The 121896-nt window shown below is 51.2% G+C and overlaps 6 protein-coding genes across 17 annotated transcripts; 5 read left to right on the plus strand and 1 right to left on the minus strand.

Moving 5' to 3' along the window:
- Nucleotides 1-40737: 40737 nt before the first annotated feature.
- Nucleotides 40738-70782, plus strand: Fam102a (family with sequence similarity 102 member A). Its single transcript, XM_041674605.1, has 11 exons — nt 40738-40886; nt 59854-59974; nt 60202-60231; nt 61871-61987; nt 64388-64434; nt 64568-64725; nt 66260-66364; nt 66458-66674; nt 67136-67257; nt 67352-67421; nt 68446-70782. Exons 1-11 carry the CDS (start codon nt 40741-40743, stop codon nt 68489-68491), a joined length of 1179 nt encoding a protein of 392 aa, XP_041530539.1. The 5' UTR covers nt 40738-40740; the 3' UTR covers nt 68492-70782.
- On the minus strand, nt 50446-50935 carry LOC121462738 (ubiquitin-like protein FUBI). The gene has a single exon (XM_041674606.1). It carries the CDS (start codon nt 50910-50912, stop codon nt 50514-50516), a length of 399 nt encoding a protein of 132 aa, XP_041530540.1. The 5' UTR covers nt 50913-50935; the 3' UTR covers nt 50446-50513.
- A 1131-nt stretch (nt 70783-71913) lies between the features above and the next one.
- Dpm2 (dolichyl-phosphate mannosyltransferase subunit 2, regulatory) lies at nt 71914-74859 on the plus strand. The gene is made up of 4 exons (XM_041674771.1): nt 71914-71973; nt 72261-72350; nt 73563-73665; nt 74256-74859. The coding sequence occupies exons 1-4, from the start codon at nt 71971-71973 to the stop codon at nt 74312-74314; spliced, it is 255 nt and encodes an 84-aa protein (XP_041530705.1). The 5' UTR covers nt 71914-71970; the 3' UTR covers nt 74315-74859.
- A 1632-nt stretch (nt 74860-76491) lies between these two features.
- Pip5kl1 (phosphatidylinositol-4-phosphate 5-kinase like 1) lies at nt 76492-85012 on the plus strand. Of its 2 annotated transcripts, XM_041675006.1 has the most exons (10): nt 76492-76701; nt 77542-77736; nt 78764-78817; nt 79002-79156; nt 79372-79496; nt 79766-79800; nt 79890-79945; nt 80838-80950; nt 81173-81320; nt 84167-85012. In XM_041675006.1, the coding sequence occupies exons 1-10, from the start codon at nt 76672-76674 to the stop codon at nt 84432-84434; spliced, it is 1179 nt and encodes a 392-aa protein (XP_041530940.1). In that variant the 5' UTR covers nt 76492-76671; the 3' UTR covers nt 84435-85012. The 2 variants fall into 2 exon arrangements, with proteins under 2 accessions (XP_041530940.1, XP_041530941.1); XM_041675007.1 differs by lacking the exon at nt 77542-77736.
- A 2879-nt stretch (nt 85013-87891) lies between these two features.
- On the plus strand, nt 87892-98502 carry St6galnac4 (ST6 N-acetylgalactosaminide alpha-2,6-sialyltransferase 4). Of its 3 annotated transcripts, XM_041674063.1 has the most exons (6): nt 87892-88052; nt 88408-88508; nt 90082-90267; nt 94341-94753; nt 96159-96266; nt 97807-98502. In XM_041674063.1, the coding sequence occupies exons 2-6, from the start codon at nt 88497-88499 to the stop codon at nt 97994-97996; spliced, it is 909 nt and encodes a 302-aa protein (XP_041529997.1). In that variant the 5' UTR covers nt 87892-88052; nt 88408-88496; the 3' UTR covers nt 97997-98502. The 3 variants fall into 3 exon arrangements, with proteins under 3 accessions (XP_041529997.1, XP_041529996.1, XP_041529998.1); XM_041674062.1 differs by lacking the exons at nt 87892-88052; nt 88408-88508 and adding an exon at nt 89190-89269; XM_041674064.1 differs by lacking the exons at nt 87892-88052; nt 88408-88508; nt 96159-96266 and adding an exon at nt 89190-89269.
- Nucleotides 98503-101669: 3167 nt separating this feature from the next.
- Nucleotides 101670-121469, plus strand: St6galnac6 (ST6 N-acetylgalactosaminide alpha-2,6-sialyltransferase 6). 9 transcript variants are annotated; one of them, XM_041674479.1, is made up of 7 exons: nt 108845-108965; nt 109864-109918; nt 111118-111208; nt 113723-113902; nt 116055-116461; nt 119275-119382; nt 120025-121469. In XM_041674479.1, the coding sequence occupies exons 2-7, from the start codon at nt 109893-109895 to the stop codon at nt 120299-120301; spliced, it is 1089 nt and encodes a 362-aa protein (XP_041530413.1). In that variant the 5' UTR covers nt 108845-108965; nt 109864-109892; the 3' UTR covers nt 120302-121469. The 9 variants fall into 9 exon arrangements, with proteins under 9 accessions (XP_041530416.1, XP_041530419.1, XP_041530420.1 ...); XM_041674483.1 differs by having other exon boundaries at nt 108852-108965; nt 120021-121469; XM_041674484.1 differs by having other exon boundaries at nt 108869-108965; nt 109864-110047.
- The last annotated feature ends 427 nt before the right edge of the window (nt 121470-121896 follow it).

Here is a 121896-nt window from a genome sequence, read left to right on the forward strand (position 1 = left end):
GCGTTCAGGAAGCACTGTTAATGGGTTAGTGAGAGCTGGCAGAAGCTGTCCATGTGTTGATTAGTTAGAGCTGACAGAAGCTGTCCATGTGTCGATCAATCTTCATCCTGTAGAAAGCAGTGGATAACTGCACTGAACCGCAGGCACTGGAGGTTCTGAGGGGTGTGAGGACGCTGAAGAGCCTGGAGGGAGAGCCACAGAGTGTACTGCCCAGGCCAGGAACCCACTCTTCCCTCCCCCTGGGGAGAGGATCTGGCCGGGTCTACAAACCCTATATCCCAGAGGCTGTTTTGGGTACAGAGAGAGTTTAGGAAAGACATCAGAGTGAGTTCCAGGACAACTAGCCAGGGCTACATGGTGAGACCCCATCCTAAGCGAGCGAGCAAATGAACATACATATCTGAGAAATGGCCAGCGAGTTAACCCCAAGCTGCAACATTTCTTGGTGGGTGAGGGAAGGAAGGAGAGACGGGCTGGGAATGGGGAGCAGGGAGTCCTCCTTTAGTGTGTTAGGCAGTGGCAGCCATGGTGGACAGTAAGGTGGGTACAGGGTAGGGCTGGAGGCAGATTGTCCTGGAGACAAATGTAGCAGGAGATGGTGGTGTGGGCTTGTGTCTTAGAAATGAGATAAAATCTGCTCTGTGCTGAGGTGAGGCTTCTGTGGGCAGATGGGAGCTGGAGGTGTACAGGAAACTCCCCGGTGGGTAACAGGTCGATTGTTCTCTTCCTGCACAGACCACAGCTCATGGATTCCGGAATCTGAGGGGCTCACTTCCTCAACATTAGCATCTTCTGAGTTAGCGGCTGGTGTCCCCTTCAACAGCTGGTGCTGTACTTGACATAAGAGGACAGCCTCGGGGGCAGCTCCTCAGGGTCTGTCACTCAGACCTGGCTTGGCATATTAATTAGGCTCTTTGGACTAATTAATTAATAGGTCAGAGGGCCTCAAGGACCCTTCTCTCAGCTTCCCCAGTGCTGGGGGCTCAAACCCCACCACGCCTGGCTTTTTATGTGGATTCTGAGATCAAACCCAAGTGCTTCTGTTTGTGTGACAAGCACTTTACAGACTGAGCCACCTCCCCAGTCTGCCCGGCCTGCTGGCGTTCTCTCTTGTTGGTGTATACAGAAAAGTGTTCCCATAGCTGGTGAAGTCTGAGGTTCAGTAAAATGTGGCATTCTTCTGATAAGACAGAAATCTGAAAGCCAGACATGGTGAACCATATCTGCAATCCAAGACCTGCTCACTACATACCTAGTTCCACGTCAACCTGGGCTGTGTGAGACCATGTCAAAAAATAAAAAGAGACCTCAGAGGAGCCGGTGCTGTGAACGGAGCTCTTCCCCGATTGCTCTCCAGTTTCCTTTCCACCACTGCCCTAATAATTTATGTTTTTACTTTTGTTTTTTGAGACAGGGTTTCTCTGTGGCTTTGGAGCCTGTCCTGGAACTAGCTCTGTAGACCAGGCTTGCCTTGAACTCACAGTAGTTTCCTTTCCTTTCTTCTTTTTCCTTTTCGTTTTTCGAGACAAGGTGTTTCTGTGCAGCCCTGGCAGTCCTGGAACTCGCTCTGTAGACCAGGCTGGCTTTGAACTCAGAGATGCTCTGCCTCCCGAATGCTGGGATTAAAGGCGTGCGCTATTACCACCTGGCTCCCATTTAGTTTTCTAAGCCATCCTTATTATTAGTTGAGCTTTCTATTTGAGGAAACGGCTCAGAGATGTTAAGTAACTTCCTGAATGTCACCCAGCCAGTGAGTGTTAGACCGTAGTCAAACGCCAGGCTGTCTGACTCTGGAGCAGTTTCTTCTGTTTTGACTGGTTTTTTCAAGGGGTAGCCCTTGTCCTACCCTTTGGGTATGAGACTCAGACCCTCTCCTAGGCTGCCCAATAACCTTCTGTGTATGTCATCCTGAGAGCTTGGGTTGTGGCTCCCCTGTGCAGGTGACACCCACAGGGCCAGGCAGATCCCTGGGAGGTGACTCTGGGGTGGGGACAGGGCAGAGCTGTTGCCTCTCCACCCGTGCAAAGCAGCTGACACCTGGCAGGGGCCCAGCCAACCTGTGTCACCGGCGTGGAGGGAAGTGCTGGGAAGATGAGGGCCTGGCTAGAAGCTATTTTACGTAGCAGAACTCTCTTTGTTCCTATAGTGTGTGCTGGGTTGAGAGATGTTAGCTGATACGAAATGGACAGGATGAAGCTGGCCGAGGTACCCTGTGCTCCTCCAGTGCAGCAAAGGTTCTCATCACCCTCAGGGCAGCTCCTTCTCACGAGTCCCAACAGCCTTCAAGGTAGGTTCTATTCAGAGTCCAGAGAGGTCAAGCCACACATCTCCCTCACAGAGCCTGGAGCCCAACTATACTAACCAGCTATCGTCACTGCCTCTCCCTTGATGCTCACGTGTGGAAAGGCATTTATCAATTCGGGGCACCAACTTCTCAAAGGAAACCCACATCCTGTTTGCACTGCTGCCTCAGAGATTTGAGTTTGTGATAACGGGGCACCAGGAACTGATCTTCTATGTGAAGCCCCACCCCCTCTTTCCTTCCTCTCTCCTCTGTCCTTGTCACAGAACCCCAGCAGTCCCAGACTGCTGATGGCCCCAGCACCCAATGGCCTGTGATGTCTGTGCACTGCACACCTCTTGCCTTGCTGCCTTGGTTTCTTCCACTGTGAAGCCAGTGGGGAAATGAAGTTTTCCTCGGGATTCTCGTGGGACCGGGAAACTGACAACGTTCCTCCCTGTCTGACGTTTAGTCCTGGTGGTAGAGTCTGCAAGGAGGGTAGCAGAGTCAGGGGACACGGCTGTGACTCCTGGGTCTGTCATGCTGGGTCTGTCAGCCGGAGGCAAGTGTCTGTTCTGCTCCCAGCCTCCATTACCTCATCTATGAGGCGAGGGTGGGGGCGGGGAATCCCACTTCGTGTATCTAAAGCAGATCACTTGTGAAGAAGCTCTCCATCCTCAGCATTATGGGGCTCTTCTCCCACTGAGAAAGCCGGGTTAGGGAATTCATCTATCTTTCTTTCTTTCTTTCTTTCTTTCTTTCTTTATTTATTTATTTATTTATTCCGAGACAGGGTTTCTCTGTAGCTTAGGAGCCTGTCCTGGAACTAGCTCTGTAGACCAGGCTGGCCTCAAACTCAGACATCTGCCTGCCTCTGCCTCCCAAGTGCTGGGATTAAAGGCGTGCGCCACCATCGCCCGGCTCATAATTCCTACTTTTTATATATCCTAACAGGCATGGTGGTGCAAACTTTAATCCTAGCATTCAGGAGGTAGAGGTAGGTAGGTAGATGTGATTTCCAGGCTAGCTAGAGCTACAGGAGAGACCTTGTTTCAAACAATAACAAAATAACCAACCAAACCACCCACAGAGATGCTCCGAATTCTGGAGTGGCTGGCTCCTGTGCCTGCCACACTAAGCCCTCCCTCTACCCATCACCCACCAGATGAGCGTGATGGCCCTGTGGGCTTTACAGAAGGGCTGAGAAAGCCGGGAATGAGACTTCTCTGCTTTGGGGTGCTGATCCCACAGAACACCTGCTTTCTGTAGGTGTGTAAGGAGGGCGTTTAGGGACGGTCACGTGATCGGCCTAGGGATGCTTTCCAGCTGTGTCAGCATTCACCTGAGGGAGCCGGCCTCCTGGTGTCTCAGCTGACCCAAGACTTCCAGCACAGGCTTAGCAAACCTGTGCCCTAGCCAAGCTGGGCAGGGCCCCTGGCGAAGGGGTTGATCACTTCTCAGAGTCAGTTCCTAGAACTCTCAGGACCCACTCTGGGGAGCAGCTGTCTTGTCGGGGACAGAGACAGCAAGAGAGTGAGGACCTGAGGTTCAGAACAACAGGAAAAAGAGCCTGCTAATAGGACCCCAGCCCCTTTGGAGGACTCAGCACAGCCACCGCCTCATGAAACACCCCCAGCCAGACCCCTCGCAAAGCTCTCCCCACATTTCTGTCTCCCAGAAACGGAAAAAACAAATACTTGAAGCTCTAAGCTGCTGTTTTCTTTTTCTTTCCTTTTCTTTTCCTTTCTTTCTTTCTTTCTTTCTTTCTTTCTTTTCGAGACAGGGTTTCTCTGTGGCTTTGGAGCCTGTCCTGGAACTAGCTCTTGTAGACTATGCTGGCCTCAAACTCACAGAGATCCACCTGCCTCTGCCTCCCGAGTGCTGGGATTAAAGGCGTGCGCCACCACCGCGGGCTTGTTTTCTTTTTTCCTTTCTGGGTGTATGGTGGTGTACATGTGTTAATATGCACACTGCATTCATGTAGGCACACTTGTATAGGGGGTCACGTATGCACAGATGTCCCCGTGCAGCTGGAGGCTTGAGGTTGATGCCAGCTCATCCACAGCCTTCATTGAGACAGGGTCTCCCCATGAAACTCAGAGCTGGCTGATCGGCAGCCTCATTAACAAGTTTACTCTGGAGATCCCCTGTCTCTGCCTGCTGGGGCTGGACTCTGACATGCTGCTAGGCTCCCCAGCATTTCCATGGGTTCTGGGGATTCAAACTCTGGTCCTCAGGCTTGCATGGCAAGCATTTCAGACAATAAGCCGTCTCCTCAGCCCCTCGGCTGCTAAGCTTCGAGGAGATGTGTTGTGCAGCCGGAAAGCAGTGTCAACCCTCTCTGAGGGCAAGGTAGGAAGATGGCTGCAGTCCTGGAGTTAGGGTCAACTTAGGCCATGTAGCAAGAGCTCATCTTTAAAAAAATTGTAGGGGCTGGAGAGATGGCTCAGTGGTTAAGAGCATTGCCTGCTCTTCCACAGGTCCTGAGTTCAATTCCCAGCAACCACATGGTGGCTCACAACCAACTGTAATGAGGTCTGGTGCCCTCTTCTGGCCTGCAGGCATATACAGACACAATATTGTATACATAATAAATAAATAAATATTTAAAAAAAATTGTACAGTTCAGCCAGTCTTAGGAAGAAGCAAGTGTAGCACACACACCTTTAGTCCTAGCCCTCGGGAAGCAGAGGCAGGTGGATGTAAAATCTAATGTAAGACTGCTTAAGTATAATTTCATGCACATGTACTGTGAAATAACACATTAAAGTTCAAAAGGACGCACAGATCCTGCTGTCCAAAGCTGGCAAAATTCCCCAGATATGCAGATAAATTAAAGAATCTTGCTGTACTTGGCAGCACACACTGGTGACCTTAGCACACAGGAGGAGGCAAAAATGAGTCTGAGGCCAGCCTGGCACGGTGGCAGAGGTCTCTAATCACAGTACACGGGAGGTGGGAACATCGAGAGCTGAAGCTCACGCTCAGCCATGGCTACAGAGTCGAGGCAAGACAAAACAAAATAATGTTATGTACAATAAAGACACAGACTGGGAGAAAATATTTGAAAAAGATGAACCAGATGAAGTATTGACAAGCAAGGTGTATTCAATGTAAACAACTCTTTAAATTCAATAAGAAGGGCAGGAGAGGTGACTCAGGTTAAAAGCACTGGCTGCCCTTCCAGAGGTCCTGCAGTCAATTCCCAGCACCTCCACAGTGGATCACAACCATCTGTAACGAGATCTGGCACCCTCTTGTGCACAGGCATACATGCAGGCAGAACACAATAAATAAATAAAGCTTTAAAAAATTCAATAAGAAAACCCAATAAAGTGGGCAACAGGTAGGCTAGACGCTTGTAAGAAGTTATTGCTCTGTACACAGAAAAGATGCTTCTTTAATGATCACAGAAACACACATCAAGGGCTGGAGAGATGGCTCAGTGGTTAAGAACACTGGCTGCTCTTCCAGAGGACCCAGGTTCAATCCCAGCCCCCACATGACAGCTCACAACTGTCTGTAACTCCAGTTCCAAGGAATCTCACACCTTCACACAGACATGCATGCAGGCAAAACACCAATACACATATAATGAGAATAAATAAATCATTAAAAATATTTTAAAAAGGAAAAACACATTAAAATCTTTTGCAAGAAGTGTGTGTGTGTGTGTGTGTGTGTGTGTGTGTGTGTGTAAAACAGCGTATACATATTTAAGTGTGTGTTGGTGTATGTCTACACTCTCAGAGACCAAATGTCCTTCTCCACCACTCTCCACCTCATTCCCTGAGTCAGGATCTCTCACTGAACCTGGAGTCACACTGGCAGCCAGCAAGCCCCACCTGTCCTCCTTTCTCTGCCCCCCTGCCCCCCCTGCCCTCCCCTCCTCCCTCCCGTGGTTGTGGAACTTGTACAGCCATATCCGGCTTTTTTTTTTTCTTTTTCGAGACAGTGTTTTTCTGTGTAGCTTTGGTGCCTGTCTTGGATCTAGCTCTGTAGACCAGGCTGGCTTCAAACTCATTGAGATCCACCTACGTCTGCCTCCTGAGTGCTGGGATTAAAGGCTTGTGCCACCATCACCCAGCCACATCCGACTTTTTATGCGGATGTTGGAATCTGAACTCGGGGTCCTTTGCTTGTATCCACTGAGTCATCAGCTGGAAACCCTGATGAGAAATTCAACACAACCGCCCAATGTGTTCAAAGTAGACAGGCTGACAGCCTCTGAAAAGGGTGAGGATGTGGAGGAGACAGAACCCACGAGTCAGCAATTCTCTTGTCACCTTACCTAAGCCCCACGTGAGTATCCACGGAAAGACTTAGACAGGAATATCCATAGCTGCTTTATAATACTCCCAAACTGGAAATGACCCAGACAGTCATCAACAGGAAATGGACAAGCAGACTGTACTGCAGTCACGGAGTACCGCTCGCTCGACAAGAGACAGGAGCCACGCACTGATGCAGGCAACACTGGAGATGCAGAGATGCTCCCACCATCTGCAGAGTGAAGGGTGCAGGCTGCTGGCTCTCTGGATGGGAAATCAGAGCAAAGGAAAGGCTAGATCTGGGAAGGGGGGCGGTCTTCTAGGTGGAAGGAATGTTCTAGACACGGCTGGAGGTTTGTGTTTACTACCAAACCATATACAACCAATACAATGCATACTTCAATTATAATACCAAGATGTGGGCATGGTGGCTCATAGCTATAATCTCAGCACTGAGGAGTCTCAGACCAGAGGCTTGCCGCAAGTTTGAGGCCAGCCTGGGCTACAGAGTAAGATTCTGTCTCATAAAAACAACACACACACACGCTTTCTGCACATAAATCTCATGCATACACACACACCACATGAACTACCAACACCATACACACCACACACACACTGTACACACTACATACACACCCCAGACAGAATGCTGAGTGTGTTTTGGAGCTGGAGAGATGACTCAACAGTTAAGAGTACCTGTTCAACTCTTACAAAGGACTTGGGTTTGATTTCCAGCACACACATGGTGACACACAACCATCCATAACTCAAGTTCCAGGGGTCTGATTCCTGGGTGCCAGGCATGCACTGATATAAATACATACACACAGGCAAACACTCATACAAATAAAATATAAATTTTTGAAACTTTTTAAAGAAACTCTGCCTCAAGTATAATGTACCAAAGTGAGGAATCCTAATTCTACAGAATGTGGTCTGTCGACTGGAGAGCCGGCTCAGCAGATAAGAGCACTGGCTACTCTTCCAGAGGACCCGGGTTCAGTTCCCAGCACCTACATGGTAGCTCACAACTGTCTGTAACTCCAGTTTCAGGGAATTCAACACCTTCATAGGAACATTCATACAGTCAAAACACAAATGCACATGAAATAAAAGTAAATAAGTTATTAAAAAGGAATGCAGCCTGTGAATACGTTGACTGTAGGATGTAGAGACCTTGCATAGAATGTTAAATGTGCCCACATATTAGGGTGTGGTGGGGCAGCTTGAGTTAGCAACATGCAGTTAATTCTTTTCTAATTTGTCAGTGGTGACCCCTGCATTCCAGCACTTAGAATTTATAGGAACATCAGTGGATTATGAAACAAGAGCTCCTCAAGTGGCTGTGGACTTAAGGGCTTTGTTTTTTTGTTTCGTTCGTTTTGCTTTATTTGGAACACCGTTCCATAGTATAGCACAGGCTAGCCGGGGCACTCACAGTGTAGCCCACCAGACAATCTGCCTGCCTCTGCCTCCCAAGTGCTGGATCACAGGTCTGAGCCACCTGCTGAGCTACGACGCCCTTTGTAGAAAGAGCCGAGTTTATACAGTAAAAAGCCAGGAAGAGCGTTTCCCAGCTGTTAGCTCTCATCCCAGAAGTCAGGAAGGATTGCAGGGACCTTCATTCATTTTTGTTATATTTGCATTTTTTTTCTGGTTTTTTGTTTCATTTTGTTTTGCTTTGTCTTTTGAGACAATGCCTATGTGACCTAGGTTGATTTCAATTCAAATCTTTTATCTTTTTTTGGTATAAGTTCTCACTATGTAGCTATGACTGTCCTAGAACTCACTATGTAGATCAGGCTGGCCCGAAACTCACAAACCCTTTTCGTTCTGTCTCCTAAGTTAGGATTATAAGTGTGCACCCCAGATCTGACTGATACTCACATCTCTAATAACACATGAGTCTTTGTGATAAAACACTGGGGTGTATGATCATTTGCTCTTAAATATTGTTGATTTATTTATTCTAGGGGATGCACACCACATGCCGTAGCCGATGAGAAGAGGTCAGAGACAACTTGGCGAGTTGGTTTCTCTTCCTCCACAGTGTGGGTCCTGGGGATTGAGTTCATGTCGTTAGATTTAGCAGCAAGCGCCTTTATCCACAGAGCCATCTCCACAGTCCTAGAATATGGTAATTTAAAAATGTTTGTCTAGCTGGGCGGTGGTGGCTCATACCTTTAGTCCCAGCACTAGGGAGGCAGAGGCAGGTGGATCTCTGTGATTTTGAGGCCAGCCTGGTCTACAAAAGCAAGTTCCAGAACAGCCAGGGCTACACAGAGAAACCCTGTCTTGAAGAAAAAAAAAAGATTTGTCCAAGAGATTTCATAAAAGAGCATACCAAGTTGACTTCAACATCCAAGACCCTGTGGTTGTCAGCATCTGTGGGCTTAGAACCCATTCCTGTGGAATCTGGGGATGGCAGGAAGAGGCCAGGGAAGAGCTCAGTCCACAAAGCCACCCCATCTGATGTACGTGTGGCATGTGACGTGGCCACAGATGTCCAGCCAGTTGATGTGGCGAGTGAGAGGGTAAGGGAGCTGGAAGTGATATCCGGGCCACTTCAGCCCATTGTCCAGCCAGTCACATTCCAGCGTGGCTCCTGTTCCACGACCCAGTAGTAGCTCAGCTGCCCTCATCCACACGTATCACTTTCATTGCTGCTCTCAGATGCTGGCCACAGCCATCTTAGGGCACAGGCCCTGCTGATGCCCAGAGTCACCCAGAAGTGCTGAGCCGAACTTTCTAGAAGCCTATTAACTATCCTCAGAGGGAGGTCTAGCCTGTTCGGTGCAGCTAGGAACACTGCCTTTGACCCCTCCTGCATCCCCCCCTTCCCCAACCCAGGGTCAGGCCCACGGCCTAGGGTGTGGCTGCTTAAAGAGGGTTGTGAAACCTCAGGCACCTGCCTCTAACTCCAAGCAGGAACCACGTGACCATGGCATAGAGCTGTGAGGGATGTTGTCTCCTGCAGACACACTAGGGGCTGTGCTGAGGACCTGCAAGGCTCAGGAAGAGGGAGACTGTGGGGTTTACCTGTGGTCACATGACCTGGATCAAAGCCAACGCTCTCAGTTCCGCTCCCCCCCCACCCGCTCCCCCGTCATTTTTTCTCTCGTCTATCCCTTTGTTTATCCACTGACAACTTGAGGCAGGCAGCCTCATCAGGAACAGCAAGCAAGATGGCAGCCAGTCCATTTTGTTGTGTGATGTGGTCCAGGCTGGGCTCAAACTCACCTCCTATCGGAGGATGACCAAGTTCCTGTTCTTCTGCCTCCACTTCCCAAGTGCTGGGACGGAAGGTACGAGCCAGTCCATCGATTCGCTCCCAGTTTATGACCTACACCCTCAGTCCTTCTCTGAAATCTGATCTCAGAAGCTACCCCATCCTTTGATTTTGTTATATTTTGCTTTGCTTAGGTCTTCCTCTGTAGTCTAGGTTGGCCTCAAACTTGCTACAGTAGCCAGGCTAATTTCCAACTCAAAGCAATCTTCTTGCCTCCCTCCCTCTTTCCCTCTCTGCAGCGCACAACGCCTGTCTGCGCTCTAGGCGCCTGTCTGGGCTCTATGTGCTACCATACAGTTGGCGAGCTTCGGGCAAGGGGCTGGAGATTGAAACACATAAACACACAGACAGAGAGACAGAGACACGAACCTCTAGTCACTGGTAAGAAGCCCTTTATTGACTAGCACCCCACAGAGGCTTATATACCCAACAGTCAAGTGGGCCAACAGGTGAAAACCTTATCCTCTGATCCTCAAGGCCAAGGCAACTAACTCGTGAAGCAGAGCTGGTAAACAACTTTGACACAGCTTTCAGTAACTCAAATCAGAAGATCTCTAGCAGAGAAGAGCAGCTGGAGGCCAGGACTCCAAATGGTCCCAACACGTCTCTCTCTTCCTTGATCTCTCTCTTTCTGAGTCAGGATCTCACTATATAGCCCTGGCTGGCCTGTAACTTAACATGTAGCCTAGGCTGGCCTTAAACTCACAGAGATCCACTTGCCTGCTTTTTCAGTGCTGGGATTTAGTGTCTGTGTCACCGCACCTGGCTGCTCTTTTTCTTACTAAGGTATCTTTGGGGGGTGCACTGGCCATGGAACCCCGAGCCTCACACATGTCAAGCATAGGCTCTTCCACTGGACCACTCCTTGCCCACAGCTCTTAACCAACTTCTTAGTTTGGGATGATGTTAGGCTTCCAGAAACCTTGGTCGATGGTTACAGAGTTCACAAGCCTCTCGTCCTTTCCTGCACGCCGTCACCTTATCAGCCGTAGACTGTTTGTCCAGAAACACTGGTTTGGGTCATGACTGCTAGCCAAACCCAGCCTGAACTCAGATTTCGCTCACTGGTACACACAGGTAGGTCCTGTCCCAGGATCCAAATGTGCGACTATATGACCATGTCTCCTTGACCCTTTCCAGTGACAGACTTTTAGTCTTGAGCTTTGAGACTTCCAGTCTGCTGTTGTGTAGACTGTTCCCCCATATCTGTCTGTCTGTTTATTTATGTTATAAGTATTCCTCTTGATTACCGTGGATGCTTGCTCATTCCATTTGCTCAAGCACACACACTCACCATGTGGCACAGGAAATTAGCCGTCCCCTGATTAGGGCGCGGTGTCGGTTTTTGACTATTCTGCCTGTATTTTCTCCCTCGCCCTCTTCTCTCCCCCCTTTCTGCTCATCTCCCCTTCCCCTCCCTCCTTCTCTCCTTCACTCTCTCCTTGTGTCTCTGTCTCTTTTTGTTTTATGGTGTGGGGTTTGGGGAGAGGGGGAAAGTTGTCACTATGCAGCTCAGGCTAGCCCTTCCTCCTGCCTCAGTCTCCCTAGTGCTGGATTCTTTGAACCACCAAACCCAGCTCAGATTGATTTTTCTGCAAACTCAGACTTCCCTCACGCTCCCCACCTCTGAACTTCAGCCCAGTCATTTCTTTATGCTTTAGCAGTGAGTCACTAAGTTGAAAGCTCATTTGAGGGGCAAGGCTTGAAATGCTTCCTGGGGAGAGAACCATGAGTTATTTGAATTCTCTTATGGAGACAGAAGGTTCTTTCTTCCCATCCATTTGTTTTCTCAGTCATCGATTTCTGCAGTGTGGACGCGGCACACGTGCGTGTTTCTTTAGACATTGTTGTTTCCCAGCGCTGGGGTCTGGAAACCAGGGCTGCTCTTGTTGGGCAAACTCTGTGCCTCTGAATTTTCCCAGCTCCTCATTTTATCTGCCAAACCATAATCCATAGCTATAATATTTACTGTCGTTGAAATTGCTTTGCCTTTGGAGTTGAGAACTCCTTTGGGTTGGCTTCTGATTCCTTGGTCAAGGGTCTTCCCTTTTTGTTTGTGTTTTAATTCTTTTAATGTGTGTGTGCAAGCGCCAGCACATACATGTCGTGATTTATGAGGCGGTCAGGGGACAATGACAGGTGATGGCCCTTGCCTTCCTCCCTGTGTGAGTTAGGGTCTCTCGTCATTCTCCGCTGTATACATAGCTTAGCTGTCCTGGAAGCTTCTAGTGATTCTCCGAGAGCTGCCAGCCTTATACACAGTTTCTTTCTTTTAAAAATATTTCTGTTTTAGTTTGTTTTTTTTTAATATTTATTTATTTATTATGCATACAATATTCTGTCTGTGTGCAGGCCTGAAGAGGGTACCAGACAGCATTACAGGTGGTTGTGAGCCACCATGTGGTTGCCGGGAATTGAACTCAGGACCTTTGGAAGAGCAGGCAATGCTCTTAACCACTGAGCCATCTCTCCAGCCCCCTGTTTTAGTTTGTTTTAGTTTGGTTTTTCAAGACAGGGTTTCTCTGAGTAACAGCTCTAGCTGTCTTGGAACTTGTTCTGTAGACCAGGCTGGCCTAGAACTCAGAAAGCCACCTGTCTCTGTCTCCCTAGGGCTGGGATTAAAGGCATACCCCATGGTGGAAGGGGGGAGCCCACAACCAGAGGTTGTCTTTGCATAGCCTGATTTATATACACTCCTCACACACATGCACACATACACTCTGCACATACACAAAAATACATATTTAAAATATCTACCTATATATACATATAAATGTATCTCCTTTTTAGAGACAGGGTTTCTCTGAAGCTTTGGAGCCTGCCTGTCTTGGAGTTTTCGCTGTAGACCAGGCTAGCCTCGAACTCACAGAGATCTGCCTGCCTCTGCCTCCCGAGTGCTGGGATTAAAAGCATGTACCACCACCCCCCAGCTTTGTATTTGTATATTTTTTAAAATACGTACTAGGGGCTGGGGAGATGACTCAGTCAGTAAAGTACCCACTGCATAAGTATGAGGACATGAGTTCGAATCCCTAGAGTCTATTAAAAAGTTGGGCATGGTGACTGGAGCCTTAGGAAGAGGAGGCAATAGGTGCATCTTAAAGCTTATTGGCCAGCAGCCAAGCAAACTCCATGAGCATCCGGTCCAGTCAGAGAACCTATCTCAAAAATTATGTAGAGAGTGATGCCATTAGTTAGCCTCTGGCTTCCACATGTCCACGTATGGTATGCGTAATGTACACACACATACAACTTACAGACACATAGGACTGTCGCCAACTCCCTCCTCTGTCGGTTCCTACAGATTCACTCAGTTTGTTGTTAATCTCTTTACTGTTCTGTTCACTGGGGATGCAACCCAGGCCACACACGCTAGGAAGTGCTTTACCCAAATAGCTCAGACTCCGATGACATCATCACTGAACCATTGTTCTACTGTTTCCTGCTGATGGACAGTAGGTGGGTCCTGGTGTACTGCCCTGGAGAGCATTCATTCTCTCTGCGAATGTGAGAGTTTCTTTAGGGGGAATCGCTAGCACATCCCTGGGTCATAGTGCCATGCTTTGGAAGTTCTGACACATATCTATAAGTTACCTTCCCAAACATTGCTAGCTGGTTTCCACTCCTGCCCACAGTGGGCAAGCACGTTTGGTCCTCAGAACCAGGGAGTTTTGTCTACTCCCAAGCTTGCCCAACTGGAAGGCCATTGATGTAGCGGCATCGGTCACAGTGAGCACAAGATGGCTGGGGGTAGGATAAGCGGAGGCCAGACCTGGGAACGTCTGCAGGGCCACAGGGCACAGGGTCCATATGCCCTCAACCCCAGTCATAGGGTCCTGCCTCTTCTGGGTTGCTGTGTTTGGCACAGTCTCTTGCAGGCACTTCCCCAGGAGACCTGTCTCTTAGATAGCCCCAAGAGCCTCTGGCCTTGACCCTCTCCTCACAGTGAACGTCTGCTCCAATCCTGAGCCTTTGCCTCCCAGCAGATGGAGGCCTCCAAGTCACCTTTTATCTTTGGATAAAAGTCTCATCAGATCTGAGCTCATTTCTGCTTCTGAAAACTGTGAAGGAAGGCATGGGGAAGAAGAGTAGCATAGTTAAAGGAGTACTCACACTGCATGCATGAAGCCCTGAGGTTCACCCCAGTACCACATAACATGGTGTGCACACTTGTAATCTGACCACTCAGGAGGTAGAGGTAATGGATCAGATGTTCAAGGTCATCCTTGGCTATATAGAAAATTTAGGGCCAGCCTAAGCTACATGACCCCAAAAGAAAGACACAGGGAAACTGTGAAGGAGAACACTACCCAGCTCAGAGATTCTGGGGGTGACTCCTTCAATAAACACTTATTCCTCCAGCAAATGTTTACCTCCCTAACATCTCAGCCCTAAGGGTGTGTTGGGAAAAGCAGATCCAATTAGGTAAGGGCAGGGATACCTATGACAGAATGGAATACTGTGCTGCGTTATCTAGAAGCTGGGGAAGCCAAGTGACCTTGGATCCGACAGAAGATGGGGGGGGGGCATGCGAGTGGAGAACCGGGTGGCTGCTGCATTCCTGGTAGGTACAATGGCTTGCGCAAAAGCCTCTGAGGAGAAGGGTGAGCCATACTTATTTCTGAGGCTGGATGCAGAGAGTGAAAGAGCCGAGAGACGCCGGCAGGGCTGCACTATGCAGGATTCAGCCCACAGTCATGGAGATGGTGAACTTTATTTTTATTTTTTTAAATATTTATTTATTATGTATATAATATTCTGTCTGTGTGTGTGTCTGCAGACCAGAAGAGGGTACCAAACCTCATTACAGATGGTTGTGAGCCACCATGTGGTTGCTGGGAATTGAACTTATGACCTCTGGAAGAGCAGGCAATGCTCCCAACCACTGAGCCATCTCTCCAGCCCAGATGGTGAACTTTAAAACAAGAGCACAGAAGAGATTAAATGAGACGTGTCGCACAGGCTTTTTGTGACGTCAAGGCCCCTGCACACACTAAACAAACACTCTAACCACTGAGCTACACTCTCAGCCCATATCATGTAACATTCTTATGCTCGACAAATGGTGTGGGTTTGGGTTATAGTTCAGCTGGTAGAGTGCTTGCTTAGAACACATGAAGCCTTAAAGGGTTTGAATTTCAGCACTGTGCAAAGGAGGAATGATGGTGCCCAGCACTAGTCCCAGAACTCTGGAGGTAGAGGCGGAGGGTCAGGAGTTCAAGGTCATCCTTGGCTACACACCGAGTTGGAGACCAGCCTGGAGTACGTGAGACCCCACCAATCAATAAGCAGTTGCTGCTATTTTTCTGCTCACTAATGCGTGTGTTGGTGGGGTGTGTGGAGGCCGAGGTCGCTCTCTTGTCATTCCTCAGCTCTCCGCTCTGTTCTTGGGGCAAAGTCCAGGTTTCTGGAGACTAAATGGAAGTTGCGATGTTTGCGAAGTGTTTGAGTTTGGAATGGGCGTTCCCACACTCTGGGGCTGGTGCTACCAGCTCTCCTCCACAGCTGGGAATACCCACAGTTAGGAAGGTCAAATGGCTGAGCCGAGGTCACAGAGCCACGGAACTCACCTCCAGGTCTGACCCTGCTCCTCCCTTCAGCCCAAGTCTCCTCCCCCAAGCCCCACTGAAGGACTTTACAAGGCTGCCCCGAATGAGTCCTGTAGCTAATTCACCCTCTTTTCTGGCTTCCTGACAGAAGTCAGAGGGTCACACTTGAAAGACTTCCTCCAAGCCTGCAAGTCATCACTCTGGAGGGTTCTGCCTGAATTAGAAGCAGGAACCGTTTCCTATGTGCTGCTGAAGGGCATGGATGAACCGGGGCAGGTTTCCAGAGCCGTAACAATCAATGTCCCTTCCACCCACCCGTGCCACGGAAGGAAACAGGCGAGTGTGCAGAAACGCATATACGAGGTTGTGCGTACACAGAACATACCAAATCAAATGATGCTGCCAGTGTTGCAGGTATATGTGGTCTCTGGCAGTTCTAGCAGAGAGGGCTCAGTGGGCAAAGGCACCTGCGACACCTCTGACTGTTGCCGTCTAGGGGTCTTAACTGAGTTAAAGAATTAAAATGAAGGGAGGAGGAGGGGAAGTGAGGGGATGGGGAAGGAAAATGGGAGGAGGGGAGGAGGTGGAAATTTTTTTTGAGGTGGAAATTTTTAATAATAATAAAAAAAGAAAAAAGAATTAAAAGGCAGAAAAATCAGGTAGCATCAGAGAAATCTTGAACACAGATGGTAGCAGACTCAATATCGAAAGGCTTTCTTTAGAGGTGAGGAGACAGACACACAGCAAGCACACAGAGGAACAGACCCTCTGCACAGCCAACAGCATGCTTCTGAGGGCAGGAGGTACAGCCGTGAAGGGTTTTCCTTCCCTAAGTTAGGTTGCTGAATCTGAAGAAAGATAGGAAGGCTGAGTGGTCCAGAGCTCTTGTGTAAACATGTCCCATCCAGTCTTGTAAACCCACAAAGAGTTTTTTTTCTTTTTGGTTTTTCAAGACAGGGTTTCTCTGTGTAGCCCTGACTGTCCTGGAACTCTCACTGCAGACCAGGCTGGCCTCGAACTCATGGAGAACCACCTGCTTCTGCCTCCTGTGTGCTGGGATTAAAGGTGTGCACCACCACCAGCTAGAAAAGGCCTTTGTTTTAAGCTGTCAGGCTTTTGTCTCAGGTCAGGGGTGAGGAAGAAGACAGCTATTTTGGGAGTTCGCAGTCGGTCTCTCTCCCTATCCCTCTGGCCATCAGAGAATCTGCCTCTGACTTCCTTGTGAGCGTCCGAGCTCATTCCGGGGACACACGTGTTGGGAGGAGAGGACAGACTCCTGGAGATAGTCCTCTGACCTCCACACATGGCTCTATTGTTCGGCTGGAACCTCCAGCTCACTCCTGCTCCATCTGGAAAACCCATTTCTCTCTGCAAACCCACCCTCAGAAAATCTCAAACAAAGAAAAGGTAACGAAAAGTTCAGTTCTGAATCCTTGGCGGCTGTGGCGGCTTCTCCCCTGAAGTTGCCAGGGGCCCAAGACCTCACCAAAAGCATACCATACTTGGGCACAAACTCAGCTTATGGAGGATAAGTCATCACCCCTTGCTTAGAGAGTATTTAAGTTCCCTGCTTATATATAACATAACACCTTACTGTTCAGGCACATGACTTCTCTTGCCTCGATATCTGGGGGCTGGAGGTTGTTTTGCTCAGAATAAAGCTTTTTCAATTCAGCTTGATCTGCTTACTGTGTTGGCGGAGAAACCTGGTATCAAGGTACAGATAGATTTTACCTATGCACACACAAAATGGATGAATTTTAAAATGGGAAACAATTAAAATACGGAACAGGGACTGGAGACGTGACTGGAGAGAACGTGCTTGTTGCACAAATGTCAGACTGGAGTTCAATCCTCAGAACTCATGTAAAGAGCCAGTGCTGTGCCATGTGATCCTGATGTGTTGGGGAGGCAGAGACAGGCAGATCCTGGAACTCCCTGACTGACTCACCTCGCCTGACTGAGGAACCCCAGATCACAGAGACCCTGTTTCAAAAGACAAAGAGAATGACTCCTAAGGAATAACACCTAAGTTGACTTCTGACCTTACACATAAACACTCATGGATTTATGTGCACACAATCAATGTGTGCACACACAGTGAACATACAAACACGTGCACATACACGCATACAAAACATGTTAACACAGGCAAGGGGTATAGCTGGGTAGAGTGCTTTTTTAGCATCCCTGACCACCAGCAATAAAAGATAATGGAAGCTTTACTTTGTAGTCTAAACTGCCCTCAAACCCTGGACCTGCCTGCTCAGCCTACTGCAGGCTGAGATTATGGGCACACTCCAGTGGTTCGCTTTACACCTTCATTGACTGATATAGTAAGATGTACCAGGCTAGCCTCAAATAAGCAGGAGAAAAGACGTTCCAGGGCTGGAGAGATGGCTCAGAGGATAAGAGCACTGGCTGCTCTTCCAGAGGTCCTGAGTTCAATTCCCAGCAACCACATGGTGGCTCACAACCATCTGTACTGAAATCTGGTGCCCTCCTCTGGCATGCGGTCATACATTGAGGCAGAATGTTGTATACATAATAAATAAATCTTAAAAAAAAAAAAGACGTTCCAGCCTGTGATAGTTAGTGTTGCCTCTAAACTTAATGGTATTTGTTTTTAGATTTATTTATTTTATTTTATGCGTATGAGTTTTCTGCCTGTGTGCATGCACCACAAACATGTCTGGTTTTCACAGAGGTCAGAAAGGTTTTCAGATCCCCTGGAACTGGAGTTGTGAGTGGATGTGGGCATCACAGAGTGCTGGGACTTGAACCCAGGTCCCTTGAAAGAGAAAGTGTTCTTAACCTCTGAGCCATCTCTCCAACTCCAACTTGACGGGCTTTAGAATCACCACGGAAACAAACCTCTGGCTTGTTTGTGAAGGAGAGCTGGATCAGTTTAATGGAGGAGAAGACTAGCCCTTCTGTAGGTAGCATCACTAGAGCTATGCGCTGAGTTAGAAGCTGAAGGCAAACTGAGCAGGAACAAGTATGCACGGCTCTGTGTTTTCTCACTGAGGCCTCCGTGCGGCCAGCTCTGCACCGTGTGCTCCCTCCATTATGAGCTGTGCACTCAAGCATAAGCCCAAATAAGCCCTTCCTTCCTTAAGTTGCTTTTAGCAGGCATTTCCTTGCAGAACTGAAACAGAGTTAAGACACTAGGGACAGGTGAATTGCAGCTGTAGTGAGATGCCATGCCTAGAGGAGTAACAAGTAGAAAAAGATGGGTAACATCAAGTACTAGGAAGGATGCAGCCCCTGGAACTTGCATTGCTTTTGGTGGGGGTCATAAAATGGCAAAGATCATGTTAGAGAATAACTGGGGGATGGCCAGATGGCTCAGAGATAAAGGTGTTTGCCCTGAAGCCTGCTGACCTGAGTTAGACCCCAAGGATCCACACAGTGAAAAGAGAGAAGTAACTCCCAAAAGTTGTTCCTCTGATCTCCACCCACCCACCTAAGTATGGCAAGTGTTCCTGGGAGCACGTACTTTCTCTCTCTCTCTCTCTCTCTCTCTCTCTCTCTCTCTCTCTCTCTCTCACACACACACACACACACACACACACGAGTAAATGTTAGAGTACATGCATGCACACCCACAAATAAATGTTAATTTTATTTATTTTTGGTTATTCAAGACAAGGTTTCTTGTATAGTCTTGGTTGTCTTGGTGAATTTGCTTTGTAGAGCAGGCTGGCCTTGAACTCAAGAGATTCACCTGACTCTGCCTCCCTAGTGGTGGGATTAAAGGTGCGCCACCACTGCCCAGCTGGTTCACATCTTTAATCCCAGCACTCGGGAGGCAGAGGCAGGAGGATCTCTGTGAGTTCGAGGCCAGCCTGATCTACAGAGCTAGTTCCAGGACAGCCAGGGATACACAGAGAGACCGTGTCTTGAAAATAATAGCAATAATAATGATAATAAATTAGATGCCAAGCTGGGAAGCGGAGACAGGAGAATTGTTGCAAATTTAAAGTCATTCTGTGCTACACAATGAGTTTGGGGCCAGTCTGGGCCACAACATGAGACTTATGTCTTCAAATAAACAAAAGCACCAGGATTCTCACAGTATGGACAGTTCAGTTTCATTTATGGGGTGGTGTTTATATATAAAAACACATCTGCATTTATCTGTATACAAATAAAGCCACACATCTGCATTTATATGTATAATAAATAAAGCTGTTTCCATTTTTGCAAGAGGAAAAAAAAAAAGAGCTCCGAGCAGAACCTGGCCTTACTGACCTCAGAGAGGCTCCTCTCTGGTGGCTGTTCCCTTCTAACCGGAGACGGGGAGACGACACACACTCAAGGGCTTCCTGTGCTGGCCCGCGTGTCCCAGGAGCTCCGTGGTAGTGACGGGAGTGGCCACAGATGCTTCCCGGAAGGCTCAGGGTCACTAAATCACTGGTGCTGGCCCTGCTGTGTTGGTGGCCACAGGGCCAGAGGTTTCCTCTGCGGAGACAGGCCAAGGCGGTGGGAAATGCATAGGTTTGCCTGAGAAGTGGCATTATGAGGCAGTGGGAGGCGGGGCGCACGGCCCTCTCCCCGCTTAGCTTCACCGCTTAGCTTCACCATCTGGGCCTGGTGAGACAATTCAGTCAGTAAAGCGCGTGCTTTGTAAGAGTGATGGCCTGTGTCAGATCCCCAGAACTCGGGTAAAAATGCAGGACACGGTGGCAGAGCTCTGCAAACCCCAGCTTGGGAGATGGGAAGCAGAGATGGGCAGAACCCTGGAAGCTCCCAGGACAGTTGGCCTGGCCTACGTGGCTAAGTTCCCACCAATGAGAGACCCAGTTTTACACAAAGATAAAGGTTGCCCGAGGATTTGATACTTCAGATTGTCCTCTGCCCTACACCCTGGAACAATCCTTCCCCACACGGAACAGGAAGGGGACATCAGGAAGGGGTAGCTGGAGGGAAATGGAGCCAGCCACACCCCCAGACGTGGAAAAAGAAAGACCCAGGAAACAAGTTGAAGTCTCCATTCCAAGGAAATGCTTTCTTCTCTGCTTCTCTGGGCATGTGTCTACCACTGGGCTGTGCGTGTGCTCACAGAGGCTTCCGTGGAAGTCAGATGGTGCATGCTTGTAATCCCAGCACTGGAAATGCTGGGGCAAAAAGATTGGCCTGAGTCTCCAGCCCCCTCCTATCCTAATAACTACGAAGTTTTCTTTTTCTGTCTGGGAGATTGGTCCCTATGGACCCTGAAGGAAAGCCGTAAACATTCATGGCCAAAAAACGACAGCTCATGTTTCCACTGTCTCCCCCATCCTGTAGTATCTTCTATGACAAAGTCCTTCCGTGTCTGCCCACCTACCCAGTGCTTGCTCCACCAGGCACAGGAGAAAATTAACTTTCAAACCCCTTTGGGGTCTGTCAGGATAAACTATGCCCCAACAAGTATTACAGATGTCGATGCCCATGTGTGCTGTGGAGCCTGGGCCCAGGGTGAGTCCCAGTTTCATCACCCACCTGGCCACCAGGTGCTCACACACGCCGGCTCCAAACAGTGCAGATACGGAAAGCACTCAATAGGGTCATTGGGTTTTAGCCACTGGGTTCCTGAAGAGGGGAGACCATGGGTGGAGCAGGTGGAGTCTCGAATGAGGTGGCCCCTGGGGGAGTTCAGCGGGCCGCACCACTCGGATCCCATGTCTGGAAGGAGCACAGCTGTCAGAGCTTTTGTTTTGAACTCTCAGGCAGTATTCTCAACCTCATTTTACTTATTCATTTTGAGACAGGGGCTCGCCGTGCAGCCCTGGCTGTCCTGGAGCTCATATGTGGACCAGGCTGGCCTCAAACTCACAGAGCTCCGCCTGCCTCTGCCACCTTAGGGCTGGGATTAATGGTGTGCGCCACCACAACAGGCTCTTAGCCCCATTTTACTGACAGGGAAACTAAGATAAGTTGCTTAGTGGATGGAGGCAGGGTCCAGACCTGGGTAGCAGGCTGCTCCATCCTGTTACTGTCCACTGGGCTACTTGTGCCTGTTGTAATTCCAGATGCTGGGATATAGACGGAGGTGTAGGTCTTCAGCTGGGGGGATGTGGCTCCGTTGGTACTCGTGGAGTCCTGGGCTTGAATCTCAGCACCAGAATGAACTGGGTACAGTGGTACGTATTTGTCATGCTGGCACTTGGGAGGCAGAGACAAGGAAATTGGAGGCTGAAGGTCACCCTGAACCTGGAGTTTGAAGCCAGCTCTGCTACAGGAGAGCCTGTGTCAACAGGCAGGTAGACATGGGTCCAACTGTCTGGACCTACTGACGACCTGAGGGAACAGAAAAATCAATAGCAATGATCCTTGGGTATTCCTGTTTTGGGTGCACAACCTCTCTAAGAGTCTCTGGGAAGGTACCAGTCACCCCTCTCTGAAGGGGCCAGGAAGGTACTGATGCTGAGTGTTGTTGGAGCGCAGTGGGCCGCTTCCTGCCTCCCAGCTACTGGCTCCCGGCTAGTTTTACCCAAAATAATTACACAGAAACTGTATTCTTTTAAACACTGCCTGGCCCATTAGTTTCAGCCTCTTATTGGCTAACTCTCACATCTTGATTAACCCATTTCTAATAATCTGTGTAGCACCACGAGGTAGTAGCTTACCAGGAAAGATCTTAACCTGCGTCTGTCTCAGAGAGGAGAATCATGGCGACTGCCCTGACTCGGCTTCTTTCTCCCAGCATTCTGTTCTGTCTACACTGCCTACCTAATTTTCTGTTCTATTAAAGGGCCAAGGCAGTTTCTTTATTAACCAATGAAATCAACACAAAACAGAAGACTCTCCCACATCAGCTGAGTCTAAGAATGGCAAAAAGGAACCAGGCAGAGTGTGGAGACACCAGGTAACAGAGAACAGCATATACATATACAATGCGCCCTGAATGACATAGCATTTTTCCAAAGGTCACCAGGGCACTGGTGACAGGGCAAGATAAGAGCCCAACCCTGGTCTCTGTGACCCTGTTCCACCTTCTCCCTTACCAATCACAGGCAGATGTCTATAGCCTTCACTCTGGGGATGGACTTGAGATTGGATCCCAGGTGTCCTGAAGGACATAACCTCCGTGGTGCTGTCTGCAGGAGTCATGATGAGTCAGGGAATGGGTGCCGGGCTGACGGAGAAAGGGAACAGCCTGCAGATGCTATCAGAGGCTGGCTTCCCTCCAAAGGCTAATGTGGGACATTCCCAGCTTCTCTAATGAGTTAGAGGCAATGCTGCGCTTTTGACAAGTGTTTTCAGCTTGGCCACTTGGTGAAACTTCTTGACAAGCACCATCCGTTTCCGGACTTGAATGGCAGTAGCCAGATCTGTCACCAGGAGGGACTGGACTGGACTCTCACCAAACAGGACTACAAAGAGGCCTCTCAGCTAACCTGTCCAGCAAGCCCCACTGCAAGTGGGGTAGGAGGTGGGGAACACGCATGTCCTCTGTCTTCATTCACACAGACATATATACACGCATACTAGTTTTTTTTTTGAGGGTGGGGGTACGGGACTGGAAAGATGGTTCAGTGTTTAAGAACATTGGCCCTCCCAGAGGACCCAGGTTCAATTCCTAGCATTCTCATGGTGGCCCCCAACCATCTGTAACTCCAGTTCCAGAGTAATTGACACCCATTTCTGGCCTCCAAGGGCACCAGACACACACATGGTGTACATACGTGCAGGCAAAACACTCATACACATAAAAAGAAAATGAAAATAGAAACAAGAACAATCTGACCACACAACTACAGCAACCAACAAAGTGAGCAGGTTTAAAGACAGACAGGACAATGCAAGGAACTCCGAGCTAGCAGCCAGTCTGCACGTATGTGGTCAAGTGATTTTTAGCGAGGTTTGCAAGATCACATGGGAGGAAAAAACAGACCTTCATCAAGTGGTCCTGTGAAATAACTTATGTTTAACACACCGGTTATAAATATTAACTCAAGGTGGATCAAAGACCTCAATGTGAGGCCTTAAAACTGCAAAACTCTCAGAAGACAGCAAAGGGCAACAGCCTCGTGACACTGGATTCGGCAATGGTCTTCTGGCTACGACATCAAAGGTAACAAAAGAAAATTGGACCTGATGAACGTTTTTGAAATCATGAATTAGCAAAACAGTATCAGGGGGCTGGAGAGATGGCTTTGTGATTAAGAGCACTTGTTGCTCTTGCAGAGGACCCAGCTTCAGTTCTCAGCACATAGTATATGGTCTCACAGCCAGCTGTAGCTCCAGTTAGGCTCTGAGAGCATGCGCGTGCGCACACACACACACACACACACACACACACACACACACCCAAGACAAATCTTAGGGCTTGGGCTGTAGCTCAGTGGCAGAGCACTTGACTTGTACACATGAGTTCCTGAGTTTGATCTCCAGCATTGCAAAAATAGTAAGAATATCTCAGAAGTTTAGAGAATGTATTCCTCTTGCAGAAGATTGGGATTTGATTCCCAGAGCCCAAAGGGTAGCTCACAACCATCTGTAATTCTAGTTCCAGGAGATCTGAGTACCCTTCTCACTTTCAAGGGACCTGGTATTTACACAGTTCACATAAATACATTCAGGAAAAACATCCATACACATAAAGTAAACACATGTAAAGTTTTTTGGTTTGGTTTGGTTTGGTTTTTCGAGACAGAGTTTCTCTGTGTCTTGGCTGTCCTAAAAACTCACTCCTAGACCAGGTTGATCTTGAACTCATTGAGATCCACCCGCCTCTGCTGCCCAAGTGTTGGGATTAAAGGCGTGGACCACCACTGCCTAGTTTACATGCAAAATTTTTAAGTAAATTTAGAAAGGGTGCACTCAAAATTTGGACATGGCCTGATGGTGCGGGTCTACAATCCCAGACACTCAGGAGGCTGACCGTTCAAGCCCTCTCTCAAGAGAGAAAACAGGACTGAAGATCCAACATGCCTTAGGTGGGAGTGGGCTTGCCCCATGAGCAGGAGCCCCGGATCTATGCCCAGCTCCACATCAGCCAAAGAGGTGGCATGGTGGATGCTCCTGTAACCCCAGCATTGAGGAGGTAGAGGAAGGTGGATCAGGAATTCAAGGTCATAATGATTTTGAGGCTAGCCTAGGTTACACAAGACCTAGTCTCAAGGCGGGGCATGGTGACTCACACCTTTGATTCCCAGCTCGAGGCGAGAGGAGGAGGTGGCAGAGGCAAGGTAAATCTCTCTGAGTTCAAGGCCAGACTGGTCTACAAAACGAGTTCCAGGGCAGCCAGACTGTCACACAAAAATATCCTATTTTGATAAACAAAACCAAACCAAAATAACTTGTCAAAACAAAACCCCTAGAAAATAGCAAATACGGAGGGTAAGAACACAGCTGCCGAGGAAAATACTTCAGTCGTGCCTCAAAAAGTGACAAATAGCCGGGCGATGGTGGCGCACGCCTTTAATCCCAGCACTCGGGAGGCAGAGGTGGGCGGATCTCTGTGAGTTCGAGACCAGCCTGGTCTACAGAGCTAGTTCCAGGACAGGCTCCAAAGCCACAGAGAAACCATCTTACACCTGAAAGAATGGCCAAGATCCACTTATGCTGGAGAGGTTGTGGGGAAAAGGGAACACTTCTGCATTGCTGGTGGGAGTGCAAGCTGGTACAACTCCTCTGGATGTCAGTGTGGCGATTTCTCAGAAAATTAGGAAACAACCTTCCTTAAGACCCAGTAATACCTCTTTTGGGTTTATATCCAAAGGATGCTCAACGTGCCACAAGGACATGTGCTCAATTATGTTCATAACAGCTTTGTTTGGGGCTGGAGAGATGGCTCAGAGGTTAAGAGCATTGCCTGCTCATCCAAAGGTCATGAGTTCAATTCCCAGCAACCACATGGTGGCTCACAACCATCTGTAATGAGGTCTGGTGCCCTCTTCTGGCCTTCAGGCATACACAGAGACAGAATATTGTATACATAATAAATGAATAAATATTTAAAAAAAATAACAGCTTTGTTTGTCATAGCGACAGCTTGAATTTTGCAGGAAAATGGATGGAGCTAGAAAACATTATTTTGAGTGAGGTAACCCAGACACAGAAAGACAATTATCACACGTACTCACTCATCGGTGGTTTTTAAGCATAAAGCAAAGAAAGCCAGCCTACAAACCACAATCCCAGAGAATTTAGACAACAATGCGGGCACTAAGAGAGTCTTATATAGATCTAATCTATATGGTAAGTAGAAAAAGACAAGATCTCCTGAGTAAATTGGGAGCATGGGGACCTTGGGGGAGGATTGAAGAAGGGAGGGGAGAGGCAGGGAGGGGAATAGAGAAAAATGTAGAGCTCTATAAATATCAATAAAAAAAGTGAGGAATAGCTGGGCAGTGATGGCGTGTGCCTTTAATCTCAGCACTCAGGAGGCGGGGAACGGGATCTCTGTGAGTTCAAGGTCAGCCTGGTCTATAGAGCCTATAGAGCGAAATCCAGGACATCCAGGACTACACAGAGAAACCCTGTCTCGGAAAGCCAAACAAAAGTGAAAAAGAGAATTAGCCACATGATCCAGCAATTCCTCTTCTGAGAGACACTTGCTCCCTGCCCCCCTTCACAGCAGCCTCACTCACACGAGGTCACACGTGGGGGCAACTCCAGTGTCTGTTACCAGATGAATGGGTAAGTAGGATGTGGTCTACACAACAGACCATTATCCAGCCCTGGGAAGGCAGGATGTCAGGATCTGTGCTAGAACATGGACAAGCCTGTTCTCTCTTCTAGGTGGGTCCTGAGTTCTGACTCTGGCCGTCAGGCTCGGTGGCACTTGCCGCCTTTCCCCGCTGAGTCACCTCACCGCCCACACATATTCCTTCATTCCTCCTGGCTTCGTTAGGAGTCAAACAGGGCATGTTGAGCAAATGCTCTCTCACCAAGTTACATCCCTCGCGGCTCTGGGCAAGAGTTCAGGCTCCGTCAATGACTCCCTGACTACACCCAGGCACAATGGTCATGCTCTCTTTCTGTGCCTCGGTCTCCTCATCTGTGAAAGGAGATCTACAGCTGGGCAGTAGTGGCGCATGACTTTAATCCCAGAACTCGGGGAACAGATACAGGCAGAGCTCTGTGAGTTCGAGGTCAGCCTGGTCTACAAAGTGAGCTCTGTGACAGCCAGAACTACACAGAAAAACCCTGTCTCAGGGGGAAAAGAAGAAGAAGAAGAAGAAGAAGAAGAAGAAGAAGAAGAAGAAGAAGAAGAAGAAGAAGAAGAAAGAAAGAAGGAAGGAAGGAAAAAAATAAAAAGAAAAAAGAGAAGTAGGAAGGCTTTCATGCAGGAATTTGAGGCTTAACCTCTGGGCAGGCTCCTAAGTGCCATGAAGGGCAAGGTCCAGCAGCTCTGAACAGGAGGAAGAAAAGGGGACACGCCCATCAAACAGCACATGAAAAGGGGACATGCCCATCACACGCCACAAACTGGATGTTTCTGCTCAGCCCGCTGCAGCAGCCACAGACTATTTCAATAAGGAAACTTATTCCTGCCCCCGGGAGCTGCAGGGCTCTCGACTCTTGGCTTTAAGTCCTCACTGTCCTCCGGCTCAGTTGCCCACTTACTCTCTGTCCAGTGGTCACTTTCTGGCCCTTGCTGTACAGGCCCTAGGTTGAAGGCAGTAAAACCTTCCTGGGCCTTATTCCCTCTGAGATGGAGAAGATGAGGGTAGCCTTGGAAGGCTGTAGTTGGCATTGCAGCATATCTTAGTTATCTCAGGGTACAGTGTTCAGGCTTAGGCCAAAACACGGTTGTTATTACCACTGTTTCCAGCAAACACAACGGGGAACATCGTGACCTTTAAATAAAGCAAGGTGCCCGACACCATGCTGCCTTGGGGTTGTATCAAGAGAGGGTGATTTGGGTCTCTCTTGCCGTAACAAACCTCAGGAGCTATGGTTCCCCTTTCTCTCCAGCGCCTATAGCACACACAGCGAGGACTCCATTTTTTACATTTTAATTTATTTCTTATTATGCCTATGGGTGTTTTGCCTGCAGGTATGTCTGTGCACCATGTGTGTGCTCTGTCCGTGAAAGCCTGAAGGATGTTTGATCCCCTGGAACTGGAGCTAGGACCAACTGTGATCTCCCATGTGGGTGCTGGGAATTGAACTTGGTTCCCTCTGGAAGAGTACTCCGTGTTCCCAACCTCTGAGATATCTCTCCAGCCCTCCATTTTTTAATTCACTTCTCACAAACACCTTCAAAATAGACTAGGATGATTCATATCTTAGAGCTCCAAAATGGAAGAGCTGAGAGGTTAAGCAACTCGCCCAAGCTCACTCAGGGGCAGAGGAAGAGCCTGAGGCTGAAGCGATCCTTGCTAACTGAGGAGAGGCTGGGTACAGAGTCTGGAGTCTCTGGGTCTAAAGGGAGAACCAGAGGACAAGGCCTGGAACAAGACCAACCCCGCCCTCCACGGTTCCCCAAGTGCGGGCTGAAATGTGGGAGGTGGCAGAACCCTAAGCTTAGGCAGAATGTTAAAATTTAGGGTACCCAGATCCCAGGCCGTCAGGAAGTTGGGATTGATGGGAAACCCCAACAGTGCAAGTTCCCTGCTGTCCCTGGGGAGGGTCGAATGAGTAGAAACAACACATCCGATGGCTGGGCTCTCTGTAGCGAGTTGGTAGAGTGCTTGCCTAGTGTGCATGAAGCCTGGGGCTGGATCCTCCACATCCTGCCAACGGGGTGCAGCGACACACATCTGGAACAGGAGCATGGTCATCCGTCCAAGGGCATCTCTGGCCATATATCAAGTTTCAGGCCAGCCTGGCAGCTGTAAAGTCCTGTCTCAAGTAACACAGTATTATTATGTTATATATTATGTGTATATTAGTAGCCAACATCTGATGAGTGCTTCCAGGTAATTCACAAGGCCCTTTATATGCATTATACAATGCAGAAAGGTATATTCTACACCATAGACTGTATAAGTTTCTTGAGTACTGTCAGATACACAGGTTAGCAGGACCCCAGAGTGAGAAAACTGAAGTGCAGGAATGCCACACCTGGCTCCAGGTTCCAGAGTCGAAGGCACAGAGGTTGCCAGTCTCCTGATTCATACCTGTGCCTCCCCTGTCCCTTCTATCTCCCGCTGTTCCCATCTTCCCTCATTTCACCACCACGCTGCCAACGTTTTTAAAAAGTTGCCGTCTGAGGACTATGACTAAGAACTAAGTAAATGCGCAGAGCTCAGCGAAGGTTGAAGCGGCCTGTATGTGCAAGGTCTAAGGACAGGGCAGTGACCCTGGAGTGAGCACAGCTCTGATCACTGGGTGAAAGGTCCTGCCGGGTTATGTAAGCTCCATGCCTGCCACCCGTATCTGGCCACTGGATCCAAAAGACCCAGTCTAAGATGAGCAGGTGTCTTGGGAGGAGGCCTAGCATTTGGCTAGGCTGACCAAGAGAGATCTCAGCCAACCTATTCCCCACCCCACCCCCACTCCACTTCCTGGGCATCTCTATGGAATGCCCATTTCCCTGGGCCTTACGTAACCGAGCAGAGAAGGTGTCCTTGTCTTCCTTTACAGGTGAGGACACCCAAGGTGAAACAGGTTATTGATTTCCTTGAAGTCACAGGACCAAGGAGTGGCAGGGCTGGCTTCTGAATCCCAGTCGTACCTTGGACGGAAAGAAGGCAGGTCCAGGCAACTGTGTATATGGGAGGTGTTTTGAGACCTGGCAGCAGCTAGAAAGGAAAGGTTGGTGAAGGGGCTAACTTCTGAGTCCTAAAGGCCATATGGATCTGGTTTGGGCTTACTATCCCCCGCCTGATACCTTCCATGGCTTCCCATTACTCAGATAAATGCAGCATTGTTAATGTGGCATTGTGCGATTGGGTCTGTATTCCTTGCTAGCTTTGTCCATCTCTCTGGAAGATTCTGGACTTTCTCATAGTATGAGCCAGCTGTCTCCTCTCCATCAGTGCTGCCTCCCCTACCTGACTTCTATGTCCTCAGAGAAGCCGGCCTTGACTACCCGCATTCCATCACATCAAGCCTCTCTTGTTCCCATGCTGCTGGTCCCATTGCCCAACCACTGTCACCAGACGTGGTCAGTCTCCATGAGAGCCACATCCACCTGAACTTTTCTGCAGCCAAAGCACATAGTGAAATACACCTGGGACAACGACGTGAAAGAACAAAAGGCCCTGCTGACTTGGAAGGGGGAGGCAGGAGGGGGGAGGAGGGTAGGGGACTGAGGGGGTGAGGCCTTTGTGAGTCGGGGGTGGGCCTGCTAGGCTCATCTGTGGGTTGTACAAAGAACAGCACCCTAAGAGTGGGACCAGCCCTCCCTGGCTAGGAACATGGGCAGCCAGGGCTACTTTGCCCTATGGTTGTTTGTAGGCCTTAGGGGATGGCCTTTCAGAGCTGAAGTGGGGTGTGGAAGGTGAAGCAGACCCCAAAGGCCGAAGGGAGAGATGGACAGCTCTGTGAAGACCCTCATGGGTCTCTGCGTAATCACACCCCAGGTTCACCCTAGGAATCAGGCCTCATTTTTGCTACATCAGGCTAATACTTTTATTTATACTCATAAATCAAAACTCCTGATCCTTTTGCTTCTCTCTTCTGAGTGCTGAAAATTGTTAGACCTAGGTATGACAACATATGTCTACAATTTCTAGCACTCAGAAGGTAGAGGCAGGAAAAAGGATCAGGAGTTCAAGGTTAGCTTTCTCCACTAAAGTCTGGGGCCAGCCTGACCTATGGGTAAGACAGTGTTTAAAAAAAAAACACAAACAAACAAAAATAAATAAAAAAGAGAACAGGAGTAAGGCATGGTGGCATACACCTTTAATCCCAGTGCTCATGAGGCAGAGGCAGGAGGATTTCTGTGAGTTTGAGACTAGCCTAGTCTACATAATGAGTTCCTGACCAGTTATGAATACACAATGAGACCTTACTAAGAACAAAAAACATAGAGGGGGCTGGAGAGATGGCTCAGTGGTTAAGAGCACTGACTGCTCTTTCAGAGGACCTGGGTTCAACTGTCTGTATGTAATTCCTGTTCCAGGAGATCCAACATCTCACACAGTCATACATGCAGACAAAAACACCAATGTATATAAAATATAAATAAATAAATTATTAAAAATCAACCAAAAAAAAATAACAAAACTAGAGTTGGCTCACCAGGGAAAGGCCTGACAACCTGAGTCCAGTCTCTCAGCCACATGGTGGAAGGAATGACTCCTGAGATTTGTCCTCTGTGGTGTGCTCTCAGTCACACACATACAAACACATAAGCAAAGAATAAATAGTGCAACAAACAACAAAACCATGGAAGTGAAAACCTATGCTCCTTGGCTGGGTACGACAGCTTTAATCCCAGCACTTATGAGGCAGAGGCAGGTAGATCCCTGTGAATTCAAGGGCAGCCTGGTCTACAGAGCTAGTTGCAGGACAGCCAGGGCTACTCTGAAGTCAATTGACTCCTGAGTATTAATTATCTCAGGCTTGGTCAGGGGTCCCTATGAGGAAAAACAACACTAAATCAAGTCTATAAACGAGAGCAATACTTAATGTATATATAAGAGCAGTTGGTATTTATGTTATAAAATAAATCACTACAAATAAATAAGAAAATATTACCTCAGTTGAGAAATAGACAATGGAAATAGACAATGAAAGTAGAAATTTCTGGCCGGGCGGTGGTGGCTCACGCCTTTAATCCCAGTACTAGGACTGTTACACAGGGAAACCCTGTCTCTAAAAAAAAAAAAAAAAAAAAAAAAAAATTATAGAAAAAATACAAATAGCTTAAAAATAGAAAAATTTGCTGAAGAAAGCTAGGCAAGCAGAATAATACTGTTTTTCTTGCTTGCTTATTCCAACAGATTAGGAAGGTGGGAGAGGCGGGAGTGTGCCTGGTCCACGCACATTGGTGGGACACGTCAATAGCATGAGTCCAGCCTTTTCAGGAGGCAGCTTGGGGGCATCACTCAACAGCAAATTTGCAAACACCCTTTGACTCAGTAAGCCTTGGGCCTGGCGCTGGACGGCTGACTCCGGATCTCGTGCTGTGAACCATGACTTCCCTGTGAGTGATGGACAGGCCTGGGCTGAAAAGGGCAGAGTTGGCAGATTATTCAAAGGACTGTGGACTTGGCCGTGGGAGGCATAAGCAGGGTGGATTGCCGTGGGTGAGTTCTTTGGAGTCTTTATCTTCTTGTGTGGCTGGCTCGGATGGCAGCAAGGAGCCCAGGACAAATCAATATGTCCTTGGTCAGCTGCTTTGGTGGCTCGGCTGCCATTCCAGTTCTGCAAATAATTGGAGCCCAGTCACCGGTGAATCAGCACTGACTGCCCTTGGCAAGCCGGGCCAGGAAGCTGCTTGGTGTGGCATGGCTGTAGGAAGAAAGCTCTGTGCTGGGGGTCAAGTGACAGAGAGCCTGGGCCAGCTGGGTGGCTGCCCTCAAGGGGATTCGGACAAGTGACATTTACCATGCCTACCTTAGTTATTCCTGTGTCTGGCTCTCTCTTTTGATCATTCCCTTCCCTCTTCTCACCCCCACCACACTTCTTTCTTTCAATTAATATGGCCAGGTGTTGTCTGAGTCCTGGGCAGGGGAGAGCAAACGGGACCCTAGGCTCTCGTTTTCTGTGCATGTGGGTGTTTGGTACCATGAGGCCACAGAGTCAGGAGCAGTCACTGATTAAAGGGAAGGACGATGTGATGTGTGGATGCGTGAGCTAGCGTGGACACTGAGTGATGTTATCAGATGGGCAGTAGGGGTCCGAGGGAAGCAGGCAGAGGGTCAGAGCAGTTGCTTCTAAAAGACTCTAAACACCAGGCTGAGAGAGAAATGTGGCATGACTTTTGTTTAATATATATATATATATAATATACATATATATACATAATATACATTGATATATATTATTATTATTATTATTAGAGACAAGGTTTCTGTAGCTTTGGAGCCTGTCCTGGAACTAGCTCTGTAGACCAGGTTGGCCTAGAACTCAGAGAGATCCACTTGTCTCGGCCTCCTGAGTGCAGGTATTAAAGACGTTCACCACCACTGCCTGACATGGTCTTATAACTGTATGTTATTAAATGACAAAAACTAATTCAGGTCTGGGATGTAGCTCAGTTGTAGAGTGCTGGCTGAGAATATGGAGTCATGGGTTCTGGGTTCTGACCCCAGCACCGAATAAACCGAATAAAAGCGCGTGGTGGGACGCGCCTGGGAGGTAGAAACAGGAAGATCAGAAGTTCAAGGTTGTCTTTGGCTACACAGCAAGTTTGAGGGCAGCTGACTCCGTACTGGATCCTGTCTCAAACAACAACAAATTCTACTATGAAAATCAAAGGCCATGAGTATTTTCTTTGAATGAACTCATTCAAAGTGTGTGTGTCTGTGTGAGTGCACATACGTGTCTGCATGCGTATATATGTGCGTGCGTGCATATCTGTGTGTGCATGTGTGCGTGCACATGTATGTGTGCATGCACATGCGTGGTGTTGGCACTCAGTCTCCCTGTGCTAGGTAAGTGCTTTACCACTGAGCCACACCCCCACCCAGAAGAGCCAGGAAGAATGAGTCAAGTAATCATGTCTTTCTTTCCAAAGCTTCTCCTCGGGTGAAAGCTTCTGGTAGCAACCCTTTGGGTGTATCCCTCCAAGATCCTTTTCTACATTCACATAAATAGCTCTTCCCCCCCACCCCACAAAACCAAGCTTGTCCTTTACACACTGTTCTGTGAGAAACGTGGCCACCTTCTACCTCAGCACACACCAACCTCCCGCTTGACAGTCTCTCAGGAGCCTGTCGATGTCACCTGCCTTCACAGGACACTTCTTTGCTTGTTTGTTTTTCGAGACAGGGTTTCACTGTGCAACATCCTCGGCTGTCCTGAAACTTGCTCTGTAGACCAGGCTGGCCTCGAACTCACAGAGATCCGGCTGCCTCTGCCTCCCGAGTACTGGGATTAAAGGTGGCTGCCACCACTGCCAGGCCTACAGGACACTTCTGGAACTGAATGCCCAGGATGGAGCGGGGAATAAAACACAGTCCTTGCCCTGGAGGCCTTCTCCTTCCTCCCAGTATCTCCTTGTGATACACGCATGCCGGGCTAATGTTTCTTTGTAGACAGCCTCACTATATAGTGCTGGCGGCCTGAAGCTCATTATGTGATCCATGCTGGTTTGTGTATGGATCTTCCCATGCACGTGAAAGTATTACAGTTGGGTCATTTGTTTTTTTGTTTTTTTTTTTTTTTTTTTTTTTGGTTTTTTGAGACAGGGTTTCTCTGTGGTTTTGAAACCTGTCCTGGAACTAGCTCTCGCAGACCAGGCTGGTCTCGAACTCACAGAGATCCGCCTGCCTCTGCCTCCCAAGTGCTGGGATTAAAGGCATGTGCCACCACCGCCCGGCCAGTTGGGTCATTTGTGAAAGGAAGTTTGAGAGCTGTGTGTTGAGACACATGCTTATAACCCCAACACTTTGGATGCTTGAGGCAGAAGGACTACATGAGTTTGAGGACACTCTGGGCTACGTAGAAGGTACAAGGCCAACCAGAGGAGCATAGCATAGCCCTTGTCTCAAACAAAAGGAATTCTGCACAAAAGTTGTTTTTTGTTTTTGTTTTTGTTTTATGTTGGGGTCCTTGTTTGTTAACTAGGCTGACCTGGAACTCTTAGCTGGAGCAGTTTCCTGCTTCACCCTCCACAATGACTGGAACTATACACATTAAATTTTTTTTTTTACATTTTTATGGTTTATTTAACTTTATTTTATGTGCATTGGTGTGAAGTGTCAGATCCCCTGGAACTGATCTTCAGACAGTTGTGAGCTGCCATGTGGGTGCTGGGAATTGAACCCAGGTCCTCTGGAAGAGCAGTCTGTGCTCTTAACCACTGAGCCATCTCTCCAGCCCCTTTTTTGTTTTTTTGAGACAGGGCTTCTCTGTAGCTTTGGAGCCTGTCCTGGAACTAGCTCTTGTAGACCAGGCTGGCCTCGAACTCACAGAGATCCTCCTGCCTCTGCCTCTGCTGGGATTAAAGGCGTGGGCTACCACCGCCCAGCGTTGTATTAAATTGTTAAATTAAAAAAATGATTGTGTGTGTGGTGTGAGTGTAGGAGCACGCATGCCATGGTGTACTCGTGGAGGTCAGAGGACAGCTTTCAGGAGTCTGTCTGTCCTTCTGGGGATCAAACTCACATGATCAGGCTCACCCAGAAAGCACTTTTACCCACTGAACAGTCTAGTCCAACAATCTTTATCACTCTGAACGACTATTTTAAGGAGTGGAAATATAATCACTCATCCAAGCAGCCAGGCATGTCCACCTGTCTATCCACCCATCCATCCATGCATGCACCCATTCCTGTATCTGTTCACTATGTACCCATCCACCTATACCTCTACATACACATATGAATGCATTTGGTTACGGTTTAGGAACGTGCACCGTGTGGAAGGTTTTGGAATGGATAAAAGGACCCTGGGGGTGAAGTGCTTGACTGTGTAGTTCCTGCTATAATGGGACAGAGAGCTGTCAACAGCAGCAGGAGGCTGGCGTGTATTGAGGTAGCAGGTGCCCATAGAGTACACCCGTGGCCAGAGATGGTGTCCTAGTTGGCTTTCCATTGCTGTGATAAAGACCGTAACCAAAGCAACTTGGGAAGGAAAGGGTTTACTTGGCTTGCGTTTCACCACTGAGGCAAGCCATGACAGGAACTTGGGGCAGAGACCAGCTTGTTTTCCATGGCTTCCTCAACCTGCTTCCTTCTACAACCCAGGACCACCTGCCAGAGCGGGCGTGGCCCTCTCCTGTCAAACCTTAACCAAGAAACTGCCCTTGTCCACAGGCCAGTTTGGTGGAGGCATTTTCTCAACTGAGGTGCCTTCTTCCCAGATGACTCTAGCCTGTGTCAAGTTGACAAAAAAAAAAAAAAAAAAAAAAAAAACCTCACAGGCCCAGAAGGTGAAGATCCTCTATGGAGTCCCTGTTTCTGCTGGTTGCTCTTCTGTTCTGACAGCTGTGGTCACACTAAATTTCTTCATTCCTGCTTACTCTGTTCCCATGCCTGAACCCTTGCTGACTTTCACTTAAATCTAATCAAGAGCCCTGCAGAAGGCATTCAATCAAATTAAAAAAACATTGAGAATATTCAGTGGGTGGGATGTCCTTCTTGGACTCTTTCGTCTTGACCAGGACTTTGAGTAATTTTAAAAAATGTATCTGGGGGACTGGAGAGATGGCTCAGTAGTCAAGAGCACTGGCTGTTCTTCCAGAGGACCCAGGTTCAATTCGGAGCATCTACAAGGTAGCTCATAACCATCTGTAGCTTCCATTTCAGGAGATCGGATGTGCTCTTCTGGTCTCCTCGGGCACCAGGCTCAAATGTGGTGCACAGATGTGCACGCAGGTAAAACACACATACACATAAAAAGTAAAGATACAGAAAACTTCATGTCACTTAGAGAGGCAGTCACGCAGCCATGTAAATCTGCCCAACTGACCCTTTTCTTCACTCTCTAAGTAAGCTCTATCTCTCTACGCAAGCTTTTCCTAACACTTCAGGGCTTTGCTCCCGGTCTAAAGTTCCCTTTTCTTCCCCGAGGCTGCTGGTAGGCCCTGTGGCTGACCTCCATTATCAGCCTAACTCAAGGCAAGGCCTTTTCTCTCTTTTCTGGCTTCCTCTTCCAGGCAGTTCTAAAGATCTGCAGTTTGACGCTCCCAGTTTTCCTCTTAAACTCTACTAAGGCAAGTTCCAGGAGTCAGTCTTGTTTCTTCACAGCAGGTCCCGGGGCTCAGACTCAGGCTCCTGTGCAGCAAGCGCTTCTGCTAAGCCACCTCTCCAGCCCTCGCAGGCACGACTCCTGGTCTGCATGAACTACCTACAGGACTGGCTTCAGCCTCCATCTCTGTCCCTGTGTCTTGCTACATGGCCCTGGCCAGCCTGGAACTTGCCGTGCAGACCAGGATGACCTCCAACTTGCAGCAATGCTCTATCCTCTAGGTTCTGGGATGACAAAAGTGTGTCACTGTATCTGGGTCCCCCTTGTGTTTACAGTAAAATCTAAACTTTAAGGCCCTCAAGGGTCTTTGTAATTAGTGCCCCTCCTGCTTCAACCCTCCTTCTACCCCTTCTTATTCCATTTCAGTCACATAGAGTCCCCTAAATATGCAAACTTGTGCTTCTGCCCCAGTGCATCACGTGCCTGGATCGCCGAATTACCGAAGTCTCAGCTGAGATGGCATCTCTAGCAGACCTTGGCCAGCACATCTGAGTCAGAACCTCCAGCTCCGACAGTCTCCCTAGATTTCCCCCCAGAACTGTTTGTCTGAAATTGTCCCGCGTGGCATCAGTTAGGTTCCTTATTCATCTGATCAAGGCCTCGACAATGTTGAGCAGTAAGGGTTGTAAGAGTTGCTAACTGGGGGCACGGGAGGACTGTAACCTGCTGCGAGGAGACTCCCATAGAACACTTTGCTCAGCTCCCCGTCCCTCTAGTCCTGAGTCTTTCCTGGGCACATTCTAGAAAAGTTGCAGGGGAAGAAATGACAGCTTATAGATAGGAAAGTTGAAGATGTCTCCTTTGAGGTCCCTTTCCTTCCCTTCTCCTTTCTTTCTAAGATAGGATTAATCTTGGTGGGATCCTCCAGCTTCAGGCTATTGAGTCCTGGGATTACAGGCACGCGTCAGCATCACTACTACACTCGGGAGTGGAACCATCCTGGCAGAAGTAAAGGCACTCCATTGCCCATAACTCGTGCCCTCTATTTTCAACCTAAACCTTATGTCAATAGCCTAGTGACTTGGGAAGTCACTGGGCTTACTTGTTCCTTTCCCCAATGTAACCACATTGGATAAATCTACTTTTCACTCTTGTCTCATTTACTGGAGTATTGAGAACATGCAGCCAAGGCTAGCCTCTCTCAGAAGTTCCTTAGCATTCTCTTCTGCACACCCAAGCTTGTGTACTAAAAACTACCAATGGTATGCTGGCTAGATTCTGAGCTCAGTTCTGTGGGCTCCAAAGCACATAGTCCTCACTCTAAGGAATAACCCACTGCCATTTGTAGGTCCTGAGCTTCAGGGTCACAAACTGAGCCCCAATGCCAACGTACCAGCAGAGCTAGGATTGTTTTCAACACAGGGTTTCTCTGTCTAGCCTCGGCTGTCTTGGAACTCCCCCTTGTAGAGGCTGGCCTTGAACTCACAGCTTCACCCAGCACGAGCCTCTGCCTCCCAAGTACTGGGATTAAAGGCGTGCACCACCACACCCAGCTCAGAGCCAAGATTCTAACTAGGGTTTGTCTCACACCAAATCTTGCATCTTGTACTGGTACCACACTTTTTGCACCATCTGGGAAGTGAGAAGAGGCACTTCCTGGGTTTCTAGCCTTTAGACTGTGCAGAGTCAAATGGAGCCGAGCCTGGTAGCAAAACTTACTCCGTTTGCTGTTGGCGTGGCCCAAAATTACACACAGTGGAAACTCAGGAGCTAATTAAGCCTCCAGACATCCTTGGCTGATTGAGAAATCCCACCAGGGGCTCAGGTAGCCACCGGCTCTCCACTTATGGAACAGGACTGGGGGGTGGGGGGATGGTTGAGAGCGCAGACAAAGAATTTAAACCTTCTAGGCCAAGTTTGGTGTGGAAGTACAAGCCTGTAATCCTAGGGCTTAATCAATACAGGCAGGAAGATCATCCCAAGCCACCTGACAGTCTAAACCAGGGAGGTACCATGTCAAAAGCAAACAAATGAAAAACCAAAGCCAGAGCTGGCAAGAAGACTCAGCTGGTAAAGGTGCTTGCTGCCCAGTCGATGATCTAAATTCAGTCTCTAGGACCCGCATGGTAGAGGGACAGAGCATAAGTTGCTCTCTGACTCATAGGCACTGTGCCACATGTGACCATTCACATAAATAAATGTAACTTATTTTTTTAAAATGACAAAGCTTTTAGGCCTCTCTCATCTGTGAAAGGAGATGCCTAGCTACATCAGGGAGGACTGGATTGGTTCATTTTTCTCCATTCTGACTGTGTTTTCTACTTTACAGGACAATTAAGAGCGGCAAGATTGCCACCCGTGCTACTAAAATGCAAGCCCAGAAATGGGAGCCTTCATTCACATGTCCAAACATATCAAGTCCTGCAGAGAATTTGCATCTTGGATGCCAATCAACCCCACTTTCTTTAATCCTCCACAGTGAGGTCCTACAGGCCTTATCTCTTTTTTTTTTTTTTTTTTTTTTTTTTTGGTTTTTCGAGACAGGGTTTCTCTGTGGTTTTGGAGCCTGTCCTGGAACTAGCTCTTGTAGACCAGGCTGGTCTCGAACTCACAGAGATCCGCCTGCCTCTGCCTCCCGAGTGCTGGGATTAAAGGCGTGCGCCACCACCGCCCGGCTCCAGGCCTTATCTCTTGCAGGAATCAAAAAGTGGCCTCACTCTCCAGTCCCCCATTACCCGAGGCCAGAACAAGAAAGTCACTATCTAGCTCAAAAAAAAAAAAAAAAAAAAAAAAACCAACAACAACAACAAAAAAAAAAAACAGTAAAGAGGGAGCTCACTCTTTGCTCTGGTGTACAAGAATGTGCCAGATTCTAGACCAATCTTCCTTTCTCTCAAATCAGAATGCGTCCACGGATGCTCAAAATTTTGTGAGTACCACGCTGCCTGGTCAGCAGGCGACTGGAGGCTGCCACTGTCTGTACCCTGATGCTAGAACTGCTTTGCTGGAGCCCTTCTTTTGAGTTTCCTGCCAGATGCCTGCTCTGACCTCCCCCGACATGTCTTCTTGAGCTCTTCAATTGACTGTAGCCCCCTCTGTGATCCGGTCTGCTTGGAGGGGTAGAAGAGAAGCCCACCAGACTTCCCATTGGGTGCCTGCTTGAATCAGAGCAGAGCCCCTACACATAGGCGGAAAGGATGAAAAGAATTACAAAACGCCGATGGTTTGGATAGTACGAGGCTCTCCAAAGAGTCCTCCGCCTCCAGAGCAGTTAATCTAGCCCTAACTATCCTGGAAACAGAAGAACAGAAGCCTTAGATAACAGCTAGGAACGTGGCAAGCTGGGTCACAAGGCTGCAGGGCTCCACGGAGTCTTCACAAACTCCAACTCCAGAGCAGACGTTGTCAACTCAGAGGCGAGAACGACCTGCTCGGGTCTTGAGTCACCTCTCAGAGAGTCGTTTTCCTGAGAAATAGGGGGCTCACTACCTCCTTAGCCTGCTGCATTGCTCCACGAGCTCGGGTCTTGGAGGGACCCGGGCAGGCCGTCCCAGTCTTAGTTTCCAGATGGTTTCTCCAAGTCATTGTTTCTCCTTCTCTTGGGCTCGCGCGCGCTCTCCTCCAGTCCCTGCCAGAGCCAACCCCCCACCCCGCGACCTCCCACTCCTCTCCATCCCTTTCACCCCCACCCAGGCTCTCCTCAAGAAGGCGGGTCCAGCTCTGCTAGCTCACCAATCCGAGAGCCCAGAACCGTCTCTGCCTTCGCGAGCCCTGCCCCACGCCATAGTCAGCCAATCGAAATTCGTGTTCGTACAGTCGGTTCGTCCAATCACAGGTGGGTTGTGAGTCCCGAGTGCCCCGCCCCTGCCGCGCTCGGCCGCTGCTCGGCTGGCGCCCGGGCTTCGGTATTCTCCGAGCGGCGCCGATTTGCGTCGGGCTCTGCCGGCTGCATCCGGAGGTGCGGGTGACGGCGCCGCTGTGCTCCCAGGGTGCTGGATGAGGCAGAAGCGACCCAACCGGGTCGCAAGGCGCCTCAGGCTCGGTCAGGGCAGGCTCGGCGTGGGTCCCAGGACTGAGCCGGAGGCCGAACGGTACACGTTCCCTGCCCGGCAGCGCCTCCCGGAGAGGTCCCTGCGGAGTCCGGGCGAACGTTTAGGTGGCTTCCGCTTCCCGGGGCCTCACCTGCGCAGGCCGCGGGGCGCCAGGTGCGGAGGCGAGTGCGCCGCCTGGGCGCCTCCCCCGGCCGCCAGCGGGGCGGAGGCGGGGCCGCAGCCCGGGCCTCCCGCGGCTCGCCCGGTCTCCTCAGTCTCACCGGTCAGCCGGGTCCCGCGGTTCGGGATGCTGCTGCCTGCTCGCGAGCCGCCCTCCACGCTTGCCCCCGCCGCCGGGGCCGCGCCTCTCTGTTTACATGCCGGTGGAGCCCGGGCCCCCCGAAGGTGAAAGTAGCCGACCCACAAGAAGACTGGTCCCTCAGACTCGGGGCTCCGGACTCAGATCCTGCCCTGCAGCCTCCGCCGCCATCTGGACTGGATCCGGCTCTGGTGTTTTTTGAGGAGGCGGGGGGTGTGATTTCGGGAAAGGGATCCTGGGGATTTCTGGGACCCCTCTTTTTTCTTCAATTTTTTTTTTGCCCTGCGGGCTTAAGACTCAGGGAACTCGCTCATGGCTTTTTTGATGAAGAAGAAGAAATTCAAATTCCAGACCACTTTCACCCTGGAGGAGCTGACTGCGGTCCCCTTCGTGAACGGGGTCCTCTTTTGCAAAGTCCGGCTGCTGGATGGCGGGGATTTTGTCAGTTTGTCGTCCAGGTAGGCATTGAGGCTTTCGTTTTTGCAGGGGAAGGTGTGTGTGTGTTTGGGGGGGGGGTGCTGGTGAGTGAGATCTTGATCCTCAGGTGTGAGGGACGGGCAAGGGGCTTCCGGGCGTTACACGTGTCTTTGGGAAGATTTGCTCTAGGCAGGACTCGGGGCCGAGTGATCTGGCAGTGTGCCAGGTAGGCACTTGTCTGCAGGTTACCAGCCCGAAACCTTCTAGGGTCCTGCCTGCATTCTCCAAGTCACCCGTTTTGCAAACTTGCATGGAAAGAGCTGAATGAAATTTGCACCTTGAGTAAGTAGGGGTGTCCCAGGCCACCTTGCCACCGAGCTGGCCCCTGTGGCTGTCATATGATTGAGAGCCTGGGCCAGCCACAGGTTTTCTGGCACTCTCCCCTTGGCTTGGAAACCCAGTCCCAGGCACTCCCTGGATCTGATTGTGGGTAGTGGCTGGATTTTGGGTTGCCCAGCCCCCTCTGAGTGACTGCCCTCGTCTGGCTGAAGCCGGACTGCTTTGCATTGCAAATGTTCTTGCCAGGAGACTACCTTCCTCGCCGAAAGAAGCCCTCTAGATAGGTTTTGTGTCTCTCGCTGTCCTGGTAGGTCCAGCTTTCCAGGTTATTGCTGAGTGAGATCTGAGTTCTCAGTCTAGCCTTTGCAGAATGAGCTCACTGGGTCACACAGTCCTGGCCTGGGCAATGGAAGTTCAGTTTGGTCTGTTCCCTCTTGTGCACAGTGAACCACACAGGTTTCTCCGTAGGGAGGAGTTGCAGTAGATAGTCCCACAATACCGCGCCTGGTCTAGGGCCTGGGCTGCCCTACTCTTCTTACCTCTCCCCTTCTTTGCCCCGTAGGTTTGTGGGCCTAGGTAGCTGGAGACGCCTCACTATTCTGAGTTCTCAGAGGTGTGCTTTACTGGTCGGGATAATGGGCCCCGAAAGAGGAAGGAAATGGTTGCCGGGGACCTTGCCTGAGCAATAGTCAACCAAACTTGGCCTGTTTGGAGACCTGTTGGGTGAATCTGCTGGGAGGAGAGAAGCTGCGTGGATAGAGTGAGGTGTCTGTCCTATGCACCGTCCTCCTGTTCTGCTTAGAGCTGCTTATCTGAAGAATTTAGACCTTTCTGGTGGGGGTGGCTGCAGTCTGCTGCCTGTGAAGCCTGTAATACCTACAGCTTCCTCTGCTAATGGCACAGTGTCAGAGGATTATGCCCAGAGATGGGCCTGGAGACAGCCACTTCTAGACTTGGGTGAATTACCCAGACTCCCTGAGCCCTGATCTCAAGAGCTAGCAATTACCGGTGCTCTGCTCACCGTTTTACTGGTGCCTCTTAACCCCTTGACTGTGCCATGGAGCAGGCGTAGAGGTGCGGGCCTGGGAGAGCGTTTTTACAGAGGTGAAAATAGAGGCTCAGAGAAAGCGGCTTTAGCTGCCATCTTGTGCCTCTAAGCCTCAGTTTACCCTTTCATAAAATGGGGAATCCTCACCTTTCGGTGTGTGGGGGATGGAGAGTATATCATGTCTCTCAGGGAGGTTGTTAAACAGCAGTTACTAGTACTCCCCTCAACCCCAGGTCATTGGCAGGGAGCTAGGGTGACACGGGATGTCAGCAGAGGTCCTAGGATTGGGCACAGTACCAGGAATTTGTACCACATTTGTACTAAGACCCTTAGCCAGCCACCTGTCAGCTTTTTCCTTGCCCCCGCTTGCCCCCACATCCTGGAAAGTCTGGAAAGTTCCGCGATTTAGCACACTGGATTTTACCTCTGTTTCCCCGTCTTCCTTCTGGCAAGAGTCCACAGATTCTCTGAGCCCAGCTGAGCCTAGGTGTCTTTCTTGGTTCCCATCCTGGATAAAGCCTCTTAGCGGGGAGTGGCTAAAGAGGAAGAACTAGCACTGAGGTCCAAAGCCGAGTGCTTACTCACCGGGTGCTGCAGCTGTGGCAGCGGAGAGCATTGATGTTGGAACCTGAGCCACTTTGAAGTGGCTTTGGTTTCTGTATGCTTTTACCCAGGAGGTGGGGGTTCCTAGGTTGCTGTTCCCTTTGCCCGCACCCCTCCCACACTGATCCTGTAGCCCAGAAGCCTGGGCCATCCCTCCACTCCTGTGACCTTATTGTTTAAGGTAGGGACTTAGGTGACTGAACCTGCTTAGATACTGGGCCTAGATGTGGCAGAACATCTTGCCAGCGCAGGGACCTCTGGATCGCTTGATGTGCTATTGGCAGCTTGGGTGGTAACAGACTAACAACAGCCCTAGGCCCCACCCCTGCAACCCTGCCTTCCTAGCTGGTGTTTTCCAGTGTGTTGAGTGTCATGGCAACAGCTGTACTCAGCTCTATCTGACCCAGTTGGAACAGGTGGAGCAGGTGACTCCCGGACTTGTTCCTTAGCCTCATCTTCCAGCACCACCTTAGGAGCAGCAGTTTACATGGCAGCGAGGTTCTGGGGCCCAGACTGTGCCAGGCAGAGTGCTGAGTGTTTTGCATCGGTTATCCCCACTAATCTTCCATTTGGAGGGACACTGAGGCCAGAGAAGTCAAACCGCACACTGGAGGTTACCAGGTTGTAAGTGGCAGTGGGGAACCAGTTCTTTTCTCATAATGACTTTCTCTGATTGTGTACTCGATGCCAGGGACTTGCTGAGCCACTCAAATACCTGACCATATGCCCTACTTAGAGGTGAAGTGACTGGTTCAGTGTAGCAGAGATAGACCTTGATTGCAGCAGCTCCAATTCAGAGACCTGTCTTGCCTTGGTGGCATGAGCTAGAAGCAACTACAGACCCATGTGGCATTTCAGACCCTACAAAGGCTTCTTTCAGTGGCTTGGGTGGTACAGTCGGATCTGGAGCTCTACAGTGGAGAGGCACTAAACTGGGTTTTGTGACACTCAAGGTAAATAGAGTCCCCAAGACTACAAGGCGGGTGGCAGGGGGACTGAAGTAATCACTGTGTATTTGTGCTCAGGCTTAGGCAATCACGGGCACAGTGGGCATTCGCCATGTGTTCTTGCCTGGGGCCTTCCAGGAAGTTAATCCAAGTGGTACCTGGGAAGGCTTTCAGGTTTGGAAGGTATCCAGGAACATACAGAGGTCCCATCCAAGTGTGGTGAGTCTGGCAGAGTTAGCATGTCTAAGTGGCCCTCAGGTCAGAAGGACCCCAAACCTCCCAGGGGCCCTGCTCGTTGGTGGCATTGGTTCTTTGGCTTGCCACATGCGTGTGGTTGCTGTGTCGGGAGAGGAGTGCAAGGGAACACTTACTTACAAGATGGAGAAGAGAGAGGAGAGAAGGATACTGTCCTCTTAGCCAGTGGACGGGGAAACCACAGCCTGGGGCAGAAAAGTGACTTGCCAGGGCTACTCCGTAGGAGAAATAATGGACCCTGTTGGACAGACTGTAGTCTAGCTCTTATCTCTGTGCCCTGTGCTTCAACCCACTAAGAAAGTGGGTTGGCCAGGAGGAAGAGAAAGACCCCTTGTAAGGTCACCTCCTGCTTTGCACTTAAGTGCCAGGCTATCTGAAAAACCGACCGTGACCTGAGGAGGCCTCCCTCATCCTTGTCCTTTCTTCTTGGCCAGCTTCGAGTCCTCAGTGAGCTTTCAGTGGGCTTTTATTTTTGTATACAGAGCCTGATTGCTTACCACACAGGCACTGCCTGCCTTCTGTGGGCACACCCATGTGCCCGTCATGTAGGAGCACTCGGGAGCCTCTGGGATTCTTGCAGCATAAAGGACTTCTTTGGAAGGATTAGCTCTGCATCCAGAGGCCTGTGCCCAGGTTCAGGCCCTGACTCTGGGACAGGCAGGCAGGCTTGATTGTTCGTCATCCAAGCCACACATTTGGCCAGGGTTCCATCCCTGTCTCTCAACGTCCCTCACTGAAAAAGGAATGCCACTGAGTTCACAGCCCTGCAAGGCGTACTCTGGGATAGATTGGTGTGGGGCTCTGAGAAAGCCTAGTGGAGATGGATGCCCTCACTCAGGATTCTCTAGCAGTGTGAAGATACAGGAGAAACCCTAAATTGGGTAAGGTATTTATTGTCCTGCTCATAATAGGGATGCTGTGGGCTGAACAAATTGAAGGTAGGAGGGAGCTAGTAGACACGGGTCTTTGCTTCCTCCCTGACTGAGACTTACTAGGATGCCTAGTATGCCAAGCTAATCTGGGACGGGTCCTTGTGGATCCCAGTGGGCCCTGGCAGACCAGCTGGGGAAATGTTTTTGTTCAGATTCTGTCCATTTTGTTTTCTCCCAAGTCGTCTCACCCTTGCCCGTAGTTCACTGTCTCATGGTAAACATACCATCACTATGGGGAGAGCGTCCCTGAGGAAGCAACACTTCATGGGACTGTTAGAAATGGAGAGGGGTCGAGCTGAAGATGGGGAAGAGCCTGTGGAGAAGCCTCTGGCTTGAAGGCGTGTCTGGGCAAGGTGGGATTGGGGTGTAGGAAGAGGGGCTCGAGGAAACAAAAACTTGTTGAACTGTTTCTAGTCTTGGCAGTCAACAGGGGACAGGGGAACAACGTGACATCATTTATCAATTAAGATGGTGGCTCTTAGGTGCTGGTAAGAGTCTATAGGCAGTATTGATCTAGCCTGGCAGAGTGGTGGAAGGCAGAGAGAAGAGGGAATGGACTAGAGAGGGGAGGAGGCAAAATGGGCAGGAAGGTTCCCTATCCTAAAGGCATGACACCATACTTTGAAGGTGCTAGAAGACAGGGTGCATAGTAGTCAAAGATGCCCTGGAAACTATTGCACATGTCAAAATCCAAATTTTCAGTTTCTTTTCTTTTCTTTTTTTCTTTTTTTTTTTTTGGTTTTTCGAGACAGGGTTTCTCTGTGGCTTTGGAGCCTGTCCTGGAACTAGCTCTTGTAGACCAGGCTGGTCTCTAACTCAAAGAAATCCGCCTGCCTCTGCCTCCTGAGTGCTGGGATTAAAGGCGTGCGCCATCACCGCCCGGCTTTTTCAGTTTCTTTTAATGGAAGATTGGACAACAGTACTGTGAGGTAACATTCAATGCAGAGGCCTTGTTACTGGGTTTTGAGAGCCCCCCCCCCCCCAGCATACTCTTAGATCTTTGGCATATTCTGAGGGTCTCTTATCAGTTTGGTTCCTGAGGCCCTGAGGTCTTTCCTGTGCAAGCACAGAGAGGGGGCCAGAGGACCTGTGGTAAGAAGCCCCTCTGGCAGAGGAAAAGGAAGGAGTGGGCTTAGAGGATGGCTGGGCAGCAAGGCCGTGGTCCAGGTCCCCTGTCTCTTTGAAGTCAGATCACACTGTGGGTTGGTAGCCTTGGTAAGAAGCTTCCCAACCTGTTTCAGGCCTTAGTAGCTGCTGCTTGCTTGGACCCGGTCTTTGCTGCCAACTGGCTACACTGTTGGCATGTGCCACCTTGGCAGTGCCTTAGCCTGCCTGGCAGCTTGGTAGTAGACCTAACCCGAGGAGCTCTGGCTCTGTGGAGCCAAGGCTGCTCCCTGAGGCCTGCTCTTTGCCTGGAGCTCCTGCTTGGCTGGGGCTTCTTGGCAGTAATAACAGTGCCTGCCTGTAGGTCCTGCTTACCTGGGAGTGGCTGGGAGGCCCTGCTTTGTCAGAACCTGGAAACCCTGGCTTGTTTTAAAGGGGCCCTGCCTGTGCATCTGGGTGCCAGCTAGTAAGTCTGCCTCCAGGTCTCAGGAACTTAGGTAGGGACTTGGTATTTGGAGTAAGGGAGCCAAGGACAAGTGTGAGAGGGGGAGAAACCTGGAGCTAGGGTGGGGTGGGAGGGCATAGAGCTCCTCTTCATCTACTTCTGGCAAGTGCTTTGTGTAATGGGGACATTAGACTTGTCCCCCGGTCCTGGTGGTGTTCTGAGCTTGCTGGCTACCCAAAGGTCAGTCTGCATTTCTGTAGGCTTGAAGCTGCCCAACCTGTACCCAACCTAAGTGTCACCAGAGGATTGTGGTTGCAAACTTGTTGTCTTTTTGCTTTGAGGCTCTTGGTACCCGTGGCTTAGAAGAGCTCTTCAATATAGACCTGAAACTGCTTTTTCCCCATTCTGTCCAGATGTTGCCTGGCAGTAAGCAGCCCTCGGCTCTGTAGCCACCTTGTTTTAGGTGTCTGCTGAACCCTAGCCTCTCGCCTGAGCCTCTCTTTGAAGCAGGGCTGCTGGGGCTGGAGGATGTAGTGATAGTGCTTGCTGGAATGGCAGCTTGGCTTCTGGTTCTCAGTGGGAACACTGTGTTATACTCCGTCCTATTCCCTCTGGGCCAAGTGGTATGCCTCTTAGTAGCTGATACTTCCCTGGGGATCCGGGCCACTGTGGTGCTGCCAAGAGAGGATGCCTATTCCTCGGGCTTGCTTCTTTGTCTTTAGCAGGGGTGGACGCCAGCAAGGAGTACCTTAGGGTCTGAGCTCAGGGCCTAGTGGGGTTTGCAGTGGGGTCCACATACTTTCTCTTCCCTATTGACTTAGTCCTTCTCTACCGAAACACAGCAAGCAGACAGCCCCTCACAAAGGTGCAGGGTACTGACTGTAAACCTTCTGGTAGGGTGAGGTAGATGAGAGAAGCCAAGGTCTTTCAGTGGCCAATATACTGTCCCCTGTCTTTCTGGTTACTCCGCTCTTCCTCAACCCTCTTACCGTGCTTTTCCACATGAAACTGCTGCTCAGCCCAAATGGCCGCTCCTGGGGAGTCTCTACCTGCCCTTGGCCTTGTCACCTGCTGTAGCCCTCATTTCAAGGTTCATTGTTTCTAGCTTTTTCCCCGAAGCAGGAAAGAGTTCAAGGCCAGAAAAGCCTCCACTGCATCTTAGTCTTTGGGCCTCTTGCTATGTGTTGGCAGTGTCCCAGGCTGGGACGTCTCTCTCCTGGCTCTGAACCAATGTGGTTGTTGGTGTTGACTGTGTGGTGGCTACTGCCAGCTGCTAAGCCCAAGCCTACTCCCAACCCAGTGCCCAAAGTATCAGCCTGTGCCAGGAGGAACCCTTACCCGTATACTGGGCAGCTGGCTTAAAGGGTGCAGTTGACACGCAGCCACGGCCATTGGCTCAGTTGGGTGTGCCACTTGCAGAGGAGAGCGGGCGCACAGGTTGGGGAGGAAGGAAGAAAGTGAGCTTGGGCACTGCCATTGATCTTGTAACTGCCGAATTGCTCTGTGACTGTGACCAAGGGCTTTATCCCTGCAGACCTAGAGGGTGCTCTCTTGAGGGCAGGAAAACTGCACATGACCAGACCCTGGCAGCTACTACCGACTAAACCTGCAAAGAGAGGAAGTGCACAACCTGCTATCAGGAGGACAGAGGCTGGTTCCTGTTCACATGTGATGTGCCCTCTTCACCCACCACTTCCTGTCTGCAGACGTGTGCAGACAGCACCTGTGGCTTCCCTGGGTTGTTCGTGTCAGTTTCTTGGTCACCTTATGTGTTGGGGGCCATGGGGATATAGTCTGTACCTCTGTAGGATCCCACCTGTGGCACATGAACTCCATGCTAAACAACCCTTGAGGGAGAAATGTGAATTGGGGTAGGTAGGGTTAGAGACTGGTTGTGGGACAAGAAGAGCTGAGCAGGAAAGAGCCAGTGCTTTGGAGGGGAGGTTCTTGGGGCTGGACTTGACAGTATGCTGAAGAAGCGGGTGGGTTTGAATCCATCAGACTTGCTCCCCACCACCCGAGACAGGGTTTCTCCGTGTAACAACCATAACTATCCTGGAACTGACTTTGTAGACCAGGCTAGCCTCGAACTCACAGAGATCGGCCTGCCTCTTGAGTGCTGGAATTAGAGGCATGCACCAACACACCTGGTTCAGACTTGCATTTGATTTATTTCTTAGTTCATTACTTTTATGTATATGGGTGTTTTGCCTTCATGTAAGTCTGTACACCATGTATGTGCAGTGTGCATGGAAGCCAAAAGGTGTCAGTCCCCTGGAACTATAGTTACAGATTGTTGTCAGTCTCTGTGTGGGTCCTGGGAATGGAACCCTGGTCCTCTGGAAGAACACCCAATGCTCTTAACTGCTGAGACATCTCTCTAGGCCCCAGACTTGCTCTTTAGAACTACCAAAGGCAGCAGTATGGTAGACAGTTTAGGGCTGCCAGTTATAGTAGGGCAAGTGTGTTAAACAGAGAAAACTATCTTCCCAGCCATTGTCTTGGACCAATTCGAAGCTGGAGCCATACTCTGCAGCAGCCAAGGTGAAGCAAAGGCCAACCTGGTCTACAAGAGCAAGTTCCAGGACAGTTTGGTACCACAGAAAAAGGCCCAAGGCAAGAGTCCATGAGTTCAAAAATGACCTGGCTCAGAAAAGATGAAGTTATGTTTGTTGGAGTTGGGACCATATCTGGAAGGGGCTTTTAGGCTTGCAGAATTCTGCTTAGGTTTAGTTGCACAAGTATGTTCTCTCTGAGGACTTGTGAGCTGCATGTCTCTGTTGCAGAAACAAGCCTTGAGATGCCCATACCTTTAGGCTCTAGGTGGGCACCAAAGCTTTCAAGACAAACACAAGGGTGCCTGGAAGTCTGAAGTTGATCTTTGGGGTTTTTCCTTGGTCTTCCTGGCAAGCCAGCCTGAACCATTCCAACCTGATGAGCATCATTCTTGTTTATGAGGCAGTGGTTCGTTTTGGCAACTGCAGGCCATCTTCTTGGGCTGGGGATTTTCCTTTACCACTTGTAACCCCAGCACAACAGAGCTTCCAGGCTCGAGTTTAGCAGTTTGAAGGCTTGGTGGGCTCCTGAGTTATTGCCAGACCACTGGGTATCTGGACTTTGCCTGTGGTGGGTAAATGAACTGTTCCATAGGCTGCCATGGTGAACCTGTTACTACCCATCATAGCTTCTAGCTCAGAGCACTAGCTGGCATGGCTAGTTTCAATTCAGAGCAGTTGTTGGAGGGGGTCTGGGGCTGGAAGCATAAAAGGAAAGGTTTTAATCCCAGCACTTGGGAGGCAGAGACAGGAGGATCTCTGTGAGTTCGAGGCCAGCCTGGTCTACAGACAGCCAGGTTCCAGGACAGCCAGGGCTGTGACACAGAGACACCCTGTTTTGGAAAAAAGAGAAAAGGGAAGGTTCACATTTCTTACCCCCTCTCTCCAGTTGTTGCTCTTCTTTCTGAGGTTCACCTCTTGGAAAAAGTGTGATTAGAGCTGGACCACTGCCCTGGCCGTGATACTTGTGGTCCCTACCTGAGGCCCATAAGCAGGAAGAGACCATTAGACATATCTGTCTCAGGGAAGTGGAGAGCATAGAGGAAATGGTGTTTCGCTACTAACCTTACATCAACACCAAACCCTCACCTTCTGTTGGCTTTGAGGCAAGGTCTCACTGTTTGGCCCCTGCTGGCCTGCATCTCACAGAGATCTGCCTGCCTCTGCCTCTCAAGTGCTGGGATAAATGGTGTACATCATGATACCTGGCTCCAGACCCTGTCTCTGGGATGATGGATGTGTCCCACTAGTCTCGAGATGTACCCTGAGCTCAACAACTCATGGGGCTTGTATTTGCCAAAAGGACGACAGGAAACAACTGGACCTGGTTGTGAGACTGGCTCTGCCCATTATGGGTATAGGAAAGGCAGCCTTTCTTTTTTTTTTTTTTTTTTTTTTGGACAAAGGGACTTTATTAAACTGCCAGGATCACAATAGGACTTAGGAATTAGCATTGGGGCCCTTCTTCTTGCCAAAGGTGGGCACAACGTTGACAAAGCGACGGTTGTACTGTATCCGTTGCTTGGCCCGGCCTGTCTTCTTCTTCTTCTCCTGCTTGGCCACCTTGGGAGTTTGACCTCTCACTTTTCCAGCACGGGCCAGGGAACCATGAACTTTACCTCCCAGCATGCGGCCAGCTACTTCCAAAGTGGTCAGAGCTTCCACGCCACACTGGCCTAGGGTGGCCTCATCCTCCAGCGGCGAGCCAGCCAGAAGCAGGACTTGATCCTCAGGGGCAATGCCTTCCAGTGAGGTCACATGAGCTTTGATCTGGGCGACCGTTTCTTGGCCTGTCACCTCGAGGGTGTGTAGTTCCTGGACGCGTAGGAAGAGCTGCATGTTGGCGACTAACCCACGGACGCCGAGGCTGCTGGAAAGGCAGTCTTTCTATGTGGGCAGCAGTTGAGTAGACAGCTTGGAACTCCAGGTTGCAGAAGGCATCCCTTGTAGCAGCCATTATCACAGACAAGGACCCAGCACATGACTCTGCTAAAAAAAAAAAAAAAGGGCCCAAGTCAAGATCCATGATGGCACTTGAGTAGAGTTCAAAGGCATTCTGGTTCAAGAAGTTGAGAAGGTTGCTTGTCCTCAATGTGTGGACCTGTGCCTGGAAGGGGCCCACTTAGCCTGACTCCTAGACAGTGCTCAGTAAATGTGAGTGGAGGTAGTAGTGGTGGTCGGCCCAGGATGATGGCCTTCGAGTCTGCAGAGTCTCAGGTGTGCACCGAGGAGGTGAAACCCAGTGAGTCAGGTCCTCATGGTCCTGTTTGACCCTGGGCCCTCGGTCCCGTGGTTGGAAACTTGGGTAGCTGCTGAGGACAGCTGGAAAATCAGGTCTGAGTCAGAGTCAGGCTGTGAAGAAAGGTGACTGACTAAATGGCTCCTGATTATCCTGTCGCCTCAGAAGTTCAGAGAGCCATGGGGGAATTCTCTGTGCAGCAGGGACACCTGGGTAGAGAGCAAGGTGTAGTCACATCTGGGAAACTCCTACCTAGAAGCAGAGTGAGAAGAGATAGAGTACAAAAGATCTCTCATTCAGATGTCAGATCCCCAGATCCATCTTTGAGGACAGGAGACAACAGCGAGTATACCAGGAGAGGCCCTGCTCCCGGAATCTTGGCTCTGTGAGACAGAGGCCTTGATTGCTTCCTTCCGCACGTATAGGCCACGTCCTGTGTGCACAGGAGGTACCTCAGGAGGGTCTGGGTGTGGGGGTCCCCATGACGAGTGTCCAGTCATTTCAGGAACCAGGCCTCAGCGACAGTAATCCTTCTTTCCTCTCACTCCTTCCTCTTCCAGTGAATCAAACACCACCCAGGCCTGAGTCAACCAGGAGCTGGTCACACATTCCTGCCACCTGCCACACCTCTGGGCATCTCAGCTGGGTTTTAGGCCTAGGAAATGGCCAGATCCAGGGTCTAGGGCAAGGAAGAAGGCTGGGTCGTGGTTTTTGCATCTTCCGGATCACCTGCCCCCGATTTCCTCTCTGCAGACACTTTCAAAGGGCTAGGCTCCTCCTACTACGTTCAGGTCAGCTCATAGCAGCCCCATGAGAAAGGGTAGGATGGTGACTGAGACCCAGGAGCTCTGAAGGTCATTGGGTGGCAGAGGCCTGCTTGGACCCATCGTTGCCTCTCCAAGCCTCTCAAGTGAGCCTACTAGGTACAGGAAGGGAAGTTCCCTGACAGATCCAGCTCCACAGCTCTGTGTGTGCTAATAGTCTGGATTTTAGGAGAGGAAGTTGGTATCACATCCCAGTATAACCATCCACTGTGTCTTCTTGATTTGAATTCCTAGGGCCTCTAGTTTCTGGTCCTTACATGGAAAGGTAGTGTTGGACATGGGTTCACTTCTCAAACCTCTAGTCAGTAGACCTTGGGCAGCTGAATTCTTGGGCCTTGGGTTCTTGGCCTGTGACATAGGGGTGATGGGCTATGAACTCTGACCATCTCTCCCTTGGTATGAGCTCAGTTTGCAATACCATCTCTTCCCTTCCGTGTAATATTTGTGGTAAAGGATGAAACCACAGGGCCTAGGGTTCTCTCATGACAGATAGTCATGCTATTTATCACTGAGATCTGAGAATGGTTCTCCCATGTTGACAGATTTCCCAGGGATCTTGGGATCCTGCAGTGTTGGGCTTGGGGTATAGGCTACCCCTCAATTCCTGTAAGACCTGCCTCATGTCCCTGGACTCTCTGAGAGTCAATGTCCTGATCTGTGAAGGGGAAATAGGTAGGGAATCAGCCAGTGAAAATCGCTGTACTTGGCATGCAAGAGGACTTCCAGGAAGCAGGAGCTGGGGGCACCTTTGCTTAGTGCATGGGACTGGACCTGCATTGCATTCAAAACTAGCAGTTTAGCCGGGCGGTGGTGGCGCATACCTTTAATCCCAGCACTTGGGAGGCAGAGCCAGGCGGATCTCTGGGGGTTCGAGGCCAGCCTGGTCTACAAGAGCTAGTTCTGGGACAGGCACCAAAGCTACAGAGAAACCCTGTCTCAAAAAAAACAAACAAACAAAAAAAAAAAAAAACAAAAAAAAAAACCTAGCAGTTTGCTGTGGATCTCTTCACTAGGGCTTGAGGATACAGCCCAGTAGTAGAACTCTTGCCTAGCATGCACACCGCTCTGGGTTTCGATCCTAGCACCAACAATAAAAAGAAAAGGTAGTGACTACTGGCACCATTTCAGAGCCTGGTTCACAGGCATTGCCTTGTGGTAACATGAACTGTCTGCAAACCCTGGTTGTGGAGCAGAAGGTAGAAGGGGACGGCGACATGCCTGTGTCTGTAAACAAAGGATCCCACACCTACCTGTCTTGCGCTTTTTGTAGGTCAGTCCCCAGGTTACTTGGCTGAAAAATACCAGGATTCAAACCCAGATGTGTCTAACTAGCGCTGATGCTCCCAACCCAGCAAGCTTGAGCACCCTGTTGGAACCTCACCCCTGCTCTGTTGCACAGTTTCTAAAGCTGCAGTTTGCCCATATTGTGCTTGATGGGGTCACCGGTTAATGTCAGCCTCACTCCCAGCCTTTTTGTCAGCCCCTGAGCCATCTCTAGGGTTCTTGTCAGGGGGGAGCTGAAAAGGCAGCATGGGACCCTGAGGTGCTTCCTTAAGCTCTCCAGTGTTAGGCACAAAGTGGCTTGGCTTCTAGGAACTTCTTGCTGCCTCACTACGGGAGGAGGGACTGGCAGGCTGAACTGTAGGGAACTGTTTCCCCTGCACGTGGCCCTGAACTCCTGGCAGGAGCCAGACACTGTTGGGCTGCCACGTTGGCCCCTCTGGCCTGCAGCCCCTGGACGGATGCCCTGACCGGCCCCTGGGGTGGGCCACTCCCCAGGCAGCTGTGCCGTGCTCTTCGGGAAAGCACTGGCAGATGTTGCTGATTTAAATTGTTTCCTATTAGACTCTCGCTCAGGCCAGGGCTGCCTCTCATCTGGCCGGAGCATAGATTGCATCACTAGCACCACTCATTCCTTGAAGAACCAGGCAGAGCCTGGGGTTCAGGCTGTTGCTGGGCAAAGCAAGGGAGGGGCAGCCTGGATAGCAAGTGTGGATACCAATGATGGAACTTGCTCTGATGCCTGTGGACTGAATCAGAGAACTAAGTGTCCTAGGACCCAGGAACACAGCTAGGGGTCCTGTCAATGCCTGCTTCTCTCATCAGAGTTACCTGGAAGTTGAGTGAAGAGTGGCTTCCAAGGCCCTGTAGTGCATCTCCACTGGAGCTGGTTTTGTTAAGTCTCAAGGCAGCTTGTCACATCTGGAGTTGTTCACCTCTAATTGGCAGGGTGCAGCTAAATGTGCCACAGCCACAGGACAGCTTCTCAGAAAGAAAATCCCTGCCCTGCACAGCCCGTGGTCCTGCAGGTCAGTAGACACGTATGTGCTCACTTGTGTCTGGAGACGCCTGTCCTGCTGGGCTTCACGCCCTACTTTGCTCAGATTTGAGCACCTAACCCTCTTCCAGTGCAGTGCCCCATAATGAGCATGCCAGTGGTGAGTAAATGTTCTGATGGGCATGTACATTTGTGTGTCCACGTGCATATGCGCGCGTGTCTGTACGTATCGTGTATGTTGGGGGATAAAACTCAGGTGGCTAGGATTGTGTACCAAGCACCTTTTCCTAGTGAATCTTTTAACTGGCCCCTGATGGATACTTACATCTGGGAAAGTGAGTGTTGTAGGTGGCTCTAGGGTCACCCTGGAGCCCTGTCACAGGGACTGAGCTACCATACTATTCCCTGGGGTCCCCTTTTCCTTGTAACTGCCAGTCCTGCTGCTTGCAGGGAGAGTCCCCCAGGGTCCATGGGTTCCTAGCAACCTATGGCTAGGAGGGAGCTCCCTGGCAGTCAGTCTCTGTCTCCTGTGCGGTGAAGGTCAAAGCCACCGAGGCTCTGGGCCCTGCTGCACCTTGTAAGGAGTGATGCTGCTAGGTACAGTATTTGTTGCAGCGAGCTCATTCCTAGGAACCATGAAGCCAGACTCTGGGGTGGCTCCTAATGGGAACATTATTACATTTCTTCTGTCAGAGAAATTGTTGGAAATGGCTCACTTCAGCCTGACCTGCCACCTTTCCCCGTTTTCTGGGGTTCTTTTAAGAGTCTTGGTTGTTGTGAGCCAGAGGGCCTTTCCCTCCTCCGTGTCCATGTTCATGTTGTGAACCGGGGAGACCTTTCCCTCCTCCGTGTCTATGTCCACGTTGTGAACCGGGGAGACCTTTCCCTCCTCCATGTCCATGTTCATGTTGTGAACCAGGGAGACCTTTCCCTCCTTCCTGCTTCAGTACGGGAAGGATTGAAATGATACAGTGAGTTGGGAGTCTCTGGCAGGCTGCTGCGGGGAGACCTGGTGTTCTATGAGTTTGTTTCACCCCCCTGGACCTCAGTTTCGTCACTGTAGAACAGAGGTGGTGTTTACACAGGCCTTGGGGTTATTGGGCCGTTCTTTCAGTCCTGTGCTTGAACCTGGAATCCCACAGAATAAGCTCAAGGCTTGGGGATGCTTTATTGAAGTAGAGGGCCGGGGGCATAGAGAGTGAAGATTTTTCTGCCAGCTCTGTCCTGGACTTTTAGGGAAAGAGGCCATGTTCACAGACAGCTGTGGTCCCCGTTAGTATGGGACCCTGATGGTGACCAGCCACATTTCCTGGTCGCAAGACACAGCAAGGCAGATGCTAGGCAGATGTGGCTCTGCAGAGACACTGGGTTGATGTACTTCCTCCTACCCAACTTGAACTGATAGTGAAAGAGCCCCGTGCAGTGGGCACGCCACCACCTCCTTTTGGGCTTTCCTGTGATGTTCCTATTGCTGGAGACTCCCTTTATCTTTACCCAGCTGACACCGCCCACCCCCCTGAAACCCTGACTGTGACGTCACTGCCCCCAACATCTGTCCTGCTCTGTAGAGAGCTCTTTATTGGCAGCTGCCAGTTGTTTCCTTGTGTAACATGTTTCCCCTCTGCCCCAGGACCCTTCAAATGTTCATGCCATGCCTGTAGCCTGATCTGGCGCCTGCACTCTCCATGGATACCGTACAGAGGTCTGCTTGACAGTTGGATACAGGTCCAAGGTTCTTGCTAAGCCGTTCCGTGTCCGCCTGAGCTAGGCAGAGGCAGTCAGAAGAGTCCTAGAGCCAGGAGAGATCCGGGAAGTCCAGAGCATCTGAGTCCACTGTTTTGTGGGGCACTTACTCTATTTTAGGACAGTTCAAAAATAACTGCAAGGTGGTCACAGAGACCACAGTGGTTAAAGGCTCTCGGATTTGCACGTCTAATTGTATATCTTAAAACTAAAAGCAAAGCCTGTCTCTTTAATTACCTGTCCCTGGCTGTGGAATCTGACTTACAGCCTTCCCACCCTGACAGCCAGTTGCCCACATTCACTTGGCACGTCCCCACTTGACAGTGCCTCAGGGGGGTGAGGGTGGGCCCTGGCCTTGAATCAGATACTTGTGGTTCAAATCCCTTGGCTTATTATAACCACCCATCCTAACTTAATTTCCCTCTCCTTTAAATTTTATTTTATTATTTTTATGTTTTGGTATTTTGAGACAGGGTTTCTTTGTGTAGCCCTGACGGTCCTGTCCCCGACTGTCTGTAGACCAGGCTGTCCTCGAACTCACAGAGATCCGCCTGCCTCTGCCTCCTGAGTGCTGGGATTAAAGGTGTGCATCTCCACCACAGGGCTTAAAGTTAAATTTTGATGAGGAGAACTACTCTTAGACAAAAACAACTCCTCACCCCAGTTCGAACAGACTTGACTGAACCGTCCCCTTCCTTATGGCCACTGTCCCTTTATATCAGCATGAATAAGCCAGGTGTCCAGGAAGCCAGCAGTTCAGGGTTCTGGTCTTTTCTTGGGTTGGGATGATCTCCGAGCCCTGGTTTTTGCCATTTTATTTAGTTATCTGGGGCTGAGCATGCTAAAGTTTTGTGATTTTACACTTGCTATTGTCTGGTTGCATCCTGAGCCATTTTATCAGGGCAGGGAGTAGGATGCATGCTGTTTACATCTTAAGTATAATTTGTCTTTTCACTTTCTTGATTTCCATGGCCGGCCCACTGTGCTCCTGATGAATGGGGATATAGATTGGGCACTGCTGTGCATGGGCATGTGGTGTCCTGGCAGGCTCAGTCTCTGCCTTCCTAGCACCTCCCAGCCCACTGAAGTTGCAGAGGTATAAGGTGATGCTGAGTCTCAGCACCTGTGATACTGGAGTCTCCCGGGGTGAGAGGGGCTCCCATGTTCCCTAGAGGGGCTTTTCTGCCTCTGATAGTACTCCAAGACTTAGAGAGGAGTCCCCTTACCCAGGCAGGCACTGTGAAAATTTACAACCAATATTAACAGTTCGGTGAATAAATGAGGAGCTGGGAACTTAATTCAGTGGTGGAGTGCTTGGTTACATGTGCAAAGCCTTAGGAAAACAGACAAGGAAGGGAAGGGGACTTATCTTGTCAGTGTAGAATCTTGCCTGCCTAGCATCATAAGGCCTGCATTCCATCCCTGGAGGGAAAAAAGACAACAGTATCTCTCTTCCCTGCCCTTCCTCGTCTGTAGTTTCCAGACACTCAAGTGCCCAGTGGTGGCCCTCATTTGCCGTGATGTCATAGGCATCTCTGAATTCTCTGTGCTCACCATCTTGTGTCCTTTTGAAAACAATGGAGATGATGTATTGTAGAAACCCCTTTCCTGCGGTCCCGCCGATGGGCGAAACCATCCTCCTCCCCTTCCCTTTCTTTCTTTCCTTTTTTGAGACAAGATTTCATTACGTAGCCTTGGCTAGCCTCAACTCAGAGATCCATCTGCTGACGCCTCAGAAGTGCTGGGATTAAAAATGTGAGCCACTAAGCCCTGCTCCTTCCCCTTCTTCCTTTTTTTTTTAAATTTTATTTATTTATTTACTTTTTTGGGTATGTTGTTGTTGTTGTTTTGAGACAGGGTTTCTCTGTGCAGCCCTGACTGTCCTGGAGCTAGCTCTGTAGACCAGGCTGGCCTCGAACTAACAGAGATCCACAAGCCAGTGGTGTTTCCCATTCACAAGGTGCTCTCATCCCTCAGACCATTTCATGACATCACCAAGAAACCTCATACATATCAGCTGTCGCTCTTCATTTCCTCAACTCCTTTCCCTGGCAACCACCGGTCTGCTTTCTATCTCTCTGGATTTGCCTGATCTGGGCATTTCCCACAGATAAAATCTACACTAGGCTCTCCTGCGCGCCTGGCTTTGACTTAGCAATGATGTGTTCAAGGTTAGTAGCACTGGGTAAGTGCCTCCTTCCGAAGGTCAGCGACCTCTTGAGCGGGCCACGGATGTCCTTCCCACTCACCATTTGTGGTGTTTGGGTTGCTTTTGCTTTTTAACTGTTGTGAACGGTGCTGCTTGGCGCATTTATGTGCAGGTTTTGGTGTGTTTGTGTGTTCTGTCTCTGTTGGGTGTGGACACGGGAGTAGAATTACTAGATCATGTGGTAATGTGGAATTGCTGGTCTCACAAGCCCATGGGGCTTCAGCCGCCAGGTTTTCCTGCTTTTTGTGCCCCTGAGCCAATGTCTGAAGCTAGATAGCCTGGATTTGAGCCTGCTTTGTGAGTTCTGGTCTTGCAGTCCTGCTGGGGCTCCAGTGTCACCAGCTGTAAAAGGGGTAGGCATAGATCCACAGCCACCCAGGCTCTGTGAAAAGCAGATTCCTGACTACAGCCCTCTCTCACATCTGGTAGGGAAGCCATGTTTCTGGGGTCACTTCTCATCTGTGTGCCTGCCCATCCAGTTAGGTGGGATGCACTGAATGAAGAAGACAATGAGCACCAGTTCTGGCAGGATTTGGGCGGGGACTGTAGGGGTGCCACAGTTCAGCTCTCCAGGCTGTGCACTGCTGCCGCTCCAGATCTTATTGAGCTCCTCACGGCAGTTGGTTGGGGTGTAGATGAGCTGCCCCCAGAGTTTCCATCAAAGAACAGCCATCTCAGTTATGCTGGGTTGTTACTGTCTTCACATTCCAGGGCTAGAAGGTTAGAATTCTACCTGATATCTCAGAACCTTCTGTTTCTTTGTAGACTGGCTGGCAGACTTTCTCCAGCTCTGTGAGCAGGCTGTGGGGACTGCCGGCTTTGCCGTTCTTTGAATGGTGCCTAGCACTGGGCAGCTGCATACAGCATTAGCTATTGTGGTTATTGTGTTGTTAGAGTCTGACTGAACCCAGCTGTGGGCCCGCAGACTGGTGGGAGATCTGGGGCACTGACCAAGCCTTGATCTCTTATCTGTACAGTGGGTTGAGTGAGTTCATCCTGGGAGGACTGAAGTGAGGGTCACATAAGGAGGCCAACAGGAGTCCAGCAGGGGCTGGTAATGGGAGTGTAGGAACAGGCAAGGTCAAGGTGCTGGGAATAGAAGCTCAGCACATCTGTGGGCCCCCTGAAAGGCTAGCTGCCCCAGCCTTTCCTCACCCACGGCTGCTTTTTGATTCTTTGTTTTTCTTTTTGTGTGTGGGGGGGGTGGGGGGGGGATGGAGACAAGGTTTCTCTGTGTAGCCCTGCCTGTCTTGGAACTCACTCTGTAGAACAGGTTGGCCTTAAACATATAAGGTGAGCACACCACTGCCCAGCTGATCCTTTGTTTTTTATTTCATGCCTTTTGTTTTTACAGTCATGCTATTGTAGTTTATGGAAACACTCAGGCAGCAGGGCCCTGCCCTGCCCCCATAGGACTGGAGTGGGGGTGGGTGCCCGTATTAACCACATATTCACCTGTCCTGTGTTCATCTATCCTGTTTCTGCAGGGAGGAGGTACAGGAGAATTGTGTGCGGTGGCGGAAGAGGTTCACTTTTGTGTGTAAGATGAGCGCCAACCCGGCCACAGGCCTGCTGGACCCCTGCATCTTTCGAGTGTCCGTGCGCAAGGTGAGGCGGGTTTGTGTGACTGGGCCTAGGGTTGTGAGCTCAGAGCTGAGGATGGGTGTGAGACTCTCCACCTGTGGGTGTAGGCGCTTTTCCTACCAAGTCCATTGCAAGGAGAAATGTGAGCTGTTAACCTGCTCCTTTCTGTGTTCTGTTTTCATGGTGCTTTGGGGCCTTCTCTGAGAGACCAGGGTTTCCTAGTCATGCCTTATGTGTCTGTGTCTCTGCAGGAGCTGAAAGGCGGGAAGGCATATTCCAAGGTAAGAGGGCCGTGTTCCGCACCACCCCGTGCCTTCTTCCTTTTCCTGGCACTTACTTCACTAGTTGTGTTAGGGATTGGTTAAAACTTAGCAGACATTACCCAGCCTCTGCTTCCTAGTGCTGGGGCTGAAGGGATGTGCGACCACTCCCAGCTTCTGTACTCGGAGTCTATGTTTTCTGTGTGTGTGTGTTGTTGGAGATTGAACCCAGGGCCTCATGCATGCTAGGCAAATATTTTACCACTGCTCCATTTAGGGAGTGCCGTGTGGCACGTGTGTGCTTGTAAGCAGCAGTTGTGCAAACCGATGCACAGATTCTGCGGCTTCAGCTCCTCACTTACCCAGGGTATCATGGGTATCTTGCAGGTCACCTCAGCTTCCTGTACTCTTTCTAATGGCAGCAGTGTCCCACTGTGTGGCTGGTGACTCAGATTCAGCCATTCACTGCTGCTGTAGACTGTGTTGATCCTAGGCTTTCATTAATGCTTCCCTTCCACCCCCACCCTTGCCCCCACTCCTGACTTCAGCCCTGGGAGTAAAACCTTTTCTATGGGAAAGATCGGGAGAAGATGACCTAGCTTTGAATGAGCATGTTCTGTCCTCCATCTCTTGTCTCTGGGGGACTCGTGGCCGGCTCAGCACAAGGCAGATGACCTCTGACCCTGTGGGAGATACCTGAGACAAAGGTAGAATGGCTCAGACATCCCCACTGCTAGAGCTCCAGAAGCCCACAGCTCTGTTTGCCTGCCCTGGCCGGGCAATGGAGGGGCTGTCAAATTGTCAGTGTACAGCCAAGGAGCCTTCAGCTCACATCAGATGCTGCCAGACCTTCCCTGCTTTTCCATGGCAGGACCTTACCTTTATCCCATTATACAAATGAGGAAACCAGTACCTACAGAGGGACTGGACTATAAAATGGGGTCCGTCTGAGTCATTTCTGATCCTGTAGTCTGTGCGCCTAAATATTGTAGTCGAGCCCTGTATGTAACTGGCGCACAATAAATGTCCCAATTAGTTTGCTGTCCTGGTGATCCCCAAGCCTGTCTCTCTGTCACTTCAGCCTCAGTTTCCCCTGTTCTGCTGTCGCTCACATCTCACCTGTACACATCCTCAGAGGAACAGGTCCAGACTGGTTGGCGGAAAGTCTTACCCAGTAAGCCCGTGCACGCGACACAGTGTCCATATGATAGATTCTTCCCTCTACTGGGGACGTCATGGGGACCCTGCCTACTCTGTAGTGTCTCGTCACCTCACTCTGCCACCCAGTTCCCATGGGCCTGCCCGCTCTTCTGCCTGCTCTCTGTCAGCTCCCGACAGCATGGCCTTGTTTCCTTGGGAACAATGTGTCTGTGTCACAGACAACAATGTCCTTTCATCTCGGGCACACTGGCCCTAGTGCACCCTGGGACTCCACACAAAGGGTGCTTTGTGGCATTCAGGGATGTGAGCTCCTTGCTTTGCCACATTGGTGCCGCTGACCCAGGATCCTGTCCTTGAGTCCTGGTTATGCAACAGTCAGTGTGGCTATGGGGTGAGCCTGTCCTCCTCTCCCCACCCCTACCAAATTAACCCCTCGGTGCCTCTGGTGCCCAGCACCCACACTCCCTGCAGCCTCCCACATTTTCTGTTCTCCTCCCAGCTTGGCTTCACTGACTTGAACCTGGCTGAGTTTGCAGGCTCAGGCTCCACCGTACGCTGCTGCCTATTGGAGGGATATGATACCAAGAACACCCGCCAGGACAACTCCATCCTCAAGGTACCTGTGCCCTGCTACCTCTTCTGCCTTCCCAAGGGGCAGGGACAAATGTACCTCCTCATCAGAAGATACAAGTTCTCAGGGAGGATGTGGGCCCCTGGGTTATGACCTCAGTTTTCCCATCCATGGTTGGGTGTGACCCCCACCTTCCAAAAGGGCTTGATAAGTACCTTTGTCAAGATGAACCTTGTGCCATGTGCCTGTCCTTTTCTCTCTCGTGGCCCTGACAGCAAGCACAGCTTGTGGGTGTGGTATCTGTCATTAGCTCCAAGTTTCATCATCTGCCCTAGCTCATAAGCAGAGCTAACACTTAATCCCACCAGTCATATAGCTGCATAGCCTGGGTCCCAATTGTTGCCCATCATGATCTGAGATTTCCTGGCTCCTTGTGAGGTATCATTGAGTAGAACTGATGTTCTGAACCCATGTGAGCTCCAAGGCAGGGCAGGCCACACAGGTCTCTAGCAGCCCGGGTAGCTCATTTCCCTCAGGCAGCTGCTAATGTATCTTCTTCTTCTTTTTTTTTTTTTTTTAAATATTTATTTATTATGTATACAATAGTCTGTCTGTGTGTATTCCTGTAGGCCAGAAGAGGGCACCAGATCTCATTACAGATGGTTGTGAGCTACCATGTGGTTGCTGGGAATTGAACTCAGGACCTTTAGAAGAGCAAGCAATGCTCTTAACCTCTGAGCCATCTCTCCAGCCCTGCTAATGTATCTTCTTCGGAGCAGAAATACCCAGGTGTCTGCATCAGAACACCTTCGTCCTTTCCCACACCCTTTAGAGTCTGGCTGAGAAAAACGGTTTGTCCTAATACCACGTCTAAGCTGACCTAAGAGTGGCCTGCTGTGCCCGGCACAGAGCTGGGCACAAGGTAATCGACAGGACATGAAACACATCTGAATAGGGTGTAGGCTGATAAATGTGGTAGCATGCTGTGTCATCCCAGAATTTGAAGCTGAGGTAGGAAGATCATGAGTTTGAGGCCAGTCAGAACTACACAAGAATCAAGAACCTGTCTTTAAAAAAAAAAAAAGAACTGGGCAGTGGTGGCGCATGCTTTTAATCCTAGCACTTGGGAGGCAGAGGCAGGCAGATCTCTTGAGTTTGACACCAGCCTGGTCTATAAAGTGAGTTCCTGGACAGCCAGGGCTGTTAAACAGAGAAGCACTGTCTCAAAAAGGAAAAAAAAAAAAATGGTGATATGTGCCTTTAATCCCAGCACTCAGGAGGTGGAGGCTGGTGGCTCTGCATGAGTTCCAGGGCAGTCAGGACACAAGACCCTGTAGGAAGTAAGAAAGAATGGGAAGATCAGACTGGTTAATGGAAAGTCTTTCCCAGTAGGCCTGTGTACTCTGTTAGAAAGAAACCTGGAGCCAGGTGACCTCAGGTCAAGGCCAGCTCCCCTATATCCTGTCTGCTGAGTTTTGTGAAGTCAGCTGTCCTCAGAGTCTTGCTTCCCCCACCTGCAACTGGATCTGTCACCTACTTTGTAGACCGTTATCACGGCCAAGTGAAATGATCCATAAATAAGCCTGAGCCCAGAGGCTATGGTGACATCACACTGAGGTCTGGGATCTGAGCACTTCTTTCCCGGTCTGTTACTCTCCGCCTGTTACTCCTTCTCAGCCCATATTTTGAGACTCAAACTTAACCGTTGGCAGAATCATTTGCAAGTGGGTTCTAAATTCTATACTGGTTGGATATTTTACTTCATTTAAAAAAACAAAACAAAAAAACTTACTGGGTGGTGGTGTCGGCGCACACCTTTAATCCCAGCACATGAGAGGCAGAGAGGCAGGCGGATCTCAAGTTTGAGGCCATTCTTGTCTACAAAGTGAGTTCCAGGGCAGCCAGTGCTACAGAGAAACCATGTTTGGAAAAGATATAAAACAAACAAAAATTTTGAGCCAGCCCCGTTTGCCATGGTTGGGCCCTGTGAGTACTCCCTACTTCTTGTGTGGCTCCTTGAGCCCTGTTCCCCAGCTCCGAGTTGGGGAGAGCAGGTGTGAGAGAGTGTGGCCTGGAACTCACGGTCTAGTTGTGATGTGTAATTGCAGGTGTGAGAGAGTGTGGCCCTGGAACTCACGGTCTAGTTGTGATGTGTAATTGCAGGTGTGGGTGAGTGTGGCCCTGGAACTCACGGTCTAGTTGTGATGTGTAATTGCAGGTGTGGGTGAGTGTGGCCTGGAACTCACGGTCTAGTTGTGATGTGTAATTGCAGGTGCCGACTTGTATGGGGCACTAGGTGCCAAGTGGGCCTTGTCACTCCTCTCCCCGGGCTGCCCAGTCTGTCCTCCACACAGGACACCGGGCTCACTGTGGGCAGGTGAAGCCCAGAGGCTGATCCGGGCTGGGTGTTGGCAGCCAGTGCTGATTTCTCTCCTCTACCAATAGGTCACTATTGGCATGTTCCTGCTCTCTGGAGACCCCTGTTTTAAGACGTGAGTGTCACCCTGGCTATCGGTGGGGTTGGGGGCCATGAAATAGATTCTTCGTTCCTCCAGGTTCTGGGGTACCCGTCTCCATCTGATCCTGAGATTGGGCACCCCAGTCACACCCCTCTGTCCTCCCAAGGCCGCCATCTACTGCCAAGTCCATCTCCATCCCGGGCCAGGACTCCTCCCTGCAGCTGACATGTAAAGGTGGTGGGACCAGCAGCGGTGGCAGCAGTAGCACCAATTCCCTGACTGGGTCCCGGCCCCACAAGGCCCGGCCCACCATCCTGGGTTCAGGTACCATCTTCATCTGCCTGTCTCTCCACTGCCTGTGACTACAGCTTCTCCCCTGAACATCCTGTCCCAGGAAGATGCTTATCAAGAGGAGGGTACAGGCATAGTGATGCACACCTTTAATCCCATCACTCAGACAGAGGAAGAAGAATCTCTGATTCTAGGCTAGCCCGGGCTACATATGGAGACCCTATCTCAATGAGGGTGGTGGGGTGGTGGAAGAGGATGCATGCTTCTGCTGGTGCTGTCCTTGCTCTTGTGGTCTGAGGGCCATGATAGCCCCTCTCAGGGCTACCCTCAAAGCTGGGAGGCGGGGGCCTGAGGTGATTAGTGAGCAGATGGTATGTGTGGCTCTCCAGACCTGAGAGCTTTGCACCTCACTACCAGGCTTGACTTTCCTAGGCACTGCCGCCGCTTCCTGCCTTGGCTTGGCTTGTACAGGAGTGGGGCTTCCCAGCACCATCGCTCTTTCTAGCTGGTAGATACTGGGCCACAGAGGAGAGAGCTGTCTAGACGGGGGCCCTCAGCACACATGCTGTCCTGTGTAGACAAAAGGCAGTAATTCTCTCCTGAGCAGAGTGGGACCTAACAGCTGTTCCCCTACCTTATACAGCGAGCCTGAGCTGGTGTGATACATGTATGAGCCCCGTGTGGGAGATGGAGGCAAGAGGAACAGAGTTTAATCTACATAGCAAAACCAAATCCTCCTGGATTACTTGGGACCCTATCTTAAAATTTAAAAAAAATAAATAAAAATCTGGGCATAGTGGTACAAACTTTTTAATCCCAGAAGTCAGAGGCAGGTGGATCTCAATTAGAGGCAGCTTGGTCTGTATAATGAGTTCTGGGTCACTTGCCTAGTGAGACCCTATTCAAGAAAAAAACAAAACCCTGCCTGGCTTCGGTGGGAATATGGCAGACCTGAATGCAGCCTGTAACTTGAATATCTCTGCTCATCTCTGGAGTGGAGGAGGTTGGTAAGGCGGGGATGTGTGCATGCGCAGAGCCATGCCAGGTTCCACCTAGTTCCTTTTGTTCACAGCCGGGGAGTGAGGGCCAGAAAGGGGGTTTGAACTGACCTAGAACATAGCTGTTGCCTGTCTCGGGGTCTTGTCTTTTTCTGTCCTCCCTGCTTTTCTTTTCCCAGATTTGCCAACAAACCCAAGTTCATTCTAGTTTCAAGGCTTTTAGTATGTTGTTCCCTGTGTCTGGAAGGCCATGGGCCTGCTGCCTTCTCTGTCCCCTCTGTGGTGGCCTAACAGTCTCAGCACTAAGCTCTGTCCTGGGAAAAGTCTGATTTGAGCTACAGACTGGCCAGGCCTCCATGGGTGCTGTCCTGATCCACACACCCACCATGGTTGTGGATAACTTTCTCATCTTTTGTCCTCAAAGACCTGTAGATAGTCTACTGGAGAAGGTCCCAACAGCCACTTGAGGAATGGGTGACTTCCTCAAGTAGGTAGATTGCTGCTCCTGTAGCCCCTGATCTTCAGTCTGTGGTGAGCTGGCCCCTTACTGACCTTGCTCCTCTCCCCAGGACTTCCAGAGGAGCCAGAGCAAAGCCTGTCCAGTCCCGAGGAGGTGTTCCACTCTGGCCACTCCCGCAACTCCAGCTATGCCAGCCAGCAGTCCAAGCTGTCTGGTGAGTGGTCAGGCCTTAACGTGGGGATCTCTGGTCTCCCACAGCCTTGGGGCCCTGTCATCAATTGCCTTCCCAATATTGTCCACCCCCTAGGCTACAGCACAGAGCACTCTCGCTCCTCCAGCCTGTCTGACTTGACACATCGCAGAAACACGTCCACTAGTAGCAGCACCTCTGGTGGCCTCAGCATGACTGTAGAGGGTCCTGAGGGCATCGACAAGGAACACCGGCCCCCAGAGAAGCCACCTCGACCTCCTGAGAAGCCACCACGACCCCCACGACCCCTGCATCTGTCTGACCGCTCATTTCGGTGAGTCCTATGAGTCCTATTATTTGAGACTCCTTGGTAAACAGAACCCTTCTAGTGCTCCCTGTACTTTGCATCTGACCACACAGGGACTACAGAATAGATTCCCCATCTCCAAGTGTTGAATGGTTATGATTTTACCAGCTGCTGGCTGCAGGAGCACAGCCCTGGGCTAGGCACGTACCCTTGCTATCCAATCCAGAGCTGCTGTTTGTGGTTTTGTGTATTAGTCTGTAGACCCAGCCGATTGTGTTTGAGCCTTACATCCCCTGCATACATGTTCAACTTGAAGGGTACTTAACTTTAGTCCTATTAACACCTGCCGCTGAGGATGAACGGGAGGGTTCAATGAAGTGCAGCTTGGGTGTGCATAGAGTGTTCTAGTGCCATAGGTGCTGGGGTTATCCTTGTCTTGATGTTGTGCCTGTCACTGCCCTGTCATAGTTCTGTCCCTCTCCCTCAAGGCGAAAGAAGGACTCAGTGGAGAGCCACCCAACCTGGGTGGACGATACTCGCATTGATGCGGATGACATTGTGGAGAAGATAATGCAGAGCCAGGACTTCACCGATGGCAGCAATACTGAGGGTGAGCTGGCCACTTCAAGCCATCTGGGGGCGATGATAACCTCCAGAGGCTACTCCTGCCTGCTCAGCCTCTGTCTTCCCTTGTGTCCCCACAGACAGTAACCTTCGGCTGTTTGTGAGCCGTGATGGCTCCACCACGTTGAGTGGCATTCAGCTGGCCAACAGGTAGGGACTGGAGACAGGGAGGTGTGGCAAGGCAGCCACAGGGACCACTGACCTGGCTTTGAGCACCCATTTTGTCAACAGTGACCTTACCCATTCATCCTCAGTCCTTGCTGTGTCTTCAGAGTGCCTTCTCACAGTCCTTTGTGTGTCTGTGAGTCCAGTGTGTCTGGCTCCCCAGGCCTTTGAGCCAGTGAGTGAGAGTAGTGTCCAGCATACAGGACTGTCCTAGGGCTTTCCCTTGTGTTTCTGGGAGCTAAGAACATGTCCTTTGAACTTCTGGATCCAGAGCCCAAAAACCTTTGTGAAGTGTGTGTCTTGTGCTACTCTGCTGACCCCTGCTGGCTGAGGCCAGAAATTACAACTACCCTCTCCCAGCATTCCTCTGGGCTGCCCTGGGTGGAAGAGCAAGAAACCTCGGGGTTCTTTTTACAAAGGTGATAAAGACCTTAGACCACTTGTAGAATGAGAAGCCGGGACTTGGAGACTGGAGGAGGAAAGCCTGGTTCTGCAGGACCCAAGCAGTGAAAAGAGCAGATGCACTCCCTTAGCATTTTCCACACACACTTTTTTTTTTTTTTTTTTGGTTTTGAGACAGGGTTTCTCTGTAGCTTTGGAGCCTGTCCTGGAACTCACTCTGTAGATCAGACTGGCCTCGAACGCCTGCCTCTGCTTCCCAAGTGCTGGGATCAAAGGCACACGCCACCACTGCCTGGCTTTCTTGCCAAGATTTGTCCCTCCAAACCTGTTTCTTCATTTGTCAAATGACCCAGGGAACAATCTCTCCTTGTCTGGGTGGTCCGTCCAGGTGTGTATGTACACAGCTGATGTCCAGAGGGAATGAGGCACAGTGTGGACCCGTTTCCGTCCCCCCTGGGAAATAGCTAACCATCTCCGGGCGTCACTTCAGCCCCCTGTCATCACTGGTAGCCGTGGTGGCATGTGGAGTACCCACAGGGCTGGCCCAGGGCAGCACTCAGTAACTGGAGCATCAGAGGGAATAAGCTCACTTTTCTCTCCCCCGCAGAGTCTCCTCTGGAGTCTATGAGCCTGTCGTGATTGAAAGCCATTGAGGGACCAGGTCTGAGGAAGGGCCCTGCCGTCTCTTGCACCCGGGTCAGCAGCGTTCCTGGAGGAGCCGGAAGCTGCCCTTCGGATCTGCTCTGCATCGCGCCTGTGCCTCCTTGTACTCTAGCCACACCAGCCCCAAAGCATCATTCCATTGTCCTTCGTCCACCCCGAACCACTGTGAATATTGTCCTCTGAACCACTAGAAAATGGGGAAGATGGAGCTGGCCAGGACTGCCCAAACTAGAGAGGACCTGGGCCCAGCAAAGGACACAGCCACTCCTTCATGTTGGGGTACTTGTGGCTGCCACCCTCATGACCTGCTTACTGCAGGAGCAACAGCTTCAGCCAGTCTAACAAGGCTCTTGCTCCTTCGTCTTGCCCTTGAGGAGCTGGACCCTCCCCAGAATCCTGCCACCTCTGACCCTCCGCTTAGTGCTTCAGCTGTCCTTATATCCTGAGGAGACCTGCTGGCAGCTTTCTCCTGGGAGCCAAGACCTCAACCCCACCTCCCTCATCAAATGCTCTCCTGCTGCCCTGCAGCCTGCACTTTGCACGTGCTTGTCCCCGACACAGCCACCGATCCTTGCCCTTATCCTGGACTCCTGGGTGCTGTCTGCTGTGCAGCCAGACCTAGGGTACAGTCGCCCGGCTGGAACGTGGCACTGCCCCTTCCCTCAAATTATCCCCAGTTCAGACCCAAGAGCAGGGCCTAGAAAGGTCTGAGCATCATGGTGCGATCTGCTAGGGCTGGGTCCTGAGCAGCTGGCCTTCCTGCAGGAAAGGAAGGGTGGGGCCCAGCTGTGCTGGGTAAGCAAAGGCCTCTGCTTTCCTGTCAGCAGGCCTGGGCTGGGTTCCAGGCTGGAGAGGCAGTCAGCCAGGTGGGCTGTGACTGCACGGACTGGAGCTGGTTTATTGCCAGACAAGCCTCAGCCCTCTGGGCAAGGGGCATGCTTTCCCTGGGGAGTCTGGTCCTGTGCCCTGCTCAGGCCTTCCCCTTACTACCCACCCTCTTGGTACCTCCCCAGCCCCAGCACTTTTTGTGTCTTCTGTAATTTGCTTAAAGGAGGCGGGTACTGGCTGCCAGTTCAGCCCTGGATAAATTCCCACCCCCAAGTTTCACTCATTTTGTATGAACCCAGCAGGCTGGCGTTTCCTTAGCCTTTAGGTATTTTCCTTTTCCTCCTAAGTTCACAGCTTGGAATTCCCACCTCCCCCAGCAAGGGGAGGTAGGTGCCTCTGTTCCCCACTCCACCTACATCTCAGCAGGGCTGGGGACAGGGAACTGGGGTGGGGGCAGGGTACAGGCCACTCGTTCTGTGGATGGGGGATAGCTGGACTCCCCAGGTTGGGAGGTCCCTTGCTCAGTTTCTGTCTTCCTTAGTTAGCAAAAGTTGGGGCTGTGATTTTAGAGCCTTCCTGGTGTTAGGGCTGGGGCATTTCTAGGGATTCCGTTGCCATTGTTTTAAATACCTGACGACTCTTGGAAATAGATGTTAGAAGGCGCTGCCGAGGCAGAGCAGAACATGGCTGGAGAAGGTTCTGCTCAGCTCAGAGAGTCCTTTCCTGCCCAGCGGGTTTTTGGCACTTTAAGGGACGCTGGCAGCCTTGTTTCTAGGTGAGGTGACCTCTAGAAAATGGAGAGAGCACTACCACTCTTGCTTGTCTATGTCTGGTCCAGAATTCCAGGGCTCCAAACAAAGCAGTTAGTGCTGTCAGGAAGGACGCCTCCAGCCCAGGTCTGAACCAGAGGGTCTCTCTGCCACGTTACTCCCGTTCTAGACACTGGGCTGAAAACACGGCCACAACCAAACTAACATTGGCAGGAGCCAGAGACGAAGAGTCCTCTTGAGCTCGGTGATTCCCACATGCTGCCCAAGCACCTAGACTTCAAATTCTATATACAGAGATAGGCTATATTAAGAGATATTTTTGGAAAGGAATTGGTCTATGCAATGCCAGTTTGGAGCCTTGAAAGACAGTTTACTATTTCTACTAGGAGATATAAAGGTCTACAATATTTTTAGGGTTCTTTTCTGGTTATCCCCACAACTGGCCACACTGCGTGGTCTGGCAGGAAGGAGAAGGCGGGTCTTCCTCTGTGGGAGGTGAAGAAGGAATATTTGGTTTTGCTTTACTCCCTCCTTTTCTAACAATGTTCCCGCTGCTCCCCATTTCATGGGCTGTTTGTATCTCTGTCTCTGCTTACAGTAGAACATAATGTCATTCGGGGAAATCAGCCTAGTGTCAGTGTTTGATTGGGGGGGGATTAAATGTTGATGTTTTTGTTACTCTGTTTCGTTGTTTGTTTTTTTAATTATCTCATTACCATGTTCACTTGGGGGCCAAAACAACAGAAGCTCGCCATATGTCTTATATATGTTGGATGAAATGCTGGGGAAAGTTTAGGAGGCCAGGGTTTGCCAGTCTGCCCCCAGTCATAATCTCCACACACTCAAAAATCAGGCTCCAAAGCCACAGAGAAACCCTGTCTCAAAAAAAAAAAAAAAAAAACCAAAAAAAAAAAAAAAAAAAAAAAAAAAAATCCCCTGTGAGTGTGTGTCTTGGCTGTCCTTGAACTCAGAGAGCCACCTGCCTCTGCCTCCTGGTGCTGGGATTAAAAGTGTGAGCCACCATTGTCCTGCTTTGCCTTTCAATTCTATTTGTGAGGAGTGGGCACAAAAAGGACATAGAAGGTAGCCAGGCAGTGGTGGCACACACCTTTAATCCCAGCACTTGGGAGGCAGAGGCTGGTGGATCTCTGTGAGTTCGAGGCCAGTCTGGTCTACAAGGGCTAGTTCCAGGACACCTAGGACATTGAGAAACCTTATCTCGAAAAACCAAAAAACAAACAAAAAACCCCACACTGGGGCTGTGAAGGCACAAAGAGGGAGCTGCTGCCTTGGTGGGGACACAGGGCCATCCAGAAACGTGGCAGTCAGAACCTAGTGGGAAACCAGCCAACATAACGGAGTATCATTCCCTCAGCCAGTGCAAATCCTTCTCATCTGTGTTGGCTTGCCTGTCCCCACCTCCCCTGGGCCAGTGGCGGTCATTCTACAACCTTTTTCACAATTTCAGGATCGGGAAATAGAACCTTTAAATTCTGGTGTCTACTTCACCATTGGCTTAGATTATGGTCTGTCCGCTGACCCTCATTTTTCCTACGTGGGGTGGGGGAAGACTTCCAACCCCGGGATGCATCTCTCTCTGGCTTGGGGCAGTGATGTTTAAGGGAGGATTATTGGTTGGGAAGGTTATGACAGTGCTGTAGCCACAAAAACCAGGAAGTCTGAGTCACCAGCCAGTTTCCTTTAGAGACTACATTTCCCGACGTGCAAAGCGGTTGGGGGACGTGCCCGCACGTCTGACCTGGGCTAGTCCAAAGACTACAACTCCCAGAGTACCAATCTCGATTTACAAGCCGGAAAGTTCTCAACCAGGAACCGGATGTGTCCTGTTGCTCCGGCGAAACACTGGGGAGATGGTGAGCCGGGGTTGCGGTACCTCTGTGATTTGGGGGTATCAATGGTGGGGCCTGGAGTCTCATTTGGGGTCGGGCTTTCCGAACCCGGATCGCTCTCCCGGCCGCTTGTGGACAGATGACACAGGGCCCGGCGTGGCTTCCTAAACTGGAGCGCCACTTCTAGTCAGCCCCCGTCTACAGCTGTTGAATGAATGAGAAGCTAGGCGTGTAAACTGGCTGCGCGGACCCTCCATTAGTGCACGCCCTCGTAGCGTCATCTCGCCAGCTGAGCCTTCCTTTTTCTCCAGGCCACCGGGACAGACCAAGTGGTGGGATTTGGCCTCGTCGCCGTTAGCCTGATCATCTTCACTTACTACACCACTTGGGTGATTCTTTTGGTATGTGCCCCCGCCCCCCAAGCTCACCTTCATCCTGCCCTATATTTCTTAATAAGCCGACTCCTAACACGACTCAAGCATCTGCATGCCAGGCACTGTGCTGGGTGCTTGGCCTGCCATAATTTCACGAAATCTCCACTATGATTATTGATGGTGTCTACATTTTATAGGTGAGGTTGAGACCCAGGGAAAAGGGTAAGGCCCAGCCTCTTTCCACTGCTGCACTGTACGGTTAGCCAGCACCTCCTGGGTGTAGCAATCGCCAGGAGATTTTATTAACACCTTGAGGCTTTCTCTCTCTCTCTCTCTCGCTCGCTCTAATGTGGGAAAAATCTGTTAGTTATTGCTTAAAAGTGCATTGTGTTTGAAAAGGGGAACCTTGCAGTCAGTACCTGGTATCCTTTAGAAAGAAAATTTAGGTGGGTGGAGAGATAGATAGCTCAGCGGTTAAGAGCAGTGGCTGCTCCTCCAGAGAACTGGGGTTCAAGTCCCAGCACTCACATGGCCAGCTACAACCATCTATAATCCATTTCCAGGAGATCCAGCAAAAGGCCAGGCAGTGGTGGCACACGCCTGTAATCCCAGCACTCGGGAGGCAGAGGCAGGCGGATCTTTGTGAGTTCGAGGCCAGCCTGGTCTACAAGAGCTAGTTCCAGGACAGGCTCCAAAGCCACAGAGAAACCCTGTCTCGAAACCTCCCCTCACCCCAAAAAGAAAGGAGATCCAGCAAAAGTACCTGGCACACTAGTCTTAAGTGTTAGCTGGGTTGGAGATCCATGGCGTGGATGAGGTGCACCTGCATGCACGTGCACATATGTATAATCAAAAAATAGAATAATTTTAAAAGACCTAGAGTTCCTGCATTCCAAAGGCAGAGAGAGGAAGGGAGGTCTCTGTGAGGTCAGCGTGGACTACATAGCAAGGTCCAGGTCAGCCAGGGCTATGTCATGAGACCTTGCCTCAGAAAATAAAAAGATTGGTTTCCAGCACTCAGAAGGCTCCCTGAGATAATGCGGTGAGACTTTGTTAAAATACATATCCACCTAGAAGAGCGAAGGTTCCCTACCTCTTGGGGATTCCTCATGATTCTTCGCTAGACTCAGGATACCATCAGGACAGCTCCAGCCCCTTGGACAGAGGAGGTGGGCTGGCTTCCTGTTCGGGCTGGGTAAGACGAGCAGTACTCACCAGAGCTCTTGCCCTTGGTGCCAGCCATTCATCGACAGCCAGCATGTCATCCACAAGTACTTCCTGCCCCGTGCCTATGCTGTCCTCATCCCACTGGCCACAGGCCTCCTGCTGCTCCTGTTTGTGGGTAAGTCTCCCATTCTCCAGGGGTCTCCTGATCCGGGGCAGGGTATGTGGAAGACTGGCCACACTCACCCGAGTGTGCGTCCACTCTCTGACACTTGCTGTACATCTGCTTAGAAGCTCCTTGTCCCCAGCTCTCCCTGGGGTTTTCCGGTTCCTCCTTAACAACCACAGGCTCTTGGGGCAATAAGGGCATGTCTCCCTCCTGCGGTCGCAGCCTCATCCGCACTCCTGGGCCACCTACTCTCCTGCCACCCTTGCATCTCTTATTGCTCCCATGGGCTGGGGACTGTGTCTTCATCATTACAGCGTTCTAAGCTCATGGGAGTGACGCTGAGCTAGTGCAGAGTGATTCGGGGGACGGGACAGTAGGATGGGGTGCTGGTGGGTAGGAGGGCGGATGTGTGAGTAGATGGATAGGAAAATCATGCCCCACAAAATCGGAAGCACTCAGCAAAGCTCCTTGCATTCACTTGACGATGGTTGACTGGCCCACAGGGTGTTTGCTTGGGAGCCCGACCTTGCGTGTGGGTCGTCTTGCCCTGCCATCCAGTCTTCACTTAGGCCAACCCAGTCTCTCACTCTGTCTTCCAGGATTGTTCATCACCTATGTGATGCTGAAGAGCCAGAGGGTGACCAAGAAGGCTCAGTGAAGGGCCAGCGATGAGGCTTCCAGAACCTTCTCCATATCTCCTCCAGGGAAGAGGCCAAAGGTCACAGCCTGCGAGACAGCCTGGCTGTGCTGCAGCCCTCTTTGGGAGGTGGGACAGCTTCCAAGTCAGCTCTGACAAACTGGAACCCTCTCCCCTCTTACTTGTCCTTCCAGAAGCCAAGAGGAAGGTTGATTGGGAAACCTCTCCCTCATTCCCTTTGGGCTCAGGCCTGAGCATGGCTGGTCCTGTCCACCTCACAGTCCAAGCCCCCTGCCACTCCCACAGGGTCCTGCTCTCGTCTGTGTTCCTCTTGTCATGTGCTGATAGACACAGCAGGCTCCACGGTTGTGTGCAGCCTCCCTGCCTCCTGGACAAACCCTGTCCCTTCTCATGGCAGCTCTGTGTCTGACACTGCCCAGACTCCATGAGGACTTCTGGACCCAGAAAGCCCTAGGGAAAGACTGACAGACCACAGAACCCAGGCAGCCACCCCAGATCCCAGCTGGCCTGTTTGGGAAGATTTACAAATAAATATCAATCGTGTTGGTGTTTGTCTCTCTGCCGTCTTGCTTTGGGGAGAATGGCTGGAGGAGATTGCCTCATTGTCCTACCTCTGTGCTGTCCCTATGCTAGACACAGGTAAAGTGGGAACTGGGATAGATATGGTCCTGGCTGGGGAAAAGTCACAGCTGGGGAGTTGAGAGGAGCCTAGCACACCTTTTAAGGTCTTATATAGCCTAGACTGGCATTAAAATATGTAGCTGAGGATGACTTTGAACTTCTGGTCTTTTTTCTTTTTTTTTTTTGTTTTGTTTTGTTTTGTTTTTTGTCTCCATTTGTCCAGGGCTGGGACTCCAAGGTTGGGACACCACATCTGGGGTGAACATAGGGCTTCATGCTTGCTAGGCAAGCGTGCGTCCCTCACGCTGACTCTCTTTCCCCCATCTCTCATCTACATGACCCCAAATTGTATCAGTTCTCCCTCTTTTCTCAAACCCTCTCCAGCCCCCTTTTGAATACAAAGCCACCATCTCTTTTCCTAAAAGAGAGAGGGTCTCCACTCTGTGCTTCCCCTACCACTCTGGCTTCTCAAAAATACATTATCTGGCTAGAGAGATATGTTAGCAGCTACTCCAGGGGACCAGAGTCGAGTTCTAACACCCACATTTAAGTGACTTCCAGTCGCCTGCAATTCCAGCTCCAGAGGACCCGACCTCTCTTCTCGATTCCACTCTACCCCACAGACACATTTAAGCCAGCATGTCTGGACACCTTTCTCATCTATCATGCATGGCAGGGACTATCTAATCACTACAGCCACTGTGGTCTCTTACTTGTGGGGACGCACCAAGGCCCCCTGCACCCCCTACTCCCATCATTCCACTCTATACTTCTCAAGCACCAGTTTGTGCTGGGCGCTGAGGCAGGAAATTTGCTCCATGTGGCTTCTGCCCTGGTGGCAACTCCCATTTCAGGAGGATTTTGATGTAATAAACCAGTACATGAGCAAGACAATCTCTGTTCATGTCAGGGGTGATGAGAATAAAGGTCATGTGACCCAGAGTGCAGGGGAAGTGCATAGAGTCCTGCAAGGTGGCAAGAAGGATCATGGCAAGTAAAAGTCCAGACAGAACTACTAGGGAGTCCAGGAAGGGGGAAAGAACACTCGAGGTGGAAGCTTGCAGCTGGCGCTCGGGCAGTGGGTGTTTGGAGACCAGGTCTAGAGTAGGTCAGGTGGCCTGGGCCGTGGTGAGGAGGTTGACTTCTGTTCCACTGCCAAGGGAGATCACTGGAGGCTTAACGGACAAGGGTGACATCATCCCGTCCATGCCTTTAAAAGATGAGGCTAGCAGCTGTATACCTTCTGTTAGTTCACCATGAAAGCCCCGGAGTCTGGCACCGCTCTGGCCCCCGGTGGGTGCTTCAAATCATATGGAAGGATGTACGACCTGGCAATAGTCACTTCTTTTTATGTTTTTAGTTTCTTCACCCGAGAGACAGTCAATGGGAATTTCATGCCTAAAAATAGCCAAAGAACACGGTTTAGACTACCTCCCTCCAGACCCAGCACCAGAAACCAACGGCCTCGGTACAGAAGGAAATTGAAAGGAAAATCCTTTCGCCGACATCCTAAACAAAGTCCTGAGGCTCCACCCGACCAGGCCCAGGGTAGGAAAGATGCTGCAGCAGCAGCGGAGGTGGGAGTCGCAGGCAAAGGCCAGCGCCCCCCTCGTGGATTGGACGTGACCTGGACAGCATCCTCACGATTGGCCTGTCGCAATGCAGAGGTGGGGCCTGATCCCTGCATCGCGGTCTCGGGGATACAGCCCAAGCCAGAGAAGCAGCAGCTAGGGGCGATGGCCACTCCAAGCCCGGTGGCCTGCGAGGTAGGTGCGGACCGGAGAGGGGCAGAAGAGGGAAGGGTGAGTGAATAGGTCCCGCCTTCCTGTTGGCCAGAGGTGTGGACACGCCCCCATCTCAGCAAGGGTAGGACTTTGCTCTGGGAAGACCAGGACATGCCCCATATGGGCACAAGTATGAAGGGGGCTATAATCAGGTGGGTGCCCCCCCCCCAGGTCTCCTCAGTTTCCTCATCAGGAAAAATGGGAATGATAAACTCTCCCATAAGGCTGTTAAGAGCACAAGCTCTCAGCTTTGAGTATATGACGGGTCTCCACTAAAAAGGGGGCCACTGATATGATTTCAGCATCTACTTGACCTTTCTTGCTGGCACAGAGGAGGGAATCGGAGGCATTGAATCTCCCAGCATCCTAGTACCTGCTGGCAAGGCTTCCTCTGAAGGCAGCTCAGACACAACAGTAGCAGCTAATGTGTAACAGACCTTACATGATACAGAGGAAAAAATAAGACCCCAACTAACCTAAGGCCAGACAGCCTCTGAGAGCCAGTCAGACTCAACTGGACTTGACAATAGAAGGCATGCTGCAGGTGGGCGGATGCAGGACCGGGAAAGGGATGGGACCAAGAAACATGATGTAAAAGACACATAGAATAAAGAAAATGGGAATTAAAAAGGAGGCATGCTCCGTCTACATCCTATTTGGATATCGCATGTCAGGTGCTACATGGCCCCTCAACACCAGGGGCGGCCATAGCATCATCCCTGGGGAAACAGGTTCAATCAGTGGAGATAAGATTTGAACCTGTGCTTTTCCCTTCGGGGACACCACCGTGTGCTCTTTGTTTCCCGTGCCTCCTCCCATCAGACCTCCTCCCTGGAGGCTGCAAGCAGGGCAGTTTCCCCAGGGAGTCACCATGGCTTCTTTTGGCGTCTCCGAGACAAGCACAATCGAGTTGGCCTGTTTGAGGTCAATCCAGGGCACGAACTGCACAGAATGACACGCATGATTCAGGAAGGGCTGTGGGATGCCACCCAGGTCTTCATGGACAACCCACCCAAGGTGAATGACCAGTCCATCTTGTGCAACTCGTACTCCAAGAGGGACACCCGGCCGGCTTTCGTGATACTGTGATACTGGGATCAGAGAGACCTAACAAAAAGAGGGAGGCAGGGATTTGTGTCAGGAAGCAGAAATTCTGGGGTGGGAAGCTAGAAAGCCTGGGAGGTATGACGGACTCCCTGCTTCAAGAGGTGGATGTGTGCTCTAGGTAGGCCTCTTGCTCTCTCTAGGTAGGCCTCAGTACCCCTATCTATATAATGGGTGGAGGGCTTATATGTTTGAGAAGGGACCCCAGCTCCACCCAAGCCAACCCAGCCCATCCTCCCTGGAGCCTGTCAGGCTGGGGCCATGCTGGCTCAGCAGAAAGGGTCACCTAACTGCCAGCTCAGCAACCCAGTAGGCGGGTGAGCCTGTATGTTGTTTGTGTGTGCACACGTGTGTACCTCCAACTACCACATCTGGAGGAAATTCCCTAGAGCACAGCCTGACTTCACCTGCAGAAGATCCCCTATGGTTCCTCTGCTGGGGGCCGGGCTGGCTGTCCATTCATCCACACACATTGCCCTTCCGGCTGAACCCTCTTACCCTGCCTCTGACTGCCAGTGCTGAGGACCCTGTTTCTCCAATCCATCCCCCTTCAGATTTTGGCCCAGAGGCCACCTTCCCCAGGCAGTCTTCTCTAGTCTGGCTCCCCCAGGCACAGCTGGCAGACGGCCTGGCTGGGATGGAATCTGGCTGCACACAGCCAGCATGAGGAAAAGCATGTCGCAGGCTTGAACTCACAGCCTGGTCCTCAAGACTCAGAGGTGGGTGATAGCACACACCCAGGGAGCCGTGCCTCACGTCCTGCCCATCCTTCCTCCAGCCCTGGGTGAACGTGAGGCCCAACTGCCCAGCTCAGGCTGACAAGACTCATCCAGTCCCTGTTTGCTAAAGTAACAGAGAAGGCCAGGTGTTGTATTCGCAATCTCTGGGTGGACGATGGCGGATCCCAACTTTCTCTGAATCCCTCTACTCATCCCTGCAGGGACCTCTCACCCAGAAGGATTTCTCTGAAGTCATGACCCAGGTTCACGAAGAGGTAAGGAGCCCAGAAGGAATAGGAGTCTGCCTTGGCTCCTTCCCCCTCAGCCATGAGTGCCACTGATGGCTTGCTTGTTCCTGGGACCTGGCTGTGTCCTGCCTCTCCCAAACTAGAGGCAGCTACTTACATAGACCTGAACCCGCATGGATGGTCTCCCTTGGGGCTGCTTTCTCCCCCACAGGGCTTCGAGATGGGCACCCTGGCCGGCCCAGCTTTTGCACGTTTGAGGCACTTTCTGGGTCTGAACGAAGAGGACTACCAGGCTACTCTGGGCCCCGGTGGCCCCTACCTTCAGTTTCTCAGCACCTCCAAGAGCAAAGCCAGCTTCTTCCTGTCGTGAGCTTGCAGCAGGGGTGGGGCGGGTTGGGGGCTCGGTTCCAAGCTGGCGGGATGGCCACAGGCAGAGAGGGTCAGGGCCAGATGAAGGTGGAATGAAGCGAGGGAGGGTGATCAGACACATCCATTCTCGTGCCCAACTAGGGGCAAGAAAGAGATCGGGTCGGAGCTGCTCCAGTCAAGTCTGGACAGTAACTGCCCTTTCTCACTCGCAGCCACGACCAGCGCTTCTTCCTGAAGACCCAGAGGCAGCAGGAGGTGCAGGTGCTGCTCGCCCACCTGCCCCGCTACGTGCAGCACCTGCGGCGGTACCCACACTCGCTGCTGGCACGGTTGCTGGGTACGCCGCTGGGGGCATGTTTTAAACCGCAAAGTGCCTGGAGAGGCGGGGTCTGTGGACGGGGCGGATCCTGGGACGAATATAAAGTGGCCGATTTGGGGTTGGAGTATTTTGGGGTGGAACAGCACTGATTCAGAAGGGAGTCTGGGGGCGGAACTGGAGTGACAAACCCAGGGACGCTGTGGGTCTTGAGGAAGATGCGCGACCGTTCACACGGATCCGTGATTGCGGAGTTAAAGGCCTTCACCTGGAGCCTTCTCCTCTTTCAGGAGTGCACAGTCTGCGGGTGGCTCGCGGAAAAAAGGTGGGTGTAGCGGAGGCGAGGTAGCTCAGCAGTGGGGGCTGCTGGAGGATGCGGTCCGGGCTCCCCTCACTCCCCACCCCTGTCCCCAGAAGTACTTCATCATCATGCAGAGCATCTTCTACCCTGTGGGCCGCATCTCTGAGAGGTGAGTCCTTCCGGAGTCGATGCAGGGTTCCGATTCCACGGGATGGTACAGACTGAGGCCCCAGTACGTTTGCGTTAGACCACCAAATATGATCCTCCCAAGGTCAGTAGGAGGGAGGCAGATCCCCACCACCCACTTCTCTTAAAAAGGCATCGAGCTGTTTCCATTCTTTTCTCCCCTTGCCTTGTCTCCCCAGTGATGGGATCACAGGCCACCACACTGTAGTAGCCACCTTCATTTTATAGTTGAGAAACTGAGGAAGTCTAATAGGATCAGAGAAGAAGACAGGTAAGATGATTCAGATGGTAAAACCACCTGCAGGCAAGCCTGAGGTCCTGGGGATTGAAGCCTGAGTTCAATCCCCAGGACCCACACAGTGGAAAGCATTAACTCTTTCATGTCAGCTACAGGCACCATGCACTCACACATAGAAATAAGAAAGGACCGGGCGGTGGTGCACGCCTTTAATCCCAGTACTCAGGAGGCCGAGGCAGGCGGATCTCTGTAAATTCAAAGGCAGCCTGGTCTACAAAGCAAACTCCAGAACAGCCAGGTTTGTTACACAGAGAAAACCTGTGTCAGATAAACCAAAAATAAAGAAATGTAGTTAAAATAGGAGAACAGACCCACCCTGCTGGTGGAATCCTCTTCTGGCAGGCAAGATACAGAGAAACAGGCAAGGCCGGGCTTACACCGGGGTTGGACTTGCAAAGGCCTGAGTTCAAAATCCTTGCTCTGTTATTTGCTTACCCTGTGACTCAGGCAACTTAAAGGGATGCTTGAGACTCTGTGTCTCCATCTCTAACATGGGGACACAGTCTGTGGGGTACTGATGTTTGGAGGTGTCTTAGTCCTTGCTTCCCATGATTTCTGTGTGTACCCCACCTCCCAGGTATGACATCAAGGCTTGTGAGGTGAGTCGCTGGGTGGAGCCAGTTGCTGAGGGCAGCCCCTTTATCCTGGTGCTGAAGGACCTCAACTTTGAGGGGAAGACCATTAACCTGGGTGAGTCCCGTGGTAGTCACTGTCTCCTCTTCCTCCATCCAGGGTGAGGTTTGGAAGAGGGTCCCTAGTACCGCCCTGTGCCCAAATTCAGATCCTTGCTCCAGACTTACACAAGGGGGGGGGGTACAAGGATGGGGATGGCCATGACATTCACACTTTGGGGCAAGTGCAGGTGCAGCCCACACATGAGGAGGACTCAGGTGGGGTCTGGTGATCTCACAGGACCCCAGCGGAACTGGTTCCTCCGCCAGATGGAGCTGGACACCGCCTTCCTGCGGGACCTGAATGTGCTGGATTACAGTCTCCTGGTGGCCTTTCAGCTTCTCCGCGAAGATGAAAAGGATGCTTACACCGTTTACAGTACAATGAGGTGAGCCTTGCCCTCAGGTGCAACGGCAGGGTCGGGTGTGGAAAGATAGGCAGTGGGGTGTGAGGGCTGCCTTCCCTCTGGTGGCATGGCACAGGCCTGAATGCTGGGAAGTACTGTGTGTGTGTGTGTGTGTGTGTGCGCGCGTGCGCGCACGTGCATGCGTGCGTGTGTGTGTGTTTGTGCGTGTGCGTGTGAGCACGGCTACTAGAGGCAAGGGACCTGGATCACCACAGCAGAGAACAGAACTAAAGGAGTCTAACTGGACAAGGCCTTTTAATGGTGTTTTGAACAGTCTGCCCATTTTCTGGCAGGGCCACCACCGCCCGGCAAAATGTGCAGCCCAGGCTGGTCTGGAACTTGTGATCCTCCTGTCTCTGCCTCCTTCAGCAAATCCTACCGGCGTGCGCCACCACAACCAGCTCACCAGAGGTTTCTGAGCAGGGATAAGATCCGTTTAATTTTGTGCCCTCTTACCCAGTCATTCCATTTCTAGGCCCCTGAAGTCGCCACGACTGGCACCATCACCGTGTACTGTGTAGAAGTAGCTGCCACTCTGTCCATGTTGGCTATGACCCTCACTGAGACCATGGGCTGTTTCTCACTTTCCAGATACGACAGCCAAGCTCAGAGCTGGCGAGGGAAATCAATGGGCTCCTGTTCTGATAGCATTCTCCAAGGCTTGCCCCATGTGGTTGAACAGAAAGGCTGTTTAAGAGACCAAATCTGCTGGATGGATACTTTAAAGCAGACCTTTAATCCCAGCACTCAGGAAATAGAGACAGCTGGACCTCTGAGTTCAAGGTCAGCCAGGGCTATATAGTGAGACCTTGTCTCAAACAACACCAACCCTGAACCCAAACTTGTTGGTCTAATGCAGGGGAATAAAAGATTAGGATGCCCTCGGCTCTCCTGCCCCTTCTATTTCTGCCTCGTCTACTGCAGAGGTTTGAGTAGGATCCAGAGTGACAATGGCCCACACAGTCACAGCCCAACCACATTTTATGGCTGGGGTCACCACAACACGAGAACTGTATTAAAGGGTCGCAACATTAGGAAGGTTGAGAACCACTGCCCTATAGTGTCCCCTGCAGGACAAAGTAGAGAAATTGAACTTGCTTTGCCTGGGATTTGGTGGCAGGAACCTGCTCCTAAAAAATACTTTTTTTTTTTTAAATATTTATTTATTATGTGTACAACATTCTGTCTGTGTATATATCTGCAGGCCAGAAGAGGGCACCAGACCTCATTACAGATGGTTGTGAGCCACCATGTGGTTGCTGGGAATTGAACTCAGGACCTCTGGAAGAGCAGGCAATGCTCTTAACCACTGAGCCATCTCTCCAGCCCCCTAAAAAATACTTTTAAGGAACCCGGCAGTGGCGGCGCACGCCTTTAATCCTAGCACTGGGGAGGCAGAGGCAGGCGGATCCCTGTGAATTCAAGGCCAGCCTGGTCTACTGAGCGAGTTCCAGTACAGGGTCCAAAGCTACAGAGAAACCCTGTCTCGAAAAACCACACACACAGACACACACACACAATACATTTAAAGAGCTCACAGGTCTATGAACTGCAGTTAGACTCTCAGTCCTTTATCTCTATGTGCCGAAGGCTTCTGGGATTGGACTACCCATAGAGATTTAGGAGATCCATGATAAGGGCCAGGTTGTATGATCTAAATGTTTGAGATTGGCAGATTGGCCCTCCCCGACAGAAATATAATTTAGGCTACAGCCCTATGTCCCATTCATAGGCACTGGCCACAAGTGGCTTTTGAGTCTTTGAATATAGAATTAATTTTTTTGGCCTGGTGACGTAGCTCAGTTGTTGTTAAAGAGTTTATCTAATACACCAAGGCCTGGCATGGTGGCGTACGCCTTTAATCCCAGCACTTGGGAGGCAGAGGCAGGTGGATCTCTGTGAGTTCGAGGCCAGCCTGGTCTACAAGAGCTAGTTCCAGGACAGCCAGGGCTGTTATACAGAGGAACCCTGTCTTGGCGGAAAAAAAGGGAGGTGGAGAACCCAAAAATTTAGAAAATAATATTGAGGGGGCTGGAGAGATGGCTCAGTGGTTAAGAGCACTGGCTGCTCTTCCAGAGGACCTGGGTTTAATTCCAGCACCTACATGATAGCTCACAACTGTCTGTAACTCCAGCCCCAAGGGACTTGACACACATGGCAAAACACTAATGAACATAAAATAAAAATAAATGAGAATTTAAAAACCATACCTTTAAAAAGTAATAATACGGAATCAATATATTTGGTTATGCAGTGTGTGGTGGTGCAAACCTTTAATCCCAGCACTTGGGAGGCAGAGCCAGGTGGATCTCTGAATTTGAGGCCAAAATTCAAGTGAGTTTCAGGACAGCTAGGGCTGTTACACAGCAAAACCTTGTCTCAAAAATAAGACAAAAATATTTTATTTCAACAACCCAAATGTATATGAGACCATTTGCATTATTTTCAATACTGCCCTTTTAAAATATTTTATTTTTAAATTACATGTGTGATCATGAGTGTACTGCCTGCGGAGGCCAGAAGATGGCGTTGGAGCCCCTGGAGCAGGAGTTACAGGCAGTTTTGAGGGGCTCTTGGTGTATGCTGGGAACTGAACTCTGGTCCTCTTCAAGAGCAGCAAGATGGCTGAGTCACCTCTCCAGGCCCTCAGTACTGACTTTGAAGTTCAGTTTATATTGGAACTTGATATTTCCCATGACACTGGCTATATTTCAAGGGCTCAGCAGCCACTTGTGGCCAGTGTCTGACTGTCAATTAAGCTATTCCTCAGCTTCCTAATGTAGCTCACTGGCTGGGAGGGGACAGTTTTATCCTATTCCCACACCTAGGTCTATACATGGTGTACCAGATTTGAGGTTGACGGAGAGCCAGAACCGCCGGCTGCTGCTAGACGTCCCCAACGCCCTCCATGTCTTGGATGGGCCAGACCAACGTTATTTTCTGGGCTTGGTGGATCTGACCACCGTCTATGGGCTTCGCAAACGGCTGGAGCAGTTGTGGAAGATGATGCGCTATCCAGGCCAGTCCTTCTCCACCGTCAGCCCGGCTCGCTACGCCCGTCGCCTGTGTCAGTGGGTGGAGACGCACACCGAGTGACTCTCACCTGTCTGCTTTCTCATCTGGACAATGGGCATGCGCCCGCAACAATTTTCCAGCGGTACCCAGGGAGCTAGCCTGCAGTTACTCCTACTAGCCACAGGAGGGCAGCATCCCCTAACTAATGCTGTAACTACTCAGCCCTATTCGATGATGGTGCTGTGCCCTGTTTAGAGGAAGGACCCTCCCCCAACCCCCATCCCCCTTAGCTCATTTACTATTAAGAAAATGTTGATATTCTCTTTTTACAGGCCGCGAAATGAAGGCTCACGGGGTGAAGGGGGTGAGAAATGACCACAGCAATAAATGCTGGAACCAGCCTGCACCGTGCCTTGGGCCTGGGAACTTACAGTCTTGGCCACCCAGCTCCTATAGCCCTAGCTTCACACTCTATAGACGGGAGAGAGTGGAAGCTCTGCCCCCTTGTCCCAATGGGAGAATAAGTCCAGAGGCTTTAAGGTGCAAGACCAGTCCCAGATCCTAGGCCTCCCAGTTCCCAGCTCTGATTAAGGCTCCACAGTGCCCCTCTGGAAGACAGGTGGGTTAAGATGAGGCAGAGCAGTAGTCCTGGAGTTGGTCGTGGCGGGAGGCGGGGAGCGGGACTGGGGGGGGGGGGGCTCAGAGTTCACTGTTGATCTTGAATGATCTCTCAGTCACCTGTCAAATGGGGAAGCCCAGCTGCTAATCCAAGAGTTTTAGGCTAGCCATTAGAACCCCTAACCACCTGCTTTCCTTCGTCTTGAAACCAGCATGGCCTTTGACCCCAGTCTGAGACAATTTTGCTCAATGGCCTTTTCTTCCAAGATGTTCTAGAGCCTGGCTGTGTTTCCAGGACATGGTGCTAACCCCCGGTGCCTTCTTGGTCTAACGTATGAAAGATATACACAGACCTCAGTAACACAGTCGACATGGCCTGGGCAGTTGCCCTATAGCAGGCTCTTTCCTGGGATACACAGCTTTGGGGAGAAGCCTGGGGCCAAAGTCCTGGGGAAAGGAACCATTATCAAATCACCTCCCAGGTGGTGTCAGGAGGGAAGGGACCTCAACTTCTAAACTGAGACCAGACTGGTCAGACACATCCCTTTTAGCTCCCAGGCCAAGGACACAGTGAAGGACCTGGAATTTGGGAGAAAGGAAACCTCTTAGCAAGAAGTAGCATTGTGGGGGCTGTGGAGGGGGGGTTGAGAGATGCCCCCCAAGACTGGCCAGCCAGGACCCTGGAAAAGTCAATAATTGTTCTACTGCTGATCGGCTATGGCCAGACCTTGAAAAGTGGCTGGTGGGCCAGGCGGTGGTGGCACACACCTTTAATCCCAGCACTCGGGAGGCAGAGACAGAAGCAGACAGATCTCTGTGAGTTCGAGGCCAGCCTGGTCTACAGAGCGAGTTCCAAGACGTGACCGAAAACTACACAGAGAAACCCTGTCTTGAAAAACCACATACACACACATACACACACACACAAGTGGCTAGTTGGACAGGATGGGGAGGGGAGAACAGACAAGGCTGCCTCAGTGTAACGTTCCAGAGCTGTCATTTTCCAAACATACACACCTGGGCCCGTTCTGGATGTTCCTGGATGGTCACTTGGTGCTGCCACAGCTGCAGGGATTTCTTCTTGGTTGGCAGGAAGTTGAGAAATAGTGTTTCAGCTTCTGATGCTACCCAGAGGTGTCCAACCAGAGATGTAGGAAGGTAGCAGTTGCCAGAATAGGAACTGGGATCTGCTGCCGCGTCTTCTGGGCCTGGTTCCCAAGGGACTGACCTTGAACTCAGAGCCCTGTGCCACACACAAAGGTGACAACTCTCCTTCTGCCTGGGAACCTTGAGAGGGCCTGAGGCTGTGAGAGAAGTGGCCTAAGACTGCAGTGACCCAGGACTGACTGCTCGCTCTCCTGCCTTGTTTTGTGTGTGTTGGTACTGACTGAGGGCATCACAGACAGAGATGGGTCTAATGGGCACATGGGCGTGAGAACAAGGGAACTGACTCCCAGAGAGACTTCACGGTGCACAGCTGGGCAGGGGTTAATACCTGTGATCCCAGCACTTGTGGGGCTGAGCAGGTTCCAGACCTGCCTGCTCTGTGAGTTTTCATCAACTTGGTACAAAGTAGGGTCATCTGGGAAAAGGGAACCTCACTTGAGGAGATGCCTCCATCATCGGCTTACAGGCAGGTCTTTCTTCCTTCCTTTCTGTTTTTGACTACTGTGGGCAGTGCCTCCCCTGGGCAGGTGGTCCTAGGTGGTTCAGGAAAGGTGGTTGAATGTGAACCTAAGGAAGAAGCCAGTAAGCAGCACCCCTCCAAGGCCCCTCTCCAGCTCCTGCCTCCATGTTCCTGCCCTGACTTCCCTTTATGATGAGCTTTGATGGGGATGTGTAAGTTGAAATAAACCCTCTCCTTCCCAAGCTGTTTTTGGTCGTGGTATTTGTCACAGCAATAGAGAGCAAGCTGGGACAGCTACACAGAAAGATCCTGCCTGAAATAATAAAATAAATTTGGGGTGTCGCATTGGAAAGGGTGGTGGGCCACGGTGTTCCGGAGGAGCTGAGGAATGAGCTGAGTGACAAGGAGCCCCACTAGCATGTGACTGGAGCAGTCCAGAGAGAGAGTTCTGCCACAAGTGCAGGGCCCTAAGATAGGAACGAGCTGGCTATGAGCTCGGAAGGTGGCCGCAATGGAGGGGTGCCATTCTTATCCCCAGGGGCTCTGAGGACGGTGAGAGGGTAGTGGGAATGCCACACAAACCAAGCCAAAGCGCATCTCTGGGATACAGAATTTTCTGGTGGTGTCCTGAGCCACCTCTGCCCTTTTTTACTGAGAGTGATTTTTCCCACCTTATGGAGGTGGGGGGGGGTAGGGCAGGGGGACGACGACGTCGACAACGACTCGGGTAAAGGCTGCATTGACATAATCAATACAAAATGGGTATATGGAAAACAACCTGAGCCATTAATCCCAGCTCTCGAGCTCGGCTAGCAGAGGTAGCAGGATCCTGGTTAAGTCCGAGGTCTGTCTGAAGCACGTGAAACTGTCTCAAAAACAAAATCATGCTTCATTACTGTCGATCTGAATTTCAAGTTCACATCTTGTACTTCATTTGAGCAGACAGCCCTACGAGCCTGAAACCCAGGGCTGCTTGATTCGAAACTCTTGCTTCATTTCCTGTCGCCTGTCACTTCTCGGGCCATTTCAGAAATGGAGAACCTCAAGTCTCCCCGGCCAGGCAGTCTTTGCATGGTGGCTCAGACCTTCTTGAGTTTTTTTTTCCTCTTTCTTCCATGCCCTTGGTACACACCAAGTAGGGTGGGATGCTAAAGTAGACAAGTCTCGCCCCCGACGTCGAGACCTCGGCCCGGGAGTCCCGAGATCGCCGAGGCCGCCACGCTCGCCCCCGACCCAGCGTAGGCCCCGCCCCCTGCGCGCAAAACCTCCGCCCCTCCGCCAGGCGCCGCCCATGTCCCCGGGCTGTGCTGCTCGATCTTCCACCCAGCAGAAGCAGCGGCTGCTGCACCGCCTCCTACCCGGGGCCGGTTCCAGGCCCTCTGGCCGGGCCCACTGGACATGGAGCTCCGAGCAGCGCAGCGTGAGCCCCCGGCGCGCCTCAGCCTTCCCTTCTGGTTAGCGCCCAATGTGGGGAGGGGACGATGGAATTTAGCAGGGTGAAAGAAAACTCCTCATCCCGCCCGCCCCAGGCCTCTCCATCGCCCCGCGGTTGAGAGATGGGATGGGTAGGAAAGAAATCGCTGCTCCTGGCTTTCTTTGCCTGGCTTTGACCAATTGGTAACCTTGAGCCGAGAGTGTCTCCTCCCTGCCTGTCCTTCCCCATCTGCACAACGGGGATTGGTTTGGCAGGGTCTCTGAACCCACATCCTTTAGGACAGGGCACGTTGTCGCATGCTTGGAGACTTTAAGGCTATTGGTTCCTGGACCATTTGCCTTGACCTGGATCTGTACTTTTTTTCCTTGCCTCAGTTTCCCTCATATCCTAGGACCAGCTTCCAGCCTTTCCCATCCCAAGCTCTGGAGACAGCAGCCTCCGGACTGCTGAGGGCACAGACAGCATGAAGGCCCGGGTAAGTGACATGGAAGGAAGAAAGCGCACTGGGGAATTGGGGACAACCTGGCAGAGCTTTACAGTCACCTTTGCCAGGAATTATAGGGGACCCCCACCCCTTTTGGTGTTGGAAGGAACTCAGAGCCATGTAGATGCTAAGCACATGCCCTAACACAAAGTCCCGCCGCCCACAGCCCCTGTGGTAGCCCCTTTGGTTGCCCCTGTGCCACCCCCTGCTCCTGAGGCTCTGTGACCCCCGTGAATGACTTGGTTCCCCTTTTGGTTTCACTTTGCTCTTCTGATCTTGAAATGGAGGTAATGATACGGTGTCACCATACGGTGTCACTTGGTCGAGGGGGTGAGAAATGTGAAGGTTAAGATCAGCGACTCTTGCCTTTACTGGTGAGCCTCTTGAATGTTAGGGTGGCAAGATTAATCACCACTGCCTGAGCCAAGGTCTCTAAGTCCCTTGTGGGCAGGGGGCCAGTTGCTATGCAGAGCCGGAGGCCTCAGGGGCTGTGAACCCTGTCTCCTGGACAGCTGGCCACACAGAGAAGACTTATTTTTAGAAGCTGATGTGGCTTATGGACAGACAAGGAAGGGTGGGCCCCTGGCAGGATGTGCCAGGGGCTGTTCCGCACCTCTGGTTTTCTGGGCACACTGGGAAGCTCCTAGTGTTTCCTCTGGAGTGGCAGTCTGAGAGTCACAGGTACTGAGATGCATGGCCCAGCAGACAGTGGCCTGGCCGGGCACTTTGAGTATACAGGTAGCCGCCCTAAGGTGAGAGGGGAAGAGGGTGACCTCCAGTGGCCTTTGGAATATCATCTCTAGAAGTGGGGGTGACTGAGCAGAAGCTTTCCAACTATTGAAAGTGGCTTCTATTGTTTGTTTTTGGTTTTTGAAACAGGGGTGTAACAATCCTAGCCTAGACAAGGGATGAGCTGTCATTCCTGGAGACATGTATCTAACCTTTCTTATGTCTAGGTAATGGGTGGTTGTGAGGCATCGGGGCTTCTTGGGACCTGGTGCAAGTGCAGACAGCTCTTGTCACCTCTGAGCCTTCTTTCCAGCCCTTGAAGGCATTTCTGAAATGATGGATCTCCATCCACCTCCTATATTGCCCACCCAGCTCCTAGCCAAGGGGACACACTAGGCCAACTGGGGGTGGGATGATGGAGGCGGGGCCATGGGGGCAGCCCTGGGCCAGCTGGGGGCAGGGTAATGGAGGTGGGACCATGGGGGCAGCCCTGGGCCAGCTGGGGACAGGGTGATGGAGGTGGGGCCATGGGGGCAGCCCTGGCCAGGGCTGAGGACCATCGAGACCCCAGACTGTAGAGTGTATCTGGGTTCTAGGTGAGAATTTGGGTTCTGCAGTTTGGATTTAAGACCCCAGCCTGTACCCTGCACCCTGCACCACTGCTCTGTGGCCTCGAGCAGTATGTAGGCTTTATCCCAAATGAGTGTCCTGACCTGGAAGAGGGGATTTGGGGGAGGTATTTCTAGTTCCAAGGGCCAAGACTTAGGCATCCCTGAAGAAGCTTGGATTCTACTGAAGGCAGTACCCCCAGGCCCACAACCACTGTCTCTTCCAGGGCCGCCTTCTGCTCCTCATACTGTGTACCTTGACGTTCTCCGCTGTCTACATCCTCCTGTGCTGCTGGGCCTGCCTGCCCCTCTGCCTGGCAGCCTGCCAGGACCGCCCCCTCCCTGTGGCACCCAGACCCACTGTGCCAGGGCCCCTGCACTTCAGCGGCTACAGCAGCGTGCCAGATGGGAAGGTGAGTCGGCCAGGAAACGCTCGGGAGGGCAGCATGCCCCCCAGCTCTAGGGAGCAGGGAGAACTGGGCTGGTGGCAAGCCAGCCTAGACGCTGAGCTTGCCTTCTCTGCTGTGTGACTCCTGCCAGTCACTTCACCTCTCTGAGCTCGCAAGGTGTAGGAGGAAATAGGGTTTGCACTACGCAAGCACTGCCTGGCTCCGCCCAGCTACATTCTGGGGAGAAAGGGTGGCTGCCCACCTGGGACTGCCCTTTTGTGTCCGTGTGCACCTGTGTATCTTTAGAGTTCTGGGTCTCCACACCGTATGCTCAGCAACTGTGGCTTTGGCTCCTGCCGTGTGTCTGGCATTGTGTGGCGGCTGAGGACATAGCTCAAGGTTATGTGTGGTCCCATGACTCACGAGACAGGGAAGCTGGAGTCCAAGTATGACAAGACGTCCGTGACTCCTGTCCCCATAGTTGCTGTACCTGGTGTGGCAAAGGGACGTTCCATCCTTGACCCTGAGAGCCATGGCCCTACGTGTCAACATTCCGCCTTTAACAGGCCCCTGATGCTATCCTGGCTCGTTCTTGGCATTAATGTTCTGGTTCTTAGTTTGCTGGCTCTTAGTTAGTCCTAGGGGCATGCTTAGAAGCTCTGGCCTGCCAGAGACATGTGGGTCCTCGTCCCTTTGAGTCCCAGGCACCTCCTCATCTATAAAGGGCCATCCGAGCCATACTTGCCTCTGTTGGTCTGCTTCGAGACTCAGAGGGTGACAGACAGCAGACAGGGCACAGCACCGCTGCTGCGTGGCTCTTTGGTGAAAAGATGAGAATACCTGGGGCCAGGGCTCGAGCTAAGTCTAGTGTTCCTCATGAGCAAGAATGCGTGCTAGGTTCAACCCCTAAGACCTGAAATGAAACCAAACCAAACCAAAGCAAAAAACTCCTGGGGTGCGAATTCCCCAATCCCCCAGAACGGCCAGGTGGGGGGACACTGTCCAGTCTGGTCCTCCTGCTCCGTGTCTGAGTGCTGAGTTTATAGCTTTGCCCCACCCCGCCTGGGTCGGTCGCCTTTTTTTTTTTTTTAACACTGTGGTACAGAAAATATGAGTTCTTAAATCAACATTTTGTCCAATAAAAAAGTAACGTACCTGAGTGGGATTTCCCAACGTCCTTTACTGAGTGGAATTAATGTCCCTGTATCTTTTGCATGCCTCTATAAACTTGATTTCCTCCAGGTGAGGGCCCAGCCTTTCCCTGAGAGCCCCGACACTGTTTGCATCTAACAGATTGGATACAGTGGCCCTTCTAGGGCCTGAGGTCTGTGTGGTGGCTTCATCTGTCGTCCCAGCATTTGAGTCCCCTGTCAGTCTCTATGTAACAAAAGAGGTGGGGCAGGACCAGGGAAATGGCTCAGTCCTGAAGTGTGTGCCGCCCCGCAAGGGTAAGGACTGAAGTGTGGACCCCCAAAACCCACAGAAAACTAGGTCGGTATGCTAGCTTGCTGTAATCCGTTCTTTGGAGAGGCAGAGGTGGGACCCCCAAGGAAAGACAGTTAACCAGACTAGCCAAACAGGGTTCTCAGTGTGTCACCATTGAGACCCTGTCTCAGTGTATGAAGTGGAGAACAAAGAAGAACTATATGTCAACCTTGGGTCTCCACGTGGATGAGTGTCCACACGGGCAAACACACATAAAGTAAACAAACAGCCGGGTGGTGGTGGTGGCGCACACCTTTAATCCCAGCACTCTTGGGAGGCAGAGGCAGGCAATCTCTGTGAGTTTGAGTTCAGCCTGGTCTACAGAGCAAGTGCCAGGATAGGCTCCAAAACTACACAGAGAAACCCTGTCTTGAAAAACAAAAACAAACAAACAAATAAAAAAATAAACAGATTAAATCGGCTTTATTGAACTGTATGATTTGTAAAATAATTTACCAATTATAAAAATACAGATCAATGGAGATTTTTATTTCTTATAGACAGGGTCTCACTGTGTGTCCCTGGCTGGCCTGGAACTCATTGTGTAGAATTCACAGAGGTCTGCCTGCCTCTGCCTCCCCGGTGCTGGAACTAACCGCTTGCGCCATCACACCCCCGGGACAGTCAGTTTTGACAGAAGTTGGAGAACATGGCTAGCCCTCACCATGGTGACACAGACCTTTTCTGTCACTCCCAGTTCTCTCATGCCATTTTGTAGTCCTCTCTGGCCTTGAGAAGTGCTAGGGCAGGCCTAAACCTTGGAGGCCCCTTTTCCATCCCGCTGTGTTCTAGCCTGCTGACTTTGGCAGCCGGTCTGCAAGACCGCCCTGTGTCGTCGTCCCCCCCCCCCCCCCCCCCCCCCCCGCTCCTTCTTTCCTTGTGCTTTTTCTATTTGCATTCTCAAGAGAACCAGCAGAGGTATTCACACCTGCTTCACAGATGAGAGGTAGCACACCCTTCCCCAGGCAGTAGAGCTAGGAAGGGTTGGAGCCAGGATTTAGTCTGGGAACCAGACTGCCCAAGCTGTCATGGGTTGGCCGTGGAAGACCCCCTCCTGAAAACCCACCTGTTATTCGGTGCAGTATGGGTTGGACTTGGACAGGGTGTGTGCACGTGTGTTGGGGGGTGGGTGTTGTAGGTAGTTCTGAAGTGCTGAGGCTTGTCATGTTTACTTAACACTTGCATGACATCCAGCCGGTGCCAGGGGCCATTCTAAGAGCCTTACAAATATTTGCTCCTATAGCCATAACAAGGTCCCAATAGGGACTTCTTAAGGTCTTGGGGACAGCCACAGTGCTGGCTATTGCTTGGGGAAGTCATTTTCACAAGCCTAGCTTGCCAGGTGGGCAAACTTTGTTCTTTGGGGGCAAACTGGTTGCCACCTGTAATTCCAGCATTTGTGAAGTTGAAACAGGAGAGATGCCACAAGTTCAAGACAACAAAGTGAGACTTTATGTCACAAATGAAAACTGGGACCAGCCAGGTGACTTAATGGATGAAGGCGCTTCTTAAAAACCTGATGAGTTAGTTCTGCCCCGGAACTCAAATTGTGAAAGGAGAGACTGACCACTCAAGCTGGCCCCAGATCTTCTCGTGTGCACTGTGGCATGGGCTCCACCCCACCCCCCCAAAGTCCCTAGCACCAGGGGAGATGGTTCATTTGGTAAAGGTGACCAGTGGGCAAGCATGAGGACCAGAGATTAGTTCTGAGCATCCATGTAAGAGCCAGGTGCCTAGTATGTACCTACCATCCCGTGCTGGGAGGCAGACAGTCCCTGGGGTGCCTAGCATGTACCTGCCATCCTTTGCTCAGAGGCAGACAGTCCCTGCGGTGCCTAGCATGTACCTACCATCCCATGCTGGGAGGCAGGCAGTCCCTGGGGTGCCTAGCATGTACTTACCATCCCATGCTGGGAGGCAGGCAGTCCCTGGGGTGCCTAGCATGTACCTACCATCCTATGTTCAGAGGCAGACAGTCCCTGGGGTGCCTAGCATGTACCTAACATCCCGTGCTGGGAGGCAGATAATCCCTGGGGTACCTAGCATGTACCTTCCATCCCGTACTGGGAGGCAGACAGTCCCTGGGGTGCCTAGCCAGCCAGTTTAGCACAATTGGCAAGATCCTGGTTCTGTGAGAGACTCTGCCTCAAAAAACTAAAGAGTGCTTGAGGAAGATACCCACTGTCAACCTCTGACCTGCCCCTGTGCACACAGATGTATGCAGCACACCCACCCCTGTGTTCGCACAAATGTACGTAGATAAATTTTAAAAACGAAAACAAAACCCAGTAAATATTAGTCTTTGGAACTGATCCAACTATAGGCCTATAGTGGGTGGGTATGGTGGGGACAGGTGGTACAGGTGGGTGGGTATAGTGGGGGCAGGTGATACAGGTGGGTGGGTATGATGGGGGCAGGTGATACAGGTGAGTGGTTATGATGGGGACAGATGGAAAGGAGGGTGGGTGGGTATGGTGGGGGCAGGAGGGATGGGTGAGTGGTTATGATGGGGGCAGATGGAAAGGAGGTTGGGTGGGTATGGTGGGGGCAAATGAGACAGGTGGATGGCGGCTAGTGTTGAGGTTTTCTTCTTTCTCTACCTTCCCCTGTAGCCCCTTATCCGAGAGCTTTGCCACAGCTGTGCCGTGGTTTCCAGCTCTGGCCAGATGCTGGGTTCAGGCCTGGGTGCCCAGATCGACGGTGCTGAGTGTGTACTACGCATGAACCAGGCGCCCACCGTGGGCTTTGAGGAGGACGTGGGCCAGCGCAGCACCTTGCGCGTGATCTCGCACACGAGCGTGCCGCTGCTTCTGCGCAACTATTCACACTATTTCCAGCAGGCCCAAGACACGCTCTATGTGGTGTGGGGTCAGGGCAGGCACATGGACCGGATGCTGGGTGGCCGTACCTACCGCACGTTGCTGCAGCTCACCAGAATGTACCCGGGCCTGCAGGTGTACACCTTCACTGAACGCATGATGGCCTACTGTGACCAGATCTTCCAAGAGGAGACGGGCAAGAACCGGTGAGCTGGGGATCCCGGTGCCTGGGGCTTGCCTTCTCCAAGAGCCTCTTTGTGCCGGGAAATGCTTTAAGATTGGAGGTACCCTCTGAGGTTTGTCCCAGATAACTGAAGTAAGGATTGCAATCAGAACAGCTGCCTGCAGGCTGGGGGTGTGCATCCGTTGGCAGAGTGTTGGCCTAGCATTCATGGGGCCCTGGGTTCCAACTCCCGCATAGAATAAACTGACCTTGCACGCCTTTGTAATCCCAGTACTCTGTGAGGTAGAGGCGGGATGGTCAGGAGTTCAAGGGCATCTTCATTTACATAGGGAGTTTGGTTGAGGTAAGCCTGGTCTACATGAGACCCTATCTCAAAAATGAGCAAACAAAAAACCCAGCTGTTTTCAGGTCTCAGGCCCTGAGCTAAGCACCGTGCATCAGACGCCTCTTTAATACCTTGTTCGAGGGCCCTCATAATTCCCCATGTACCTCACCTGCATGCCTGTGCCCCAACCCCCATCCTCAGATGCTCACACTTGTGCCCAGCTGCAGTTCCTTGCGCATGCTCTCTGTTCCTTCTGCCTAGAATATTCTAAAATTTCCCATGATTGTCTCTGTCTGGTCTGGATGAACTGTCACTTCCTTAGGAAAGTCCTCCCGGACCACCCCCTCTGAAGCAGCAGCCTGCCCCCCCCTCCCCCGTTTTCTGCATCTCACTCCTCTTTCCTAGTCTTTTTAGCGCCTGTCACCATCTGACCTCACTTTGTGTGTGTGTTAGCTCCAGGTGCCGGCTGTGCTCAGCATGAATGGGGGAGCCAGCTGCAGCCTCAGAGGGGGTGACCCTCTGCTTGGAGAGTACCCAGAGAGCTGAGACCTGGGGCTGCCACAGAACCTTGACCCTGGCGGAATGGGGGCATGGGCAAGGCTAACGGATTCCCTCTTCAAAGCCACCAGGAAGTCTCCCGATTTCACAGCTAGTCACTGAGGCTGGGAGTTTCAGGGGTGAATCAGGTGCCCTACAGCGGAGGAAGGGTTCTCCCACAGATTCTGTCCCTTTTACCACTGTGCTCTCATGTACTGGGGTCTCCCCGGGCCCCAGCCACAGCAGCAGCTTGGGTAGCAATACTGATCAGACTTGGGTTTGTGTACAGCTCTGCCCTTGACCCATTGCTGACCTCAGGCTGGTTTGCTGCCTCTTCCCCATCCCCCCCAGGACTTTTTCCTGACTATCAGGTGGGGCAGAGATGTCAGGGGGACCACTGACATGTTCCATCCTCCTCACGACCCCTTCCTAGCTGTGAGTTGGGGGGGGCAGGAGTGTCAGGGAGAGCTGTTGGCATGTCCCATCCTCCTCAGGACCCCTTCTTAGCTGTGAGGTGGGGAGCAGGGATGTCAGGGGGACCACTGACATGTCCCATCCTCCCCAGGAGGCAGTCAGGCTCCTTCCTCAGCACTGGTTGGTTCACTATGATCCTGGCCCTGGAGCTGTGTGAGGAGATCGTGGTCTACGGGATGGTCAGTGAGAGCTACTGCAGGTCAGACTGGCTCCCAGGCTGGGGGTGGGGGAAGGTGTGAGGGCTTCGTGATGACTGACCCAGGCACAGACCTCCTAAGTGCAGGCCTTTGGCGAAAACAAAAACTTGTATTTTTCTCAGAAGGTCGTTGAGCCATCAGAGCAAGTGATATTGTGATATGATATCATCATCTACAAAGTTCACACTTAAGATCCATGCCATCGCTGGGCAGTGGTGGCACATACCTTAAATCCCTGCACTTGGGAGGCAGTGGCAGGTGACCAGCCTGGTCTTCAGAGCAAGTTCTACAACAGCCAGGGCTACACAGAGAAACCCTGCTTCGAAAAACAAACAAACAAGAACCATGCATCAAGTTACTAAAAAAGGGGTTGGTGGAATAGCTCAGTGGACAGTGGGTAAAGGCACCTGCTGCTAAGCATCCCCAGCACCCACATGCTGGAAAGAGAGAACTGACTTCAATGTGTCTTTTGATCTCCACATGTACTGTACACTGTGGCAGGGTCTTGCCCACCCACCCACACACACAAGTAAGTAAATGCAAAAATATTTTTTTTTTTTTTTTTTTTGGTTTTTCGAGACAGGGTTTCTCTGTGGTTTTGGAGCCTGTCCTGGAACTAGCTTTTGTAGACCAGGCTGGTCTCGAACTCACAGAGATCCACCTGCCTCTGCCTCCCAAGTGCTGGGATTAAAGGTGTGCGCCACCACCGCCCGGCTCAAAAATAATTTTTTAAGTTGCCAAAAATATACATGGCAAGATGGGCCTTGGGTTGGACCCACCTGATGGAATGATTTTTTAAAGGCTTGCCCATCCCCTTTAGAGCCTGTATCTATTTTTTAAAAAATATTTATATGTTTATATATTTTATGTATATGAGTGCTTGCTTGACTTTATGCCAAAAGAAGATCTCAGATTCCACTGTAGATGATTGCTGGGAATTGAACTCAGGACCTCTGGAAGAGCAGCCATCTTTCCAGTCCTACCTATATCTATTTTACTAGAACACCACAGAGAGATTAAGTTGCGGTATTACTTAAATACTGTGAGTTCAGATGTGGAAGTGGAATTGTATTTTTCCATGTTACTTTATTATATTTCAATATTATCATAAGTAAGGGGTTTGTAGAAAGTCACAGGTTTTCACTCTCTTCCCTTCAGACCCTGTGTCTCGGGCACACGAGATGGTAAGAGCATAGTCCCTGCCATGGGTGGCCCACAAAAGACGGGGTGTGCAGAGCCCGCAGCTCTGGGCATGGCGGTTAGGCATCAGTCTTCAGAGCACCGTTTGAGTGACTTGCTCGCCCTTGAGTGTGCCGCTCGCTCCGATTTCCAGACAGGCTGTTTGGCTCAGGGAGCTTCTCTGACCCAGAGTTACCCAAGAAGCAATTTCTGAGTTGTGGCTGTTGGGTCCCACAGCTGCGGGCCTCCTGACATCTGTCCAGATGTGGGTGTCCCCGGAGCTGTAGTAGCTGAAGCGTAGTCCCGAGGCGGGCAGCTCTGAGGTCTCATGATGTCCCACCTCACCCTGCTCCCTCCCGACAGTGAGAAGAGCGGCCCCTCGGTGCCTTACCACTACTTTGAAAAGGGCCGGCTGGACGAGTGTCAGATGTACCTCTTGCATGAGCAGGCGCCACGGAGTGCCCATCGCTTCATTACCGAGAAGGCTGTGTTCTCCCGCTGGGCCAAGAAGAGACCCATCGTGTTCGCCCACCCGTCCTGGAGGGCCGAGTAGTTCCTGTTGCCAGTGGCCACCAGGCCTCTGCTGGGCCTGCAACCCTTTCCAGGCCTCCACACTCCATTATGAACATTTTGTTATGACTCTGGCCTTCTGCCTGATGCCAGGTGGAACCTGGGTTCTCTGTTACCCCCACACTGCGTACACTTGGAGAAATCTTGGGCCTTGTGACTTGAAGGGGAGTCAAGAGGGTGCTGTTTATACCACCCCTGCTCCCTGGCAAATCCACGTCTTCATCTTGGGGTTCGTCGTACTTCCGGGTCGTTCAAGTGGCCTTTGCCCTGGGGCCGATCACCAGCACCATGCCTGATGCCCCTTCACCAGCGTCACGGCTCTGTGCCAGTCTTGGTCTTTTCTCTACCTTTTCCTAGCCACATGGTGCCATGTTCTCAGGCTGGTGCAGCCTGGGACCTGGGATTTGATGGGTACAAGGGCCTTTGAATTTGAGCATCAGCCTCCCAGGACTGTCTCAAACATGTGTCAGTAAATGCATATTTTCTGGACACTGTGTCTTGTGTGGTAACAGATGTGGGATGGAGTTAGGACACAAACCTGTAGCCTGTTCACTGGAGGGCAGACAGCCCTGCAGCCCTTCTCTAGACCCACAGCTGTCTGCAACTCCAGCATTGTGTCTGGGCATCAGCGCCGCGGCCTCCTGTAGCACCTCAGCCTCCTGCAGCACAGCGGCCTCCTGCAGTGCCACAGCCTCCTGCAGCGCCTCAGCCTCCTGCAGCACAGCCTCCTGTAGTGCTGCAGCCTCCTGCAGCGCCTCAGCCTCCTGCAGCACAGCGGCCTCCTGCAGTGCCACGGCCTCCTGCAGCGCCACAGCCAGCCTCCTGCAGTGCCAGGACCTCCTGCAGCACTGTGGTCTCCTGCAGCGCTGCGGTCTCCTGCAGTGCCAAGGCCTCCTGCAGCTCCGTGGCCTCCTGCAGCACCGTGGCCTCCTGCAGTGCCGCAGCCAGCCTCCTGCAGCGCCACAGCCAGCCTCCTGCAGCGCCACGGCCTCCTGTAGCGCCACAGCCTCCTGCAGCGCCTCAGTCTCCTGCAGCACCTCAGCCTCCTGCAGCACCGTGGCCTCCTGTAGCGCCACAGCCTCCTGCCCCCACATCCCCAGGCCAGGTCTGACCACAAGACTATACTGGCCCAGGAAACTAACTCTACCCTCAACAGGCACAGAGCAGGGCCTGTGAGGACTCAGGGTAAATCAGAAACTCCACCCAATGTCACTTTTCTGTCCCATGAGTCAGAGCCCAAAAACTTTGCTGGTCAAGCTGCCTATTAACTCTGGGACTTGGTCCTTTTACAAGACAGAAAGGCAGAATGCAGCTCAAAGTGGTGCTGTGTAGAAGGAAGGGGTCTGGGGGCAGCCCTTTCTCTGAACATTGTTTTTTCACCCTTGAAGTACTAACACAGTCACCATCCTGCTGTTCGTGATGATGCGACCCTGAGGAGGGAGCAGCTGCTCATTACAGATAAGGTAGCCCAGGCTACCTTTGGTGAGGTGGCTGAGCTGGGATACCCTCAGGCCTGAGAGTTCACTACATCTGCCTCCTCCCCTCTTTGGACAACTGAGGAGTGGAACCCGGAATTCAGCTCTTGGCTCCAGAGCTCAGGACCCTCTGGGTGTGACCTATGCAGCCCCCCACAGGCCTGTGTCCGTTTGATCTCCCCCACTACAAAGTTGAAATTCTTTTTTTTTTTTTTTTTTTTTTTTTTGGTTTTTCGAGACAGGGTTTCTCTGTGGCTTTGGAGCCTGTCCTGGAACTAGCTCTGTAGACCAGGCTGGTCTCGAACTCACAGAGATCCACCTGCCTCTGCCTCCCAAGTGCTGGGATTAAAGGCGTGAGCCACCACCGCCCGGCTTTTTCTTTCTTTTTTTTTTTTTTTGGTTTTTTGGTTTTTCAAGGCAGGGTTTCTCTGTAGCTTTGGAGCCTGTCCTGAAATTACCTGTTATAGACCAGGCTGGCCTTGAACTCACAGATATCCACCTGCCTCTGCCTCCTGAGTGCTGGGATTAAAGGTGTGCACCACCACCGTCCGGCTTGAAATTCTTTTTTTTTAAAAAAAAATATTTATTTATTTATTATGAATACAATATTTTGTCTACATATATGCCTTCAGCACCAGACCCCATGTCAGATGGTTGTGAGCCACCATGTGGGTACTGGGAATTGAAATCAGGACCTTTGGAAGAGCAGGCAATGCTCTTAACCGCTGAGCCATTTCTCCAGCCCTGAAATTCTTTATAGTGTTAGGTTTTGGTTGTTAACAAGGAACCTCTCACCTAAATCTTGTCCACAGGCTCCCACAAATGACAGAGCCCGTCATGCTGAGGACTCTGGTGGCCTAGCCCTCTTTCCCTCCGCCCCATTTTCTCAGCACTGACTGGAGATTTGGCATCTGACCCACAGCACTGTCCTTGTCCTCTGCATATCCTGTGCCAGGTGGCCTAGAAGCCTTCTCATAAGTAGGAGGGGGGAAGGGAGATGATCTCTGAGCTGAGCATGCAGGCTGGATGCCAAACCACTTCTGCAGGCGTGGCAGTGCCGAGGGGCTGTGGGTAGGAATAGGATGGAGGTAAGTAGTGGGTGAGAAGGAGGGCCCTGGCAGCCGGCCTGGCTCCAGTCTGGCTCCACGGCTCACTCTCTGGTCTGTGGCTCTGGTTGATTAGAACTTTTTGAGGTCCCAGTTTCCCCATCTATAAAGGCGATCAAGTAATTCCTACCTCACAAGACTACATGAGCTCAGAGATGCTAGGCTGCCCCCGGGACTTAGAGCACACTTGGCACTGGGTGTGTGTGAGTAAGCCACCATTTAACCAAAACCCCCTCCCCCGAGTGGTCCTCGTCCACCCTGGTATAGCTAGTATCAATGCAAAAAAAAAAACAAACAAACCAAAAAACAAAAACTGGGCGGTGATGGCACCTGCCTTTAGTCCCAGTACTCGGAAGGCAGATCTCTGAGTTTGAGGCCAGCCTGGTCTACAGAGCTCCAGGTGAGGCTCCAAAGTTACACAGAGAAACCCTGTCTCCAAAAACCAAAGAAATTAAAAAAAAAATAATTCTTACCTTAATGGGAATAGTTAATTTTGGAGCCATTTTGAGTATCTGTAACCCAGGACACAAATTTAGGTTACTCCGAATTCCATGTTCCAATATGGAAGTCGTTTCATGATTTCACAGTACAAAGAAAGACATAGATCAAGGCGAGATTAAAATACATTGGTTGTGCGCACCACAGAGAGGCAGCCACAGCAAGACGGGGGAAGCCTGCTATTGGCCCGAGATGTTATCTGATGGTGTTCTTAGCTTTAGAGTTGCAGAAACTAGCAGTCTGCCAAGTTAACAACTTTCAAAGGTTTTTATCTATTAGTTTCAGGATATTTTGACAAAGATAGGAAGGAATGGCTATTTGAAGCTAAAGCTAGCTCAAGATAAAGTGATTTGGGGCCTGTGTACCGTCTCTGTAGGTACAGCTGCTTTCAGTTCTCACAGTGGGTATGGGTTTCCCAAGCCAGCCGGTCTTCCAGCTGGTGCCCTTGCCCTGGATGTTCAGAACCCAAAGATATACTCCTCCCATCCGGATTTAGGCTGTATTCTTTCTTGAAGATTAGTCATGTTTTCTAACCACCAGGAAACGCTGGCCCAACCCTTGGGTCCAGCACACAGAAGTGTTTCTGTTCTGACCCTGCCTCTGGGTGAGGTGTTTACTATTAGCTTGGTCCTGAGACTATAATCCCAGGAAACTGCTACTTCCTCCTGGCACACAACGATGCCCTCTGACAGGTCCAGTTGGTGCAGGTTCTACTGAAGGCTCTCCTGTGCTGAAAATGAAGAGCCTCCTCCTTGGTCACTGTGGGCCTGGTATCTGCTGGAAGGTGAGTAGGGGATGGGGGCCACGCGAAGCCTTGAGGTGTTGTGGAGAGTCACTCAGGTTTCAGACTCTCTGAGCTCGTGCGTCCCCGTGTCTCTGCTCTGGTTCCTTGCCTTTCAGAGAACTCATCAACTTCTATCTAAAGTCCAGAAAGGAAGTGAGGTGGGTCCCACAGCCCCTGGTGTCTTAGAGTTTCTTCTCAGGGACCTTTGGCTGGGGTATGAATTTCTCTGTGGTGTCTACTCCAACTAGGAAAGGAACCCCATGCTTACCGGAACAGTTGGACACCTCTGTCCAGCTCCTGTCCATGGAGACCCAGGAACCCTAGCACCAGGCTCAGAGCTCTCTGCCTCTGTCTCCAGCCTCCTCCTTAGAGGTTGAAAGTTGGAGTCCCCAGTCCTGGCTTCCAGCTGAGCTGAGCACAGATCTGTCTATGGAACTGAGACAGGAGGGTGAGGAAAAGACTCCAGAAAAATCCTAAGAGCACAAAGTAGTTTGCTGAAGGAAGGAATCAGGTGTATCTTAGTGAATCAGGTGTACCGCTAGGTGCACCCGAGTTCTAACCCCAGCAGTTGGGGGGGGGGACCATTTGGTAAAGTGCAGGAAGTAGGGATACCTGGTTGTCACACATACACCTTCCCTGGGGAGAAAGGACTGAAATGGAGTGAGCACCTCCAGAGATGAGGTCACTCCCACATTCCGGGCTCTTTTAGGGACTCAAGTAAGGGGTGCTTGGAAAGGGCTTAACACAGAGAAAAGCACCCCAACAGGACCTTATGTCTTTCTCACTGCCCCCCCCCCGTTTATTTCTTTCGTTTTTCTGAAACAGGGTTTCCCTGTATAGCCCACACTATACTGGAGCTAGCTCTGTAGACAAGATTAGCCTCAAATTCCGATCTGCCTGCCTCTGCCTCCCGAGGTGTGTACCAATTCTTACCCACAGGATTAGTACCACAAAAGGGGCTGTTACTGATCTTGGGGTCCAGGAAGGGAAGCCAGCCCTCCTGGAACATGCCCAGAGATCTGACCTGCTTGAATGGGAGTCCCTGGCTGTGCTTTGGTCTGGGTCCGGGTCAGAGCCGGGGTAGGGAGAGAGCTGTGATGGGGACAGGGGTATTTCCATGTCTGGCACAGCCTCCACCCCGCTGACTGTCCTTCCTCAGCCACGTGAAGTCACATTCAGCAACCTGCCCTTCCTTTCTTTCTCCTCAAGCACACTCACGCCCTTTCCTTTCCGCCCTGCAGGGTGGGGTCAGGGGGCCTGCAGTGCGGGTGAGCCCTAGAAGTGTGGAGATTAGAGAGCAGGGTTCCTGAGTTCTGCATCCCTCTGGTTCATCTGCCTGCTTCTTCACCATGGCTGGAGGCTGGAGTTTATCCCGCGCATACTTGCACACACTCGCGCACACTCGCACACACTCACACACACTCAATTTTAAAATTAATCTACTAATCTAATGTGTTGGGTGTTTTACCCGTGTACACATCTGTGCACCATGTACACACCCGGAGCCACAGGAGGTCAGAAGAGAGTACTGGGTCTCCTGGAACTGGAGTTACAGACAGTTGTGAACCACCGTGTGGGTGCTGGAAATCGAACCCAGGACCTCTGGAAGAGCAGCCAGTGCTCTAAACCATTGAGCCATCTCTCCATCACACTTGTTTAAGAAAGCAAAAGTTATTAACTTACCAAAGCAGACTTGGCAGCACATGCCTGTCATCCCAGAGCTTTGAAAGGAGGCAAGAGGATCAAGCTCATCCTTGGCCACCTAGTGAATTTTTTAAAAATATTTATTTATTTATTATGTATACAATATTCTGTCCGTGTATATGCCTGCAGGCCAGAAGAGGGCACCAGACCTCATTACAGATGGTTGTGAGCCACCATGGTTGCTGGGAATTGAACTCAGGACCTTTGGAAGAGCAGGCAATGCTCTTAACCTCTGAGCCATCTCTCCAGCCCCCACCTAGTGAATTTGAGCACCAATCACAACTTACTAAATGAATGCCACGCAAATGACTTATAGCGATGACCTCACCCCTCCTCCTAACAACCCTTAGGGCAGAGGTTCTCAGCCTGTGGGTCAAAAGTCCTATGACCTTCCTTAGGAGTTCCTAAGACCATGGGAGGAAAACACAAATATTTATATTATGATTCATAACCATAGTAAGATTGTAGGCATGGAGTGGTAGTGAAAATAATTCTATGGTTGGGAGTCACCACAACATGAGGAGCTGTACTAAAGGGCCGCAGTGCCAGGAAGGCTGAGAATCGCTGAGCTGGGGGGGGGGGGGGTGTTAGCGCTTCTGTTCCTTGTGGATTCTACCCCACACCTTTTGTGGATTCTACCCCACACCTTTTGTGGATTCTACCCCACACCTTTTGTGGATTCTACCCCACACCTTTTGTGGATTCTACCCCACACCTTTTGTGTGTATTTACAAGCATGGCAATTGTGTCAAAGCGGGAGGTAGCAAAAGAAAGTAGGGGAAAAGAAAGGGAAGGTGGGATGTGGTAAAGTGCTGTGTAGAGCAAGCCAGGGGACTAGAACTTGGGGGACTAGAACTTAGTCCTCACAACCCACACGGAAAAAAAAAAGTCCTAGGTGTTGAGGTCCTTGTTCTGCAGCAAGGAAGGAGGCAGAGACAGCTGGATCCCTGAGGCTGTCTGGCCAGCCTCACTCACACAGGGCAGAGTTTCTCTCTGTGTTTCTCCTAACAAGAAGACGTCTGCAGAGCGGTGGAGGTCAGCCCCTGGCTCCACACTGACACCAACACACGCACTCACGGGCACGCACTCACGGGCACGCACTCACGGGCACGCACTCACGGGCACGCACTCACGGGCACGCACTCACGGGCACGCACTCACGGGCAGAGACACTCACAAGCCGTATGTGCGATTCAGCTTTTTTTTTTTTTTTTTTAAATATTTATTTATTTATTATACAATATTATGTCAGTGTATATGCCTGCAGGCCAGAAGAGGGCACCAGATCCCATTACAGATGGTTGTGAGCCACCATGTGGTTGCTGGGAATTGAACTCAGGACCTTTGGAAGAGCAGTCAGTGCTCTTAACCTCTGAGCCATCTCTCCAGCCCAGCTTTTTTTTTTTTTTAAAGATTTATTTATTTATTATGCATACAACATTCTGCCTCCATGTATGCCCACATGCCAGAGGAGGGCGCCAGATCTCATTATAGATGGTTGTGAGCCACCACGTGGTTGCTGGGAATTGAACTCATGACCTCTGGAAGAGCAGCCAGTGCTCTTAACCTCTGAGCCATCTCTCCAGCCCGCGATTCAGTTTTAAACATCTTAAAGGCCTGGAACCAGAGAGATGGCTTATCAGTTGCTGCTCTAGCAGAGGGTTCCTTTCCCAGCCTTGTGATGGCTCAGCCACCTCTCTCAGGGTCCAAGCAATCCAGTGCCTTCTGACATCTGAGGGCACCAGCCACGCATATGGTGCACAAATATACATGCAAGCAAAACACCCATACACTAAAGGAAATAAAATCTTAAAAGAAACGAAAACCACCTTTAAATTAAAAATTAAAAAAATAATAATAATCTGAGCCGGCAGTGGTGATGCACACCTTTAATCCCAGCACTAGGGAGGCAGAGACAGGTGGATTTCTGTGAGTTCGAGGCCAGCCTGGCTCCAAGGCTACACAGAGAAACTCTGTCTCGGAAAAAAAAATCTGGTATGGCTTAGCAGTTAAGAGCACTAACTGCTCTTTCAGAGAACCTAGGTTCACTTCTCACCCGGCAGCTCACAACTATCTGTAACTTCAAATCCAAGGGATCCAATGTCCTCCTCTGGCCTCTGTGGGCACCAAGCACACAAGTGATATACAGACAAACATGCAGGCAAAACATCCATATGTATAAAATAAAATTTAAAAACTAAAAAAAAAACCTTATAAATTTTAATTTACTGTATGTGTGCATGCCTGCTTGTCTGTATGTAAATCGAGTGTGTGCTGGTGCCCTCAGAGGCCAGGAGAGGGCATCAGAACCCTTGGGATTTCCTGCCTTAGCTGCTTCAGCAGCTGAGCCGACAGGCTGTGCCACCACACTCATTCTGAAATAAACTGGAGGTCTGAACCAACACTGGCTCCTGAGTCATGTTGAAACCTGTCACCTCCGGCATGACTCTGAGACCTGGGCGTTCACAGGCATGCTACCCTAAAGAACAAAAATATCTTGTTTTCTCTTTCTTCTTTTGCTACTTTTTTTTTTTTGCTACATTTTATTTATTTATGGGGGAGGGGAGGCACAGAATGCTGCAGTGCACAGGTGGCGGCCAGAGGACAACCTGCAAGAGTGGCGTCTCTCCTCCTTCCATGAGGGTCCTAGGGATCAATCTCAGGTCATCAGGCTTGGTGGCAATCGCCTTTACCTTCTGAGTCATCTCTCCAGCCCTGAACTTTCTTCTGAAACGGTGATATTCTGATTTTGTGATGGGCCGAGCTGTCTACGTCATATTAGTAAATTATAATGCATGCGGATGCCACGAGCCTCTTGAACTCAATATCCATGGCTACTGTAATGTGTGCGCCTCCTCAGGGTTCTTAAAACTTTAATCAGTGATACGGGCAAAGGCTATCTCCTGCCCTTGGCCGTGCTCTGTAGGTTTCTTCTTTGTTCGTGTCCTATTCAGCACAGTTCTATTGCTGTGAAAAGACAGTGACCACGGCAACTCTTACATTTAATTGGGTGCTTGATTCCATTTTCATCATGGCAGGGGGTATGTCTGCCCGCAGTAGCTGAGAGCTGGCGGGGGTGGGGAGGGGTGCAGGAGGGAAGGGGGATGAAGGAAACTGATGTTCTGTTGCCCAGGCTGCCCTTGAACTTGATCTACTGTATCCACTCCCCTAGCCACGTGGGTAGCTTTGCTTCCCTTCCCACGTCCTTTTCACTCCTTAAGTCTCCAAGATTCTCCAGCACACCTGTAGCTATTCACCGCCCTTGCTGGGTGATATTCCACAGGGTAAATGTTTCATAATATTAAAAAAAAAAAAAATACCGTGCCTGGCAGTGGTGTTACACACCTCCGGAGGCAGAGGGAGGTGGATCTCAGTTCAAGGCCAGCCTGCTCGGCTGTTGGTGAGTGAGTTCCAAGACAGCCAGGGCTACACAGGCAAGTCTTGTCTCAAAACGCCAAACCAGACCAAACAAAACCTTCTGCTCTCCCATTGCCAGATATCTGGACTATTTCCACGTTTGTATTTAAACGGTGCTACTGTAAACATCACTGGGTACATCTGCAGGGACTTCTAGGTACCCACGGTGTGAAATGGAAATTTTTACTATGTTGTTTTCCAAAGTGATTACACAACAAAGCTCTTCAAACTTGCTCTCTATACTTAGGTGTCCTGCAACGTCCCAGCCACCCTTTCCCAGCAAGCCACGCTCTTAGAGCACTATGGACGGGCAGGCCGTGTCTGTGTTTATTTTACCAGTCTCCTAACAGGCTCCTTAGGTGGCTTCTGTGCGTGTGTACATATGTGCATGTTCACGCGTGTGTGGAAGTCAAAGGTGAGTCTCCAATGTTGTTCTCTCATGGACCTTGAAGACCCAGATAGGGTAAACCAGACAGAGGGATCTCCCTGTCTTTACATCCCCAGAGTAATCTCAGAGCTGGGACTACAGACACATGACCGCAACAGGTGGTGGTGCATGCCTCTAATCCCAGAGCTGGGACTACGGACACATGACCGCAACAGGTGGTGGTGCACGCCTCTAATCCCAGCACTCGGAAGGAGAAGCAGGTAGATCCTTGTGAGTGTGAGGCCATCCTGGTCTACAGAGTGAGTTCTAGGACAGCTAGGGCTACACAGTGAGACTCTGTCTTGAAAAAACAAACCCAAACAGCAACAAAAACAAACGTACAACATCATGTCTGGCTTAACCATCTCATCAGCCCTCAGTCGCTTTCTTTCTTTCTTTCTTTCTTTCTTTTTTTGTTTTTGGAGCCTGTCCTGGAACTAGCTCTTGTAGACCAGGCTGGCCTTGAACTCACAGAGATCCACCTGCCTCTGCCTCCCGAGTGCTGGGATTAAAGGCTTGCACCACCACCGGCTAGCCTTTTTTTTTTAATTTAAATTTTATTTTATGTGTATGGGTGCTTTGCCTGCATATACGTCTGCGTACCACAAATATGTGTAGTGTCCATGGAGGCCAGAAGAGAGGGTCAGATTCCCTAGGACTGTGCTGGGAATGGACCCCAGATCCTCTAGAAGAGTAGCCAGCATTTTTTAAGTGCTGAGCCAACTCTCCAGTCCCGTGATGCTTCCTTTTAGATGCATAAAATAATACAATGAGCCAGGCGATGGTGGCGCATGCCTTTAATCCCAGCACTCGGGAGGCAGAGGCAGGCAGATCTCTGTGAGTTCGAGGCCAGCCTGGTCTACAAGAGCTAGTTCCAAAGCTACAGAGAAACACTGTCTTGAAAAACCAATAATAATAATAATACTACAATGAATAGGTGGGTAGGATGAAGAGAGTTGAGCCAAGGTCACCCTAGCCAGCCTGGAAGTCACTATGTCTACTAGGTTGGCCTCGAACTTCCAACAGCCTTCTGCTCTCCTTTTATCTTCTAAGTGCGGCTTAGAGGCCTGCATCACTAGGCTCAGCTGAAGCTATATTTTGAGACAGTCTTTCCATTTTCCAGCCGTATTGAATTAAAGTAATGTATCAGGTTTCCCAGGGAGTTACTACTGAATCTCAAGGTGGAAGAGCCCAGGGAGTTATTGGCCAGAGTTCGAGTCCAGTGATCTCTGCGTCTCAGTCTCCCTATCTGAGGTCTTGGTTGGTGTCCACACGGAGGGAGAGAAATCAGATGGGATGGGAGGCTTTTGGAGAGCGTCCTTCCTCTCTGGTACCTCCCTGAGGCGGGGCCACCCACAGCCGGAGGCTCCGCCCTCCCGGCTGCCCCCCCCCCCGGTCTGTGAGCGTCGGCGCTAGGACCCCGCGGGCCGGAGCTGCGGCGGGGCCTGGGCAGCCGGAGCAGCGCGGACCCCGGTTCTCGGCTCCCGGCGCCATGTGAGGGGGTTCGGGGGCCGCGGGGGGCCTGGCGCTCCCCGGCGGAGGTGAGCGGGCGCTGCGCGGGGTGGGCAGCGGGGCGGGGGCTTGTGCCTGCGCCGCGGGGATGGAGAGCCGCTGGAGAGGGGGGGTCCCCGGGGCTCCCCGAGACCCACTTTCCTTGCTAACCGCGCCCCGAGATCTAAAGGCTTGCGGGGTTCACTGGGCCTCCCGCTTTGGAGATGGGGGACCCTGCCGCGGTCCCGCTCCCCTCTCCTACGGAGCAGGGGTCAGGGTGCCCGACCCCGGGTTGCAACAGCCGAAGAGGGGGCGCGGGACTGAGCCTCCCACGCTGCACTTGGGGGTACCCTGCTCTCGGCACCCGGAGAAACCAAGCCCCAGACCGAGCTCAGGGTGCGGCCTCACCCGCAGCTCAGCGCTCAGCCTCCGCGCGTCCAGCCCCGCGACTGAGTACGGGCTCAGGGGTGCCACCTCCCAGCAGGGTCAGCCGCTCCCCATCAGGCTCGTCCGCTCCGTGCCGAGCTGGACGTCTGGCGCTCTCCGGTACTGGAGGAGGACCCCGCGGGAGGCCCTTTCAGGCTCCGCCCTGTAAACAAACGCGTCTAAGGTTCCCTCTGCCTGCTCCGGTGGCCTGCAAGGCACGTTGACGCCCTGATCCCTCAGTCTCCTCATCTGTGAAATGGGGAGCAAGAGCACCCACCAGCCGCGTTGCTAGGATTCTGTAGGCGGGCGATGGGGCATGTTCCGTAATATAGGGGTGGCCCCTGGCTTGGGATCAAGGGGAGGAGGATTGTTTCTGGGACAGGCTGGTGCAGGGGCGGGCATTGAACCCTAAGGCTAAGGACATCTGATAGAGCACTTTCAAGCCTTGGGCACCCTTTATCACATCTACGTGAATCCTTCCAGTCACCCCAGGAGTTACCAGTTCTTATTCCCATTTCGCAGATGAGGAAACTGAGGCTCAGAGAGGTCACATGGCTTGCTCGAGGCCCCCCAGCCAGTAAGTGTGGACCCGACATTCGCACTGGCACCTGACATGCTGTCTTGACTATGGCCTTCTCAGAGCAGGACCGTGACGGGGCTGACCAGGGGGACCATGGTCCTGGCTGAGGGCACTGCTCAGGCAAAGGTGGGAAAGTGGGGCGTGGGCCTGGCACCTGGAGTGCTCCAGGTGTCTGGAGAAGGGGCATGCGCAGGACAGGGTAGTAAGACCGAGGTCTCTCTGGGAGCTGCAGCCAGACCCGGGAGCACTTTGAATGCTGGAGATGGCAGGGCTGATGGGGCGACTCCAGAGATTCTGGGTTCTGCACGCCTGTCTGTCTTTTGATGTAACGGTTTTAGTTCAAGGACAAGCCGCGCCTCCCTTCCGATGAGCCTCGGTTTCCTGGAGTGCCCAGTGGGGACCGATGGGAGTCTGGGGTCTCCATGATTGGAGGTGCAGGGACGGCCCAAGAGAACCCCGAAGTCTGGGGAGAGCAGTGGGGGACGCCACGGGATGGGGCCGGGCCCGGCGATGGGAGGGGCCAGGTTTGACCAATCAGGAGCGGGGTGAGTGTGTGGCGCTCTGGCCTGAGGATTCCAGCTATTCCTGGTGTGGGAGTAAACAGCTGCTAGGTCAGGGGGCGGAGATAGGACGGGAACGAGAGGCCCCCAGGGGAGCTCTCTGAAGCGGGGATCCCCTCCGAGGATCCAGGCCTTTTTCTTCCTTTTTACACCATCATTAGATTTGCCTGTTGGGCTGTAGCTGTCGGAGTGGACTGGATCCGAATACTTATAGCCTGCTTATAGGTGGGGAAAGGGAAGTGTAGAAGGGTTAGGCCCAGCGGTGGGGGGAGAGGCACATGCTGGTCCGGGGCAGGCAGGCCTGTGTACGGCTGCAATTGTAGCCACCCCTCAGCTGAGACACCACTGGACTTCTGAGAATCGTGGCTGTGCCCCTGACCCCCAAGATCACACTGGCCGATGACTGAATTCATCGAGTCATATCGTTCAGAGGTCTGTGAGGTGGCGCTTGGGGTGAATCGACGACCTAGGAAACATGAACCAACTCAGCATGAACTATGAGTGGGAACCAGGACAACATGGGTGCAGTCCTGAGCCTTTAAGTTTGGGGCATGTAGGAGAACTGTTGGGTAAGACCTGTGATCCAGCCGCATCTAGGGAGGGCCTCTGGCCATAACCCTTTCTGGTGGCTTGCAGGTGTGACCCCACCACCTTGCCCCCCGGGCCACCTGCAGGACGCTGGCCCCTACCCCTCAGCAGACGCCGGAGAGAGATGAGTAGCAACAAAGTAAGTCCCCTTCATTTCTTATCCCAGTCTGAGCTGCTCACAACCTTCAGTGGGAGGGGCTCTCCCGATCTGAGCCGCTGGCAGCCTTCAATGGAAGGCGCTCCAACCCACACAGGAGGCCTGGGTTCAAACTCCACTTCAGCCACTGAGCCATTGATCTTTGAAGGTCTTGCTTCTTTTTGGGCCCAGTGTCCTCTCTGATGTCCTAAGCTTGACTCGTCTGTGGGAAATTACTGTGTGAAGGTGTCTGTGGATGCCGTGCAGAACACAGGATAGGGAGGTGAGCAGGGGCCTTGGGAATGAATGGCCATGTTCAAAATCAGAGCACCTGAGTTCCCCATCATGTGTTCATGTTTCCTGAACACCTGCTATGTGTTTGACACCCCCCCCCCATACCTTTATCTGGGCTCCATGGCATAACGTGAGATTTGAAAGCGGGGCATGTGCTTGTAGCATTCTAAGTTTAGGAGAAAGATAACTCAGTCCTTTGACAGAGATGGTTTAATACAGAGAATTATCAATGGCAATGGGGCATGGAGCAACAGGGAATGGAACTCTTAATCCCAGCACTCAGGAAGCCAAGGCAGGTGAATCTCTGCAAGTTCCAGGCCAGCCTGGTCTACAGAATGAATTCCAGTACAGCCTGGCCTAAATAGAGAGACCTGTCTCAAAGAACAAACAAACAAGAAGAAATGTGGGGATCTCTGACTTGTCATGGTTAGACTTAGAAAAAAATTGTGTGTGTGTGTGTGTGTGTGTGTGTGTGTGTGTGAGACAGGGTCTTGAATATCCCAGGCTGGCCTCGCTATGTAGTCTAGGAATTCCTTCCTGGTCCTCCAGCCTCCACCTCCCCAGTGCTGGGACTTCAGGCTTGTTTATGTAATACTGAGATTGAAAACCAGGGCTTGGGCACTCTAGTTGAGCACTGTCAACTGACTCCCCCCCCCCATCCTAGCTGCCAGACGGGGGGCTTTTGGTGATGCCAAAATGCTAAGCATTCAGTGGGACCTACACTCTGAAACTTGAGGTTTGGTTTGTTATGCTACCCCTGGTGATACTGGGTGGGGCTGAGGCCTACAGCTTCCAAAGAGCCCCTCCTGCTGAGAGGAACGTGCTCTGCTGTGCAGTGCTGCCGGGCTGGGACGCTACTGAGCTGGGACAAGGCTGAGCTGACTGCCTGGATTAAATGCCTTTTCTCCCTTCTGATATTTCCTAGTTACAGTGGGTTGATCAGGACGCAATCTGATTGTTAGATCCAGGACCAGCTGGAGACAGGGCTGCAGTCCGCCCACCACATGGCCCTGTGGGGACAGGTGATGGCTTCTGGGGCCTGCCGGTGGCTGAGTGCCCTGGAGGAGCTGAACTTAATAACGTGTGGTCCAGTGGGAACTAAAGGTCTTTAGGGGTCCTGCCCATACTGCCTTTAATCTTATCAGCTCCCTCTACTAGGGCATCCTAAAATGCTTTGGCAGGGAAAACACCTAAACAGAGCCGGGATCCATTTTCACCAAGCAGGCAAAATAGGTGAGCATAGAGTGAGAGGTGACATGTTACTTTGTATTTATGCTGGCTTGCTTCCGGGGTCTCCTGAGGAGACAGATCCAAGGGTGTGAGCACAAGTTCCTCATATAGGATGCTTTAGTAACTGGATATAACCTTCACAACATACGAGGTTTATCATCTCTAGATAACTTACACTGCCTAACTCGGTGTGTGTAGCAAAACTGCTGGTGTAGGGCACCTGCTTGTCATCCCGGCCCTGAGGAGCTGGAGGATCAATAGAGCAAAGCCAGCCTTGGTTACATAGTGAATCGGAGGTGGCATTGGCTATGTGAGACGACTTCTAAAAAAAAAAATCACAAAGAAGGGACTAATAACAAGATAGGAAGCCTATGTGTGTATGTATGTTCAGTACCGGTCCAGTCATCCTAGGCCTGACTACACGGTTGGCTGTGGTGTGTTGAATCTGCGTTCCTGAAGGTGTGTGAGGCCAGCCGTACCCTGACAGCTTATGGAGAGTTACTGTCACTGGAAGGTCTGGATCCTTTGGGTGTCGCTCTCCCCACCTGTGTCACCCACATCTAGTTCAGGCCAGAAACACGTTTTTCCCAGGCTAGCATCAGACCTGCAGCAACCCTCAGGCCTCAGCCTCCAAAGCACTGGGAAGTGTGCAGCACCATGCTGGGTGCTCTTCCTGGGCTCCTTCTGCAGGCCTCCCCCAGGGGCCTGGGAACAGGCTGATGCAGCCTTGGTACTCAGAGCTACAGGCCTAGGTTGAAGGGGTAGCAGTCTGCAGGCGACAAGACTGGACTGGATAGTTCAGAGGTAGAGGAACTGTCTCGGCTGCATGAGTCCCTAGGTTCCATCCTAGGACTCGGGGTAGAGGGAATAAGAAGGAATGTGATTGGTGGATGCCAGAAGGAAGTGGTACCTGAACTCATCTGGTCTGGTATGAAGGGCGGCACAGTGTTGTGTGTGTGAGCCTGAACCCTCAATGGCCTCTTCCTTCTCCAGGAGCAGCGGTCAGCAGTGTTTGTGGTCCTCTTTGCTCTCATCACCATCCTCATCCTCTACAGCTCCAACAGTGCCAACGAGGTCTTCCACTACGGCTCCCTGAGGGGCCGCATGCGTCGGCCCATCAACCTCAAGAAGTGGAGTTTCTCCAACGCCTACTTTCCTATCCTGGGAAACAAGGTAGAGCAGATTCTGTGGGGAGATCTGTGGCTGCTGATACGGCTCACCCCCCAACTCTTCTCTCCCATACCCCTCTGCCTCCTAGGGAAGAGGATGGGTGAGAGTCATGAGTCATGGCCCTTTGCTTGGGGTGGGATCTTGGACAAGTGTTCGGCAATGAACCTCAGTTCTCATCAGGGTCCTGACTTTAGTGTTAAAAAGTTTGTTGTTGAGCAGTGGTGGTGCATGCTTTTAATCGGGAGGCAGAGGCAGGTGGATCTTTGCAAGTTTGAGGGTAGTCTTGTCTACAAAGCAAGTTCCAGGATAGCTGGGACTGTTACACAGAGAAACCCTGTCTTGAAAAAAAAAGTTTATTGTCGGGTCCATGCTGGTGGCTCATAGAGAAAGAACGTGCTGCCAAGCCTGATGATCTGTGTTAGATCCATCTCTGGAATCCACATAGTGGAAGGAAAGAACCAATACCTGCAAGTTGCCTCTGACCTCCACACATGTGGGAGTGTGTTGTGGGATGTCACCCCCGCGCACACATGCACATACACGCGTTAATTAAAAAAAAACAAAACTATATCTTCTGTTGTCTCTGTAGTCAGACTCCCAGTTTCGTGGATCCCTGGGGACACACCCCGATAAGCTTGGGAGGAGACCCCTGAGGCTCTGGAGAACACAAAGCAGAAACAATAATGGCTGCCCGGTGCTATTATCTCCCTAGAAGTGATCAAGGCTCAGGATGTGAATCACCTGGCCACTTGGGAGGGAGAGATTTGTCCAGCCCCTGCTAAATTGCAACTAGATCCAAAGGTCAAGTGACTGGGGTCTAGTGGTGGGTTTCCAGCACTCTTGCCTCTATGGATCTGGTTGAGTACCTCTCTTTGCCTTGGGGTATCTATGGAATTCATGTATTCAGACTCTCTTCCCTTGCTGATTTCCTTCAGAGCCTTTGTTATCCAGAGCAGGTCCCTGGGCTTTGGACGCACCCTCCCCGGAAGGGACCCATAGTTGGGGTTAAGAGGAATGGGAGAGTGGATGGGGAGAGAAAGGGACAGTGTGGGTGGCTTGAAGGGAAAGGAGTCTGAGCCTGGCTTGTCATGTCCCCGGCCTGATGGTGGGAAAACTAGTTAGGGGAGTGTGTATCTGGGTTGGAGCTTGTTGAAGGCTATGGAAAATGGCCTGGTGCATTTGAGGTTGAGGAGGCGTCCTTTTAGGGAGCCCAGCCACACAGCTGAATTCCAGCCAGCCTCCGTCTTCTGTTTCTCAATGTGCTGCTATATTTCTGTCTCAAGTTTTTGTACTTGCTCTTCCTCTGGCCTGGAACATCTTTCCCTAAGTGGCAACTTACTCTTCAGGTGTGATTCTGACTGGTTTTTTGTTTGCTTGTTTGTTTGTTTGATTGCTTTTTTTTTTTTTTTGGATTTTTCAAGACAGGGTTTCTCCATAGCTTTTTGGTTCTTGTCCTGGAATAGACCAGGCTAGCCTCGAACTCACAGAGATCCGCCTGCCTCTGCCTCCCAAGTGCTGGGATTAAAGGCTGTTTGATTGTTTTTTGTTTTGTTTTTAGAAACAGGGTTTCTCTGTGTAGCCCTGGCTGTCCTGAAACTTGCTCTGTAGACCAGGCTGGCCTCGAACTCAGAAATCTGCCTGCCTCTGCCTCCCGAGTGCTGGGATTAAAGGTGTGCACCACCATGGCCTGGCTCGAAAGACTGTTCTAAAGAAACCTCTATCTCTCTGTTTCTGATCACCTCCTTCCATGTTTTTCCCTAGTGTGTATTATGCTGTCTGTCTCCCGAACTCAGTGTCTTCCTTTTGTTGTTGTTGTTTTGTGTAAGCCTATATTAATTATATAATGGGTTTCTTACGACATTTTCATGCATGTATACGATGTATTTTGGTCATCTTCCTTCTCTTCTCCCAGCTCTAAGCACTGCCCCAGCATCTCTAAACTGCCTGTAGAGACTCTGGGAGTGATGCTCGAGATGGCAAACATATTGAGGGAGAGGACCTGCTGTCTTTTGTTTCTCTGTCCCCAGCTGGTTTGGAACATCCACAGAACTAGGCTGAATGTGCTCTGAAGGTCACGAGGGTTCCCAGCTCCCGCAGGCCAGGCTGTTACACTGAGCAGAGCCCCATTGACAGCGTCCCTCTCCTTGCCCCACAGACGCTGCCCTCCCGGTGCAACCAGTGCGTGATTGTAACCAGCTCCAGCCATCTGCTGGGCACCAAACTGGGCCCTGAGATTGAGCGGGCCGAGTGTACCATCCGCATGAATGATGCTCCCACCACTGGCTACTCGGCCGACGTCGGAAACAAAACCACCTTCCGCATAGTGGCCCATTCCAGTGTGTTCCGTGTGCTGAGGAAGCCCCAGGAATTCGTCAACCGAACCCCTGAGACGGTGTTCATCTTCTGGGGCCCCCCAAACAAGATGCAGAAGCCACAGGGCAGCACCCTGCGAGTTATCCAGCGGGCAGGCCTTGCGTTCCCTAACATGGAGGCCTACGCCGTCTCTCCCGCCCGCATGCAGCAGTTTGACGACCTCTTCCGGGGTGAGACGGGCAAGGACAGGTACCAGCCTCCCACCTGCCCGCTGCAGTCATCTCTGGCCTGATATTCCCAGCATGCACTATATTGAGGGTGTGGCCACTTTGTGCCGTCCTCAGGGTTCCCCGGCTCTCCTCAGCTGTTAACCGGGGTCATCTTCACAGCATTCACCGTGGCCTCCCCCACCTGTCTGCCGCCACTCCCTACCCCCACCCCTGCTTCTTCCCAGTATGCTGTACTCCAAGAGATCAGGTGCTCCCAGGATGCTCTGCGCTGTGGCAGAGGTGTTTCTAGCATCTTTCTAGGTACTCTGCATAGTACGGCTCCTAGAGTCTAGATTGTTCCCAGCATGCCTTGCTATAAGCACACAGTTCCTTAGAAGAGATAGTTCCTTAGAAGAGAGCATGCTGGGAGCACCTATCTTTCCCAACATGCTCCTCTCCAATTAATCTCCCTAGAAACCTAGTCAGTCCCCTCCTATATAAATACAGTATGGGCCATGTGTGATCTAGAATACTACAGTAGCTGTGGCAAAAAAGCTAACGATAATAGCAGTGGGTGCATCTAACTTCAGTGTTATTTAAAGTAATACGCTTAACATACAGCTTCTATACATATATTATTATTTTTTTAAATCTATTTATTTATTATGTATACAGTATTCTCAGTATTCTGTCTGCATGTATGCCTGCAGGTCAGAAGAGGGTACCAGATCTCATTATGGATGGTTGTGAGCCACCATGTGGTTGCTGGGAACTGAACTCAGCACCTTTGGAAGGGCAGGCAGTGCTCTTAAACACTGAGCCATCTCTCCAGCTCCCTAATTATTATTTTTTAAAGATTCATGTATCTGAGCCTTTGGCCTGTGTGTATCTGTGCACTGCTTGCGTACCTAGGGCCTGAGCAGGTCCTGAAAGGGTGTTCTGTCTCCTGGAACTGAAGTTACAGGCCGCTGTGAGATACCTTGTGGGTGCTGGGAATTGATCCCAGGTCCTCTGCAGAGCAGTCAGTGCTCTTAACCACTGAGCCATTTTTCCAGTCCAATACCTAAGATTTGTAGCTATTACTAGGGGAACTCCTGCACATCAGGGGCTCCCTCCCAGACCCCGGGTTAGGCACAAACCACACCCAAACACCTGCTTTCACAGAGAGATCCTTTACTAAGCAGGGGAAGAAAAGTTAAAGTGGCTGGCGGCTTTCTGATTCGGGCAGGACCTTGCAGGGGTCATTCTTACGAGGAGAAGAGGAGGTCTGTGTTAGAATGGGCTGGGGTCCCACCTCTGGAGAGAGGAGACAGATGGGTCACATGGGCAAATGTCAGGTTATAAAGGGGAAACCCTGTGATAGGTGAGGTGTTTAGTCTTATTGGGCATGTTAATTAGGTGAGCCAAGGGGTTTCTGATTGCTGGACCCTCAGGAGGAAGAAGTGGCCTTATATGAGACTAGACCTTTGTTTTTTGAGATAGGGTTTCTCTGTGTAGCCCTGGCTGTCCTGGAACTCACTTCATAGACCAGGCTGGCCTTGAACTCACAGAGATCTGCCTGCCTCTGCCTCCCGAGTGCTAGGCTTGTGCCACCACTGCCCAGCTTTTTTTTTTTTTTAGATCCCCCTGCCCTCCCTTCCCCCAATAGATATCATTTGGTAGAGTTTGCTGGTAAAACTGTCTGGGCCTGTAGAGCCTCTTTGTAGAAGATGTTTGATTTTTTTTTTTTAGTTTTTAGTTCTAGGGGTGGAACTCAGGGCCCAAATCTTGCTGAGCACACATTCTCTTACTAAAGCTGCATCCCCAGCCCAGGAGTTACTGGATTAATTTTCTTTAATATTATATTATAGAATGTTTGGGCAACCTCTTTCATCTTGGGGAGTTGGCCCATTTCTCATATAAGTGAGACTTGTGTCTGTAGCTGTTTGTGGATTCTCCTTAGCATCCCTAAAGAAGAGGGGCCATTTCTTTCATTCCAGTCTTTGGCAGCTTGTGCCATGTGCTGTCTTTGTTTTTTGTTTTGTTTTTGTTTTTGTTACACTTGGTACTGCTGTGCTTTTCTTTAAAATGTTTCAAAGAACCGCTTTCCACCAAATACACGAAAAACATTTTTGACTTAAGTTGTAATTAGGGCTGGAGAGATGATTCAGTGGTTACGAGCACCTGCATTCTTCCAGAGGACCTGAGTTTGGTCCCCAGCACCTGCACCAGGACCCATTGCTCACAGCCCCCCAGAGCCCTAGTTCCAGGTGATCTGCTGCCCTCTGCTGGTCCCAAAGAGCCCTGCATTCATATGGTGATGTTTGTGAGTTTGAAGCCAGCCAGGGCTACACAGAGAGAAACCTTACTCAAAACAAACAAAACAGTGTGTGTATGTGTGTCTGTGTGATGTAATCAACTTCAAAACACTATGAATGACATAGTCTATACTCTGCTTTTCATGCTACCTTTGGACACATACCAACTGCTTACCTAGCCACATGTAGCTGGTGGCTGCTGTAGCCCCAGGGTACGAGCCCATACCTTTATACCTTGCTCTGTGGTCACCTCAGCATCATTTTCTCGCTAGTGTCCCCATTTTGGTCCCAGCGGAGACACAGCTGCCTGCTAGCATGCTTTATGGTCATGGTTACTCCCAGCCTGCCCTGTTTAATTAGTCTCTAGAGTTCATGGTGTTTCCACTGCGCCCTTCCCCTTCGGCAGCCTTAGTACTCCCACAGCGGGTGATACACAGTGTCTGGATAGACAGTAGGTAGAGCGTCTGGGAACCTCCATGGGGGTTGACCGTTTCTCCTTGCTTGCTCCCCATCCCTGCCTCCATGTCCCTTCATTGAGACTATTCTCTGCCCCCAGGGAAAAATCCCATTCCTGGTTGAGCACGGGCTTTTTTACCATGGTGATTGCGGTGGAGTTGTGTGACCATGTGCACGTGTACGGCATGGTCCCTCCCGACTACTGCAGGTGAGCTCCCCTGGTCAGTACCCCTGAGAACCACACCCAGTTATTGATGGCAGGGTAGAGCTGGGAGGTCTGGAGTCATTGCTGAGGCTACATCTTGAGGGCCTCTGATGGATAAATTCATGCTGTTCTGTAAAGATGGGCTCCTTGGAGCTGCCCCAGGGGCTTCCACTCCAAACCGAGTTTGGGGTTTGTTGTGCTGACTATATGAAAATTCCACGGAGTGCTAGCCACGTCTTAATGAGTACCAACCATGCACCGAGCATCCTTTTTTTCACACACTGCCAGGACACTGTCCTCCCCATTTTATGAGTGCAAATGGAGGAAGGTGTTTAGTGAGGGGACCTAAGGTCTCAGAAACTGTAAGGGGTACCAGGCTTCTGAGCCCACAGTTCTTCACCATTGCCTCATCCCCAGCCCCAGAAAGAAAAATGTTCCTTTTGTTTAAAAGAAGCTTGATGGTGCCACAAATTTAATCCACCATATACCCACTGTATAGATGGAGAAACTGAAGCTTGGGGAAGGACAGAGATTGACGTCACTGGGACTCTAGGATGGGTGAGGGGTGGGACCAGAACAAAGCCCTTACAGGTGCCTGCCTTGTCCCCGGTGCCCCTGACATCCCTGTCTGCTGTGCCCAGCCAGCGGCCCCGCCTGCAGCGCATGCCATACCACTACTATGAGCCCAAGGGGCCCGATGAGTGTGTCACCTACATCCAGAACGAGCACAGCCGTAAGGGCAATCACCACCGCTTCATCACCGAGAAGAGGGTCTTCTCATCCTGGGCCCAGCTCTACGGCATCACCTTCTCTCACCCCTCCTGGACCTAGCCATCCCATCCGTGCAGTCTCGGAGAGATGCAGGCAAAGTGGCTCTGGTTCAACCATTGACCATGGCCATCTTCCAGCCAGTCTGGGCTGACTGGAGTATTTCCCAGCCAATCAAATCAGGGCCTTGATGAGGGTTTTTCCTCCAGCCAAGCAGGGCTGGGGTTATCTCTTGGTCAATCAGGGATTTGGAATTCTGTATGGTTTAATCAGGTGTCAGGGGGTCTTTCTTGTCTAGTCAGGGTCTGAGCATAGTCAATCAGGGTACAGGGGTCTTGCTGAGTTAGTCTGAGGCTTAGGTCATGTCCTTTCCCATAGGCCTTGCATCAGAGCCCCAGGAATCGGCCCCATATCATCCCCTCCTTAGCTGGGACAAAGAGGTCCTGTCCCAAGGATCTGGGGACTTTGTGTTGCCCCACAGTTCTGGAATCAAAGATACTATATGGGGTAGGAGCTGTCAGGAGGCCAGGCCAGAGACTGTGTGGAGTTCTGGAAATGGTAGGGAAGGCTGGGAGGTAGGAGACGGGTCCAGGTCCTGGCTTCTTCCTGAGTGACCTTGGACAAGCCCTCTTCTCTTTCTGGCACACTGTGATGACATCACATTCCTGTGTGCAGACAGAGACCCTTACTCCACTCCAGCTCTCATTGTCACTGGGGGACTCAGCTCCCTGGGGATGGGAGCCTGGGGTGCCCTTCCCCACCTCCTAGAGACGTCAGGGTGTTTTTGTGTAAATGCCCTTATGGTTGAGGAACTCTGAGGAAGTGGGGCAAACACACACCTGTTTTCTCAGCCCCTCTCAGTCTAGCTGCCATTAGCCTGGCTCTCGAAATGCCAGGCGTCTCTTCCTGCCCTGCAGCAGGTGAGTGTTCCCTCTGCCCAAAGGAGCCTTTGGGATGGAGACCGGGTCTCCCAGCCACACCAGGGCAGCCTTTATTTAGAGATGCTGAGGGCTTTGGGGAGAAGTGCCCCCCCAAGTTTGGAATGGGAATAGAGAAAGAAAGGAGCTAGCTGGGTTACCTGGGTTCTGTCCCCTGCTCAAGCACTTTACTAAAGTTGGGCCTGGGTGGGGTGTGTTTAAGGCCCACTCTTACACAGCCTGCAAGCGAAGGCCTTCCCAGCGGAGGCTTTGGAGTGTCTGTGTGCGAGGGTGGGGGCTGGCCAGCTCTTGAGTCCTCGCACTCTGAGGTAATGGGGGTCAGCGACAGCCCCAGAGATCTGGTTTTGTAACGATTTATACAGAAATAAACACACCTAAGCCCCAGCTCGGTATTCTGTGTCTTGAGTCTGCATTTTTGCTTGTGTCCTCTCTCCCAGCTGGGAATATGCTAAGGACCAACCTGTAGCCTTTGGGTTAGGAGCGCTCATGAGCAGTGTCAAACCTCTCGATTCCAGCTGCCTGGGGAGTCTTGGGTCCAGACAGGATAGATCTGATGTTGGGCAAGGCATTTTGTGTCTGGAGTGCCAGTGGTTAAACACTGCGGGCTGGCAAGGAGCTCGGGTTCAGAAGCGGGAGGAGCACCGCGAGCTCTTGGAAGAATTCTGAAGCCTCAGAGAACAGCTGAAAAGGAGAAGGCCCTGGAGGCAGGAAACCGGCCTTCTAGGTAGAAGGAGCTTGGCAGATTGTAAACATGGCTGCCAGCCTCTTAGTGTAAGGGCTTGTTTACTCCAGACAGGCAGGAGGTGAAGGG

Source organism: Microtus oregoni, unplaced genomic scaffold, assembly GCF_018167655.1.
Source record: "Microtus oregoni isolate MIOR12 unplaced genomic scaffold, Mior012 000025F_ref0000491, whole genome shotgun sequence".
NCBI lineage: Eukaryota > Metazoa > Chordata > Mammalia > Rodentia > Cricetidae > Microtus > Microtus oregoni.

Bases quoted from the DNA above. Each gene is read 5' to 3' on its own strand.
- Fam102a (XM_041674605.1), top strand. From the start codon at position 40,741: ATGGCTTTTTTGATGAAGAAGAAGAAATTCAAATTCCAGACCACTTTC. The intron at 40,887-59,853 runs GTAGGCATTGAG...CTGTTTCTGCAG, and splicing joins TTTGTCAGTTTGTCGTCCAG to GGAGGAGGTACAGGAGAATT. The intron at 64,726-66,259 runs GTACCATCTTCA...TCCTCTCCCCAG, and splicing joins GCCCACCATCCTGGGTTCAG to GACTTCCAGAGGAGCCAGAG.
- LOC121462738 (XM_041674606.1), bottom strand. From the start codon at position 50,912: ATGCAGCTCTTCCTACGCGTCCAGGAACTACACACCCTCGAGGTGACA.
- Dpm2 (XM_041674771.1), top strand. The intron at 72,351-73,562 runs GTATGTGCCCCC...CCTTGGTGCCAG, and splicing joins CCACTTGGGTGATTCTTTTG to CCATTCATCGACAGCCAGCA. The intron at 73,666-74,255 runs GTAAGTCTCCCA...TCTGTCTTCCAG, and splicing joins CCTGCTGCTCCTGTTTGTGG to GATTGTTCATCACCTATGTG.
- Pip5kl1 (XM_041675006.1), top strand. From the start codon at position 76,672: ATGGCCACTCCAAGCCCGGTGGCCTGCGAG. The intron at 78,818-79,001 runs GTAAGGAGCCCA...TCTCCCCCACAG, and splicing joins TGACCCAGGTTCACGAAGAG to GGCTTCGAGATGGGCACCCT. The intron at 80,951-81,172 runs GTGAGTCCCGTG...GTGATCTCACAG, and splicing joins GGGGAAGACCATTAACCTGG to GACCCCAGCGGAACTGGTTC.
- St6galnac4 (XM_041674062.1), top strand. From the start codon at position 89,207: ATGCATGGCCCAGCAGACAGTGGCCTGGCCGGGCACTTTGAGTATACA. The intron at 89,270-90,081 runs GTGAGAGGGGAA...TGTCTCTTCCAG, and splicing joins ATACAGGTAGCCGCCCTAAG to GGCCGCCTTCTGCTCCTCAT. The intron at 96,267-97,806 runs GTCAGACTGGCT...CCCTCCCGACAG, and splicing joins GTCAGTGAGAGCTACTGCAG to TGAGAAGAGCGGCCCCTCGG.
- St6galnac6 (XM_041674478.1), top strand. From the start codon at position 110,414: ATGGGGCCGGGCCCGGCGATGGGAGGGGCCAGGTTTGACCAATCAGGA. The intron at 113,903-116,054 runs GTAGAGCAGATT...CTTGCCCCACAG, and splicing joins TTCCTATCCTGGGAAACAAG to ACGCTGCCCTCCCGGTGCAA. The intron at 116,462-119,274 runs GTACCAGCCTCC...CTCTGCCCCCAG, and splicing joins GGTGAGACGGGCAAGGACAG to GGAAAAATCCCATTCCTGGT.